The sequence below is a fragment of the Scyliorhinus torazame genome, chromosome 13 (genome assembly GCF_047496885.1).
Source record: "Scyliorhinus torazame isolate Kashiwa2021f chromosome 13, sScyTor2.1, whole genome shotgun sequence".
Taxonomy (NCBI): domain Eukaryota; kingdom Metazoa; phylum Chordata; class Chondrichthyes; order Carcharhiniformes; family Scyliorhinidae; genus Scyliorhinus; species Scyliorhinus torazame.
Window position 1 is genome coordinate 202,869,699 of NC_092719.1, and position 144,179 is coordinate 203,013,877.

Genomic DNA, 144,179 nt, shown 5'->3' on the forward strand with positions numbered 1-144,179 from the left:
GTTCTATGTTCAAGACATTGGAAAATGTGTAGACTGGACAGTTAGGTGGCAAGTGCACTTCGGGAGGAAAAATAGAAACTTTACCTGCAGCATGGAAAATAAAAATCTCAATGTGGTAGAAGATCAAAAGGGAACTAGGTGAACAAGTCATTAAACTAGGTGAACAAGCAGCATTGAGTGTCACTAAAGCAAATAGAACAGGTCAGAGGCGAGGAATCGTGCGGTGAGTAACTCACCTCCTGACTCCACAAAGCCTGTCCACCATCTACAACACACAAGTCAGGAGTGTAATTGAATACTCCTCACTTGCCTGGATGGGTGCAGTTTCAACAACACTCAAGAAGCTCGACACCCCCTGTGTCACTGTCCGTGTGGAGTTTGCACATTCTCCCCGTGACTGCGTGGGTTTCACCCCCACAACCCAAAGATGTGCAGGTTCAGTGGATTGGCCACGCTAAATTGCCCCTTAATTGGAAAAAAAATAATTGGGTACTCTAAATTTATTTTTAAGAAGAAGCTCAACACCAACCAGGATAAAGCAGCCCGCTTGATTGCTCCCCCTTCCACAAACATTCACTCCCTCCACACTGATGAACAGTGGCAGCCGTGGGTACCATCTACAAGATGCACGACAGCAACTCATCAAGGAAGGCAGCACCTTCCAAACCTACGACCACTACCATCTAGAAGGACAAGAGCAGCAGATACCCACCACCTGGAGGTTTCCCTCCAACTCACTCACCACCCTGACTTGGAAATATACCGGTATTCCATCACTGTCGCTGGGTCAAAATTCTGGAACTTCATCCTGCCATGACGGGTCCGGAAAATCCCTTTAACATCGGGCCCTGCATTTCAATCAGAGTTTCCTTGTCCTTTTTCGAGTAAGGAGCCCAGAAAAGTGCACCGATCTCCAAGTGTGTTACAGAATGGGTTTTAAATGAGTTAAAAACTCATCTATTAATGTTTCTAATTGTGGGATTAATCAAACTAGGGGCAATGAGTACAAGTTTGCCACTCATAAATCCAATAGGGAAATAAGGAAAGCTTTGACCTTGGGGAATGATGAGAATGTCAAACGCATTACCGCAGGAAATGATTGAGGAAAATAGCTTGGTGTCTTTCAAAGGGAAACTAGATGAGCACATGAGAGAAAAGGGAATAGAAAGATAAGCTGAAAGGCTAAGCTGAGGTAGATAGAATGGGACAATAATCATCATAGAATTATAGAACTCCTACAGTGTGGAAGGAGGCCATTTCGCCCAACGAGTCTGCAACGACCCTCCGAAAGAGCACCCTACCTAGTCTCACTACCCCTCCCAATGCCCGTAACCCCATGCATTGATCATGGCCAATCCTCCTAACCTGCTCATCTTTGGACACTAAGGGGAAATTTAGCTTGGCCAATCCACCTAACTGGAACTTAATAATAACAATAATCTTTATTACTGTCACAAGTAGGCTTACATTTAACACTGCAATGAAGTTACTGTGTAAAGCCCCTAGTTGCCACATTCCGGCGCCTGTCCGGGTACACCGAGGGAGAATTCAGAATGTCCAATTCACCTAACAGCACGACTTTCGGGACTTGTGGGGGGAAATCGGAGCACCCGGAGGAAACTCACGCAGACACGGGGAGAACATGCTGACTTTGCAAACAGTGACCCAAGCCGGGAATCGAACCCGGGTCCCTGGCACTGTGAAGCACCAGTGCTAACTACTTTGCTGCCGTGCCACTTGTGGTAATATGCATCACTGTAAATACACAAGGGGTTAATGTAAATACACTATGACTAAGTAAACACTAGAGGGAGCACCAGAGACGTCATGACATGCAGACATACAGCTAATGAACACATAAAATAGGACACGCCCAATGGGCAGCCAAGACACCCAGAGGTGACACTACCACAAGGGGGCATTACAGAACCCATATATAAGGACAGGGCACACATGCTCCGTCTCTTTCCACTGGCGACACTTAGAGAGTAGGACAGGGCAGGTCAGAAGCATCACACCCACCACTTGGCTCAGAGCAGACTGGTTAGTTAGACTGAGTTACTATAGCAAGATTAGCAAGAGAGTCGAACTCATAGAGAACTGTGCTAATGGTTCAATAAATCACATTGAACTTACTTCAAAGTCTGGAGTATCTTTTGGTCAAAGCTGCATCGAGTTGCAGCCTGTGTTATCCCAGAGTACAGAACACAACATGGTACCAGGAGTAGTGTTGTGTCATGTACTCTGGGGTAACACAGGCTGCAACTCGACGCAGCTTTGACCAAAAGATACTCCAGACGTTGAAGTAAATTCAATGTGATTTATTGAACCATTAGCGCAGTTCTCTATGAGTTCGACTCTCTTGCTAATATACAAAGAAGCCAGGGAATGAGAAGGGAGTTCCATGGGGACCCCTATCATCAGAGCTAATATTTTTTCCTCACTATCGCTCTTTAACCGGCAATGCAACGTCCCCGTCTTTTCCTCTGTGTCTATCCTTCTAAAATACTGAATAGCCCTAGCTGTTCAATTCCCATCCCTGGTCACCCTACAGCCATGTCTCCAGAATCCCTACTATATCATCCCTGTTTGCACCTTTTGCTCAATCATGTCATCCATTTTATTGTGAATGCTCTGTGCGTTAAGAGACAAAGCCTTATGGATTCTCTTTTTAACGTTACTTGTCCCGTTCTCACTATTTTCCACTGAAGATCAGTTTGATTCTGGCCCTTGATTTCTCCGCCTTCACTTTTCTTGTTCCCCTTTCTTTCTTTTGTTCTTGCCCTAGTTTCCCCCTCCTCTGACTCCTTGCATAGTTTCCCATCCCCTGCCATTTTAGTTTAAGCCCTCCCCAATCATTCTTGCAAGTACTCCCCCAAGGACATCAGCCCTGGTATTTCCCAGCTGTAGCCCAGCCAGTTTGTACTGGTCCCACCTCCCCCAGAGCCGGTCCCTCTGTCCCTGGAATCTGAAACCCTCCCCCCCTCACACCATCTCTTCAGCCACGTATTCATCTGATATATCCTGCTATTTCTGCTCTGACTAGCACGTGGCACTGGTAGTAATCCTGAGATCACTACCTCTGAGGGCCTACTTTTCAACTTACTTCTTATATTCTGTTGTTAGGACCTCATCCCTTTTTTCAAACTATGGAATTTGTACCAATGTGTACCATGATCACTTGCTGTTCACCCTCCCCCTCCAGAATGTCCTGTAACTGCTCCAAGACATCTTTCACACTAGCATCAGGTAGACAACATACTATCCTGGAGTCCCATTTGTGGCCACAGAAATGCCTAACTATTCCCCTTACAATTGAATCTCCTATAACTATTGCATTCCCACACTTCCTATGCCTTCCCTGTGCAGCAGAGCCAACTGTGCTGCATTAAATCTGGCTGTTGCTGCTTTCCCATGAGAGACCACGCCCCCAACAGTATCCAAAGCAATTTATCTGTTTTGCAGGGGAATGGCCACAGGAGATCTGTGCACTGCATGCCTAGTCCTCTTGCTCTGCCTTGTGGTCACCCTTTCCTTTCCTACCTGTGGAGTCTGAACCTACGGCATGACCACCCCTCTATATATGTTATCCATAATACTCTCTGCCTCATGAATGATCCAGAGCGCCCCCAACTGGTAATGTGTCTGGCTTCCCACATGGAGCATGACGAGCTCTCCTGCCATTGCTTAACCCTTTGAAATAAACTTTTGGATTATTAGCAGATATTACCTATTACTCTAGGGCTTTTCTTTCCTGGTCCTTGTTACTACAGAATAGCCTTTACAAACTATAGGCAATATAAGTAGCAAGTAGCAAATACTTGCACGGCCTTACTCGCTACTTACCAATCAGCTCCTTTCCTTGTAGCCTCTACTGCTGCAATAGGGCAAGACACTCTGAAGATTTAAAAAGTTAGAAAGCAAAGAAACAAAAAAGGAAAAGACACCACTTTCCCTCTGCACCAAACTCCCACGGTGCACCAAATTCCCAATACTCACACTCACTCCGGTTGTGTCACAGTCAGGATGTGATCTCTCCCACTGCTCATGCGTGAAGCTCACTAATCATGCACTTCCAATAGTCCCTCTCCGTTCAATTCCCACTGTGATCCAAATTCCCGACACCCACACTTACTCTGGCTGTGTCACACTCAGGATGTTCTCTCTCCCACTCCTTGCGTGCATAGCATTCCCAGGACAGATTCTGTGCTCCACCCTCCCCAAGGACAACATACATGAAGAGAACTGGGTTCTTTATTCTTTGTGCTAAATATTGCTATCATTCATTAAACTGAGTGAAGAAGAGGTTTGTTGACTTATGCTTACCAGCAAACTGCATGTCATCAATTTTGACAAAGCTTTGACAAAGTCATTGGACTCGAAACGTTAGCTCTCCTCTCTCCCTACAGATGCTGCCAGACTTGCTGAGATTTTCCAGCATTTTCTCTTTCGTTTCAGATTAATCCACAGTAATTTGCTTTTATGTCATCAACTAGGCCTTGGGTAATTACAACCATACAACTTACTATTGGTAGAATCCATCCTATGTCTGTGTGCAGTTGCCATGCGGAATTGCGAGACGTGTGCTTTTAATCCTTAATCATGGGCGAGTTTGAATTTTTGACTCAACAATTAACTTTGGGCCTCTCCTCACTCCATAGTACTGAGCCCTGAAGTCAAAATAGGTCATGGGTATTGTGCAATCAGCTCCATAATTGAACAACACACACTCTATATTACTGAATAAAGAGATACCTTGCCGAAACGTTTCATCTTGCATCATCAGGAGAAAAGGATGCTGATTGGTTGCTAAGTCGACTTTGATTGGGGAAGGCATTGCCATGGAGAAAACAACGGGAACTATAGGTTCCCCAAGCTCCCGGGTAATTGTAAAAGGTGCAAGAGGATAAGAACACGAAAACTAGGAGCAGGCAATGCAGCTCCTCAAGCCCACTCTGCCATTCAATATCCTAAAACTATGACCTCTCGTTATAGATTGCCCCACAAGAGTAAACAGCTGCTCTACGTCTACTTTGTCAATAGTTTTTATCGTCTTATATAACTCAATTAGATCTCTTCTCATTCTTCTAAACTCGAGAGAGTACAGGCCTAAACTGCTCAATCTCTATTCATAGAATTTACAGTGCAGAAGGAGGCCATTCGGCCCATCGAGTCTGCACCAGCCCTTGGAAAGAGCACCCTACCCAAGCCCACACCTCCACCCTATCCCTGTAACCCAGTAACCCCACCCCACCTATTTGGACACGAAGGGCGATTTAGCATGGCCAATCCACCTAACCGGCACATCTTTGGACTGTGGGAGGAAACCGGAGAAACCCGGAGGGAACCCACGCAGCCACGGGGAGAACGTGCAGACTCCGCACAGACAGTCACCCAAGCCGGGAATCTTAACCTGGGACCCTGGAGCCGTGAAGCAACTGAGCTAACCACTGTGCTACCGTGTTGCCCATACGACAAACCCTTCATCTCTGGAATCAATCTAGTGAATCTCCTCTGAACTGCCTCCAATGCAACTGCATCCCTCCCAAATTCAGGGGAACAAAACTGTGCACAATACTCACAGGTGTGGTCTCACCAATGCCTTGTACAGTTGCAGCAACACTTTCCTACTTTATACTCTATTCCTTGAGCTATAGAGGTCAAAATTCCATTTTCCTTCCTTATTACCTGCTGTGCCTGCATGCTAGTTTTCTGCGATTCATGCACGAGGACACCCAGATCTCTCTACACCGAAGCAATCTAAAGCTTCTCCCCATTTAGATAATAAGTTGCCTTTCCATTTTCCGACCTCACACTTATCCACGTTAAACTCCATTTGCCAAATTTTGGCCCACTCACCTAACCAATCTATATCCATTTGTAAATTGAAAATGATAAATGAAAATCGCTTTTTGTCACAAGTAGGCTTCAATGAAGTTACTGTGAAAAGCCCCGAGTCGCCACATTCCGGCGCCTGTTCGGGGAGGCTGGTACGGGAATTGAACCGTGCTGCTGGCCTGCCTTGGTCTGCTTTAAAAGCCAGCGATTTAGCCCAGTGTGCTAAACCAGCCCCTATGTTTCAGGCACAGGTGTAATATTTAATTTTCCAAGGAGGCGGAGGTTAGGAGATGTAATCCTATTATAGCTAGTTGGATGACAATAGGTTTATAATGGAGATGGGTGTGACCCATTACGCAAGTTGGTGATGTTCCAGTTGGCTACATAATTGAAAAGAAGCGCAGCATAGAAAGTTGCGCTTGAATGGCATTGGTCATGGAGTTGAAGAGTCTGAATGGACGCACCGCAGGCGGGATTCTCCAACCCCCCGCCGGGTCAGAGACTCCTCGGGGGGCGGCGCGAATCCCGCCCCGATGCCCCGACGCTGGTTGCCGTATTCTCTGGTGCTGACTTTTGGGCGGGGGCGGGGTTCACGGCACGCCGGTCGGCGGCCGTTGGCAGCGACCCCCCCGGCAATTCCCCGTGCCCCGATGGGCCGAGCGGCCGTCCTTCTTTGGCCAGTCCCACTGGCGTGGGTTCCGCGTGGTCCCTGGCAGGTAAGTCGATGGGGGCGGTCCTCGGAGGTGGGGGGGGGGGGGGGGGGGAGGGGGGCCCACAGTGGCATGGCCCACAATCGGGGCCCACTGATCTGCGGGCGGGCCTGTTCTGTGGGCGCACTCCTTCCTTCCACGCCGGCCTTCCTGTAGGGCTCCGCCATGGCCGGTGCAGAGAAGAGAACCCCCCGCGCATGCGGCAAAACACGCCGGCGGTTCTGCATGCGGCATGCGCGCATGCGCAAACTCCCGCAGTCCCTTCGGTGCCGCCTGGAGCGACGCCAATCCCTCCGGCATCCACCTAGCCCCCTAGACAGGTGAGAATTCCTCACCTCGGGGGCCCGTTGACGCCGGAGTCGTTGGTGCCGGTTTTCCCGCCGGCGTGGGGACTTAGTCCCCGGAAAGGAGAATCCCGGTCCGCATCTCTCAGAGAGACTGGGAGAGTACAATAATAGATTAGGCCAGACAGCAAGATGGGGGAAAAGTGGAATAATACATTAAGCCTGTCAGAGAAATAGAGAGAGCAGGAGATAAATCATATGTAGTGAAAGACTGTGAGAGTGGGATAATATATTAAACCTTGTCAGAGATATGGGGAGCTTGGGGTAGTTACAGTAGACCTGTCAGAAAAGCAGGATGAGTGGGATTTAATCTGTCAGACTAATGGGGGGAGGGGGGTGGGGGTGGGTGGGGGGAATGACCTGAAATATTCACGGAATCAATTGGGGAAATATTTAATATCTTGATATTTTTAACCAGTTCTATAAATGCAGGACCCTGTAGCTTTAGGCTCTGAATGATAAAATGAGCGAAATATTCAGAAGAAAAGTCAGATCTAAATTTGTGCATTCTGAGAAAGTTCGTCTGGTCAGGGTGAATTTTCAGCAACCTTGACCGAGGGCAGATATCTGAGTGGCAGCGAGTGTGATCTGAATCACGCCTCGCAAATCTAAGGCAATTCTTTTGAAAAGTCAATAGCTCTGCAGATAAGGGTGAACCAGATGATTTACTTAGTTTTAAGTTCGCCTTCTAGACATTTAAAGAATATATGCAAATATGCGCAGAGTTAATGGCAAATCAGCTAGGGTTGGGAGAAAGTCGGACGATGGAACAAAAATCATCAAAAGGCAAATGCAGAGGATTTATCATGTTAAAAACTCCTCCGTTCACAGCGATAGATGCTTTGTATAATCTCAGCAAGGAAGTGGAGGCAAAAGCACTGAGCTTTTTTATTGGTATCGTCAACAAGAGAGTTGGATCTCCTCTAATTTCAGGGAGCTGGCATCAACCATTCCAGGACAGACACGGTGCAGTCAGACACAGAGCAGTTATCCCTCTATTCTGCGCAATGTGCAGGAGCCTCAACCTCAGAAGTGCACCTCTCCGGGCAGCAAGGTGACGCAGTGGTTCGCATTGCTGCCTCACGGCGCCGAGGCCCCAGGTTCGATCCCGGCCCTGGGTCACTGTCCATGTGGAGTTTGCACATTCTCCCCATGTTTGCATGAGTTTCGCCCCCACAACCCAAAGATGTGCAGGGTAGGTGGATTGGCCACGCTAAATTTCCCCTTAATTGGAAAAAATGAATTGGGTACTCTAAATTGCACCAGTTTTGAATTTCTTCAATTTTACTCACACAAACCATTTTTAGGCCTGAGCAAAATATTGAACCGATGAGTGCCAAATCATAGAAAGTTACAGCGCAGAAGGGGGCAATTTGGCCCATCTTGTCCATGCCAGCCCAAGGGCACCCAGGTGCCCTCTCTAACCCCACCTTCCTGTACTCGGCCCATTGCCCTGTAGCTTAGAGCACTTAAGGTGCAGTCCAGGTACCTTTTAAAAGAGTTTAGCGTCTCTGCTTCCACCACCAACCCGGGCAGCAAATTCCAGATTCCCACTACCCTCTGGGTAGAAAAAGTTCTTCTCATGTCCCCTCTACACCTTCTGCCACTTATCTTGAATCTATGTCCTCTGGTTCTAGAATTCTCCACCAAGGGAAACAATTTTATCCTGTCCACCCAATCTCTTCCCCTCATAATGTTGTACACCTCAATTAAGTCACCCCTTAACCTTCTTTGTTCCAAGGAAAATAATATAATAATAATCGCTTATTGTCACAAGTAGGCTTCAGTGAAGTTACTGTGAAAAGCCCCTAGTCGCCACATTCCGGCGCCTGTTCGGGGAGGCTGGTATGGGAATTGAACCCGCACTGCTGGCCTTGTTCTGCATTACAAGCCAGCTGTTTAGCCCACTGTGCTAAACCAGCCCCAACCTATCCAATCTCTTCTCGTGGCTACACTTTTGTAGCCTTGGCAACATTCTTGTAAACCTCCTCTGTACTCTGTCCAGACCAATAACGTCCTTCCTGTAGTGTGGTGACCAGAACTGCTCACAATATTCCAGTTGTGGCCTCACCAGTGTTTTATACAATTCCAACATTATATCCTTACTTTTAAATTCTATACCTCTGCCAATGAAGGAGAGCATTCCACATGATTTTGTAACAACCTTGTCAACTTGAACTGCTGTTTTTAGGATCTGTGTACCTGTACGCCAAGGTCTCTCACTTCATCTATCCCTCTTAGTATATTCCCATTTATTGTGTACTCCCTACAACTGTTTGACATCCCTCAATGCATGATCCCACACTTCTCTGTGTTAAATTCCATCTGCTACTTTGTCACCCACTCCACCAATCCGTCTATATTGTTTCGAACATCATAGCTATCCTCGACACTGTGTCATCTTCAAATTTCCCAACCATGCTCCCCACGTTCCCAATTAGGGCTAGTTTTGTGTTCTTGATTCTTGTCCTTTGGGAAATGGGTTGAGAAGAACAAAAGTCACATAGGACCAGCTTTCCAGCGAAGAACTTTTGCTTCAGTCATCTGGGCGGCAATTAAAATTGAGATCCACTCAGGCGAAAGGATAGTGTCAAAAGCACTGCCCGACCCAGTTCCCCACATTGGAGTTGTGGAACAATTAGATGGCCGGAGGGGAGCGCTACTGCACTAAAAGGATTAAAATGTGCGGCGAGGGTGAGGCCCACTTCTGGGCCTGCTGAACCTCATCACCAGGTTTCCTCATCACCAGGTGAAGCTGGCACCAGACATACTGGTCCAGCTGCTTCCAGCTAAAACGTAGTCGGGATCTAAATGGCTCGTTCAAACCATGACTGTTCAATGTGAGTCAGTCTACTGAGCCTTTAGCAAAGGCCTTTCAGGCTGCCCGAAGCATGCCTGTTAAAATGCCGCGTTGCCGATTAAGGTTCCGGAGTCACAGATCACCCAAAACCGGTGGTTGAGAATTCGTAAGTGATTTTAAGGTGGTTAGTTAAGTTTAATAAGAAGCAACAGTTTAGGTATGATGCATAATCTAGATAGGGGGGAAAGGAGATATGAGCCATAACAGGTGGGAAGATTTTACTGCACCTGAATTGGAAAAATTGATGAGGGAAACAGGTGGTTGGTGATCTCCATGGCTGGAAGTGACAGTTTTTTTTCTGTTTCCTTCTGTCTTCTTGAGTTAACCGAAGTGTTAGGTCAAAGCTCGAAGGAGTAACTTTGAGGTGCTCTCCTGTGTCCAATGTCTAACGAAGGTGTTAGGCTGGACCAGCATTGGTCCACCTGGAGAAACTCTTTTCTGTCTGAAGTGTTGTTTTTCCCTATCGAGAGTCTGTTTATCTACCTTGCGGTAGATTCATAAGAACATAAGAACTAGGAGCAGGAGTCGGCCATCTGGTCCCTCGCGCCTGCTCCACCATTCAATAAGATCATGGCTGATCTTTCTGTGGACTCAGCTCCACTTACCCGCCCGCTCACCATAACCCTTAATTCCTTTCCTGTTCAAAAATCTATCTATCTTTGCCTTAAAACATTCAACGAGGTAGCCTCAACTGCTCCACTGGGCAGGAAATTCCACAGATTCACAACCCTTTGGGTGAAGAAGTTCCCCCTCAACTCAATCCTAATTCTGCTCCCTCTTATTTTGAGGCCAGTAGTGGGGTTCGCGATATGGTGGAGAATCGAGTGTGGGCTAAAAGGGTGCCAAGCCCGTTCTGACTCCCCAACCCCACGTCGACAGCAGCGGCAAGCTATATGCCCACTGTCAGTGGGAAGATGCAACTGCCCGCTCTCCAGGCCCATCGACCAGGTCCAATGCCCGCCGTTCCATGATGGTGAGGGGCTGCAGGTCCGACGGGCCCCCTCCAGTCTGTACTCTCTGTGGTGGCGTGGCACCTCCTCCTGAGGGTGGGGGTGACGTAAAATGCAGTACGAGACAGTCAGATACAGGCAGCACAGGAGATAGGCAACTTGTGGCCTGTGAGCAGGGCACCCGTCCATAGCCGGTGGCGTGGGTGTTGGCATGTGGTGCAGGGTGGTGTGCAAACAGGCTGCAGGCGTGTGGGGTTCGATCGCCCTCTGGGTGTGAGAGTGGTGGGGGTTTGGTGCCAGGCTCACCATGCTGGTTACTCACCCTGGCTGACATGAGGAGGTTGTGCACATTTTCATGGCACTGCTGGCCGGTGCTGGCGGTGAGGCCCATGGCGCTCACGATCTCCGCTACCTGCACACAGGCCTGATGTACGGAGGCAGATGGCAGACTCCTCCCCCCCCCCCCCCCCCCCCACCCCCTCCGGAAACATGGTACCCAGCCTCTCCTCCACGGCTTCCAGCAGGGTCCCGAGCTCCGCATCGGTGAAACGGGGTACCGCTATTTGGGATGCCATCTTTTTGGCTGGAATGAGTGTGTGTGGGAAATGAAGTGTTAATATGCAGCTGCATCTTGTCAGACTCTCGAGTGCCAACCCTGACTCCGGCGAATCGGACTCCGATCTGCATTGGAATTGCACCAATTATACATGGCACCACATGCTAGCCCATTAAGGGATCCTGAATTGCTCTGGGACCAGTGCCGCTTTAGGGGTTGTACAACATCATCGATTCAGTCCTGGCGTCAGCGCTATGACCAGATTCTTCGATTCTGAGGCTAAGTGTGGAGGAACCATGGCGTTTCACGTTGAAAAAAATCAGCACCACTCCCTCATCAATGCTGCGACCCAGCAGCCGTGCCACGTAAAACACCCGGCCTCCACAAAATAAACGGCTGGAGAATTGCTATGTCCATTGCCGCGCATGCGCAGACACGATGACCTGCAGCAGTCACGCCGTACAACATGGCGCTGGCCGTGTGTGGACCCGATCTGCCAGATAGTGCCCACCTGGACACCGCCTCGTCACCCCCTCGCCACCCCACAACAGTCCCCCAGCCCTCGCGGAACCCCCCCCCCCCCCCACCCCCGGCCAGCAGCACGGCTCCCGCCCGACTGTGATGGCGCTGGACAGAGTCCTCAGCCGCCACGCAGGGTTCCTGCACACCTGGGAGCACACGTCAACCGCGCGGTCGTGAACTCGGCCCATTGGGCACAGAGCCTTGAAGGAGGGCCTTCAGGTGACGTCCTGAGGCCATCCCAATGGCACGCGGCCTGTGCCGCGATGATGCTATTTCGGAGTGGCGGAGCTTGCCAAATCGGTGTAAAACAGTCCCCCCCCCCCCTCCCCGATTCCGGCGTAAAAATGGATTCTCCGCCCGATCGCTGATTACGAAATCGCCGTCAGGAATCGGAGAATCTGGCCTACAGTCTCTGAAATGGGGAATCCAGCCCAAGAACACTTTATCTTTAACTGGCCGTGCTGCATTGATAAAAAGAAGGTCCAGTTTGAACTGGATCTAGTGCAACGATTTCTAGTGCAGACATGAAATGTGGTTCCCCTGGAACACTTGCAAATAACAATTAGTTCCTAGCTAACAGATATTTACAGATAATACAACAGTACATAAGTCCCATTCTCCATCAGTATTTGACAATCTGACTCTTTTTAATCAATACAATAACTTTGTATCATAGACAAAAGTCTTCCTTTTCAATGAGGGGGCCAAAGTACTGATCAGTGGTGGGGGCTCTGCCGGCTAACGCAGCACAGTGAAGGGGGAATTCATGGCTGATGTCTTCTGATCATTATAGCTCCCTTGTACGCCATATTAACCCACAGGGGAGCCCCAGGATGAGCAACATTCAATTATACTGTGATTTTAGATTAATACCCCTGAAATAGTCCTCTAATAATCCCAAGCATTAGGGAGTCTGACAATTTTGGAATTCTATCCAAATACTCCAGGAAATTTAATTTGTTCTAAAAACCTACAATGGAGCAAATGATGTGGATTTTATCAGAAGGTTTGCTGAACCATTTGGCCGGGATTTTCTGCAACAGCCCCTCCCCCACCCCCTCAGCACGGTGGCACAGTGGTTAGTGTGATGTTGTCTGTTTTCTTTGTCTGGATGTCTTGAATGCGTAGTGTTGAACAAAGAATATCAAGCTCAGTAAATTAACGAAACTGATCTATAAACACTACTTAAATAGGATTCAAATGTATTCCTAGGTACAAGGTTGCTAAAATAAACTATGCTATATCTCTAACTACAGAACTCTCAAATACACAACTAATCTCCCTCACGCCTAAACACCTTCTCCCAGGCTCCCGGGCGTCACGTGATATATATGTGACTGCTCTTGATCACCATCTGGTGGTAAGAAATATGTACATGAAATTGTTAACCCTTTACCTCCCATACAATAACCACATTGTTACTGTTAGCACTGCTGCCACACGGCATCAAGGACCCGGGTTCTATTCCAACCTCGGGTGGCTGTGTGGAGTTAGGACGTTCTCCCTGTGTCTGCGTGGGTTTCCTTTGGGTGCTCCGGCTTCCTCCCACAGTCCAAAGGTGTGCAGGTTATGTGGGGTTACGGGGATAGGGTGGGGGAGTGGGTCTAGGTGGGGTGCTCTTTCAGTGGGTCAGTGCAGACTCAATGGACCAAATGGCCTGCTTCTGCACTGTAGGGATTCTATGGTTTTCCGGCAGGAGAGACGGCTTGCCGTTGGCCAGCGGGATCCCCGGTGGTGCAGGCAGTGAGCTCTGGCCTAGAGAGACAAGTTGTCTGGTGTCCCTGTGTTCCTCACTATCCCATGCAACATATAAATGTTCTCTTGTACCCACTGTATGCCTTATCTGTGTAGCTGATTTTGTGATCTGTGTTACAGGCAGTGGAAAGGTCTGGTGAAGAAAATGAATATTCCAAGTTCCTGATTCCAGTAAATCTGACACATTTACTCTGGGCTTGTAGCTAGCTTTGTGAGATTTCTGCATTCTCAGTCAGCAGCATCAATAGTCCATTGAATCCGACATAATATATGTTCTGGCACCCCACAATATACACACATAACCCCTTACATTGCAGAGAATCGAATCTGAATTCTGTTTCCCCTCACACTGATAATACGCAGTGGCAGGCTTTGTTTCAACATGCCCATAGTTGGACATATTCTATTTCTACGTGCCCAGTGAGTTCTTTGCATGCCTTTGGCCTGGCAAGCAGTATGAGCTTTGCAGAATGTAGTGTAGTATAAATTATCTTCTCGATAGATTCATGGCTAAAGAGAATTGCCAATTTATCCTCATGATACGGATTGATTTTGCATTTATTCCACACTGTAATAACCCTCACGAGATCCACGGGGATGACGCAATTGATCTCCCCGTGGGTCTCGTGGAATACGAGCTTCCCCGCTAATGGGCAAAGGCCCATCAGCTGCGGCTCATAGAATCAACACTTAAAAGCCTGCCTTGATTGGGACCGGAATGATCGGCAGTTCCGGCCGGGACCTATCTGCTGTATGCCCCATTACGGCCTTTTCCTTGGCTGAAAATAAACCGCTGTTTTGATTCTCCTTCTCGGGTAACCTGGGCTTTTATACACGTGACACTCCCACGAGGCAAAACCAGAACACAGAACATAGAACATTACAGCGCAGCACAGGCCCTTCGGCCCTCGATGTTGCGCCGACCTGTGAAACCACTCTAAAGCCCATCTACACTACTCCCTTATCATCCATATGTCTATCCAATGACCATTTGAATGCCCTTAGTGTTGGTGAGTCCACTACTGTTGTAGGCAGGGCATTCCACACCCTTGCTACTCTCTGAGTAAAGAACCTACCTCTGACATCTGTCCTATAACTATCTCCCCTCAATTTAAAGCTATGTCCCCTCGTGCTAGACATCACCATCCGAGGAACAAGGCTCTCACTGTCCACCCTATCCAATCCTCTGATCATCTTGTATGCCTCAATTAAGTCACCTCTTAACCTTCTTCTCTCTAACGAAAACAGCCTCAAGTTCCTCAGCCTTCCCTCATGAGATCTTCCCTCCATACCAGGCAACATTCTGGTAAATCTCCTCTGCACCCTTTCCAATGCTTCCACATCCTTCCTATAATGCGGCGACCAGAATTGAATGCAATACTCCAAATGCGGCCGCACGAGAGTTTTGTACAGCTGCACCATGACCTCAAGGCTCCGAAACTCAATCCCTCTACCAATAAAAGCTAACACACCATATGCCTTCTTAACAACCCTCTCAACCTGGGTGGCAACTTTCAGGGATCTATGTACATGGACACCGAGATCGCTCTGCTCATCCACACTACCAAGAATCTTACCATTAGCCCAGTACTCTGTCTTCCTGTTATTCCTTCCAAAATGAATCACTTCACACTTTTCTGCATTAAACGCCATTTGCCACCTGTCAGCCCAACTCTGCAGCTTATCTATGACCCTCTGTAACTTGTAACATCCTTCCGCACTGTCTACAACTCCACCGACTTTAGTGCCATCTGCAAATTTACTCACCCATCCTTCTACGCCTCTCTCCAGGTCATTTATAAAAATGACAAACAGCAGTGGCCCAAAAACAGATCCTTGTGGTACACCACTAGTAACTGGACTCCAGGCTGAACAGTTCCCATCAACCACCACCCTTTGTCTTCTTCCAGCTAGCCAATTTCTGATCCAAACTGCTAAATCACCCTGAATCCCATGCCTCCGTATTTTCTGCAATAGCCTACCATGGGGAACCTTATCAAACGCTTTACTGAAATCCATATACACCACATCAACTGCTTTACCCTCATCCACCTGCTTGGTCACCTTCTCAAAGAACTCAATAAGGTTTGTGAGGCACAACCTACCCTTCACAAAACCGTGTTGACTATCTCTAATCAAATTATTCCTTTCCAGATAATTATACATCCTATCTCTTATAAACCTTTCCAAGACTTTGCCCACAACAGAAGTAAGGCTCACTGGACTATAGTTACCGGGGTTGTCTCTACTCCCCTTCTTGAACAAGGGGACATTTGCTATCCTCCAGTCTTCTGGCACTATTCCTGTCGACAAAGATGACTTAAAGATCAAAGCCATAGGCTCAGCAATCTCCTCCCTAGCTTCCCAGTGAATCCTAGGATAAATCCCATCCGGCCCAGGGGACTTATCTATTTTCACACTTTCCAGAGTTGCTAACACCTCCTCCTTATGAACCTCAAGCCCTTCTAGTCTAGTAGCCTGTATCTCAGTATTCTCCTCAACAACATTGTCTTTTTCCTGTGTGAATACTGACGAAAAATATTCATTTAGCACCTCTCCTATCTCCTTGGACTCCACGCACAACTTCCCACTACTGTCCTTGACTGGCCCTACTCTTACCCTAGTCATTCTTTTATTCCTGACATATCTATAGAAAGCTTTAGGGTTAGTCTTGATCCTACCTGCCAAAGACTTTTCATGTCCCCTCCTGGCTCTTCTTAGCTCTCTCTTTAGGTCTTTCCTAGCTAACTTGTAACTCTCGAGCGTCCTAACAGAACCTTCACGTCTCATTTTTACATAAGCCTCCTTCTTCCTCTTGACAAGTGTTTCGACTGCTTTAGTAAACCAAGGTTCCCTCGCTTGACCACTTCCTCCCTGCCTGACAGGTACATACTTATCAAGGACATGCAGTAGCTGTTCCTTGAACAAGCTCCACATTTGGGGTTTGAGGTGGAACGTGCAAGAGTCCATGGACTTGTCCCAGAATGTATCACGTCAGCTCGCAACAGCGATTTCCTCTCATACTGCTGCCATTTCTGGTCTTGGCAACGAGTAGAGTTGCCAATGGGATGGGGAGATCGAGGGGAGGGAGAGAAAAGTCAGGTTGGTCACATAACTCTGAAGAATGGAAGTAGCGGAGGAAAGGGTTGCCTGAGTGACCCCTTGGTAGACGAACCATGTGTCCTTGGGGGAGGGCGGGAAGGGGGAAAAGAAATAACTTAAATGCTGGAGTTTGAACGATTGCCCTACCTTTACGCTGAGCACAGGTACAATTAACCTACAGTAGGAGGACTGACGTAAAAGCTTCAGGATATGGCTTGCTGACAGCTAATTCGGGAACGATAAGTCATTCAGAAAGAATCGGGAGATTACGGAAAAGGTGTCTTCCTTCTTTTTGCCCCTCTTATTGTCCCTCACTCCAAGATTTGAAAAGCTCCTTCGTCGCAGGAGACAGGAGATTGAGGGGCACCACCTATCACAGCAGCTCATCCTCTCCATTTGTGGGTTGTCTTGTCTTGCACACTGAATGCATAAAATGAGAATTATCCTTTTGTTACCACTGACACATCGTTAAACCCAGGGATCCGTCGGCAGCTCATAAATGGTGTGATGACAGGTGCCTGTGCTAAGCAATTCCATTCCATTTGAAGCTCTCTGTGGGGAGAATGCATTAACATGTGGGCCCAAAGAGCAAACCCAAGTGATGGCCGAGCATTGGCTGTAAGCAGTTGAAGTACTTTAACACGGTGTTCCTGTATGACAACATCCCTCAGGTGGACATGATGGAGCCCATGGCCTATTCTTCAAAGAAGAGCGGGGAGAGTTATCCCTGGTGACTTGGCCAAATTATCATCCAAACTACTTCCCTAAAAACAGATTATCCAGTCATTATCTTATTGGCGTTCGTGGGATCTTGCTGGCTCCAAAATGGTCACCGTAGAAAGTACTTCATCGTGTGTAAAGCTTTGGGGCATGCTGAGGTCACGAAATATACTATGTAAGTCTTTGTTCCTTTGAAGAGGGAGTTACTATACAGACATGTTTAGTATTGTGCATTCTCGAATGCTGTGACTGGCTCTTTTTTCCTCAAATGGCCAAAGGTGCATACATTGAACTCTGCCTTGCACTTCCCAGTCATGTTGCGGTGATTAAGTCGGCCTTCCCACCTCAGAATTTCTGTGGAGCGTCTATTTTGGGGATCTTGCGGTGCTCTGCACCCTTTGTTCACTACTTCATCCCTGGTGACAGTAAATCGTGCCAATCTAGGAGCTTTCTGCTCTCCTGCCGACCTGCCAAAAAACATCTCTGAATGTTGTTTCAGCACAGTTCACCTCGACAGCAGGGAAACAAATGTGGTCATTCCCCCGGAGCTTCCAGTTTCCGGATGGATGCACCCCAGAGGTACCCCAGAAGGCGCAAGGACTCTGTGGAAAATATCTGCATCCGAAAAACCCCCAAAAGCCGTCTCCAACTCTGAGTTTGGGTCAGAAGCCGGACTTTCCGTTCCCGTCATGGCGGGACCCCCACTGCAGGAAATTCGGCAGCCCTGCCAAAAGCCATTGACCTTCAACGGGACTGGACCATCCCGGCAGTGATTGTCACTCTGCAGAAGATTTGGCCCAATAATTGTTAACAGTGGCCAGCCATGGCTCAGTTGGCAGCACTTTCACTGCTGAGTCAGAACGTTCTGTATCCAAGTTCCAAATCAGGAGCACATAATCTAGGGTGACACTTCTGCAATAATAAAAGTATTATCGTCTTTTCGATGTTAAATCAAACTCTTCCAGCACCTTGAGGTGATGTAAAAGATTCCATTTCACTCTTTCCAAGGAGAGGAATTGAGTTTGTCTCTGTCCTGGCCAATATTTATTCCCCAACCAACATCACCCAAAACAGACTCTCTGATCATTATCACATTACTATTTGTGGGATCTTTGTGTGTGCAAATTGGCTGCTGTGTTTCCTACATCACAACAGTGATGACACATCCAAAAGTACATTGTTGACTGTAAGGTGCTTTGGGACATTCTGAGGTTTTGCAAGCGCTATATAAAAATGGCAAATACTATTTTTAAAAATGATTATGGCTGTCCCAGGAATTGGTGCCGAGGATGGAGCGGCTTTGAGGGCACCAATGCTGCTGAGAGGTCTTGGAACTGTCCCAACAATAGGCGATCTCCTTTCACCCAACGGGCAAGCTTCCAATCAAAGGGCTTCTGGCGCCCAGAGCCTTTCTGAAAATGCGGCTGCTGCTGAAAATTTTTGCGGGGTCAGGGGTCATTTTGTCCACTGGTCATGAATCACCTCACAACCCACTTCTGGCCAAGGGTCACATCTGAACACAAATTCAAAGCATTACAGAGTAGGCCTCTCACAGCTACACAAATGCACTGCCCATTGACTTGTGCCTGCGGAACTGTACCAAAGTGAGGAATTAATACCTGCAGGCCAGAAGGACAGAGAATTAGAAAGTGATTAAAAACATAAAAATAAACAAAAGAATTCAGAATCAGCAGCCTCCAGAGAATGAGGAATTAGGAAGATGAAAGCCATCACACTCTATTTCCCATTCATTAATGCCGAATGAATTGACAGTCATAGTGATCAACCAGCTATAAATTATCTAGGTCCTCACACCCGTCAGTGTTAGACCTTCAGACAAATCAAGCCGTCTGTCTTTCACAATCCTTCCTCAGTGAGATAAGAGAAGCACTTCCCTAGATATTTTGTTACCCTGTTGATGGACTCCTTCACTTCATCATTCATCAGATGCTTAGATGTCAAATTGCAAGGAAGCCACTTCCCCTGGGGTTGCTGTGTGATGTTGGTGTTTCCAGATACACTCCCGAGTGTTAATAGTGCTATTATTCTTCATCCTCTTATCCAATTCATCTAGAGCTTGTTCTTGACTCTAAATTGCATGTTTATGCACATTTAATTTACTTAATGGCATCCCCATGGGAGCTAAGCATAAATCTGCTGATACCTTACAAGTTACCAGCTCCTTCTCCTACTGATGTATCTGTAGCGTGACGGCTTTTAAGTCTTCTTGACACACAACAATCCTTGCAGACGTATCGCTCTCTCGTTAATATATTTCTTCCTCTATCCCTACCCTACTATTTCTTCCTTTTCTTTTCTTTCTCTTTATTTCCTCCTTTCTTTATTCCTATTTTGTCTTCATACTTTCTTCCCCTCCTCTTTCTATTTCTCTCCTATGTTCAAGCCCCTCCCCCCACCATGACTTACATGCGAAGGAATGTCAGAGTCTGGAGTTCATGATTGAAAGGGGTTATTGATGATGAAGCAATCCGTGCATTTAGGAGGCAATTGGCTGAATATCTGATGAGCAAATCGATTAAAGGGTAGGAAGGAAAGGAGCAGCTTACAGTAGTTATGGAGTCAGCACACCAGATATGATGGGTTGAATGGCCTTGTTTTGTGCTGGAATTTGTATTCCTTCTAGGACATTCTTTTTGTGGTAACTTGACCACCAAAAGGATAGTTGAAATGTGCTAATCTTAAAGTTTTTTTAAAAATATGTTTTATTGAAATTTTTTTCCCAAACAACAATTTTTCCCCTCTTACAAAGCAAACGCAACAATAACAATACAGAAATTTTTAACAATACACAAGTAACAAAACCCCTTTATCTTTGACCTAAACTAAACTAAACCCCCCCCCCCCCTCTCCCCTCCCCCCCCCTTCCCCCTGGGTTGCTGCTGCTGGTCATCTGTCTTCCCTCTAACGTTCCCCTAGGTAGTCGAGAAATGGCTGCCACCGCCTGGTGAACCCTTGAGCCGATCCTCTCAGGGCAAACTTTATCTGCTCCAGTTTAATGAACCCCGCCATATCATTTACCCAGGCCTCCAGTCCGGGGGGTTTCGCCTCCTTCCACATGAGTAGGATCCTGCGCCGGGCTACTAGGGACGCAAAGGCCACAACGTCGGCCTCTTTCGCCTCCTGCACTCCCGGCTCTTCCGCAACTCCAAATAGAGCTAACCCCCAGCCTGGTTTGACCCGGGCATTCACCACCCGCGAAATCACTCCCATCACTCCCTTCCAATACCCTTCCAGTGCCGGGCACACCCAAAACATATGTGCGTGGTTTGCCGGGCTCCCGCCACACCTCCCACATTTGTCCTCCACTCCAAAGAACCTGCTCAATCTTGCTCCCGTTATGTGTGCTCTATGTAGCACCTTAAATTGAATCAGGCTAAGCCTGGCGCATGAGGAAGAGGAATTTACCCTGCTTAGGGCATCAGCCCACATACCCTCCTCTATCTCCTCCCCAAGTTCTTCTTCCCACTTTCCTTTTAGTTCGCCCACCGACTCCTCCCCCTCTTCCCTCATCTCTCGGTAAATCTCTGACACCTTGCCCTCTCCGACCCACACCCCTGAAAGCACCCTGTCCTGTATCCCCTGTGTCGGGAGCAACGGAAATTCCCTCACCTGTTGTCTAGTAAATGCCCTCACCTGCATATATCTCAAGAAATTTCCCCGGGGCAACTTATACTTTTCCTCCAATGCTCCCAAGCTCGCAAAAGTCCCATCTATAAATAAATCTCCCACCCTCCTAATTCCCAACTGGTACCAGCTCTGAAATCCTCCATCCATTCTTCCTGGGGCGAACCTATGGTTGTTCCTGATTGGGGACCCCACCAGGGCTCCCCGCACCCCTCTCTGTCGCCTCCACTGTCCCCAGATATTCAATGTTGCCGCCACCACCGGGTTCGTGGTAAACTTTTTAGGTGAGATCGGTAGCGGCGCCGTCACCAGCGCCTCTAAACTCGTCCCTTTACAGGACTTTCTCTCCAGTCTTTTCCACGCCGCTCCCTCACCCTCCATCATCCATTTACGTATCATTGCCACATTGGCGGCCCAATAGTAATCGCCCAAGTTCGGTAGTGCCAATCCTCCTCTGTCCCTACTACGCTGAAGGAACCCCCTCCTTACTCTCGGAACTTTCCCTGCCCACACGAAGCTCGTGATGCTCCTGTCTATTTTATTAAAAAAGGTCTTGGTGATTAGTATCGGGAGACATTGAAATACAAATAAGAACCTCGGGAGGACCATCATCTTAATTGCTTGCACCCTGCCCGCCAGCGATAGAGGCTGCATGTCCCACCTCTTGAAATCCTCCTCCATTTGTTCTACCAACCGTGTCAGATTAAGTCTGTGCAAGGTTCCCCAGCTCCTAGCGATCTGAATCCCCAGGTATCGGAAGTTTCTTTCCACTTTCCTTAGAGGCAAGCCTTCTATCTCTCTACTCTGGTCCCCTGGATGTATCACAAATAATTCACTCTTCCCCATGTTTAGCCTATACCCCGAGAAATCCCCGAACCCCCTCAAAATTCGCATAACCTCTATCATCCCCCCCCGCTGGGGCTAATCTTAAAGTTAAAGTTAATCTTCTTTAATATATAAAAATAACGGGCTGGATTCTCCCCAAAGTCGCGTTCGTCGATCGGACGGAGAATTCCCGTTTACGGTGGAATCGGGGGCGGCGCTGTTTTTGCGATGCTCCGCCCCTTCAAAAACCGGCGAATAGACGGCCTCAGGATGTCACCTGAGGCCCTCCCCCGATGCTCCGCCCCCGATGGGACGAGTCCCTGACGGCGTGGGATACGTGCGCTCACATCGCTTGGGGACCTTGCGGCTGGACTGAGTCCAGCGCCGCCACAGTCAGGGGGGGAGCCGTTCCGCTGGCAGGGGGGGCTTCATTGGGGGCTGGGGGACTAGTGGGGGGTGGTCCGGGAGTGGCGAGGCTGGTTACAGGGGTGAAGTGTTTGGCCGCAGGCCGCTGGCGTGCGCCTGTGCGGCCACGGACCCGGCCATTCTCCGGCCGTGTCTGCAGGTAAAGCCGGGGGCTTTACGCTGCGCGGCTGCTAGGCCCCCACCAGGTGGAGGATCGGTGCGGGGGCGCCGCCGACTTTCTGGTCGTAAGACCAGACCGATCCTGTGGACATAGTCGCAGGATGGGAGAATCCAGCCCGTTAGTTTAGAATACAATATGGACTCAAAAACAGGAGCAACTGGCTAAACATTGAAATAACAGTAAGAGAATAGAATCAGAACGAATACAAATATACACAGGTAACAACAAATGATGGCACAGCACTTACTGATGACACCAGCAATGAATTTAAATAAGAAGATGCATAATAATAACACTCCATAACACGTTTCTTTTGGAATTGGTTATTTTTTATTCTGGTATATCAACAGAGGAAAATCATCCTGATGATAATAAATTCCCATGCTGATTGTAACAATACAACTCGTGCTGCGAAGAAAAATCCATGACTGACCTTTGTGGGAGATGTCAGGACATACTGTTTAGAACACGGTGATATGGATGATACAACTTCTGGGAGCCACTTTGCCCTGAATCTTTTGCATTGCAGGTTGATAAAGTTTGGCTTTTCATTTGTGTTTATTGCAGGAATTTTCAAATACAGAATATTGCTTAGAATTCCATTGAGGGTTGGTTACTGAGGGTTTACTGACATGGTGCATTCAGAGACACCTAGTGTTGCATTGTAATCTGCAACATAAATTGGTCAAATTCTCTGAAGACTTGACAGGGGAGACACAGAGGTCACTTTCCCTGGCTAGAGAGCCTGGAACTGGGGGTCATTATAAGACTGAGAAGAAGATAAATTTCTTTCCTCAGAGGGCTGTGAATCTTTGGATTTCCCGACCTCAAAGATACATTCACAGTCATCAAGCATGCACTTTGAAGCTGGGGCGGGCCGGAGAATCCCCGCATCCGGCGCGAATCGTGCTACGCCGCCCCGACGCCGTCACGGGATGGGCCGAGCAGCCGTCGTAAAAACGCCGAGTCCCGCCGGCGCCATCCACGCCTGCTCTCAGCCGGCGGGACCTCGGCATTGAATGGACCGGGGGCGGACTGTGGGGGGGGGGGGGGGGGGGGGTCCGACCCTGGGGGGAGCCTCCGATGTGGCCTGGCCCGCGATCGGGGCCCACCAATCGGCGGGACGGCCTCTCTGGCTGGGGGCCTTATTCCTTCCGTGCCGGCCCCTGTAGTCCTGCGCCATGCTGCGTCGGGGCCGGCGCGTTGAAGGAAGCCACTGCGCATGTGCGCGTTGGCGGCGGTGCCACTGCGCATGCGCGGATCCTGTGTCACCCATTTGACACCGGGATCAGCAGCTGGAGCGCGGTGAACTGCTCCAGTGCCGTGCTGGCCCCCCTGTCGGGGCCAGAATTGCTGATCCTGAGGCCGTGTTGACGCCGTCGAGAAACACGATGGCGTTTCCGACTACTTCAACACTTAGCCTCAGGATCACAGAATCCCGCCCCTGATCTGAAGGTTGTTGATGATGTTGTCATTGGGGAGGTTCTGGGAGTTTGGGACGGGGGTGGTGCCAAGAGTGAAGGGTGGTCACTCACTCTGGCTGGCCTGGGTGGTTGCCCATCCTCACCCAGTGCTGCCTACTGGTCCGCCTGGGAGGGAGCGCCCAGTGTGCCAGCTCGAAAGCGTTGTGGATAGCGAACACAGACGTGCATCATGTGCAACCAGCAGTCACACCCCAGCTGCAGATTCAGGGAGTAGAATCCCTTCCTATTGACGATGGGCACCCCCTCATGCGATGGTGCTCACAAGGGGACATGCATCACGTCATTCAACCCCTGGACCTGGGGCATGCCTGCGATTGTGGTGATTCACGTTGCCCGGGCAGCCTGTTGGGCTGGGTCCACTCTGAAGGTGATATACTGCAACGCCCAGGCATATAAGGCATCTGTTATGTGGATGCACCTCTGCATGGAGTCGGGAAGATCCCAGACCAGTCCCCGCTCAGCGCTTGGAAGGACAGTGTGGCGAAGAAGTTCAGCGCGACCGACACCTTGACAGCCACCAGGAACGGGTGTCCTCCTTCATACCCCCAAGGTTCCAGATGGACCAACATCCGGCAGAAGTGTTGCACGGCCTACCAGCTCAGCCATAGTTGTCAACGGCCTCGAACGAAAGACATTGCCGATATACACAGGTCTGATGTGGCATCCCCTTCCTACCTTCTGCTCGGCCTGTTGGGCGGCAGGTTCCCATTATCACTGGCTGGCCCCTGCTCCTCTGGGGCAGGCTCCTGGTTTGCAGGGTCCTCCCCGAGCAGCTCTTGCTAGTGCAGCCTCAATGCATCCGCCATGGACACGGCCGCCAGGCATATGCTAACCATTGCTGGCTGAATACCGAAATCCATTATCTGCCGGGGGTAGAGGGCAGACATGTCAGATAGTGAGTGCATCCTGGAGGTTACCATTGAGCAGATACTAACTGGACTAGCCACTTTAATACAGCGGCTATCAGGGCAGGTCAAAGACCAGGAATCCTACGACGGTCAACTCACCTCCTGACTCCCCGAAGCCTGTCCACCATCTACAAAGCACAAGTCAGGAGTGTAATGGAACACTCTCCACTTGCCTGGATGAGTGCAGCTCCAACAACACTCAAGAAGCTCAACACCATCCAGGACAAAGCAGCCCCGCTTGATTGCTCCCCCTTCCACAAACATTCAAACCATCCACCACCGACGAACAGTGGCAGCCGTGTGAACCATTTACAAGACGCACTGCAGTAATTCACCAATGTTCCTCAGACAGCACCGTCCAAACCCACAACCACTACAACCTCGAAGGACAACAGCAGCATAAAAACAGGAAATGCTGGGAAAACGCAACAGGTCTGGAAGCATCTGTGGCGAGGGGAAGGGAGTTGACGTGTTGGATACTGCCTGACTCTTCTTCAGAGTTAAAGAGAGAGAAATATGACAATTTTATCCTGTTTAAGAGGAGATGGGGCAGTTGAGGCAAAATAGGTCAGGAATAGGTGAGAGCTTGGGAGAGATTTGGGATTTGTGTCATGTAGACAAGACAAAGGGAATGTCAATGGTTGTGTTAAAGGTAAAGGTGCTGATAATGGCGTATATGCAGGTAACAGAATCTATCCATTAGAAGGGTCAGTGATCAGTGAAAGCAAAACTTAAGAACAAGTGACAGCTGGCCCGGTGGGGGAGGGGTGGGAGGAAGGTTTGGGACAAAAAAAATGGAAAACTGGATTTAAAAGGGTATCAAGATGGAGGAGAGCGTACATGGTCTGAAATTGTTGAACTCAATGGTACGTCCAGAAGGCTGCAAAGTGCCTAATTGGAAGATGAGGTGCTGCAGGCCAAGGGCGGACATGTAATAATAATAATCACACAATAACAATCTTCATTAGTGTTACAAGTAGGCTTACATTAATACCGTAATGATGTTGCTGTGAAAAGCCCCTAGTCGCCAAATTCCGGCGCCTGCTCGGGTACACAGAGGGAGAATTCAGAATGTCCAATTTACCTAAAAGCACGTCGGGACTTGTGGGAGGAAACCGGAGCACTCGGAGGAAACCCATGCAGATACGGGGAGAACGTGCAGACTCCGCACAGACAGTGACCCAAGCCAGGAATCGAACCTGGGACCCTGGTGCTAACACAGTGCTAACCACTGTGTTACCATGCCGCCCACACGGGGGCATCCCTTATATCTGGGCGCTATATTTAAAAGGCGTCCAGGCAGATGCTGCTCCAATATCCCTTTCCTGGAACCATCTGCTGCTCACGGATCCACATGATGGATGCGCCAGCCACCCACTGCTGCACATCACCTTCCAGGGTCTCCGGCTGCTGGAGGCCTCTATCTCCTCCACTCCCTGTAAGCTGCCACAAGCCTTCATCCAGTTAAGTTCAGACATATGCAGTTGGATTCTCCGTCGGCAGGATCCTCCGCTTCGCCGGCAGCGCACTCACGCCCACGGATTTCCCGAAGGTGTGGGGGTGCCCACAATGGGAAACCCCATTGGCAGGCTGCCGGGACGGAGGATCCCGCTGTAGGCGGGGCACGTCGCACCAGAAAACGGGTGCGGCGGGGCGGAGACTCCCGCCCATGTGCTGGCAGGAGTAGACGATTAGGTGGTGGGAGAAAATTCCAATCAGGCATTCATTTGCTCTCACCAAAGGGCTTTCTGACGGCCTCAGGCAGGAACGACAGCCCGCCCTTATCCTGCAATGACGGTCAGGGCTGCAAATTCTCATCATCCCGCTATTGGAAAATCAATGTTAAATGTTATCGTTCTCACGGGATTATCTGCCCCCATCCGCCATGGCTCATGAGAGAGGGGGAGGGGGAATGATTCTGTTGATTGTTTCATGCACGTCAGGGAGAAGCGGTTGACAATGACTTGGAGGTTGATTTCTAACTAAGCACAAACGCAAGCCCCTTCTACATACTGAACAGTCCATGACAGAGGTTAGAGCGGTTTTTGAGGGCAAATTAGCTGTCATGTTAGAACGGTAACTACACTGAAAAAGTATTGCATTGACTGTCCAGCACTTAGTGGTATCCAGTGGTTGCAAAACATACTGTATAAACACAAGTTTTTCTTCGCTTTTTGACAAGTTGCTGCAACAGATATTGTAGAGGGTAGCACTGTCCGTCGGTTATGCAGGGGGCTGTGGAGGGGGTGAATGTTGAAGATGCTGGGTGAGGTGCTAATCAAGTGGGCTACTTGTCCCTGGATGGTGTCGTGCTTCACTGTTGTTGGAGCTACACTCACCCAGGCAGGTGGAGAGCTTTCCATCATACTGCTGACTTGTGTTTTGTCAATGGTAGCATTGAGAAGTCAAGAGGTGAGTCACTCACTGCAGAATTTCCAGCCCCAGACCTGTCTTTGTAACCGCGGTATTTCTTTGGCTGGTCCAGTTCCGTTCTGGTCAATGTGTTAAAAGTGGGGAGCTTCAGTGATGATAATGCCAATGATTATCGAGGGGTGATAGTTAGATTATCTCTTGTTGGAGATGGTCATTGACTGGCACTTGTGTGGTGCGAATGTCACTTGCCACTATCAGCCCAAGACTGAATGTTGTCCAGGTCTTGCTGCATACGGGCATGGACTGTTCCAGTACCCGAGGAGCTACCAATATATCGTCACGTGGATAATTCTCGGGATTAGTAAACAGTGTGCAGTGAGCAGCTTGTGAAATCTACCTGCTCAGGAAGGGAAAGAATAGCAAAGTGAAAACAAAAGCCCACTCACAAAAGAAAAACAAAGCTCAGTGTCAAATGTAGCATCTGGTATCATGCAGACTTCCCCAGCAGCCCACGGGCGAGACTGAGAGCTGAATTTTAAGAGCACACAGCCATCATCAAGGACTCAGCCTAGTCAAAAGCTCCACGAACACCACCGTGTTTTTTATTGAAAGAGAAAATGGAAATTGAATAATGATTGTTTTATTCCCCTTTTCTGTACAGTTTGTGCATAGTCGGAATTCCTAACTGTTTCGAATCGAGGAATAATTAGCTTAATTGCAGAGCATAAACACCTCCAATTACTTTCACTCTTTCATCGAGAATTATAGTGGTGATTACACCAAGGTATGTTCATTATTAAACCATAGCTAAACTACAAACCCACATCAGCATGCTTTCAAACTGCCTGAAGTGAGCTTATTATCCTACTAATAATCTAACTAATGCAGTCACCAGCTAATGATAGGCTACAAAACAAATTCTGTTTAATATTTGGGAAAGGCAATTACAAAACATAACAAATATCTGTACTTATCTCTGCCTCAAAAGTAAATATTGCTGTTTCTCATTCTTGCTCTCTCCATTGTGAACAATTTATGTCTTGAGCCTTAGGTGCCTGCCTAAACGCAATCGATTCCGGGGCTCTGTTCTCGCTTGGCGAAATGCAACAGCAAGATGCATTTGCTTTCTCTGGAACAAGGTGCAGATGATTTAAGAAAAGCAAGAGGCCAAAATGAATTTTTGTTTGGGAGGCAAAATGGAGGGCTGGTGGTATTGGGGGGCTCTCGAAAGAGCTTGAAGCATTCAGCTCTATTGCTCAGCTCTCGGAGAGCAAGGACACGCTGCTGCTGTAAGCTGTGGTTTGACAAAAGCAGTGATTTCTTGTTTAATTGAAGGCCACCTTTTTCCAGTTCACCTGTGTTTTATTTTGCCAATGCTAAAATGTTAAAGGCTGCGTGCATTGTCACCACTCATCCCAACGATGATTGGGCAATTCCCTCATTCACCCCTGCAGTGACATGGTTAGCTAACCCGTATTACATAACTATCCTCCACTCACTGCAATTTGTGAGAGAAATATCCCTGCTTTTAGCAGGAGACGTTGCTGTAGTTTTGGTCATGAGTTCCCTTTTCTGTCACAAAATCACATTGTTGAAAGGTAGGTGTAAGTGGAAGAGTGCAAAGACGTGGGGCTGGATTCTCCCAAAATGGGACTATGTCCCCACGCCGGCATAAAAACTCTGGAGGTTTACTCTAGAGATTCCTGGAAAAAATTCAATGCCCTGCAGGGGCTAGCAGGGACCCGGAGTAATTCACAAAGCTTTAGCTGTGGATGCGGGCCCCCGCACTTCCGGTTTTGAGTCCGCGCATGCGCATGGCGACAGCCTCCAGCGGACAATCTCCATGGCGGACCCGGACCGCGGAGGCAGACAGAAAAATTAGACCCCTCCGATCAGCAGCGCGCCCGAGCAACTAACCGGGAGGATCTTAACCCTGGCCACCTATGAGACCCGCCCCCCCCCCAAGTGTCCGTTCCCCTGCCCCCCAGCAGGGCGACCGTGGACTGAGTCCGCAGCTGCCATGCCAGCTTCCCAGCCGGGAATAGGTAGTTAGTTCCACGCCGTCGGGAACTCGGCCGGTCGGGAGTGGAGGATCGTTGGGCTGGCCTCTGTCCATGGCCCCCAGCCGCATGGCGTACTCCGCGATCACGCCGATTCCCGGGTCCCAGAGAATCGCCGGACCGGCGGCGGGCCCGATATCGGCGTGAAATTGGATTCTCTGCTCCCCGCGCCGAACGCGATTTCGGTGCAGTCTGCAGAGAATCCAACCCCAGGCCCTTCATCAAATGGAATTCTGGCACCTTGATGATGGAATGAGATTGTCCTCAAACATGTCACTGCTCACGTAATGTGACATCAAAGGAGAATGCTCTTCAGGATGTTTTGCCCAGTCTCATTGCACCTTAACAAGAGAGAAAGATCATGCACATCCAAAGATCCCTAAGCACCTCCTCACCAATAAATTACAAATATATTGTAACAGCCCCCAAAGGAAGTGGTTCACATCGGGTTGCAGGGTAAGCAAGAGGTTTATTGAAGTTTGTTCCTGAGATTTCCGTACAAGCCACTCCTCCGAGAGTCGGCTTCTGAGCCGTCCGGCTTTATACCAGAAGTTCTCGGAAGCTCCACCTCCTTTCCATGGGGGAGCGCGTACTCTCCGAGGACTTCTGGGAAAACCATCCCCGACGCCGGAACCTTTTGTCGGGACCAAGATAAAGCAAAAACATAATTGTGGTTAGTCAGTTGGTGAAGGTGGCAGCCAATTTGTCCTTGCAAAGTTTCATAAACAGTGCATGAGATAAATCCCCAGACAATCTGTTGTTGAAGGATAAGTATTGACCAGTGTATTTTCTGTTCCTACACATACAAACATACAAAATAGGAACAGGAGTGGGCCACTCGGCCCCTTGAGCTTGCTCCTCTATCCAATGAGGTCATGGCTGATCTGTTGGTAACCTCAACTCCACAGTCCCACCTGCTCCCTATAACCTTTCATCCACCCTTGCTTATCAAGAATCTATCTAGCTTTGTCTTAAAAATATTCAAAGACTCTGCTTCCACTGCCTTTTGAGGAAAAGTTCCAAAGATTCACAACCCTCTGAGAGAAAAGATTTCTCCTCATCTCTGTCTTAAATGGGTAACCCCTTATTTTTAAACAGTGGCTCCTACGTTCTAGATCCTCCCACAAGAGGAAACATCCTGGGTGAAATTCTCCGTAATCGGCGCGATGTCCGCCGACCGGCGCCAAAAACGGCGCAAATCAGTCCAGCATCGCGCCGTCCCAAAGGTGCGGAATCCTCTGCATCTTGAGTGGCCGAGCCCTCACCTTGAGGGGCGAGGCCCACGCCGGACTGATTTCCGCCTCGCCAGCTGGCGGGAAAGGCCTTTGGTGCCCCGCCAGCTGGCGTGGAAATGACATTGCCGGGCGGCGCATGCGCGGGAGCGTCAGCGGCCGCTCACGGCGTCCCCGCGCATGTGCAGTGGAGGGGGTCTCTTCCGCCTCCGCCATGGTGGAGACCGTGGCGAAGGCGGAAGGAAAAGAGTGCCCCACGGCACAGGCCCATCCGCGGATCGGTGGGCCCCGATCGCGGGCCAGGCCACCGTGGGGGGCACCCCACGGGGCCAGATCGCACCACGCCCCCCCCAGGACCCGGAGCCCGCCCGCGCCGCTTTGTCCCGCCAGTAAGAGAGGTGGTTTAATCCACGCCGGCAGGACAGGCATTCCAGCAGCGAGACTTCGGCCCATCCGGGCCGGAGAATCGCCGGGGGGGGGGGGGGGGGGGGGGGGGGTCCGCCAACCGGTGCGGTGTGATTCCCGCCCCCGCTGAATCTCTGGCGGCGGAGAATTTGGCAACCGGCGGGGGCGGGATTCATGCCAGCCCCCGGCGATTCTCCGACCCGACAGGGGGTCGAAAAATCCCGCCCCCTTACTGTCAAGATCCCTTAGGACCTTTTATGGTTCAATTAAGTCAGTCGCCTCTCATTCATAAACTCCAGCGGATTCACGCCCAGCCTGCACGGAATTTCACATTTGCCCCAACCCCTTCCTCAGGAGACAGAGCCCCACAACCCGGCGCCTCACGGAAATTCCCTCCGTGCCCTTTCTCCCGTATGAGCTCTGCTGCTACACGTCTTTCACCTCATTGCCCTCGTCCCGTTACCCGGACCCGCCGTGGCACGCCTTGGTGCTGTCCGGTAGCGGATGACCCCATTGGAGGTTCCTCTATGGATGAGCTCCCCCCCTCAATCCTGGAGTCCTGGGGTGGAGGGTGTTGCATGCAGCAGTGCCATGCAACTATTGTTTGCACCGGTTCACGGACTCTCAAGATGCCTGCCTTTTTGGGGGCCTTGTGGAGTCCTTGGACCGTTCCTATGTTAAATGTTTTAGGCTGGAACCCCCCCCCCCCACCTTTTTAGTTTTTTGTCAAACCTTTTGTTAAAGTTTTGTTCGCAATGCAGCCCCACGCTCCTGGTCTATGAGCACCTGATGCAGAGAATGGCGGGCAAGGAGGAGGATCTCCTTGTGAACTTGCCACTAACAGGACCAGGCAGTGGGCGATCAAGCGTGTCCAAGAGCCCGACTGTCTGTCCCACTTTGCCGGCTTCATTCACGGCCGGGTGTCCCTGAAGAGGGAGCATGCAGTGTCCTTGGGTACAATCGATACCTTCCGTGCCCGGTGGGCACCACAGGGTCTGGCGTGCTTTAATTACCCTTTTAATCACCTTTTGATTTGGTGTTTTTAAATTTCCATTGCTCTTTGTTTTTGTTTCGGGCAGTGCCCCTTTTAAGGGGCAGCCCCGTTTCATTTGTTCCTCAGTTTGTTGATTCAGTGTAGTTGGTTGAATTCGCAAAAAGAGTTCCTTTCTTGGTAAGACAATCCAGTCATTCCAGTAAACCTTCTCTGAACAATGTTCAATGCAGTTACATCCTTCCCCAAATAAGGAGGCCAACACTGCGTACTGTGCTTCAGCTTGGTGGTCAGTTAGCTCCCTTGGCTGGATGGCTGGTTCAGGATGCAGAGTGATCTCGGCAGTGCTGGTTCAATTCCCAGTCTGACTGAGGTCATGTTTCACCTTTTCAATCTTTCCCCCCTTGGTGGCCCTCAGGTTAAATCACCACCAGTCAGCTCTCCGTCAAAGGGGAGAGCATCCTCTGGGACTGTGCCGACATGTATATGCTCCAGCTGTGGTCTCACCTATGCCCTCTACAACTGAAGCAGCCTTACCTTTCTCTTCAATTCCCCTTGCAATAAACAATCTTTTCCTAATTGTTTACTGTACCTGTATACCAACCTCCTGTGATTCATGCACTAGTGTAGCCAGATCCCTCTGCATCTCAGAGCTCCTTCTTGGAGTTGTGCCAAGGTGTGTTTTATCTCGACACGAATAGCTGGACAGGGCCTTGTGGTTTAATATCTTATCTGAGTATCTGAATAGGAATAGTCATTCAACTGATTGAGTCTGTTCTACCATTCAATTAGATTTACAACTCAATTTCACTCACGCACTTGTGCTTCGTATCCATTGATATCCTACCTAGCAAAAGAAAACATACAAATGGATTATCCAATAGTTACATAGAACATAGAACATAGAAAATACAGCACAGAACAGGCCCTTCGGCCCACGATGTTGTGCCGAGCCTTTGTCCTAGATTAATCATAGATTATCATTGAATTTACAGTGCAGAAGGAGGCCATTCGGCCCACTGAGTCTGCAGCGGCCCCTGGAAAGAGCACCCACCCAAACACAGCCTACATACACACTCAGAAGGTTAAAGTTATCTTCCACGTGCATTAGACTCACAGTCTGATTTACTAAGTCACAATCCCTCTTTTCCTCTCCAAACATATGGGGGGTGATTCTGCGTGACCCGCGCCGGGCCGGAGAATCGGCGCAACTGCGCCACGACGCCGGCGCGCAATTCTCCGAGGTGAGGAGAATCGTCGCCATTTGCGCTAGCGCGTTTGGCGTGGCGCGGCCACGGGCCGCTGGAATTGGCGGGACCGCTGATTCTCCGGCCCGGATGGGCCGAGTGGCCGCACGGATACGACAGACTCCCGCCGGCGCCGTTCACCCCTGGTCGCTGCCGGCCGAAAGTCTGCGCGAACGGTCGGGGGGCGGACTGTGGGACTGTGGTTGGTGGGAGGGGGGCTCCTTCACCCGGGGGGTTGGAGCCTCCGATGGGGTCTGGCCCGCGATCGGGGCCCACCGATCGGCAGGCCGGACTCCCCCCCGGGCCTACTTCCCTGCGCGGCCGGCCCCTGAACACCGACACCATGTTGAGTCGGGGCCGGAAAGAAGTCCCCCGCGCATGCGTGGGTTGGCGCGGTGCCCATTTGGCGCCGGGAAAGGAGGGTGGAGTGGCGTGAACCGCTCCAGCGCCGTGCTGCCCCCTGTGGGGGACAGAATCGGTCGTACCCAGGCCTGGTTCGCACCGTCGTGAACACTTGGGCTCCATTTGGGAGAATCGCCCCCATGTTGTGGCCTCCTGTGTTATTTCAGTTCTGATTCCAGCGCCCTTTGCCAAAGTGCCAGATCAGCTGGAAATTGCCCAAGTTTTGTCTTTGAACTTGTTACCCTCTAAAAGGGCTGTAGATGATCAGTGAACTTGAAATATCATTGGGGAAGTTGCAAAACTGATAAGTGGATAAAGAGGACTGAGATGTTGGACGTGTCTTGGCAGAGTTTGGATTGGAACGGCAGATGGACTTCTGATAAAGTCAGAAATTAAGGAGGAAGTATAACTGGCTGAAGGATTCTTGGCAAATGGAGGAAAGATGAAATAAGAGGGTGGGGTGAAATCTTTCCTGTCAGTAATTTCCCCTCCCCCCCACAGAAAGTCACCATCAGTTCCACAAAAGACACCAAGACGACAAATTTCATCCTCAACGTTTTTAAAACGTATACACTGATACAATTCAATGATGATGACTTAAATATATCCTTCACCACTTTAAATGTCCCTCTCGCTTGGTCAATTCCATTAGCAGCCCATTTTCCAATGGTTTATGTTTTCCCCATAGTATGGGAGAGACTCCAGAAATAACACTTCCAACATGGAGTTACGTGCCTTTAAATGTCTCTTGTAAAAGTTCTGCTCAAAAGGGGAGGTGGGAAACTTTGTAAAAGCCAAAAAGGATTACATTTTTCTATTAAGTGCAGTTGAATCCTGGTAAACATGTGGCTCATTTGCCAAGGAATTTTATAGTTGGACAAGAAGCTCTATAAATTCCAGGTTAAGAAAATAGCCCAGTTTCCTGATCTTTGTACAGCTAATTGATCAGACATTCAGTCGTTCAATCTGAAGAGAAAAGAATAAAAGAAAATTCAGGCTGAGTAAAGACATACTCAACACAAAAGTGATTCAACGTTTAAAATCTTTTATCATAGTGACATTTCGAAATGGAGGATGTGAGTTTGGCACACTCAGCATTGAAATAGGATAATTCGGGAATGCTTAATGTTTTTCAGAACGGTTTATACTTAAAAGAAAACTGTAACTTTCCAATCGTATCAGCTATGCTAAACATGTCCCGCTCATCCCACCATATAAACCAATCCTATTACCTATGCTCCACTCCACCCCATGTATGAACCGTCCTTAATAGGGATACAAGGGCAGCACGGTGGGTCCCAGGTTCGATTCCCGGTTTGGGTCACTGTCTGTGCGAAGTCTGCACTTTCTCCCCGTGTCTGTGTGGGTTTCCTCCGGGTGCTCGGGTTTCCTCCCACAGGTCCCGAAAGACGTGCTGTTAGGTGAATTGGACATTCTGAATTCTGCCTCTGTGTACCCGAACAGGCGCCGGAGTGTGGCGACTAAGGGATTTTCACAGTAACTTCATTGCAGTGTTAATGTAAGCCTACTTGTGACAATAATAAAGATTATAGATTATTATTAGGTGGTCCCCAGGATACACCTGTCATGTGAGAGTACCTTTAAGAAATGAATGTTTAAGCAATGTACCTTTAAGGAATGGAGTTGATCATATTACTGAAGTGATGCCAGAGGTTGGGGGGGAGCTGAGCTCACTTCTGCTTTTGGTTTCAGTTTTGCTGAGAGCAGCTTAAAAGTGCCTGGCTGTTTTGCTGTGAGCTGCTTGAAGGGAGAAAGCCAGTTTGAAAAAGCAGCTGCAGGAAGAAAAGCAAGGTGCTGGAGCTGAAGTATCTCTGATGTATCTCTGCCATAAAACAGAAAATATATATATTCTGTGACCTGGGGCGCGATTCTCCAACCCCCCACCAGGTCGGAGAATCGCCGGGGGCTGGCGTGAATCCCGCCCCCGCCGTGTCCCGAATTCTCCGCAACCAGAGATTCGGCGGGGGCGGGAATCGCGCCGCGCAGGTCTGCGGGAATCACGCCGGTTGGCGGGCCCACCCCCGATGATTCTCCGGCCCGCGATAGGCCAAAGTCCCGCTGCTGTCAACCCTCTCCAGCCGGCGTGGATTAAACCACCTACCTTACCGGCAGGAGCAGGCAGCGCGGGCGGGCTCCGGGGTCCTGGGGGGGGCGCGCAGGCGATCTTGCCCCGTGGGGTGCTCCCACGGTGGCCTCGCCCGCGATCGGGGCCCTCCGACCGGTGGGCGGGCCTGTGCCGTGGGGGCACTCTTTTTCTTCCGCCTTCGCCATGGTCTTCACTATGGCGGAGGCGGAAGAGACCCCCTCCCCTGCGCATGCGCGGGGATGCCGTGAGCGGCCGGTGACGCTCCCGCGCATGCGTCGCCCGGCGAAGTCCTTTCGCCGCCGGCTGGCGTGGCGCCAAAGACCTTTCCCGCCAGCCGGCAAAGCGGAAACCACTCCGGTGCGGGCCTAGCCCCTCAAGGTGAGGGCTTGGCCCCTAAAGGTGCGGAGAATTCCGCACCTTTGGGGCGGCCCGACGCCAGTGTGATCTGCGCCGTTTTTGGGCGCCGGGTAGCGGACATCGCGCCAGTTTGCGGAGAATCCCACCCCAGGTGTGTTATTGTTTGAAGGTTTGAAGCCTTTTGGAAATTTGAAGGAACATTTTGAGGAATTATTTACTGTTGCAATATTTTTGGGGTTATCTTTGAAGTAAGGGGTGTTAAGAGAGCCAATGTTTATTTAATAGGTTAATCTGAGTTCATGGAATAAACATTGATTTGTTTTAAAAACCACGTGTCCATAATTGTAATATCACACCTGGGGACAAGCCGTGTGCTTCAAAAGCAACAATCCATTAAAGGGAGAGGTTGGTTGAACTCCATGATACATTTTGGAGTTCTGAAAACACCGCTCCCATAACACACCAATAGTTATAAGCACAGGTGCTGCACAGGGCACACATGACCGGGACAAGGATGAGCCGGTTCTTTGGGGGTGAGGACAGGTGTGTTAGGTGCTCAGGGAGCCCAGCGAATCACACCCATATGTTCTGGGCATGTCCAGCGCTGGAGGAATTTTGGAAGGGCGTAGCGAGGACGGTGTAGAGGGTGGTAGGATCCAGGGTCAAGCCGGGCTGGGGGCTCGCAATATTTGGGGTTGCAGGGGAGCCGGGAGTGCAGGAGGCGAAAGAGGCCGGTATTCTGGCCTTTGCGTCCCTGGTAGCCCGGCGAAGGATTCTTCTTCAGTGGAGGGATGCGAGGCCCCCAAGCGTGGAATCCTGGATCAACGATATGGCAGGGTTTATTAAATTGGAGAGGGTGAAATTTGCCTTACGGGGATCGGTGCAAGGGTTTTACAGGTGGTGGCAACCGTTCTTGGACTTCCTGGCAGAACGGTAGACAATGGTCAGCAGCAGCAGCAACCCGGGGAGTGGGGGGGGGGTTCTATTTTATTTTTGTTTATTTACCCTGGGGGATCTGAAGGGGTGTATATATTTGCTATGTTTGCTTTGTGTTAATTCGGGGTGTTAATTTATTATTTATATATAGGGGGGAGGGGGGCACGGGGATTGTTTTACTTTGTTCTGTATTTAATTCTATTGGGTTCCTTTTTCATTCTGTTGTTGATATTTTGTGAAAACCCGAATAAAAAAATTTTTTTAAAAAAAGTTATAATCACATATCCCCCACTCCCAGATGTCACCAATCATATTGGTTTCCAAGGCTTGTGATTGTGAATCAGCTCAGCATACTGAGAAAGGATGAGGAAAGTGCGAATCAGGTCAACATCATTGTGAGGAGATGAGGGAAGTTATGAATCAGGACAACGTCACTGTGAAGAGCTGAGGGAGAGTGTGAATCAGGACAACATCACTGCGAAGTGAGGAGGAAGCGTGCGAATCAGGTCAAAATCACTGTGACTGGAGCAGCACGATGGCACAGTGGTTAGCACTGCAACCTCACAGCTCCAGGGTCCAGGTTCAATTCTGGCCTCTGGTGACGGTCTGTGTGGAGTTGCACTTAGTCCCCGTGTCTACGTGGGTTTCATCCCGGTGCACCGGTTTCCTCCCACAGTTCAAAGAAATGAAAATCGCTCATTGTCACAACTAGGCTTCAATGAAGTTACTGTGAAAAGCTCCTAGTCGCCACATTCCGGCACCTGTTCGGGGAGGCTGGTATGGGAATTGAACCGCGCTGCTGGCCTGCCTTGGTCTGCCTTCAAAGCCAGCGATTTAGCTGTGTGCTAACCAGCCCCAAGATGTGCAGGTTAGGCGGATTGACCATTCTAAATTGCCCCTTGGTGTCCAAAAGTTTAGGTGGGGTTACTGAATTCCGGGGATAGGGTGGAGATGAGGGCTTAAGCAGGGTGCTCTTTCCAAGAGCCGGTGCAGACTTGATGGGCTGAATGGCCTCCTTCTCCACTGTAAATTCGATGATTCTATGAATATGCCAAAAGTATTGGCCATGCAAAATAATAACCACCAATCTTACTGGTTCTGCAAACGCACCGAGAATGTCAGCTTGGTCCAATGGGAACATTCTCGTCTCTGAGTCAGAACACTAATGCCCAATAATATTCAGGATATAACCTTTGCTCAACGGTACTGTGGGTGTGCTGCATTGTTGGCAGGTGCCATCTTTCTGGTGTGACATTAAACTGCCTGCCTGTAAGTAGAAGATCACAGGGCATAACTGAAAATGAACAAGACGACCGAATCAACATTTATCCTTCAACCTTTGGTACCAAATGAAAGACAGCATTGAAGAAAATAGCATTCGATACAGAGATGCACAACAGACTTGTGACCAAATTACAGCTCAATGGAATGAAAGGGAAAGTGGCAACATGGATAGAAGATTGGGTACAAGTCAGGAAACAGCAAGTAATGGTTAATAGATGTTTTTGTTCGGGCTGGAGGGAGGTTCGTCGTGGTGTTCCCCCGGACTCAGTGTTGCGACCCCTTGCTTTTCCTGACCGTGGTGGACAGGGAACAATTTCAAAATTTACGGATGATATAAAACTGGGAAGTATTGTGAACTGTGAGGAGGATAGTGGAGAACTTCAAAAGGACATATATAAGTTGATGGAATGGGTGGAAAGGAGGAAGATGAAGCTCACTGTGGAGAAAAGGTGAAGTGATTCATCTTGGCATCGAGATACAATATGATAGAAAGAACACCAGGTGTAAAGGAGTGCTGGAGCAGTGTATATGCGCTCATGTTTAAGTTATTAAATGTGGCAGGATAGGTTGAGAGAATGGTTAATAAAACATACAATAACCTGAGCTTTATTAATAAGAGCATAGAGTACAACAGCATGGAGGTTATGTTGAATTGATATAGGATACTATTTTCAGCCACAGCGGGAGTGTTGTCAAGGAGGAGGTGGGGTTAAATGGGGAAAATGTACAAACTGCATACTCTGTTGGATTCTAAACTTCTGTTGTTACGTTGAAAATGTTTGGAAAAAATACCTTTAAAAAAGAAAGGTCAAATCATCCAGGTCTTGAACAGATAGTGCAAAATTGTTCCCACTTGTGAAAGGATCAAGAACGAGAGGGCACAGTTTCAAAATCATTGCAAAAGAAACAAAAGCGATATCAGGAAAAACTAGAATGCGTTGCCCGGAGAGTGCGGTGGAGGCAGCTTCAATTGAGGCATTCAATAACGAATGAGACCGTTATCTGAAAAGGGAGTACGCGCAGGGTTACAGGGAGAAGGCGGGAGAACGGGGCTAAGCTCATTCGGGGAGCTGATGCAGACATGATGGGCCAAAGGCCTCTTTCTGCTCTGTGACAATTCTGCGAGGGTGTGTTTATTTATCTCATCACTGTTTGGGGACATTACTGTGTATACATTGGCTGCTGCAGTCGGATACATAACAAACATACCCTTCAAAGGCAATCAGTCCGTCATGAAAGTCTTCGGGACCAGGATGACGAGTTGAAAGCAACTATAAAAATGCAAGTTCTTTTCTCTCCAGCACAAAACAATATTTTTCACTGTGCATGACTCTCCCACGATAATTACCAACTATAGTAAAAATATAAAAAGAAATCTCCCCAGTAGTTGCCAAATCAGTGCCAACACTGCCACTGCACATTTAAATAGTGTACTTTAAAATGAATGCGCTTCATTTTGTGACAACGACACATTCTCATTCACAGCTTTGGAGAGATTTGGTGCACTGAGGTAACATGCGGCTGCCTGAAGTCCTGTGGTAAGGTTCTGGCTCCACGTGTTCAGTCAACTTTGTTTATCTCTTTCAGTACAAGTGGTCAGAAAACCCAGGCCCTGTTTAATGTAAACTGCTGAAAGACAGGGTTTATAAAAACCGAGCAAAAAAGAACTCGAGTTGCTATTTCAAGTTCCCCCGTACACGTTCGCCAAGAGTAACAAGCAACGTGACATCATCAACTTTGACAAAAGACTGCTAATGATCTCCCAAAGGGCTGGTAATGGCTCCTCACTATGTGGGGGAAAAACATACACTTTCAAAGCTGGCCTCCCCGCATGGATGAAAGGATCAAAAAATAAATGCGCCGAGAATTAGATCTCACAGGAATCGTCTGTGCCTTAAATAAAAGCAAGGTAGAACCTGTAGGTTTCCTTTTAAGGATTATGATAGGGTCAAGAATGCTAGATGCGCAGTGGCCCATTTGATGTGATGGGGAACTGGTCTAATTCATTGGAATTCTGTACAATGGGAGTGGATGGGCCATCCAGCGAGCCAGTTCTGCTGGCTTGCCTTGCGCTGCACACTCATCCCCAGCCACATCAGTAGCCCCTAGACTGCAGACCCCAGACCTCTGCCGGGAACATTAGGGAGACCGTGCTCAGCTGCCCTCCACTGATCCACACACTTACCCTTTGGTCGCGAGAAGATCCTCCGTGCTGAAGACCAGCTCTTTAGTGTTTGACTGTCGGCAGCTGCCTCTATTGTGCTGATGCTCCTAGAGTTACTGAGCACACTGTTCAGGCATCAAAGCTTGCTGGACATGCTATGCACTATTCATTCCTCTGAGGCATGGCACATGTGCCCTCGAGGAGGCACTTGAGAGTTGAGGAAAGTGAAGTGCTATCACAACTAACAAGGCTAATTCCTCATTTGAAATAGCTTTCAGCTGTGAAGCTAGAGGCTGCTCATCGACAAAGGGGGTGAAATTGAATTTCAGGATAGAAGCCACAGCAGGGCTCTGTCCTGGAAGTGTTTGGTAGGACAGAGAGGTTGCAGCTGTGTTTGCCCCTGTTATGGATCTTCATAATATTTGGAGATGACTTGATGGCCTCACAGACGCAAAGGCTCTCACCCGCCCCCCCCCCCCCCCCCATGCCAGGGGGAAACTCGGACCTAGAACGCTTTAGCTCCCTGACCAAGCTCAACCCTCTGAGGGTTTCCCCAACTAGCACTGGGGCAGCAGCCTTTGAGCTGCATGCTGGAAAATGGAAATGGCTACTCACCTCCTCACTTCCCCTCAGTGGCCATCGCACCAGCTTCTCCGTTTTTGAAAGGGAGTACTAAACGACTTTCCGTTGGCGAGTTGGGTAATCCCCAGGAGGCTTAAATCTTGTTAATGAGATTGAAATGAATGCGAACAAGGGTTAATGATATCCGTGCCATTTTGGAGCGAGATCCAGAATCTACCATCAGGGTTAGGGTTAGGGTTTCCCTCATCCGATTCTGTCCTTTCCCGCTGTTCACCCAGCACGCCCGGATCTGCGCTGGGGCAAAGCGATGGTTGATTGCGCCCAAGGCTATGAAAGAATTGGACAGGAAGTTTGAGAATTTTAAAATTGAAGTGACATCAAACTGTAAGTCAGCGAGCAGAGGGATGATTGGTAAGGGACATGGTGCAAGTTAGGAAGCAGCAGAGTTTGGATGAGCACATGTTTATGGAAGATAAATCTGTAATCTAACCAATCATGCTGGCTGCACTAAATAAGGCTATTTTATCTTCCTTTAGACTAATACCCGCTCAAGCAACACAGATATTGGCCAAACACATTTCACTAAGAACACATACAGGCTACAGAGAAAGCTTGCTGATTAAAGAACAAAGAAAGAAAATTACAGCAAAGGAACAGGCCCTTCGGCCCTCCCAGCCTGCGCCCATCCAGGTCCTTTATCTAAACCTGTCGCCTATTTTCCAAGGATCTACTTCCTTCTGTTCCCCGCCCGTTCATATATTTGTCTAGATGCATCTTAAATGATGCTATCGTGCCCGCCTTTACCACCTCCGCTGGCAAAGCGTTCCGGGCACCCACCACCCTCTGTGTAAAAAACTTTCCACGCACATCTCCCTTAAACTTTCCCCCTCTCACCTTGAAATCGTGACCCCTTGTAATTGACACCCCCACTCTTGGAAAAAAGCTTGTTGCCATCCACCCTGTCCATACCTCTCATAATTTTGTAGACCTCAATCAGGTTGGATGGATCTGAACACTGTTCCTTTAAGGAAGAGGTCTTCAACTCCGATGGTCAGAGCTGAATGAGGAACCTCAGTAACATAGCAATAAAAAAGTAGAATGGAAGGATAACAAAAATAGACTGATACATTTGATTGATACGTTTAAAATGGGATTCATTAAACAAACTTCAGCCTCGTGGTTTATATTACATGACCTCAATACAGCACCTCCGATCCCCAAACCCTGGTTATGACCTGTTGGAACTCCTGTTAAGTTTCACAATCTGTCTATTTTCATACAAAACTCACCAAATATTTTCCTCAGTCTCACAATTTAAACCTCAAGGCCACATCACTTACAATAAGGAGCTTTTTCTCAAACGCTGATTAGATAGAGAAAACAAATTCCTTGAAAACAGCGCCAAAACATATATTATTAATCATTCCTTAATCTAAGGGCAGCACGGTCGCATTGTGGATAGCACAATTGCGTCACAGCTCCAGGGTCCCAGGTTCGATTCCAGCTTGGGTCACTGTCTGTGCGGAGTCTGCACATCCTCCCCGTGTGTGCGTGGGTTTCCTCCGGGTGCTCCGGTTTCCTCCCACAGTCCAAAGATGTGCAGGTTAGGTGGATTGACCATGATAAATTGCCCTTAGTGTCCAAAATTGCCCTTAGTGTTGGGTGGGGTTACTGGGTTATGGGGATAAGGTGGAGGTGTTGACCTCGGGTAGGGTGCTCTTTCCAAGAGCCGGTGCATACTTGATGGGCCGAATGGCCTACTTCTGCACTCTAAATTCTATGAATCTATGATAATCAGCTAATTGAACTATCCTTCGGCGACTCATTTAAAAATTGTGACTCCATGTTTGGAAGAACAGGATGAACCATTTCGCTTTCAGGCAAAGCAAACATCAAGGTTTGGAGTTCTCCCTCGGGTTAACCAAGCCAGTGCGTAACGGGGAAGGAGATTTCCAGTGAAAGTTACATCCAACGCCAGTTACCCCAATTTCTTCATTGGTACACCCCCACCCACAAAACCGGCCACACCCCAGGTCAAATTAATCACCAAATTAATCACGTTTTCCGGCCTTACGTCCGTTTCATGTCTTCGATGAAGCGTTTACATTTTTCTTTAAAGGTTCTTTTAAAATTAAAAGCAGAATTCGCTGTCCCGCCAGCCCCATTTTCCCAGCGCATCGTGCCCCCGCTAGCAACACGATTCTCCATCACCGCAGCCGGCCAATGGGCCATTGTGCCCACCCCATGTCGTTGGGAAGCCCTCAGGCGTGGGTGCCACATGCCGGCGAAGTGGAGGATCCCGCCAACGGAAAATCCCACAGTAAGCTTTTCCTTAGGCGTAAGGAAACTAAGATATTAATATTAAAAGATATTTAATTTACCAACAAACAGCACACCAATGTAAATGGTCCCGCAGAGATTTAAAGGTTCTTTTCAGTTATCTAAAATGGGATTATTCATGGAGATGTAGATGAGACACTGCGATTTAAAATGCCTCTTTTTGTGATAAACTGTGTTAATAAAATGGCACAAAGTTAGCATACTTTGCATGCAAACAAATTCTAAAATTTTGCCTCATTGCACGGGTTCATCAGGGATTTATGGTTGGGTCACAAGGAGCTTGAATATTGTTGAAAAGAGAGGCATATTACCAATGCATTTCATCTTGCATGCATCAGGACAAACACAAGAATGCCAAATTTTAAACAATCACAACAATGTATACTACAGGAGAAGAGAATGCTGATTGAATTGCAAGTCATCTTGCTGAGGTGTGGCCATGGAGAAAGCAGCCAATTTAAGGTTATTAATTCAGCTTGTAACATGGCTCATGCATGTTAGAGGCAACATGCATTACACAAGAGTCCTAATCAATGCAAACAAAAGGAATATGCTCAAGCCTTGTCCCGTTTTTGAATTACCCGGGTGTTTAGAGAGCCTATAGTTAGTTCCCTACCCCTCTCACCATGGCAACCCTTCAGCCAATCAGAGTTGACTTGCAGATTAACCAGCACCTTTTTCTCCCACAGTACAAATTGCTGCCATCTTTTGGAATTTGGCATTCTGGCATTTGTCCTGATAAGTGCAAGATGAAAAACTTTGGCAACACGTCTCTCTTTTCAGCAATATTTGTGATTACAAAATTAGGAGAAATTTGAACCATGAAATCAGTTTTGAAAACTGGGACAAATTTCAGTCAAATTTATACCCAATTTAAACTAATTTATAGCAGTCCACACCCAATTTATACCCAATTTATATCAGTCTACACCCAATTTATGCCAATTTACACCAATTGGTGATTGAATCCAAAGTGGAAATTTATGATGTAGCACATCCAGTCTATAAAAATGACACTGATGCAGCACCCAAGAATCTAAGGTCAAGAATCATAAAATGCCTTTGGGTACATTGACGCACATTCCTCTCGTACCTTACCTCTTCTGTTATAATGCCTGGCTACATTTCAAGCACCGCTCCCCCCCCCCCCCCCCCCCCCCCCCCCCCCCCCAGCCTATTTCTCTACTGTTTGCCTGTACCTGCTCTGGTGAGCTCGCTTAAGGCAAATTAACCCTCGTAGTGCCATCTACACAAGTAAGACTGGGCCCAAGCGGTTCACACCGCAACATGGTCTTGCGATAGCAATCAGGCAGGGAGGGTGAGCAAAGTTTCAAAGCCTGCTGGAATTGAACACACCCTTCACTCTCCTCTCCTCTCCTCCCTTCCCTCCCCTCCCCTCCCCTCCCTTCTCTCTCCTCCCTTCCCGCTCCACCCGACCTCTCCCCGGCGGAAGAAAAGCTCTGAATCCTCATCTGAAAGCTATCGCCAACACGATGACTCACTTGTTTTCTTTGCATGGAGCTGCTGCGCCGGGCAAGGTCAAGGGTTGCACAGATAATGAATGACAGAGATTCAACTGATGATATCATCAGGGGAGAGAGCTAATGAGATGCGCGTCGGCAATACAAAATCTGGAGAAGCATCATTAAGTGTACATTCAAGGTCTGAAATATTATATGTTGTGTTACGCGATCCATTACTTGTCAGGGTTATATGGAGAGTTCACTGTTGGTGATTTAAATTGGAGGTTTAACTTTAAACATATGTTCAGTGTCCGCTAACTGAGACCGGTCTCTTTCCTTCCTTTCACTTCAATGTTCTTCGCAATATTACCTCGACCCAGACGTCTTCCATTCTCCCATCCCAAAATCAACAATTGTTGACTGAAGCTTGCGAATATAATGGGGGATTTCGAAGGGCTAAGGGGTAGGGGTTATTTTCTATTGCTTGCAAGTATTTGATTTCCTCTCGTGCCAGATCTCCAGATACCCTAAAACAGCCTTTTGTATTTATGGCCCTCTGACAGGATCCTCTTGTAAATTGTTCCATAAGGTCCACATCAAATTAAATTGCTTAGCAGGAAGATATTAACTGTTTACTCCCAGGGTACTGGAGGTGTTCTTTGCTATTTCACTTCAATTAAAACATTCCTTTTTGTTGTTGAAAGGGAAGTGTTGCTATAGTAACATGTTTTGGAAGGCATCTAACCAGACTTTGTAAGAAGATTTTGGGGTCACACAACTGAAGAAACAATACATCATAGAACATAAAGTGCAGAAGGAGGCCATTCGGCCCATCGAGTCTGCACCGACCAACTTAAGCCCTCACTTCCACCCTATCCCCGTAACCCAATAACCCCTCCTAACCTTTTTGGTCACTGTGGTACCCTCAATAACAACGCTTAGAGTGTAAACGGTAAAGAAGGCTTTAATAAACTAACAACTAGACTGGTGCTGAGACGTGTGCTAACAGCTACGCCGCCCAAAAGGCGGCCCCTTATATATGGCTCCCAGATGGGCAGAGCCAGGGGCGGAGTTCCCCAGGGTTCCAAGCCCGGTCTTAAAGGGGACATCACCTTACATGATGACAAGGGTACAGTGTTACAGTAACCGTTCATCACAGTGACTAAGGGCAATTTATCATGGCCAATCCACCGACCTGCACATCTTTGGACTGTGGTAGGACATCGGAGCACCCGGAGGAAACCCACGTAGACACGGGGAGAACATGCAGACTCCACAGAGATAGTGACCCAGCGGGGAATCGAACCTGGGGCCCTGGCGCTGTGAAGCCACAGTGCTATCCACTTGTGCTGCGGTGCTGCCCAAGAGCTTATTTCAATCGTACTTGAAACAAGCAAAAAAAGAGCTGGATTTTAGCTAGGTTCCAGGTTAATGTGAGTCCACTATACACTGAACTTTCCTCGCAGAGGTTCTTCAAACTGAGTTTTGAAAGGGGCTTGATGCAAATGTGGTCGTCGCTGCTCTGCAAATGTAGATTGTCCCTGAAAGTTACTGTAGTCAATGAGGAGTCCCGAAAAGGTGAGCCAAAAGTAGTTTATTTCCCACGCACAGCTAGAAATTAAAGCAACTCAAGTCCCAGCCGGGACCCTCTTCAGATGCCGGCTCCTTCCTGGGCCTGCTTTTATCTCGGGGAATTAACAAACCCACTGTTGGGTCTCTGCCCCTCAGTGGGGAGGCCATACTCCACGAGCTCCACGGCGATATCTGTCAGGCCGTCCCCGTGGGTCTCGTGGGGGGTTATGACAAAGTTCCAGAACACACACCTGAGAACAAGCATTGGGTTCCTCTTCGCGCACAAGCTCTCACACATTCTCAGCACAGGGTTCAGGAGCTTCACTGCAGGAATTTGCCAATTTATTTCAGATGTAGTTTTGAAAGAAAGGCCTACATTTAGATGGCGTTTTCAAGGCCGCACACTTCACAGCTTTTGTAACGACCAATGGTTGAGAAAATAAATGCAATGTATAAATGCAAGTCTTTCTTGCCAAATGACATCTGAAATAAACTGTCCAACTCTTGGGTTGAAGTCAATTCCTGAAACCTGTGCCTAGAACGTGTGAGAGTCCCACGTGTAGTCACTGTTGTCGTGTAGGATGCACATCTACCAAATTGCACACAGCAAGCTCCCACAAACAACAAGGTGATCATGACCGGATAATCTGCCTTTGTGCTGTTGATTGAAGGACAAATACAGGCCAGGACACCGGGGATAACACCCCTGCACTTTCTCGAAATAGCGCCATGGGATCTTGTGCTGAACAGCCAGGTGAGGCCTCGGTTTAACATTTCATCCAAAAGACAGCACCTCTGGCAGTACAGCACTCCCTCAGTGCTGTCCTGGAATGTCAGCCTTGATTTTTGTGCTCACGATTTTGGCTTGAACCTGAAATATTGTGACTCGGGTGCGAGTGCAACTAACTAAACCACAGTTGATGTTATTATCTGACATTTGGGGCCTTTAGAATTTCGAAATGTTCTACATACAATGGCTGGAACTCTCCCACCGGCAGCGCACCCTCGCCTGCAGTGTAGGGTGGCTTCAACGGGATATTCCATTGACAATCGACGGGAGTAGAGAATACCCCCTCCAGCGAACAGCGCGCCGCCAGGAAACACACAGCTGGGGGACCGGAGAATCCCGTCCAATGTATGTTTAGATATATATATATATATGAAATATTTCCTTGATAGTTCAAGCTATTACCTCCTGTGATAGTGAACAATGTAGAACCAGGAAGGACACAAAACCAATCCTCTGTCTGTGCTGAATAAACTGGTCGCTGCCAATGCAGAAAGGAGGAGGCAGCCATTAGTGTCTGTGAGCCAGGGCATGGGTGTGGAGGGTAATCCAGACAAGTGTGAGGTCATGCATTTTGGAAGGTCTAATACAGGTGGGGAATATACAGTAAATAGCAGAATCCTTAAGAGTATTGACAGGTAGAGGGATCTGGGTGTACAGGTCCATAGGTCACTGAACGTGGCAACGCAGGTAGAGAAGGTGATCAAGAAGGCTTACCGCATGCTTGCCTTCATCGGCCGGGGCATTGAGTATATGTTGCAACAGTATAGAACCTTAGTTAGGCCACACTTGGAATATAGTGTTCAATTCTGGTCGCCACACTACCAGAAGGACGTGGAAGCTTTGGAGAGGGTACAGAAGATGTTACCCTGGTATGAAGGGTATTAGCTATGAGGAAAGGTTGGTTCGCTCTCACTGGAATGACGGAGGTTGAAGGGCGACCTGATAAATGTCCACAAAATTATGAGGGACATGGACAGGGTGGAAGAGTCAATTACTAGGGGACAAAGGTTTAAAGTGTGAGGGGCAAAGTTTGGAGGAGATGCGAGAGGGAAGTTTTTTGCACAGAGGGTTGTTGGTGCCTGGAGCTCGCTACCCCATTTCTCCTAACCACTGGAATATTTCTTTAATTGAAAGCAACTGTTCTCACTCATGAGCGGCAACAAGTGGGGGAGGAGCTGAGATGAACCTTCGTCATCACTACTTTGAATCATGACCAAATAGTTCCACGTTATCATTTTCTACGTGCAGTACATTCTCATGCAGTGTAACAGAATGTGCTGGCACAGTATCATCTCAGTGCTGCACTTTACATGCTGTACAATGCCATAATACATGGTTATTTCAAAGACAGTTGATTTCCGAGAAAAGTCCTCGCAGCAATTTGGCAAAGTTTCTTCCACAACCCACTTTTAAGGCCCCTTTTAAAAGAGGTACCTCATCGCCAGAACTTCTTAAAGGTGCCCCAGTTTGAAGAATCCCTCCTCAAAAATGGGCCTCAATGGTCGAAGTTCGTCCTTAAAGGAGCTTTGCGTCTAGAATTAGTGTTCACATCCGGGTCAGACTGATGAAATGAATGAGTTTTCTCACTGAGTGATGTTAAAATCCAAACTGAGGACAGTTGGAAGCAGGTTTTCAGGTTGCCTATTGCCGATGCAAGTCTGCTAAAACCTGAGCACTAACTGGCAGTGCTATTCGAAGAGTCAATAATGACAGCTGGTTCAGGAAGTGACACTGGTTTTGCAGGAAGGTTGGTTATCTTTGCTCCTAGATTTGGAGTATCCTTGCATGGTGTAGAGAGAATTGTGCTCTATATCAAAGCTATACCACCCCTCACCCGGATATTCTAGATGTTGGCAATGGTTAGAAGATGAGTAAATGCTCCACTCCTCACCACAGATACCCTCAACTCAACACAGACAAGATACAGCAATACTATAATTGTGAAAAGGTGTGTGTTTAACATGCAAAGTTCTCAATTGTGAAGGGATGTTACCATGGAAGTCAATACTCATCAAGGTATTCCACTGTTTGATCCTTTTTAAGAGAGGCACTACTCTTTCAAAGTGTCCTTCATAAGAGAGCCTTGTTTTCAAAAGCTATCTTGATGAAGGGTTCATAGAATTTACAGTGCGGAAGGAGGCCATTCGGCCTATCGAGTCTGCACCGGCCCTTTGCACCCTACTTAAGCTGCAACCCAGTAACCCCACCTAACCCTTTGGACACTAAGGGGCAATTTTGCATGGCCAATCCACCGAACCTGCACATCTTTGGACTGTGGGAGGAAACCGGAGCACCCGGAGGAAACCCGCGCAGACTCCACAGAGTCACCCCAGGTCAGAATTGAACCTGGAACCCTGGAGCTGTGAGGCAGCAGTGCTAAGCACTGTGCCACCATGCCGCCCACACTTTTGTAAAGAAATTCCACAAGAGACTCGCTGGTTCTTGGTAATAGTTTCCCACCCGGAGATTTTCGCAGGGTCCGCACATTGATTTTAAAAGTTCATCAAAGTTTCCTTCAATGAATTCTGAGAGGCCATGGAGATTGGAGGTTGTTCCAGGCCCCGGTCCTTAATGGTTCTTGGGGAAAAGGAGGTAACGAAGGAAGCACGTTGGTGTGTATACAGTTGGAGCTGTTGGTTATGAACTCTTTGAGCTTGGTCACTCACGGGACTTGGTGCGCTTCTTAGAAATATTTGATTGTCCAATCATTTTATAGAGGCACGTCAACCTGTGGGATTTCCTTTGGTTCTGGAGACAGTGACAGTCTAACGACGTGACCAACCCTCTGTCTTTCCAAAGATTCATGACAAAGACTTTCTCCAGGTGGTTGGTGTCATTCCATGGCAGAACCAAAGGATCAATCTCCAGCTTGGTGCAGGTGGAATGGAACACAGCCACGTACAGAGCACCAGTAGCACCGAGTGTATCCTCCCTCTGACTGATGCTCACTTCCAGGGCATTCTCCAAAGAGGAAGCTGAAAGAGAGCACAGTTGTCAGCTGGCCTAGTCACGGCAGGCTCCACCTAGCTGCGACAAAGCGCACTGCAAGAAGCTGGCCCGGCAACACTTCTTGGCGTGAGAACCGCTGTTACGAGGCTGATGATGAATAGTGTGCAATGAGAAAGAGTTATGTAATGCTGCCGTTCACACAGGAAAACAGATGGTAGGAGCATGTTACTTAAAATGTACTCCAAGGACATCATACACCACACCAATGATGCCTGAGCGATTTATGAACTTCAGGTGAACCTGTCGAATGCGTCACGTCTTCAAATAAATGACATTTTCACTGCTCCAATCTCCCCACCCCCCCAACTCCCCATGTTCCCAGCTTCCTCCATGACCAGAGGTCTTTTGGTGTGGGGTTGGGGGCGGGGGGGGGTGGGGGGGGGGGGGGGGGGGTGGGGGGTAGGTGGATAGCTTCAGTTTGCGTTTCTGGTTCCAGTAACACTGATAGTCTCCAATCTCTCATCAACGCTGAATCCTGCAGATGGGGAATCTATTTAGGTTAGAAAATGAGAAACAAAATGCATGGCCTTTTTTTGTGTGGCAGGAAGAGAGTGTTTTTACTGAAAAATAATAGTGTCTGTCACTGATTTATATTACTCCTGTATACATTACACTGATTCAATGTATACACCGGACTAAATAAATCCATATAAACATTCACGTGTGTGGTCCAGCAACTTAAAACAGGAATCCCTTATCTGCCATTATGCCGTCATTGACCACTGGTCCTGATGCTGCATTCCCCATGAAGTCCCAGCAGATCCCCTCACCAATCAGGCACATTAAGTCCATACGTGCTGCTGAAACCCATTCTCCAGGGCTGGCCAACTTCTCCCACCCACTGCGAACGTCAACCCATCCACAATCCTGCTGCCTCGAGTCCGAGCTCACACCAAGCCCCACTCACCCAGCATCCCTCTGCTTGCTGGGCTTGCCATAGCTCCACCTCCACCAGAGCTTCGAATTTCAAATTCCCCATCCTGCTCAAATCCCTCCCTGGCCTCACCTCCTCCCCACCTCTATAACCTGCTCCAACCCCACAACTCCCCCAAAACTTTGCTTTCCCCCAATTCTGACCTCCTGCACACCCCTGCGCTCTCTCCCGCGACATTGGTGTCCATGTCTCCAATCGGCAAGGCCACCAGAGGTGAGTGAGTTTCAAACACTCTTCTGCAAATGTCCAATCAATTGTTAATTTAAGTCTGAGACTGATGGATGTTTCTTCACCCAAGGTGATAAGGGATATGGGGCAAAGGTGGGTTTGTAGAGTTAGGACCCAGATCTCATTGAATGGCAGAACAGGCTCGAGTGGCTAAATGGCCTATTCATGTTCCTATGTTTCTTGAATCCTGAAATTCATTCTCTAAACTCACCACCTCTGTCGCTGTTTCAAAATGTCAGGGGGTATAAGTCTTCACACTCTATATTTGTATTTTACATCTACATATATATATCCTCATATGAATGAAGCTATGTCTGTATGTGAGTGACCCTGATCAAAACGGTCTATTTGGCAGTATCAAAGAAATTGGCATCTCATTATCTCTGAAGAGAGCCTATGAGCTGTAGGGACCAAGTTCAAAGGAAACTATACAAATGCCATCTGCATTTCCGAGTCTACTAGTTTGTTAGGACAAAGAGCCTGCACCTCCTCAATTCTTAATGGTTAGGATGTTTGACAATCTCTGGGTTGCAGGCGAGCAATACACCTTTTTCAAAGGTGGTGTGGAGAGATGGGACTCATGCGATATGAACTTCTAGCTGGGAGAACCAGTTATATTGGTTCTCTGAGTCCCATGATGGAGGCCAGCATGAAAACATGCTGATTCCTTCAGCCTGAACTAATTCATTGTGCAACCAGGTATTCTTTGGCATATTCCGTGACAGGGAAGGCCTAATGGCATGTAGTCCACCATCACATCCGGGCGCCATATTGAAACAGTGCCCAACACCACTGATCCACAGTTGAAAATGAAGATAGATCTCTGGGAGCACTCTGAGGCCAGAGGTTGGTCCTCCTGTGTAAGAATATGGGTCTTCAGAGACTGCTGAGGCTGGAAAGTGGCATCCCACCAGGCCTGGAAGGTCCATCAGTAGTTCCTGCTCCCCACCCACTGCTGTGGCATTCTGTGATCCAGTGCTGCCAGCGGCCTCTATCCCAAACTCCAGGGGCAGCCTCAGGCATTGTTCAGGTGAGTCTCAACATCTGCATACCAAAGTGTTTTCTTACTGGCACCGCAGAGAATCAGGTGTGGGTTGTCAGGCTTTCATCCTGCAGCCCATTATCGGGACGCAAATGAGGTTCACATCAGCCTCCAGCAGGTTTCCCAATCAGCCATGGTGGGCAAGAGTGGAACATCCTGCAGGAAATTCACACTGGCGTAAAACCAATCTTTGGGCCTCCTGTTGAATCCTTCCCCCTCCTCACCCATCATTGAACCCATTGGCGGGGGCATGGGGGAATTCAACCCACTTTCCTGCTGTACTGCAAAGCTCAGTCTGCCACTTTTTCCATCTATCAAGCAGTAGCACAGAAAAGGGACTCCGTCCAGGTTTGAATGCCTGGCCCCCCATCTACACTGTTTCTACTGGAGCTCTGAACTTTAGTACCACCACCTACGAGACCGAATCATCTTTGTGTGCCTATCTCATCATGGAAGTCCTCTCTACTGGAAAAGTGAATTATCCAGCATCTGTTTTCGCCCTGCCAACCTCTACAAAGGAGTACACTATTAGGCTTTGATTCTTTACTCTGTGGTTTCTACCCTGTAAATCTTTCTTTTCTCTATCCCTGTTTTACTGCAAGAATGCAAAAGGGGCAACATTGCAATTCCCCCTGCCCTCAGTCCTGTGTTTTGATTAACTAACCCTCTGAGCTCATCCTACCAAACGTTTGCTGTGGGTTTATTAACAGAGAATTGAATCACTCCAAAACTGAGGTGTTGGGATCCATGCTATTGCTTATAAAAGGAAAAGTAATTAAACACGTTTTAGTTTACGGATGGGTGGTGGGAGGAGAAATTAGGGCTGTTTAAATTACTCCCCCCCCCCCCTTCCTGTCATAACGATAAGTTTATTAAAACCTATTTCTTTGACCAAGCTATGGTCTCCTGTCCTAAAGTCTCCTCCCAGGGAACAGCGTCAATTTCTGTCTGGTTATAGTCCCATGAAATAGCTATAAATGCAAGTTGGTGTTGCGTGGCTGTTTTTGTGTCGCCTTGCCTCCCCCTAAAGCACCCAGCGATAAATTTGCAAACAAGAGAAAACGTTTTGTTTTAAATGTTAATTAATTGAATGACGCGCGTTAAGAATTCTCACAAGGTTGCTTTACAAGCATCCCTTGGGTCAAGACGGTCCCTGTGAATTTAGTTCCCTTTTATTGAGATAGATCAGCAGAAAGGCCAAGAGTTAGTTCAGATTATGTAGCGGTGAGGACCAGCGGCTCCCTCTGTGCTTATCTCCAGCCTCATGCAAAGCATAAATTAATATTAAAGTTATTTCATTAAAGCAACATATCATTGTTTTAAATACGCAATGGAGTGCAGTGAGATGGGTTGTTAATTTCCACTTTATTGAGTTATAATGCCTCATTCAAGTAAATTAACTGCTATTTCATTACTCCCTCCAGCATTGTAATTTTAATGTCCTGATGTTCGGGGCTGCTCATAAGTAAATCTGATTTCTGTCGTTTGACATATGGAGCATTAACCTTGTAGCATCTGGATTTGGCTCCTTTCAAAACTCACAATAACAAAGCCGTTTCAACATTAACACCAACAAAAGGTCATGACCGAGAAAGAGATTTGATCGGACATTACAAACTGGGCTCCTGGACCGATCCCAGCACTGGAAGGGGTAAGGCTGAAGTCTCGCCCAAATTAGGCCTCAAGCCTCATCTACATTGGACCGGGAAGTGCAGATCCCTGGTGAATGTTCCCTGGCAGCTCACCCACAACGACCATTTGAACTTCGGGATGTTTCTCCGCTCAGGATCAAATTAAAATCTCAATTAGAGCTCAATGATGCAATCATGCGAGGTTAATGAGGACCCTGACATCTGCAGGTGGGTGCGTTTTCCCGCTACTCGGAGGGTTCAACTCGAAAATGGTCGGATCCAGGCAGGTAAGTCAGACAGATGGTTAGGGTTAAAATCAAGATGCTCTAGGGATGAGTGTGGGGCCAGGGAAATGGCGTCTGATGTGGACCGGTTGCAGCGATATGCGAATTGCAGTGGATCAAGGTGTTCTGGGAGTATGGAGGTGATGCGCTTCATGATCAACCTCTCGAAGCACTTCATTACGACTGAAGTCAGGGCCACTGGACGGTAGTCATTGAGGCACGTTACCTGGTTCTTCTTTGGTACCGGTATGACGGTGGTCTTCTTGAAGCAGGTGGGGACCTCGGAGTGGAGTAGGGACAGGTTAAAGATGTCCGCGAATACCTCTGCCAGCTGGTCCGCGCAGGCTCTGAGTGCACGACCAGGGATCCCGTCCGGGCCCGTCGCTTTCCGAGGGTTCACTTTCAGGAAGGCCGGTCTGACTTCGGAAGCTGTGATGGTGGGTATGGGTGAATTATGGGCTGCTGGGGCACTCGACAGCGAATTGTTGGTTACCTGCTCGAACCGAGCATAGAATGCATTGAGTTCATCGGGGAGGGGTGCGCTGCTGCCAGAGATACTGTTCGACTTCGCTTTGTAGCCCGTTATGTTGTTTAGGATTGCGGAGGTTGGCAACGTGCATCCTATTAAACCTTGGAGCGGTCACTGACCACGATCTTACGCAGGGCATAGAATTTTCCATGGGCACATTGGTCCCAAGGGGCTGCATAGAATCTCTTCAGTGCAGAAGAAGGCCATTCAACCCATCGAGTCTGCACCCACCCTCTGAAAGAACACTCCACCAAGTCCATCCCCACCCCCTACCTATCTCAATCACCCCTTAACCTTACCGACACATCTTTGGACACTAAGGGGAAATTTTAGCATGGCCAATCCACCTAACTTGCACATCTTTGGACTTTGACTTCAGTTGCTTACTTGCCTAAAGGAGGCAATTACAGAGTGGCAGCTGAGTGTTGGCTGTAAGGAGCAGCCATTGATTTCTGCTTTGTTTACAAGCAGGTAGGGTCAGGTGAGCAATGGTATGGCTAGGGCTTCTAGAGGAATTGCTGAGCCGAAGGCTAGTCTGGAGGGCTATTAATGGAAGCTTGTCTCCCAGGCAATGGGTCCAGAGGAGGTTCACAAGAATGATCCCTGGAATGAAGAGCTTGTCGTATGAGGAACGGTTGAGGGCTCTGGGTCTGCACTTGTTGGAGGTTAGAAGAATGAGGGGGGATCTTATTGAAACTTATAGAGTGGATGTGGAGAGGATGTTTCCACTTGTAGGACAGACTAGAACCAGAGGGCACCATCTCAGACTGAAGGGACCATCCTTTAAAACAGAGATGAGGAGGAATTTCTTTAGCCAGAGGGTGTTGAATCTGTGGAACTCGAGGGCAGCACGGTGGCGCAGTGGGTTAGCCCTGTTGCCTCACGGCGCCGAGGTCCCAGATTCGGTCCTGGCTCTGGGTCACTGTCCGTGTGGAGTTTGTACATTCTCCCCGTATTTGAGTGGGTTTCGCCCCCACAACCCAAAGATGTGCAAGGTAGTTGGATTGAACACGCTAAAGTGCCCCTTAATTGGAAAAAAATTAATTGGGTACACTAAATTTATTTTTAAAAAAGAATCTGTGGAACTCTTTGCCACAGAAGGGTGTGGAGGCCAAATCACTGAGTGTCTTTAATACAGAGATGGATAGGTTCTTGATTAATTCGGGGATCAGGGGTTATGGGGAGAAGGCAGGAGAATGGGGATGAGAAACATATCAGCCATGATTGAATGGCGGAGCAGACTGGGTGGGCCGAGTGGCCTAATTCTGCTCCTATGTCTTATGGTCTTAATGCGAAGAGAAGAAGGAGAGCCTGATGCACTGTGAAGGCTTCAAAGGGAGGTGAGTGTTGTACATTCGACCTTGACTCCTGTCGGCAGCTGGTGGGGGGGGGGAGCGAGAGAGAGAGAGACTGCATTCACCACGGGGGGGGGGGGGGGGGGGGGGGGGGGAGCAGCCTGAGGCTGTGTGAGAGAATCTGCGTCTTTAAAGTTAATTTGCATGTTGCTGGGGTAGACCATAACTCAAACTGAAGCTGAACTGAAAAAGGAAAGAGAAAGGGAGAAGCGAACAGCTAAACGTGGATAGATAACTGCTCCTCCCAGTTTCTTGGGAAACGTAAACAAACTGAGGTTTGAAGTTTAAACTTTTGGTATTTAAGACCGAGATGAGGAGAAACCTTGGGCGGGATTCACCGTTCTCCGACGGCGACTTCATAATCGCCGATCGGACGGAGACCCCTGTTGACGCCGAAATGGGGGCGGCGCCTGTTTGACGCAGGTTTCGTATCCTCCCCCTCCTCCGAAATGGCGTCATCGCGTCGCGTGCCGTTGGGACAGCATTAGAATGTCACCTGAAGACCCTCCCCCGATATTCTGCCCCCGATAGGCCGGGTTCACGACCGCGTGGTTGACATGTGGTCTCAGTGCTCGGGAACACTGCCTGGCGGCTGTGGACTGTGTCCAGCGCAGCCGCAGTTGGGAGGAAGCCGTGCTGCTGGCCGGGGGGGGGCTTCCGCGAGGGTTGGAGGGACTGGTGGGGGTGGCCAGGGGCTGGCCAAGGAGACACGATCTGGCAGATTGGGTCCGCGCACGGGCGGCGCCATGTTTTACGGCGCGACCGCTGCAGGTCATCGCCGTGCGCATGCGCAGTCACGGACCCAGCCATTCTCCAGCCATTTTGATCGTGGGAGCCGGGAGTTGTATGTGGCGTGGCGGCTAATCCCTCACCGGTCGCAGGATCGATTTTTTTGAAGTAAAACACCACAGATCCTCTGCACATAGGCTCAAAAACGGTGAATCCTGCTCCTTTTCTCTGGGACGGTTGTGAGTTTCAGGAACCCTCTTCCACAAAAGGCTGTGGTAGCAGAGTATTTGAATGTTTTTAAGGCAGATCTCGCTGGGTTATCGATAAGCAAGTGTAGGCGGAGGGGGGGGGGGAGGGGGGAGGTATATGGTGAAAGGCTACCAGGGGTAGGTGGGAACATAGAGTTGAGGTTACAATCAAATCAGCCAAGAACTTGAAGGGCTGAGTGACCTACTCTTGATCCTAATGTTTTTATGTAAGCTGAGCCTCTTGAAAAGCAGGGAGGATGGATGTGGGATGGGAAGAGAGGGGGGTAAAGGATTTGTTTCTGGGAGGGCGATTTGCGAGCTTGGAGGAGCTGAATGAGAGGTTTGGGTTGGCGAGGGAGGAGAGTTTCCGGTACGCGGAGCTATGGGTCTTTGCGAAGAAGATCTTCCCGACCTTCCCGATAGCATCCGCCTCAGGGGCTGGTTTAGTACAGGGCTAAATCGCTGGCTTTGAAAGCAGGCCAAGGCTGGTACGGTTCAATTCCCATACCAGCCTCCCCGAACAGGCGCCGGAATGTGGCGACTAGGGGCTTTTCACAGTAACTTCATTTGAAGCCTACTTGTGACAATAAGCGATTTTCATTTCATTTTCCTCGTTGCTGCAGGTGATGCTGTCAGTGGGGGTGGGATTCGCGAGGCTGGGTTATCTCGTTGATTTACAGGAGGATTTTGGAGGAGGTAAGATGTCCATGGAGGGGGTCAAGGCTAAGTGGGAGGAGTTGGGGGCGGTGTTGGCGATGCTACTGTGGTGTGAGGTGCTGCGGAGGGTGAGTACCTCGACTTTGTGTGCGAGGCTGGGGCTGATACAACTTAAGATGGTGTACAGGGCATACCTGCCTAGGTCCAGGATGAGCCAGCTCTTTGAGGAGGTAGAGAACATCTGTGAGTGGTGTGGGATGGGCCCCGAGAAACATGTTCATATGTTCTGGTCCTCCCAGAGTTAGAAAGGTTTTGGGGGCAGATTTCAGCACCATTTTGGGGGTTCTGCACTTAGATGCGTTGCCCGGTTCCCTGGAGGCCATATTCGGGGTGCCGGACCGACCGACGTTGCAGGGGGGAGCGGGGCGGATGTCTTACTTTTCGCCTCGCAGATTGCTCGCAGGCGGGTCTTGTGTGGTTAATTTAGCATTTTGGAGAGTTGGTTATGTTGACTGTTGGGGAGATGGGGGGGTGGGGGGTGGGGGTGGGTTTCAATGTGTTGGGTGTATTTATTTTTGTTGTCAAACGTAAGATGTTGAAAATTTGGAATTAAAATACTTTAAAAAATAAATAAAGGATATAGAAGGACACAAACCAGTCCATGCTGTGCAGTGGTGTAGTAGTGTTGTCCCTGGGCTAGTAACCCAGCGACCCAGGGTAATGCTCTGGTTACCCGAGTTCAAATCCCACCATGGAGGTGGTGAAATTTGAATTCAATTAAGATCTGGAATTAAAGTTGAATAATGACCATGAAATGATTGCCGTTTAAAAGGGAAAACCCCACCTGGTTCACTTGTGCGCTATTTGTGTTGAAGACCGTGCCAGTTGTATACTGCCATCGGTCAAGGATCAGACAAGCTCCTTGAAGGATAGGAGCTGAAATTCCTCATGTGGAGTAAAGGGTTTGAGGAACTTTTTTGTTGATTGTGTTCAGCAAGCCTGAGTGAATTGCTCAGTCAATTCATAGGATTTGTCTAAATTGCTTCTGTTATTTAAGGTTCCCCTTGGGTTCATATTCGACCAATTTGCCTGTTAATTCATGTTTATCTCATGTTAATTCCAGATCTATAAAATCATAGAATCGCGAGCGTGCAGAAGGAGGCCATTTGGCCCATCAAGTTTGCACACACCTTCTGAAAGGGCAACCTACCCAGGCCTACCTCCCCTGGCTCATCCCCATAATCCCACCTAACATTTCAACACTTGGGGGCAATTTAGAATGGCCAATCCACCTAACCTGCACATCTGTGGACTGCGTGGAGTCTGCGCGTTCTCCCCGTGTCTGTGTGGGTTTCCTCCGAGCGCTCCAGTTTCCTCCCATAAGTTCCGAAAGACGTGTTGTTAGGAGAATTGGACATTCTGAATTCTCCCTCTGTGTACCTGAACAGATGCCGGAATGTGGCGACTAGGGGATTTTCACAGTAACTTCAATGCAGTGTTAATGTAAGCCTACTTGTGACAATAATAAAGATTATTAGATTATTATGTGGGAGGAAACCAGAGCACCCAAAGTAAACCCATGCAGACACAGGGAGAACGTACAGATTCCCCACAGACAGTCACTCGAGGCCGGAATTGAACCCGGGTCTCTGGCGCTGTGAGGCAGCACAGCTAACCCCTGTGCGAGCATGCTGCACTTAATGTTAGGGTAGAGGAGAGATAGTATTCAGTGTTTGCTTTGTTGACTCCTGTGTAGTAACATGTCTTCTGTATCAAATTTTGAAATCTCGCGGCTTTATTCTTTAAGTAGATAACTGGAATTTTGAATTTGATTTACATTTTTTAAAAAGGTTATTGGTCTCGAAAGAGATTGTAGCAGATGGGGCACAGGCCTGGAAGACACATGGGGCAGGATGCCACTCGAATGTTCTAATTATTTCATGGGGCAGTACCCCAGTAGTGTTTCCAAAGACTCCATCAGCTGGCGCTAATCCATGTGGGATGCTGGGAAAGGAAGTGAGATCACTGAGATGAGGTAAGCGCCCATTGCCTGATCCAGTGATGGTTACCATGTCACTTAAAGTTTTCGCCACTGACACTTGCCAGATCAAGGGTGGTCGGGAGACAAGTGTGGGGTCTTTCAGTCAGCAGCCCATCACTACATCAAGCAGGTGATCGACACCTAGGCCTGGATTTTCATCCAGGCTCTGCCTGCTCGCCTAGGGAGAAGGCTCCGACAGGGATATGGTTTTCATTGTGGGGGTGGGGTTAGCAAGCGCAGGTTGACGTCAACTGACCCAGTCAAACGTTAGGAGGCAGCCACAGGGGCTGGTGGATGCCAAGGTGGGCTGTCTAACATCTCCTCTGAAAGACGGCACCTCCAACGATGCAGGGTTCCATGGAGTGTCAGCCTCTGGCTTTGTCTAGAACAGGAAGCACACCCTCCTGTCTTGGAGATGCACAGAACACCAGCCAAGCCCCAGGCCTCCTTGTATGGGCCTGGACAGTAGGTGCCAGCCAATGATTTAGACCCGGGAACTCCATTCACCCTCAGCAGAATGCGATTTGCAGAAGGGATTTCCGGATCGGCCCAAGATTCTTTCCTCCTTCCCCAGTCTGGGGAAAAGGGCCATCTGTAACACCACCTAATAACAAAAAATATAGTTTGATTGAGATCTGCTTAAATTCTCTGAACTTTTATCGCGCTCTTCACCCTTAAATTAGGCGTTTATGGAAATCCAGATCCAAGTCGTAACAATTCTTGGCAAAGTGAGCTTGTATTTCTCAAGATTCAGCTGTAATAACATCAGTCAATTTTGAAAAGGTTTTTTACTTTGAACAGAGGAATCTTTGCAGATTATGCAGCTGTGTCCTTTCGGCCTCAGAGCTCGAACACAGATTGTCGTCCCCTGCCCGCAGTGGACGCCAGACGTGCTGGAAAGGGTAATGTGAAATCCGCCGATTTAACAGGCTCCTGGGGTGGCTGCATCCTCCAGTGAGTACGGGTTGTAACCTTTTCCCAACCCGAGGCTCATCGTTTAGATTGAAGTCTGCTTCCACCTCCCATGGGACGAGCATCAAGCCAAGTGAATGACCATATAACGATCTGAGAGAGAGTGCTCTTCGCCAACCTCCTGTCTGTGCCCGCCCGTCTGCGCCCCCCACCACCACCACCACCACCACACCACCCCAACACATCCAAACAAAAGCATGTTTTATTTCAATATACAGGTTTAATCTTCATTGTACCAGTAGCATGCAAAGAATTTGCACGATAAACGGTGAGTTCGGGTTACGAAGAAACATCTCCCATTTCCCAAAAATATCACATGACCTGCAAATTAGGGGCTTGTGAACATGGCTTTCCGTCAGGGTTTGCCATTCAAGGGCAGCACGGTGGCGCAGTGGGTTAGCATTGCTGCCTCACAGCGCCGAGGTCCCAGGTTCGATCCCGGCTCTGGGTCACTGTCCGTGTGGAGTTTGCACATTCTCCCCGTGTTTGCGTGGGTTTCGCCCCCACAACCCAAAGATGTGCAGGGTAGGTGGATTGGCCACATTAAATTGACCCTTAATTGGAAAAACTGAATTGGGTACTATAGATTTATTTTTTTTAAAGGATTTACCATTCAAGATCGTGAGAGGATTAAAAACCCCTGGAAAGCTTTTCCTGAATTGGCCAAGACTTCAAGGGCTGTCAATAACCTGAATTCTAACAGCCCGTTTGACACAATTATATTCAAGAAGTCACCTCGGAGAGAAAGGCTCGTACTTATTTAGTGCCTTTGGCCACCGCCGGATGACTCCAAGTGCTTTACAACTGATGAAGTACTTGTGACATTGTTGTAATGCAGGAAATGCCAATCTGCACACAGCAAGCTCCCACAATGATCATGACTAGATCATCAGTTTTTGTGATGTTGCGAGAGGGATAAATATTGGCCTGGACACTGGGGACAACACCCCTACTCTTCTTCAAGATGGCGCCATGAGATTGACCACGTCAACTTGAGAGGTTAGATTGGGCCTCAATTGAACGTCCCATCTAAAGGCACACTTCCAACAGTGCACTACACCGCATTTTACTGTGATAATTCTAATAGTTTGTTTACCATATAGTAGTGGAGAGGCCATTGTGGATTAAGGAATATGGGCCAAAGGTCGGTATATAGAGTTAGGCCACAGATCAACCATGATCTCATTGAATTGAACCAGGGGCTGGTTTAGCACAGGGCTAAATCACTGGCTTTGAAAGCAGACCAAGGTAGGCCAGCAGCATGGTTCAATTCCCGTACCAGCCTCCCCGAACAGGTGCCGGAATGTGGCGACTAGGGGCTTTTCACAGTAACTTCATTTGAAGCCTACTTGTGACAATAAGCGATTTTCATTTCATTGTTTTCATTTCAATTGCAGGTTCGAGGGGCTGAATGGCCTACTCCTGTTCCTGTGTTGCTATCCCTGACTTTACCACACAGAGAGCTCAGGTGCTGCCTGGGAGGCGGTGGGGAGAAAGAGGGTTAAGCACTGAGGGCACCAGCAAGCACCGCTAACGACATGCCTGTGTGAGCTTTATCCTTCCATCTGAATTGCCTCACTGCTCTAGAAGGTGCTGCTCCCTTCAAACAACATCAGGGCATCAATCACATGACACTCAATCCAGTGGGTCATCTGTAAGACATGGAGGAATGAGAAAGATGCATGAAACCCACTGCTCTCAACACCATCTTCTCTCTGTGCAGGAAAAGAGAGAGAGAGAAGACAGGAGGCCAGCCCGACCTCAAAAACCTCACCAACCTCGAGGAGCGGGCAAACCAGCTGGCTGGGGAGGAACCAGAGGGAACCTACGGTGATGGAGAGATTGACGGGCGACCTCCATCCAGTAAGGATTCATGCATGTCACATTGAAACCCAAAGGTCATGTGTTCCTCCATGTTGGAGGCAGCTCATGCAGTCACTCGCACTCTCCCCCCTCGCTTACAGGTGCCAGGAGGAAAATGGGGAAGGGAACAACAGGAGACCCTGTCCAGCAGTTCATAGCACCCACAGATGACCCAGGACATTGGGGAGGAGGAAGAAAGTGCATTTGTAGAGCTGTCACAGCAGTCACCTGCACCCTCCAGCAGTGCAGAGACACACACCTCAGTGGGTAAAAAACTGTAGACCCGACAGGGTCTCAAATTCAGGTGCTCACCGCACGGACACATGTCCACAACAGGATGAGGCAGGGTCAGTCAAGATCACCAGCACTCGGAGGAGTGCTGGCAAAGAGGCATCTGCAATATTAGTCGGGTGATGAATCTTTGGGATCGGCCATGCACAAGATGTTAAGGAAGCTGCAAGATGGGGCTGGTTTAGCAAACTGGGCTAAATCGCTGGCTTTTAAAGCAGACCAAGCAGGCCAACAGCACGGTTCAATTCCCGTACCAGTCTCCCTGAACAGGCGCCGGAATGTGGCGACTAGGGGCTTTTCACAGTAACTTCATTGAAGCCTACTTGTGACAATAAGCGATTTTCATTTCATTTCCTTTCAAGAGACGGGGGGGAACATCAGGCAGAGATAGCGGGGACCCTCGACAGAGTGGCACATGAGGCGAAGGAATCCGACCGCCTCATCCCTGATTGAGGTAGTTACGACCTGTGTACACATTGAGGGCTCCATGGGGAGATGGGGAACCTGGTCCAGCAAAATGCCCAGTTTCTGCTGCAGATGTGCGCAGACCAGCACTCCGGCCCAGTAGCCATGGGTGAGATTTCGCAGGGGCTGCGTTATAGGGACGTTGGGCACCTCGGTCTCCCTCCAGGCACTCCCTGTCCCTCAAGGAGTCAGACAGGGGGCGTCGGGCACCCAAAGGAAGGAGGAGTGGCTGTTGGACAACCCTGGGACCTCCACCCAGGGCTCGCTGAGGGTGTGTGGCCTTTTGGAATCTCCCTTGCCTGTAACCCATTCAGCTTCATCCTGAGAGACCGCAGAGGGAGCAGCTGCCCCACAGCAGGACAGTCAAAATAAGCCAGAGCCCTGCAGGCATCGGGTCTCCAGAAGATGCCCACCAAGGTCATCCAAGGCCAGAGGCCAACGAGTCAGCAGGCTGTCTTCACCCCTACTGTGGATATCGGGGGAGAACCTAGAAGAAGTGGTAGGGAACGCAAGAGTAAGAAGTAATGATTTCACTGATTGTTAATCTTATGACACTTTTGTAATTATTGTCCGCTTTCACTTTTGTGAGGTCTGATGTGGTTTATTTGCAATGTAGTCCTTAGGCCTCTGTTCGCACCTCCACCATCTTCGGACAAACACCGCAGGCTGGGTCTATATCCCCAGAATCAGAGATTTCCAGGTAGAGAAAGCTATTTGCCAGGGGCCTTGCCAGCCATGTGCAAGAAGTCTCCCATGCATGTTGAGCCTTTGCCTGCCATTGTAAATACTATGTGTTGGGGTTCCTCTTCGCTAGCCCAGTTAAGCTGACCTGCATCTCAGCCAGCCCCCCACCCACCCCCCCACCCCCAGGATTCATCAATTGTTACCACAGACCTTTCTCTCTAAACCCCTTTCCCCAATAACCCTCATGGTCATTTACACCTCCACCCCGCTGTGCCCATGACCACACACCACATGACCCCTCCCACCTCACCCACTCCAAGAAGTCAAAAAGAAAATAAACAACTGATAGAACAGTTGCTTGTCCTTCAAGCTCAAATTCACAAGGGATGAGTAAGCAGTGACATGAAGAAATGAAGTCTGTCTTAAACAGCAGAATGGGAGCACAGCAGAAGAAATTGGAGGAGACTCTATTGAATTACAGGCAAGCTCGGGGTGGAGCAATTGAGCTTCGCAAAGAACAGGAAAACCTGTTGGAAAGCCTCCAAGAATCCCCGAGTTTATTCTTCTGGAAAATTACGAAGAGAAGCAAAACGAGTCTCTCTGAACAAGCGGAAGAAACCAGTTGGCAGAAAAAGCTCCACAATGTTCAATGTTCCAGCAGGGAGCCAATAGCTATAAGAAACAGATTGAAGAGCTGAAGAATCACCCGAGTGGAAAAGAGGAGGCACTGAATGGAGAAGGTGTGGAATTCTCCGAGCTGTGAGTGGACAATGAAGCCAGGGGTAGCATAATTCCAGAACTGAAACAGGTGGAGATTTCACCGGAGACAGACCTGGGCACCGAGGCAGCCAAAATGAACGACAAGGATAATGTTCTGCTACAGACAGAGAAAGAACAGTCCGAAATGAGATTATCATAAATGAACGCAATGCAAGAGTTAATGAAATGTGTATAGACAGCCACTAGAGGGAGCTAGTCCCATAAGTATATAAGGGATGGGGCTAAGCCTCGTGGGACAGAAGAAGAAAAGAAAATCCAGAAGGACAGATGAGGCATGAGCGAGAGAGCAGTTGTGGACTTGAGAGTTCTGCAGTTAGCGATAGCATTGTTTAATATAGAAACCTTCTAATTTAGGAATGTGACTGAATCACAGTAAGTAGTGTAAATAAATTAATAGATTTGTTCGTTAACAAAGCTTGTTGTTCTTTGTCCAACACTACACATCCAAGCCACCCAGGGAAAGCAAAACAGAGAACAACACAAACGCAAAATGTTAATCTGACACGAAAGCACAAGGAACACGAAGAAGGAAAAGTTGCGCTGAATGAAAAGGTTCATAAGCTCGCAAAACAATTGGAAAATAAAAGAGCAAACGAAGGTTTGGCTGAACTTGTGGAAATCAAGGTTCCATGTGTGAAACGTTAACATCCAGCAAGAACATGGCGGATTCCATGGGAAATGAAAATTTGAGTCGACTGTAGGAATGAACGGAGTTCACATTCATAGAATTTACAGTGCAGAAGGAGGCCATTTGGCCCATCGAGTCTGCACCGGCTCTTGGAAAGAGTGCCCTACCCAAGGTCCACACCTCCACCCTATCCCCATAACCCAGTAACCCCACCCAACACTAAGGGCAATTTTGGACACTAAGGGCAATTCATCACGGCCAATCCACCTAACCTGCACATCTTTGGACTGTGGGAGGAAACCGGAGCACCCGGAGGAAACCCACGCACACACGGGGAGAATGTACAGACTCCACACAGACAGTGACCCAAGCCGGGAATCGAACCTGGGACCCTGGAGCCGTGAAGCAATTGTGCTATCCACAATGCTACCGTGCTGCTCCCTTCGGAAGGAATAGGACAAACCCACACGGCATCTGGAAAAAGCAGACGAGTGGTTAATAAAGAGAAAAACAACTCGAAGGAGCACAAAAGTCAAATCAAACAGAGATACCAAGGACCAGAAACACAGAGTACTGCTACCATTCCTCCAAACATGACAGACCGAGATCTGGAAGAACTGTCAGCCTCAAGGCAATCTGTATTCATAAAGTCAGAGATATGAGGTGGGGAGGAGGGATAGCAAGTAAATATTGTATTGCACATAGTTATTCACCATTGGAACTGGGAAAGATTTATTTGGCGAAGAAAGGGGGATCTTTTAACATTGCGTAATGTAAAGGTGCGACTGGAGAATAGCACTGCATAATATAAGAATATATATTACTAATCTTTATTGTCACAAGTAGACTTACATTAACACTGCAAATGAAGTTACTGTGAAAAGTCCCTGGTCGCCACACTCCGCCCCTGTTCGGGTACACGGAGGGAGAATTCAGAATGTCCAAATTACCTAACAGCATGCCTTTCGGGACTTGCGGGAGGAAACCGGAGCACCCGGAGGAAAACCACGCAGACATGGGAAGAACGTGCAGACTCCACGCAGACAGTGACCCAAACCGGGAATTGAACCTGGGACCCTGAAGCTGTGAAGAAACAGTGCTACCGTGCTGCCCACAGGTGGTATGATGTATAGAGCCACATTGTAATAGACTCAGAAAACACCCTGGAAGTTAGCCTGAATGAAGAGGCAGTGCCATGCATGACAGTAACCTTGGATCTGTAAATAGTTAAAGATTAACAATAAATAGTTCATGTGTAAATATACAAGTCTCAAGATCTCATCACTGACACATCTAAAGAGCCCACATTACAACATTCACCACCCACATACCACATCACCTGTCCTGACATCTTCTGTTTCATTTACCTAATTCAGGTTTCAAGTTTAGAAACATCACTCTGTGTTGAACCACATCGTTTAGCGAAGGCCAGGTTTTTACTGTCCCGGCATGTCTCCACCAGTGCATACAGAGAGCCATTTAAATCTCCATTCAGTTTTGGGGTATGCTATATCTCACTAGGGGTGGATGGGGGAAGAGGGAGGCTGTAAATCATGGCCTAATTTAAGTCATAAATTAGATGCAATAGTTTCATCCCCCAGCACCAGTTTAAGTTTAAAGGGAAAACATTTGAAATCCTCACCAAGCAATCAACTACCTGCTAAGCCTTGAACACTCGACAGCTTTTGGAGGCTGGCTCTTACGTCAGGAGAGGTGTCGCAGCCATGGAAGGGTTGCAGAAGGCACTCACTAAAGTGATCGTAGAAACCGAAGGATTTAGTTACTGGTGGGAAGATTGCAAAAAAAAAACAGAACACTTGTGTGTTCGAAGTTACGAGAAGTTTTAATGAGATAAATTGGGGGAAATTATGCTCATTGCTCAATCAGCTGGCAATTAGAGGGCATCAATTTAAAATAATCACAAAAACAACGAGGGGGTACTGAGTAAAACTACATTCAGAACGCTTCAGAGGTTGATTTTGACTTTTGAACAGCCAATTCGAAACGCAATGACAGTTGACATCGTCAGCAACTTGAAGGGGGGAACTCGATAGATTGTCGACACAGAAAGGAATTGCGAGCATGAGGTTAGAAGAGTGCACGGGATTTAACAACACTTCAGGCCGGCGAGGTTGAAACAATGGTTCTTGTACTTTCTTTTTTTTCCCCCTGTATTCTGGCGTCACAAATTCAGACGTGTAAAGCTGAAGTTAAGAAATGTCAGCCACCCTCATACCATCGTCAGCCAGGAATGTCGAATGCACTCCCCTGATCTCAACCATATCCAGGTGGAAGGCGCAGATCTAAACAGAGGGCAAAAGCCTTCGAGAAGGAAAATGAAATTGAGCCAGTGTGAGAGTTGCCCCCGTGGCCTTCTACCCCACAGTCTAATTCTGGTTATTATACAGTGATTTTAGCAGAGACCTGCAAACAGAATTCTCACCCCCATCATACTGGTACAGGGCACGACAGAGAGGGGCCTACAGAAAGGAGAGTGGAGAGGAAGATGAATTATCCAACAAAAGAAAACATTTGTGCGAAGCAGTGACATGTTATTTTTTGTTTGTTTAATTTGGGTTATTTTAAAATCAGTCTCTCACAGAAGGTTGGTCTTGTTCCAATCTTCCTTTGTCAGATATACTGGCCCCAGTAGTTACTGGGCCAGGTTCCATGAACGGGAGGGGTTGGGTGGGAGGGGGGTGGGCCGCAGTGTAGGGGGTGGGTGGTAAAGTAGGGATTGGGGCAGTCCAGGTTTCCCCACAGGCTGGACTTTTAACTCCACAGCATACATGCTTTTATTAACTAAGAGGCTTGACATCCAGCACTAGTCTGATCATCAAGATTCGGGCAAGGTGCACTCTGGGGGAGGCAGGGAGCATGCAGCCATGTTAGTTCAAGTGTGTGGCAGAGTCCAGAACTTGAGGGCATGCTCCCTGATTCCTGGAACTGGATCCGCTCACTGAGCTTGTGATGGGCTATCTCTAACCCTGGGCAATGGCGGTTCTATCCCCAGTTTTGGGTGGGGTGAATCCGGGAATGTGGGGGTATTTGGATAGCCTTGTTACAATCCCAGTTGATGTTATAACTGAACGGGAAGATCCCAGAATGGAAGTCTGGCTCAAAGAAATGTCGGCCGGATTCTCCGTCCCTTGGACAATTCTCTTCATTTCTCTAGTTTCCTTAACTGTCTGGACTTTAAATTTCTGGCATCTGTCTTCTTAACCATTACGCCATCGTATGGCTTTTCTTCTCGCAAGTCTGAGAGAAATGTTCCCTCTTTAGCCTTCTAAAACCAACTGCATCTAGCAGAGCTAGGAGAGCTGCCTTCTCTCACACTATCTATCTTCAACAGCAATCAAATTAGCTCAACTAAAACTTAAAAGCTGTTCTACTTTACAAGGCCCCAGTTGCGAAGCAACCACTGCCGGTTTGTTTATTCATCATGTCCGAGTCCTAAGGTAAACCTACAGTTAGATTCATGCTGGACAAAGGTGCTTATATGTGTGGAGGCTCACATATATATATTAAAGGGCTCAATTCAAATTGTGCTTCTTTAGTGCTTAGAGAGGGTTATGGCATGAAAAGTAAATAAGGTAGCAGAAGCATGTGGTTGTTGCTTAGCAACTGGGAGCCCTTTAAGGCAGAAAGGTTTATTGAGTTTGGGCTTAGCTGGATTTGTTTGCAGTTAGAGATGGCACACCGGGACGTGAACATCGCTCAACTCTGCCAGGAAACAACAAGCTGGACAGGACAAGAGAGCTGCAAAGAGGCAGACCTCCCAAAGAATCAGATACAGTCCAGATAACCAGGGAATTAAGACAGAAAGAACACCTTAAGAAATGCGTGACTACTATAACAGAGAAAGGTTCAGTAAAGGCAGGTAGAGCTGAGGTTGAGTTAAGGAGACAGCTGCAGTAACCAGATTTAAAGAGGGAAAGCTGGCTTCAGAGGCAAATCAAAGGTGTTATGCATTCTTAATACAGTCTGGGACTGGATAGTGAAAGCAACTGTGAAGACAGAGAAGCCCTGAAGGGGGGAAGGTGTAAACCCTGTAAGGAAATCCTTGATGCATGCCTTGGAGGGAAAGCCTTGTTAAAAAGAATATTTGCAAGTGTGCCTTTTTGAAAGCGGAATTTGAAATCACTCATGTGGAAGCTGGAGTTCAGTGAGACAAGGTGGCTCGTGGTGTAAAGGTCATCTGCAGGGATTCTGACGTGAAATCCAGACACACATTTGGGTTCAGAACGAAGTGTGTGTTTTGCCACAGCCAGCTTGGGTGTAAAGAGACATTGTGTTACTGGGACAATTGTAGTTTAAGATAGACTTTGTAATCTGGGTTAACCTTAAAATCTGTGTGTATTTGTGAAGTTATGGGAGGTGAGTAAAGGGGGGGGGGGGGGTGGAGTAAAGGAGTATTGTATCGTAACCCAACTTTTCATGCTTAATAAATGTTTTTTTCTTGTTCAAACTAATTAGCGGTCGTATGACTTTGTTCCTCCGTGTTTTATAAAAAACTGCGAAAGTTACAGGGCTGAATTCTCCACCTCGCGATGCCGGAAACGCGAATCTCGATTCGGCGGCGAATCGGGCATCCGGCAAAAAAATCGAGTTTCGCCGGGCGCCATGGTGGCGAAAATGAGGTTTGTGCCCCGTGCCAGTGGGGGCCATGCAAAACCGACATTTGCATTCATTCAAATGTACTTCCCCAGTTGGACCCAGAATGCTGCACGCTTCTGCGATGCCCCACCCTCTCAGGCGGAGGTAACGCGGGCGCGATTTATTAAAGCCATTTACAAACGGGAACTGGGCATCATGGCGGCTGAGGGGAGAGAGACGGTAAGCAAAGTTTCGGAAAGTGCTCAAAATTGTCGGGCTTGCTGGTGGGTGGGTTTCAGTCAGGGTCGGGGGAGTAGCGGGAATAATAATAATCATCATCTTTTATTGTCACAAGTATGAAGTTACTGTGAAAAGCCCCTAGTCGCCACATTCCGGTGCCTGTTTGGGCAGGCTGGTACAGGAATTGAACCCGCGCTGCTGGCCTTGTTCTGCCTTACAAACCAGCTGTCTAGTGCACTGAGCTAAACCAGCTGACTTGGTGACAAGTCTGTGGATTCGGGGGGTCCCTATTGGGAGCGGGGTGGCCTGGCTCAGGCTGCCATTGTGACAATATTTGTTTTAACTGCACCCATTTGGTACAAGTTACAGTCCCCTCGCTGCTCACTGTGCTGACTGCTCACTCTATCCTGTAAGTGTTCACGGAGCACTAGCTAGAAACTTCAGACACAAGCTGACCCATCAATGGGATGGGCGTGGCCAAGCTCAACCCGTGACACACCGTGTGCTGCCATTCGTCGGTGCACTCATCAGAAGCGCAGCCCCACTGCAGGGGAAGCAGGGGAATAGCATTGTCCACCTCAATGAAAGGGCACATGCACCATGGCACTTGGTCATGTCACTCTGGCCCAGTCAGTCAATGCCTGGCCAATGCTCTTGACGCCCTCAGCATTTGTGACTGGGCCAAGCTCTGGAGCGCTGCAGCAATGTCCATGTGGGCCAACTACATGTCTGCCTGTGACTGCGCTCCCCTGTCCTGAGCCTAAACCATCGACTGCACTGTGGTCCAAGCTTTGGACTTCTTGACGTCTTGTCCCAGGCCTTTCATCGTGGTGGCCTGTGTGTGCAAGATACGAGGCCAAAGAGGACAATAAAGGTGTTGGGATTGTGTACAGGGTGCGGTATGAGTGTGATCCAGGGTTTTGATTGGCCTCTATGGGAGTGGGGGGGGGGGGGGGGGGGGGGGGAATGTGAGGGACGGGAGTGATGCAGGGGAACAGAAGTGGGGACTCACCTGAGCTGCCCTAAGGAGGTCATTCATCTTCTTACGGCACCGCATGCCGGTCCGCTTGGTGAGGCTGGCAGCAGTCACGGCCTCTGCCACCTCCGCCCAGGCCCAGTTCACATTGGCAGGATGAAGCCTCCTGCCCACCCTGGGGAAGAGGTTGTCCTGCCTCTCCTCCACTGCGTCAAGCATCCTCTCGAGATGTGAGTTCAGGGACCGGGCCGGCGGGGGGGGGGGGGGCGGTGCAGTCTTCGTGCTGCCATCTTCTTGGCTGGAATGAGAGTATGTGGGCAGTGGAGTGTTTATAAGCAGCTCCAGCTTGTCAAGCTGTCCAGCACCAATTCCAGTCCCAGCGACGGCGGGAATAGGAATTGCCTTAGATTCACATGGCCAGTATGCTGGCAATTAGCATGTCCTGAATTGCTCCTCAAATAGCGCCCCCAATGGGAACACGAACCGCGCGCAATTCAGTCCTGGCATAGTCTCCCAAACGGAGAATCCTGCCCACGGACCTTTGAGCCAGGGTTCCATTCTAGGACCTTCCCATCCAGTAATAACGTCAACTGGGATCGTAACAATTGTGTAAAATGGGGCAACTAAACACAATGTGGCCCATGTTGCATAATCACCCAAGATTAAAACTGCCCCCTTTCTCTCCAAGCAGATTCATAGCTTTGTCAAGCGTCCAAAAAATCGTGCACATCCCGCCACACACGGCCCTTCCCGACCCCACATGACCCTTCCTTTATCCAGCTCCTTTTTGAAGGTGTGAATCCTGGGAGCCTGCCCCGTTTTAAACAAAATGTGAAACATGCCGATTCCATTTTCAGGAAGAGCCTCCAGTTCGTGCTACCGACAGTGAGGCTGCTTCTTTGAAAGTTGTCCAGATGGTGAGATTTTAAAAGCGTGAAACTTTAAAGAATGCATTTATCATAAAAGCCCTCTTCTTTTCCCTCTCTGCCTCGCTCCACAAAGTAATAAGCCCTTGGTTAATAAACTCTTGTAACAACAAGGGCGACAACTTTCCAAACCTGTCTGTTCAGCTCCTGCTGCCTCTCCTTCCCTTTACTTTGTTGTAACTCAATATGAGCTGTCATAAATATAATAATCTGGAGCAAATCCACAGATTACCACACAGTCTCAGTAAAAAAAGGGCGGGTGCGGGGTGGGGGGGGAGTGTTTGGCAACTCTGAGCCAAAACCTGCTAGATGTGTGAGGTTATAAAAGGATTGAAGATCTGCAAGCAGATGTGAGAAATGTGCAGCTGGGGAAAAAAAGGGGACAATAAGTTCAAACGCATTGTAGCTGAATTCACAGTCTGCGGTTGTCAGTGAAGCTTTGGCCAACCCTGGGCTGAAAAGACCCGTGTACAGTTTTCAAGGCCAAGGAACCAATCGCTCGCGGGTTCGCATTGGGCTGAGGGTGCGGAGGGAACAGAAAAGAATAAAAAGCGCAAAGGGACATTTAAATGTCACGACACTTCACTAAAAGGAAACAAACATGGCAATAACTCAGATACATCTCAGCTCTTTAAGTCGACGAGAGCCCCGTATTTAGTTAAACCACCGTCCTTTCGCCTGTGAAGGCGAGGTACGAATCTAGTCCAGACCAACACATGAAATCTCTGTCCGGCACAGAGTTGGACCATAAGACGTAGGAGCAAAAATAGGCCATTCGGCCCATTGAGTCTGCTTTGCTATTCAGTGAGATCATGACTGATCCAACATGATGATCCTCAACTCCACTTTCCCGCCTTATCTCCATTATCCTTACAGATTCCCTTACTGATTAAAAATCCTTCTATCCCAGCATTGAACACACTTAACGATCCAGCCTCTACAGCTCTCTGCGGCAAAGAGTTCCACAGATTCACTACCCTCTGAGAGCAGAAATTCCTCCTCATCTCTGTCTTCGATGAGGAGGCCGCCTTACTCTGAGATTATGCCCTCTGGTCCTAGACTCTCCCAGAAAAGGAAACATCCTCTCAGCATCGACCCTGTCAAACCCCCTGAGAATCCGATACGTCTCAATATGGTCGCCTCGCATTCTTCTAAACTCCTGTGTGGTCACACGCTCACACGTAGTGAAATAATAGGCGCAATGGGGCAGGCTGGCCTTTTTATATTGAGGGTCATTTTTTTAAATCAATTTAGAATACACAATTCTTTTTTTTCCAAGTAAGGGTCAATTTAGTGTGGCCAATCCACCTACCCTGCACATCTTTGGGTTGTGGGGGTGAGACCCACATAGACACGGGGAGAATGTGCAAACACCTCACGGACAGTAACCCGGGCCCGGGATCGAACCCGGGTCCTCGGCGCCGTGAGGCAGCAGTGCTAACCACTGCGCCACCGTGCCGCCCCTCATTGAGGGTCATTTTAACCTGAAGTGAGAGTGTAAAATCGGGAATATTAGGTATACCATCCATTAAATATCTGCCTGACTAGCCCTTCAATGGACTGCAAGAGAGAAGTAAAATTGGGTGTGGTCTACAATGGGTAGCTAAGTGTACAAACTCAGCACCGGACAGGGATCAGGTCAGACTCCTTCCTGGTCCGAGTGGCTTAGCACAACATGAGTAGTAATCAGTGCCCCAATGGGTACAGTACACTGTGCCAGTCAGTATCATACAAGTGGCACATTCACCCATTCATATTTAATTTTAAATAAACAAGCACTCTGGGAAATGTTCTCATGTGCTCTATAAATAATTAATGGATCAAAGTTTGCAGCAAAAAAAAGTGTCCCAGGACCAAGCCGACACTAAAGGTTAGCACCCTCCCTGTGACCATCCCCCCCACTCCTGCCTCTGAATCAGAAAGGGGCATAGGCCCCTTTGGTTAACGCCCAGCTACAATCTGTCTTTCATCCAAGATTCACAATGCACAGTTCAAGGGGACTGCAGCACTGGAGACCTCCTGGCAAACACCACAAAACACATCATATTTTCATAACAATGAGATTGATCTGCTTTGTACAGTCTATCTGCAGCTGCTCCATCAATAAAGATGTCACGGGGCAAGTTCATTGACTTTGAGCCAGGAGCCTTGGCAACAGCAGAGGACAAGCATATAGCGCCAGCAAGACAGTTTTAAATGATTACTGTCATACCATTGAAACTCAGGCCCTCCAGCGATAGAACATCTTTAAAAACTTGGAGTGCTAATAAAGGGAGAATCTGTGCTATAACCTGTTGGTGAACTATTCTGGGAGTAGATTATCGGGCAGATCAATACTCAGTCTGTGAGAGGAGTCAAATAGTGTGTCTGGAACAAGAAACCATTTCGAGGCGAAAGCCTCTATCCAAATGGTTTGTTCTTTATCGCACGCTCTCATGGTTTTTACTGTCCTTTCTCATTCTCTGGCCCTTTCCCCCTCGTTTAATTGCTCTAACCTAAGGCACTTCTGTGTTGCCATCGTGCTTTAAGGGCACCTGCACGTGGCGCTCCGAACGTCTCTACACCCCCACCACATGTCACATGTCCACAACCACCCGCCCCCATCCTGGGAGGTGAGGCTCTCTGGCATCTAAACCAGGTTAAACCAGGCTGTTTCCTTCCAAATGCAGTTAATAATAATAATTGCTTATTGTCACAAGTACAAAGAAAAACAAAGGAAAGTATGGTAAGCTTCAATGAAGTTACTGTGAAAAGCCCCTAGTTGCCACATTCCGCCGCCTGTTCGGGGAGGCTAGAATGGGACTTGAACCCACACTGCTGGTATTGTTCTGCATTACAAGCCTTAGCCCGCAGTGCTAAACCAGCCCCTGGTAATAACAGCCCCAGTTATAAGGACGCACAGTCAAAATTACTATAATCAGGCTCCAACACACATTTTCATGGTGAAGTGCCTTTGCATTCTTTCGCTCTCACTTCCTATCTTAAGCTGCTCAAGTTGCATAACAACATTAGGACAAGATGTTCAGCACCTTGAGCCGACTTCATTCAGTTAGATCGTGGCTAATTTAAAGCTGGTAAAGACCAGTTATCGAGCCTTCTGCACACACAATGGCTGGAGCAGTCTGACTAAACATTCATCCCTCACTGCCCCCAACCAACTTCCCTCCTTCGCCCCCCCCCCCCCATCCTTCCCTCTCCCTTCCCTTGTCTCTCCCTCTCCCACCCTCCAGCGGGAGGCAAAACAAAAAAAAAGAGAGAGAAAAACCAGGGCCAATAAAGCAAAATACAGTGGAGAAAATTCCTCACCGGCCCACCCACCAAGCCCCGCCATGGGAGATCACATGGTCACCTGTATCTCAACCCCCATTCCCCTCCCTGCCTTTGCACTACTCTTCCTTGGATACCCGGAATCCAATCAATCTCTTTCTGGAGAGCTCCAATTGTCCCAGTCCTGTAGTTACTACTGTCTCCATTGATGCGGTGTGGAGCTGGGTGTCAAAGACAAACCGTATTGTCTAACACAGGCGTGAAATTGCCCAAACCAAATTTCAGTGGGGGCGGGAAGAGGCACCTTCAATAAAACCCATCCCACAGTGGTCACAGTTTACACCCACTCTAATCTAACTGTCACCCGCAGCGAAGTGTAGGTTGAAATGTTTAAACGTGGTCTTTTCAGCCACTTGCCTGTCTAGCATTGAGCCTCAACAAACGTTTGCACGTTGCTGCGTGACCTGCTCACTGCTCCATATTTCCCAACTGAAGACTGACGCAAAGTGGGCAGTTTGACAGCTCTGCTCGAGCTGATATACCACCCCAGTGACTCCCAACACATACCAAACAAACACAACAGGCTCAGAATTCCCTTTCTGTTTTTGTTTTCATTCGCACTCCCTTTCTCCCTCTGTTTCCTCCCTCAGCAAGCTAAAACAAGGCACTGCATGAATCATTTTGCAGGGATATGGGCCCGTATGCTATAATGAGTCGGTAGATGGTTGGTTCTTTACTGCACCCAGGTTAGGCCGAATGAACCACATGAGCATTATTATTTACAAGGCACTAAATTGACTTTTAAAGTTGCTCCTGTTTTAAGAGGAGCAATGGCCATGCTCTACCCGTCCCCCAGGCCTTTCACATTTACCTTGGTGTGATGGTTCATGCAACCATGTTGAGTTTTGATGGGGGGCTGATTTTTTAAAAAATTCCTTTCATGGGATGTGGGCAGCGGTAGCTATGGCCATCCCTAATTGCCCCTTGAGCTGAGTGGCTTGCTGGGCCATTTCAGAGGGTGGCTAAGAGTCAACCACATTGCTGTGGGCCTGGAGTCACAGGTAGGCCAGACCAGGTAAGGACGGCAGATTTCCTTCCCGAAAGGACATTAGGGAACCAATTGGGTTTTTACGACAATTGATATTAGGTTTCATGGTCATCGTTAGATTTTAATGCCATATTTCTTGATTGACAAGCTGCAGCCTCATATGCACACTTCACTCCCCACATACACTCAGCCCAGCCAACCAAAAGGCACTGTTTGTGCTGAAGCGCAAGGTCGGCTGGGGCCAGAGGGCACCCAGGGGGTGGCCTGCGGGGAGACCCTTACGACCTGTGGCTTTCCGTTCACATTGGCAGTCAGCGGCTTGTGCAGCTGCATGGCTGCCTTGCAGGCTGCGGCAATGGTGTTCCGTGCCCGTCCACCCCAACCCCACAGCCCGCCTCCTGGCCACCCCCCCGCTACTCCACCCGGCTCTGGGAGAGCCTCCCGATCAGCGGCACAACTGTCAGCACACTATGGCAATGTTGGACACTTGCTGTACGCCCTGTCTCCCTCTCAGCAGCTATGGCGCCTGCTTCACAACTTTTGAAAGCACAAGTGAACCTCGTCGTCGGGAATACACCCCCCCCCCCCCCCCCCACCCCGGTGGAGTTGGAGAATCACGGAGGCCCCGGACAATACCGGACCAGACTCACTAATGATATGCAAATGCCGTTGACTGTACGTGCTGAGTGGAGCGCATTCACGCCGCTGTCGAGGCGCCGGAGAATTGCGATTTGGCGTGAATCCGGCACCCATCACGATTTTGAGGTCAGAACCGATTCTCCGCCCAATAGCGTTTCCCGATTTCAGCGTCAGCCGACGGAAAATCCCGACCCTTTTATTTATTGAACTCTAATTTCGCCATCTGCTGTGGCAGGGTTCAAACACGGGTCCCCAGGCAGAGCATTGCCCTGAGCCTCTAGATTAGTAATCCAGTGACAATACCACCACATTCCCACCTCACCATTGTTTGTGACTGTGCCCCTGTCGGACTTTCTTGACTCTAACAAGGATATTTAATCAAGCCTGGATTCTCCCTCTGAATTATCCTCCTCTTACCATTTTGGATCAGCGGAGTAAAATGCGACCTTAAAAAGGTCAGTGTCTTAAACCTGCCAGAATCTGCACCTCTCTTTCCCTTTCACACCCTCCCCCATCCCCCACCAAAAAAAAAATCAATCAGTTCCCTTTAAAATCTTGCAGTGGAACATAGAGCATACAGTGCAGAAGGAGGCCATTCGGCCCATCGAGTCTGCACCAACTCATTTAAGCCAATCCATATCCCCATAACCCAATAACCTCTCCTAACCTTTTTTGGTCATTAAGGGCAATTTAGCAAGGCCAATCCACCTAACCTGCACGTCTTTGGACTGTGGGAGGAAACCGGAGCACCCGGAGGAAACCCACGCAGACACGGAGAGAACGCGCAAACTCCGCACAGGCAGTGACCCAGCGGGGGATCGAACATGGGACCCTGGCGCTGTGAAGCCACAGTGCTATCCACTTGTGCTACGTGCTGCCCTACAACCAAAAATATTGAAATGGGGTCAAGGGGGTGTGGCTAAATTCTCCGCCCCATTCCACTCATCCTAAATAATTGCTGCCACGACAATAAAGGCTGCTGGAGAGCATCCTTGATGCCATACATATGGTTGCCAACCCTTCAGATTTGGCCTGGAGGCTCCAGGAATTGAAGATCATCCTCCAGGTGACAGCTGTGTGAAAAGAAATCACAAGATTAAAAACTTTTGGGCGTTTTTTGTCATTTTCTTTGAATATTTCTCTTTACCAGGTATAAAAATATTAAAAATGGGGGAAACAAGATCATTTGTTTGACAGTCAAGTATAATCCACTTGGATAATGAGACCATTTGCTCTCCGATTGGTGTAGGAAGGCACCAAGGGTGGACATGCTGACTCGCTACTTCATCACAGTTAGCAACCCGACACATTGAGGAGGCCATTTTTGTGTTGCTACAATAGATTGCCAGCACAGCAATCTTCTTCCTTCTTCAAAGGATTGATTCAGGATTTGTCCAGCTATTTTTACTCAGCTTTTCTCAAAGTATTGTTTTATTTTCACTATGTATTCATTCTCAGATGTGGTAGCCACTGGCAAGGCTGGTATTTATTGTCCACCCCGAATAAACTGTCATTAGGTCACCTCAGATGGCAGTTGGTGCTTACGCCATCTTGAGGAGTCACTGCTTCTAAAAGAATTGGACATCATCTCAGTGGGACGGACGCACTCGAGCGCAACTCGTGCCGTCTTGTTGGCTGGGATGAGTGTGTGTGTGTGTGTTGGGGGGGGGGGGGGGGGAGTGCTAACATGTAGCTGCAGCTTGGGTACCAATCCTGACTCCGGCGAATCTGACACCGTTTTTCATTGCCAGTTTTGTTAGCGGCGAACTCCACAGATCCTGCCCTGGCGGCAACACCTAGGGCGCGATCTTCCCAAAGGTCTCCAGCGAGCACGTTTAGCCGTGTGTTTCCCGGCACTCGCAGTGCCAAGAAACACATGTCTATTCAACGCGACTCATGTTGAATAAGGGGCCTGAACGGGGTTCGCGAGGACGAGGCTGCACGTAGCCCTGTTTTTACAATGGGGAGCTCTGCTCGCCAAAACTTTCCATTGTAGTATAAGGCGGCCAAATCTCCGACGCCCACAAAAGGATCCCCAATCTCCCGCCCAGCCCAAACGCAATATGAGGAGGCCCCGCCACCACCAACACCCACCCACCCCCGTAGCCCCCCCAAGACACACACAGGGAAACCCCACCCCAATCGTGCCTGCGCAAAAAATGCCAACTTGGCACCTTGGCAGTGCCACCTGGGCACCTTGGCAGCACCAGGCTGGCACCCAGGTGGCACTGCCAAGGTAACAGGCTGGCACTGCCAAGATACCCAGGTGGCACCAGCAGTGCCAGGGCACCACCCTGCCCAAAGGGCATGCAACTGGGGGCCTCCAAACCTTTTGGAGACCCCCACGGCCCATTTGTTGGGACTTGAGATAAAGGGCGCTCGCCCAAGGTCCCCAAGGAAAGGGGTTGAATCCCAAAGCCTCAGATACCTTGGGAATCTGCACAGTAGACAAAGGTTTACTGCCTCTCTCCAATATACAGATTTGCCAACAACTGATCTCACCCATTGTGGGCAGGATTCACCTCACAATGTCTCACGAGAACGCGTTGAATCTCACAAGGCGTTGCGAACCGGGTAGATCCCGGGAGCGGGGTCTCCCAGCTTTGAACGGCCACACTGCGCCGCGATGAGCTGGTTTAGCTCAGTGGGCTAGACAGCTGGTTTGTGATGCAGAACAAGGCCAGCAGCGCGGGTTCAATTCCCGTACCGACTTACCCGAACAGGCGGCGGAATGCGGCGACTAGGGGCTTTTCACAGTCACTTCATACTTGTGACAGTAAACGGTTATTATCATTATTTTCCGGCGCAATGCGGCCGTAGGATCGCACTGTTAGTGTCGGGAGCGGAGAATCCCTCCACATATTTACTGGTGCTTCATAGAGCGGGGCATGTGAGTCAGGGGCAGGAATGCGCTCCAAGGACCCACAGCCAATGAAGCGAAGTTAAGAGGCAAGAAGGTGACTCACCGGAGTTCCAACCACAACCATTTGGTTCAAGGAGTTTTTATTAAAAGAGGAGGAAGACATTGGTCTTTGTTTGATTGCCTTAGCTCTCAGTCTGCCCCTGTGTGAGAATATTATGCAATAGCATTTTTGTTAACTGGTTGGTAATTATAGTGGGTATAAAAAGGAGTCATCCAGACTCAAAACGTTACCTCCCTTTTCTCTCCACTGAAGCCGTTAGATCTGCTGAGGTTGCCAGTATTTTCTGATTTTGTTTCCGATTCCAGACTCTGCAGTAATTTGCTTTTATACTGGGGTATGGTGTCACCTTGCCATTATTGCTACTTGCTGAACAAACTAAGCACAGGTTAGGTCAACTGGTAAAACCAGCTCCTTTAATGGCTGGGGGTTATTTTTTCCCACTTCAATGCTTCAAATGTAATCTCTCTCTCCCTCACTTTCGCCCCCTTTGAAAACTGGATTTGATAAATGAATGCTCAGGGCCTTAGAGACTCTGGATCAACACAGAGAAAGCAAGATAGATGGACACAAAGGGAAATTACACGGATCACACTTGCCCTGAAACACAATGGCCAGAGCACAGACACAGAGGAAGGAGGAAATTGCTAGATTTCCTTTTGAAAGATATTTGTGTAGAATGGGAAATAAAGGAGAATAAAATGAGCAGGCTTTGAAGTGCAACATCTTTGAAAAATATGTTTTTCCTCCTAAAGTGGAAGATTCAACCCTGCATTAACTGATCATTTTCTGTTCTGTCACTCCACAGCTCCCATTCTAGTGGGGTGCTCACTCGCTGCCTGACACTATAGCAAGAATGCTGTTCGCTGACCAGCATGCAACCTCCCGTGCAATTGGTTTCTTGCTCAATAAAAGCAGGAAATGGACTGGAGTTAAAATGTAGCGAAGTCAAGAGCAATTTAACAGAAGAAGAGTGAATTATTTGCTATTTGTTCAGGTTTGCCAAGACCGGGAGATAAGATAAGCATTTAGGATCTGCCAATCACCATTCCTACGAGTGTCGGAACTGATGAACAGCTAATGGCTAATTCGAAAAATGAATTGAGTACTCTAAAAAAAATTTTTTTTAATTATGTGCACTATCGTTATCTGCTAATTAATGTTGTATGGTTTACCTCGCAGAGCTATGCAGAGATGACACTGGTTTCTATGTTTGTAGCAAGTTTTATTTACAGTGCTTCAAATTATCTGCTCCATGCTCTAGCTCCAGCTTCTAGCTCATTATACAGTTCCTTTTACTTTTCCAGGTCCACACTTAGGCTTAACAAATCAAACACAGTGAGCACCAAAAGTAAACAGACTCACATAATCAAACACAGAGCTATTCAGAAGTCACATATTGTCATGTGAGAGTACCTTTAAGAAATGGGTGTTTATAAATGGGTGTGTATATAAGTATCTGTAGTGAGAGTACCTTTAAGAAATGGGTGTTTATTATTGCAGTGATGTCAGAGAGTGGGTGGAGCTGGGCTGTCTGTCAGCTTTTTACTTTCGTTTTAGGCTGTTTGCTGCAGGGTGTGTTTTAGTTTCGTTTTCAGAGCTGGATAGCTGCAGTCACAGCCAGAAGGTGTATTAGATTCTCTCTCTGTAATCTAAAGACTGTAAATCGATCCTGGTTATTCAAAACTAATAACAGTCGTGACTTTAACCTGATGTGCTTCTGGTAAAAGGTGTTTTAAGTCTTATGGATGTTAAAAGGAAAGCTTAAAGGATTACTTAGTGTTGTAGTCTTTGGGGACTGTATTTGAATTGATGGTTGCTAAGATGTTCACTGCATGTTTTAAAAAGGTTAACTTGAGTTCATAGAATAAACATTGTTTTGCTTTAAAAAATACTTTTCCATTTCTGCTGTACCACACCTGTAGAGTGGGCCGTGTGCTCCCCATACCACAATCTATTAAAAGTTGTGGGTCAGGTGAACTCCATGATACACTTTGGGGTTCTCTAAACCCTGGCTCACAACAATATAGCAGTTCCTATCACGTGGCCATTCCTCATTTTATATTTCCAGACCCCTTCAGAGAGCTCGTCCATCTTGAGGTTCCCTGATATGTACCTACCTGCCTCAGCAGCACCCATCTCACCCCGCCATCCAAGGGCAGCATTTTACATTTGTGAGCACCTGCCTCCATGCTTGTGCCCCATATCAGGATGAAAATCCTGCCCTGCGTCCCGGGGTCCTCTGATAGTACCTCCTGCTTCAGGAACTCGCCCATTGTCCTTAATTGGATGGAAAAATACGTTGATGGCCTCTTCATTGAGCCGTCTACAGGGGGATCGAGCAGGTAGATGGAACATAGACACCACCAGTGAGGGCACCCAGAAATAGTCCTGACGCCTGAGAATCCTCCAGTGGACGTTGCAGCAACTCTCTGTTCATGGTCATCATCGCTTCTGCTTTTGAAAAATAAGACCATGCTCTGGGTGGCCGGTGAACAAATGGAACTCTTCAGGCGAAGCAGCTTTCTCAAACACGGGGCTGTTCCACAGCTCGTGGGATCCGATCATTCAGCAATTGTCCAGACGTGAGAGAATTTTCCTGAGCAGGGCTTTTATTCCTCCGCTGCGTACATTACCCACGAACAACTACACAAATGTTCCCTGAGCTATAAAACCATATTTCCCTTAGTAACTTCTCAAGGACGCCAATTTACTGGCTACACGAATTCTCGGCTGTGATCCTTGGGTGTTGATGGCTGGGTCATGAAGTCTTTGATGGCACCACTGGTCTGAACACAGCAAAGCAGCAGGCAACATTTAATTGTGATGCTTTAGAGAGGGTTGGCTCAGCGAGTGAGTAATGGAGGCCTTAATAACAGTGGGAGAGTTTGTTAACAAACTACTGTACAAAGTGATGGATTTTGACCTGAATGAAACAATTTAATTCTTTCATTAAACAAATTTAGTTTTATGCTTAATTTTTCAACTCTTCTGAAATTGCTGGTAATTACATGGGATCAATATATTTATATGCAATATAATTTTACATCAATATCTTATCAATATAAATTTATATCAATATAAAGTGCTTTGGAATCCTGAGGTTGAGAAAGGGGTCGCACAAATGTAAGTGGGCAAGTTTGGAAAACATCACTAATTTAGTTTGCACCAATTTCTGGAGACAGGCAAGATAACAGAGCCACAAGGAATGACGAAGCGTGTCACTGTTTTCTAACAGTCCTTTCACCTGTTCACTCGCTCGCTCGATCTGGTTCACTCAATGGAAAACTGTTTGAAAGTCCCAGCCAAAGTTCGCAAATCACACACATAATTGCGTTCCCTCCTCCCCCATAGAAAATGAATGTGAGTTGAATGGCCAAGGAAGTTAATAGGTGCCAACAGATCCCCCCCCCCCCCCCACCCAATTACAATTACTTGGCAGGGAAGCAAGAATTACAAGTGAGGTAATTGATTCAGCAGAACGCAGCAAGGTGTCAAATGTTGACATATGAAGGCCAGAGGTATTGTTTGGTCCAATGAGGAATTCCACTTACCTCATTCAGCCTGGCATCCTGTGTTAAACGTATTTCACAGGCTCAAGTCGCACTCCAGGGCCCGAGCTCAAAGATCAAAGCTAACACTCCTGTGCAATACTGCAGGGGGGGCCACGGGGCTACCCTGCCTGAGGTGTCGGGCCCGATTCAGCGGACTCGAGTTAAAGTCCGTTGAAGAAGCGGGTTTAGCGGGTGTTTCCCGATCCCTGCAGCACCGCTATTCAACAGCACTGTCATGATATCCATATTTACATATCATGGTGCAATCACACACACACAATGATGGACAGGTCGACGGACTAATCAACACACATGCAACATCACAGCCAATCACCAGTGAGAGCACACGCACTATAAAACAGGGAACACCACAGTTCCCGCTCATTCCAGCAGGAGGTAGCTCAGAGCACAGAGCTCACAGCGTGCCACTCAGACGTAGACCATGTGCTGAGTGCCTCTCTAAGATAGTGCCAGGGCTGGGTCCACAGGTTAATTGGTGAAGTACGAACCACAGCCAGAAGTTAACAGTTGTTATTATTCAGAACAATAAAACAGAGTTGTACCATCTGCAACCGTGTTGGTTCGTTTGAATATCGGAACACCCAACACGATAAGCACTTTGCCGTTTTTTCGGCCTCGGTGAGGAACACTCTGTCAAGGCCACTCTGTAACTCATTTCCTGCATTGGTGAGCTCAGCTGGCCAGAGCAGAAAGACTACTCACGGATCAGGACACTCTTTTTAAAGGCTGCCCTGATCTTTCAACCCCGCTCAGCACCCCCACCACAGCATCAGAGCCCCCCCATTTCACCCATCTTACCTCTTATGGTGTCCTTGACCCCATCCCTCCTCACCCCATCTCCTGTGGGCAAGCCCCCTCCCCTGGCCCAACCCCTGGCGTGAAACCTGGCACCTGGGCACCTTGGCACTTCCAGCCTGGCACCCTGGCTGTGCCCCTGCAGATCATGACTCGCCACGAGATTCCGTTAAATCTTGCGAGACGTTTCGAGCATCACGAATCCCGATCCAGGCCTCTCATGAGATTCAATGGCTTCGCCCCTACACCAAGTTGAACACGATTAGGCTGATGAATCGCACCCACCGTCTTTCACATCGACATCAAACCGTGGTCCCATCAGCCTGCTTCGGTGGACGTGAAAGATCTCAGGGTGCTGTAGTTCAAAGAGGAGCTGCTGAGTTATTCCCAGTGTCCTGGCCAATATTTATCCCTCAATTGACATCACAAAAAAAAACAGACGATCACATTGCAGTTCGTGGGAGCTTGCTGTGCGCAATGATAGCCACAATGTTGCCTGCATTAATTTGCCCTGCCCTGATGAAATGGAGTGCGGTGGGCTCATGGACACCTTAATTGGTAAATTGGGGCTCCGCAGGGGCCGGAGGTCATGGTGGGTGGGGGGGGCCAGAGATCGGATTACCATTTATAAATAGCTCCCCGATCTCTCCCTGGACTGGCGAGGTGAGTTTGTTAGTGCAGGAAATGAGCCCAAGTGCAGCCTCAGCCAGACGTTCCTCGCCAAGGCCCAAAAATGAAGCAAAGTCCCGCTCAACAGGCCCAAAACAGGACTCAGTTTATATTCCATTAAATAAAAGTCTGAGCTCCAGAAATATTTCACCAGAGAGTAGGTTTGTGTTTGTGCGTGCGTGTGTGGTGAGTGCCGTTTGTTTCTGTGCGTAAGTGTGTGTGTGTGTGTGTGCGTATGTTTGTGTGTGTGCGTATGTTTGTGTGTGTGTTTGCGTTGTGTTTCTGTGTGTGTTACAGTGTGTGTGTGTGTTTGCGTGTTTCTGTGTGTGTGCTTGTGTGTGTGTGTATGTTTGCATGTTTGTGTGTTTCTGTGTGTGTGTCTGTTTCTGTGTGTGTGTTTCTGTGTGTGTGTGTGTGTTTCTGTGTGTGTGTGTGTGTTTCTGTGTTTCTGTGTGCGTGTTTCTGTGGGTGGGTGTTTCTGTGTGTGTATGTGTTTCTGTGTATGTGTGTTTCTGTGTGTGTGTGTGTTTCTGTGTGTGTGTGTGTTTCTGTGTGTGAGTGTGTTTCTATGTGCACATGTGTGTGTGTGTTTCTGTGTGTGTGTGTTTCTGTGTGTGTGTTTCTGTTTGTGTGTGGTTCTGTGTGTGTGTGATTCTGTGTGTGTTTCAGTGTATGTGTTACTGTGTGTGTGTTTCTGTGTGTGTGTGTTTCTGTGTGTGTGTGTGTGTTTCTGTGTGTGTGTTCAGTGTGTGTGTTTCTGTGTGTGTATGTGTTTCTGTGTGTGTGTGTTTCTGCATGTGTGTGTGTTTCTGTGTGTGTGTTTCTGTGTGTGTGTGTGTTTCTGTGTGTGTGTGTTTCTGTGTGTGAGTGTGTTTCTATGTGCACATGTGTGTGTGTGTTTCTGTGTTTCTTTGTGTGTGTTTCTGTTTGTGTGTGGTTCTGTGTGTGTGTGATTCTGTGTGTGTGTTTCTGTGTGTGTTTTACTGTGTGTGTGTTACTGTGTGTGTGTTTCTGTGTGTGTGTGTTTCTCTGTGTGTGTTTCTGTGTGTGTTCAGTGTGTGTGTGTTTCTGTGTGTGTGTGTTTCTGTGTGTGTGTGTTTCTGTGTGTGTGTGTTTCTGTGTGCGTGTGTGTGTATTTATGTGTGTGTGTGTTACTGTGAGCGTGTTTGTGTGTGTGTTTATGTGTGTGTGTGTTACTGTGTGTGTGTGTTTCTGTGTGTGTTTCAGTGTTTGTGTGTTTCTGTGTGCGTGTGTGTGTGTTTATGTGTGTGTGTGTTTCTTTGTGTGTGTGTGATTCTGCGTATGTGTGTGATTGTGTGTGTGATTCTGTGTGTGTTTCTGTGTGTGTGTGTGTTTCTGTGTGTGTGTGTTTCTGTGTGTGTTTCTGTGTGTTTGTGTTTCTGTGTGTGCGTGTGTTTCTGTGTGTGTGTGTTTCTGTGTGTGTATTTCTGTGTGTGTGTGTTTCTGTGTGTGTGTGTTTCTGTGTTCATGTGTGTGTGTTACTGTGTATTTGTTTCTGTGTGTTTGTGTGTTTCTGTGTGTGTTTTTCTGTGTGTGTGTGTGTGTGTGTTTCTGTGTGTGTATGTTTATGTGTGTGCGTGTGTTTCTGTGTGTGTGTGTTTGTGTGTGTGTGCTTATGTGTGTGTGTGTGTTACTGTGTGTGTTTCTGTGTGTGTGTGTGTGTTTCTGTGTGTGTGCTTCTGTGTGTGTGATTCTGTGTGTGTGTTTCTATTTGTTTCTGTGTATGCGTGTGTTTCTTATTGTGTGCGTGATTCTGTGTGTGTGTGATTCTGTGTGTGTGATTCTGTGTGTGTGTGTTTCTGTGTGTGTGTTAATGTGTGTATGTGTTACAGTGTGTGTTTCTGTGCATGCGTGTTTGTGTTTCTGTGTGTGCATTTCTGTGTGTGTGTGTTTCTGTGTGTGTTTTTGTGTGTGTGTTTCTGTGTGTGTGGCTGTGTGTCTGATTCTGTGTGTGTGTGTTTCTGTGTGTGTGTGTTTCTGTGTGTGTATGTGTTTCAGTGTGTGTGTATTTCTATGTGTGTGCGTGTTTCGGTGTCTGTGTGTTTCTGTGTGTGTGTATTTCTCTATGTGTGTTTCTGTGTGTGTGTGTTTCTGTATGTGTGTGTGTGTTTCTGTGTATGTGTGTGTTTCTGTGTGTGTATGTCTGTGTGTGTTTCTGTGTGTGTGTTTCAGTGTGTGTGTGTTTCTGTGTGCGTGTGTTTGTTTCTGTGTGTGTGTTTCTGAGTGTGTGTGTTTCTGTGTGCGTGTGTGTGTGTTTGTGTGTGTGGTTATGTGTGTATGTTACTGTGTGCGTGTTTGATTGTTTGTGTGTGTGTGTTTATGTGTGTGTGAGTTACTGTGTGTGTGTGTTTCTGTGTGTGTGTGTTTCTTTGTCTGTGCGTGATTCTGCGTATGTGTGTGATTTTGTGTGTGTTTCTGTGTGTGTGTGTGTGTTTCTGTGTGTGTGTGTTTCTGTGTGTGTTTCTGTGTGTGTGTGTTTCTGTGTGTGAGTGTGTTTCTGTGTGTGTGTGTGTTTCTGTGTGTGTGTATTTCTGTGTGTGTGTGTGTGTTTCTGTGTGTGTGTGTTTCTGTGTTCGTGTGTGTGTGTTACTGTGTATGTGTTTCTGTGTGTTTGTGTGTTTGTGTGTGTGTTTCTGTGTGTGTGTTCCTGTGTGTGTGTCTCTGTGTGCGTATGTGTTTCTGTGTGTGTGTATTTCTGTGTATGTGCATGTTTCTGTGTCTGTGTGTTTCTGTGTGTGTGTATTTCTCTGTATGTGTGTTTCAGTGTGTGTGTGTTTCTGTATGTGTGTGTGTGTTTCTGTGTATGTGTGTGTATGTCTGTGTGTGTTTCTGTGTGTGTGTTTTAGTGTCTGTGTGTTTCTGTGTGTGTGTCTGTGTGTGTGTGTGTTTCTGTGTGTGAGTGTTTCTGTGTGTGTGTTTCTGTGTGTGTGTTTCTGTGTTTGTGTGTGTGTGTTTATGTGTGTTTGTTACTGTGTGCATGTTTGTTTGTGTGTGTGTGTTTATGTGTGTGTGTGTTTCTGTGTGTGTGTGTTTCCGTGTTTGTGTGTTTCTGTGTACGTGTGTGTGTGTTTATGTATGTGTGTGTTTCTTTGTGTGTGTGTGATTCTGCGTATGTGTGTGATTCTGTGTGTGTGTGTTTCTGTGTGCGTTTCTGTGTGTGTGTGTTTCTGTGTGTGTGTGTTTCTGTGTGTGTGTTTTTCTGTGCGTGTGTGTGTTTCTGTGTGTGTGTTTCTGTGTTTGTGTATGTGTGTGTGTTTCTGTGTGTGTGTGTGTTTCTGTCTGTGTGTGTTTCTGTGTGTGTGTTTCTGTGTGTGTGTGTGTTTCTGTGTGTTTCTGTGTATGCGTGTGTTTCTTTGTGTGTGCGTGATTCTGTGTGTGTGATTCTGTGTGTATGTAATTCTGTGTGTGTACGTGTTTCTGTGTGTGTGTGTTTCAGTGTGTGTGTGTTTCAGTGTGTGTGTGTTTCTGAGTGCGTGTTTGTGTGTGTGTTTATGTGTGTGTGTGTATTACTGTGTGTGTTTCTGTGCGTGTGTGTGTTTGTGTTTCTGTGTGTGCGTTTCTGTGTATATGTGTGTTTGTCTGTGTGTGTTTCTGTGTGTGTTTGTGTGTGTGTTTCTGTGTGTGTGTGTGTGTTTCTGTGTGTGTGTATTTCTGTGTGTGTGTGTGTGTGTTTCTGTGTGTGTGTATTTCTGTGTGTGTGTGTGTTCCTCTGTGTGCGTGTGTGTGTTTCTGTGCATGTGTGTGTTTGTGTTTCTGTGTGTGCGTTTCTGTGTATATGTGTGTATGTCTGTGTGTGTGTGTGTTTCTGTGTGTGTGTGTTTTGGTGTTTGTGTGTGTGTTTCTGTGTGTGTGTGTGTTTCTGTGTCATGTGTATGTGTGTTTCTGTGTGTGTGTGTGTATGTGTGTGTCTGTGTGTGTGTGTTTGTGTATGTGTGTGTGTGTTTTTCTGTGGGTGGGTGTGTTTCTGTTGTGTGTGCGTGTGTGTGTTTCTGTGAGTGGTTCTGTGTGTGTGTGTGTTTCTGTGTGGTGTGTGTGTGTGTTTCTGTGTGTGTGTATGTGTGTGTCTGTGTGTGTGTGTGATTGTGTATGTGTGTGTTTGTGTGTGTGTGTATCTGTGTGTGTGTTTCTGTGTGTGTGTGTGTTTCTGTGCGTGTGTGTATTTCTGTGTGGATGTGTGTTTCTGCGTGTGTGTGTGTTTCTGCAGTGTGTGTTTCTGTGTGTGTGTGTTTCTGTGTGTGTGTGTGTGTTTCTGTGATTGTGTGTTTCTGTGTGTGTGTTTCCGTGTTTGTGTGTTTCCGTGTTTGTGTGTTTCCGTGTGTGTGTGCGTGTGTTTATGTGTGTGTGTGTTTCTTTGTGTGTGTGTGATTCTGCGTATGTGTGTGATTCTGTGTGTGATTCTGTGTGTGTTTCTGTGTGTGTGTGTTTCTGTGTGTGTGTGTGTTTCTGTGTATGTGTGTTTCTGTGTGTGAGTGTGTTTCTGTGTGTGTGTGTTTCTGTGTGTGTGTATTTCTGTGTGTGTGTGTGTTTTTCTCTGTACGTGTGTTTCTGTGTTCATGTGTGTGTGTTACTGTGTATGTGTTTCTGTGTGTTTGTGTGTTTCTGTGTGTGTGTGTGCCTGTGTGTGTGATTCTGTGTGTGTGTGTCTCTGTGTGTGTATGTGTTTCTGTGTGTGTGTATTTCTGTGTGTGTGCATGTTTCTGTGTCTGTGTGTATCTGTGTGTGTGTATTTCTCTGTATGTGTGTTTCTGTGTGTGTGTGTTTCTGTATGTGTGCGTGTTTCTGTGTGTGTGTGTGTATTTCTGTGTGTGTATGTCTGTGTGTTTCTGTGTGTGTGTTTTAGTGTCTGTGTGTTTCTGTGTGTGTGTGTGTGTTACTGTGTGCATGTTTATTTGTGTGTGTGTTTCTGTGTGTGTGTGTTTCTGTGCGTGTGTGTGTGTGTTTCTGTGTGTGTGTGTTTCTGTGCGTGTGTGTGTTTCTGTGTGTGTGTGTTTCTGGCTGTGTTTGTGTGTGTTTCTGTGTGTCTGTGTCTGTGTGTTTCTGTGTGTGTATTTCTGTGTGTGTGTGTTTCTGTGTGTGTGATTCTGTGTGTGTGTGATTCTGTGTGTGTGTGTTTCTGTGTGTGTTTGTGTGTGTTTCTGTGTGTCTGTGTCTGTGTGTTTCTGTGTGTGTATTTCTGTGTGTGTGTGTGTGTGCTTCTGTGTGTTTCTGTGTATGCGTGTGTTTCTTTGTGTGTGCATGATTCTGTGCGTGTGTGTGATTCTGTGTGTGTGATTCTGTGTGTGTGTGATTCTGTGTGGTAGTATGTGTTTCTGTGTGTGTGTGTGTTTCAGTGTGTGTTTATGTGTGCGTGTGTGTGTTTATGTGTGTGTGTGTATTACTGTGTGTGTTTCTGTGTGTGTGTGTGTTTGTGTTTGTGTTTCTGTGTGTGCATTTCTGTGTATATGTGTGTTTGTCTGTGTGTGTGTTTGTGTGTGTGTTTCTGTGTGTGCGTGTGTGTGCGTGTGTGTGTGTGTGTGTTTGTGTGTGTATTTCTGTGTGTGTGTGTGTTCCTCTGTGTGTGTGTGTGTTTCTGTGCATGTGTTTGTATGTGTTTCTGTGTGTGCGTGTTTCTGTGTGTGTGTGTTTCTGTGTGTGTATGTTTCTGTGTGTGTGAGTGTTTGTGTGTGTTTCTGTGTGTGTGTGTTTCTGTGTGTGTGAGTGTTTGTGTATGTTTCTGTGTGTGCGTGTTTCTGTGTGTGCATGTTTCTGTGTGTATGTTTCTGTGTGTGTGAGTGTTTGTGCGTGTTTCTGTGTGTGTGTGTTTCTGTGTGTGTGTGTTTCTGTGTGTGTGTGTTTCTGTGTGTGCGTGTTTCTGTGTGTGTGCTTCTGTGTGTGTGTGTATTTCTGTGTGTGTGTGTGTTTCTGTGTGAGTGTGTTTCTGTGTGTGCGTGTTTCTGTGTGTGTGTGTTTCTGTGTGTGTGTGTTTCTGTGTGTGTGTGTTTCTGTGTGTGTGTTTCTGTGTGTGTGTGTGTGTGTTTCTGTGTGTGTGTGTGTGTGTTTCTGTGTGTGTGTGTGTGTGTGAGTGTTTCTGTGTGTGTGTGTTTCTGTGTGTGTGTGTTTCTGTGTGTGTGTTTCTGTGTGTGTGTGTGTGTGTTTCTGTGTGTGTGTTTCTGTGTGTGTGTGTGTGTTTCTGTGTGTGTGTGTGTGTGAGTGTTTCTGTGTGTGAATGTTTCTGTGTGTGTGTTTCTGTGTGTGTGTTTCTGTGTGTATATCTGAAAGGTTATTAACAGCGTAATTGAATAATGCAGATTGTTCTACAATAACCAAGGAGCATGGCCAAATTTACCTCCTCCAATTAGGATGTGTCAATCTTCATTGAATCCAATGCCCTGCACAATAAATACACAAGACACTGTGAATAAAGCAGGATTGTTTCCATTTGCAACCCCCTTGATTTCCTATCTCAGCTCTGTTGGCATGGTGAGCGAGGAAGGGAGGAAAGAAGACTTTTCCTCACAAGGGAACCGAATGGCGCAGTGGTTTGGCATTGGCCTTTGCCTGTGAATGTGCTAGTTCAAATCCAATTAGGTTTGAGAAAGGCAGTTCTCTGCCAAAGTAGATCCTGTATGGCATGGGTTTGGATAATCTAAGGGAGTATTGCACTGTTGAAGTGCTGTCCTTCAGGTGACATTAACAAAAGACCTCATGGAGGTAAAAGATCCACTACATTATTTTGGAAAGGGGAGGGGTTTCCCTGATGTAATGTCCAATAAAATCACTCAGCCAAGTACAGATTATCTGGTCACATTTCTGTAGGATAGGCCTTGCTGTGTGCAAATTGTTTGGGGATTTCCTTCTCTATGACAATGACTCAAAAGTACTTGGTTGTCTGTAAAGTGTTTTGGGAGCGCCATAGGTTGCAGAAGGCACTATGGAAATAAAAGTCTTTCTTTTTCTTTTTCTAGGTCCATAACACAAAATCTGTTCAGCCTGGGAACTCTCGGTCCACAGCTGAGCCACAAGAGCTGGCTCCATCACCCGGAGGTCAATGACGTTTTTTTATTATTGTACTTTTGTGAGATGTGGGTGTTGCAGGCTAGGCCAGCATTTATTACCCACCCCTAGCTGTCCTTGAAGACGGTGGTCAGCCACCTTCTTGATCCACTGCAGTCCACATGGTGTAGGTACACCCACAGAGCTGTTAGGGAGGGATTTTGACCCAACGGCAGTGAAGGGACGGCGATAGCGTTGCAGGTCAGGACGGTTTGTAGCTTGGAGGGGACTTTGCAGATGGTGGCGTTCCCATGTATTTGTTGCCCTTGACCTTGGGTGGTGAAGGTCGTGGGTTTGGAAGGTGCTGTCGAAGGAGCCTTGGTGACTTGCAGCAGTGCATCTTAATTTGAAACGTATTAAAAACGCAGAAGACTTTTGCTTTGGATAAAACACAACATTAAAGTCTTTTTGAATCTGTCAGTGCTAGCTCTATGAATGTAGTATTTACATTGCATTTGCCTGGGGCATTTAAGCTCATATAAGTTTACCTTATTTGGCATCCCTCACTTTAATTTCCTGTTCAGGTTACAAGCCCAGGCACAGACAACAAGCCCCATTCAATACTAACAAGAAGATGATTTGGTTACCACTGGTGGGGACAGTAATGAGGAATGTCAGTCACAACAGCATCTGGGCACCATTTCCATTCATGCTGTGACTCAAAATCTCTATCACGCGTTGTCATCACAGGACAAAATAAAACAGGCCGTTTGGGCCAACAAGCCTGCTTTCAATGCCAGCAATGGCAATGATTTTATTTTTTAAACCTTGAGCACAGTTTGGGGATGAGAAGAGGCCATTTAACCTCAAGCAATCCTCCAAAGCTCAGTGTGTAATTTAGATCCACCTTAGATGATGGTCAGGCCGTTTCCATCCACTCCCTGCCCTGCTGTTAACTCCACATTCCCCTGCTCCCTCCCAATAAGGGGAACATGGGAACATAGGGCTTAGGAGCAGGAGTCGGCCATTCAGCCCTTTGAACCTGCTCCGCCATTAAATAAGATCACAGCTGATCTAGTCATGTCTCAACTTCACTTTGCTGTCTTCCCCCATAACCCTCGACCCCCTTGTCTATCAAATACCTGTCTATCTCAGCCTTGAATATATTCAGTAACCCAGCTGTCATGATATTCAGGTAAACATCATAGCACATACATACATACATACTGATGGACAGATCAACGGACCAATCAACACACACAACACGACAGCCAATCACAGGCAAGAGCATACACAGTACAAAACAGGGAACACGGCACTTCCTGGACACTCGAGCAGGAGACAGCTCAGGGCACAGAGCTCATTGCAAGCCACTCAGACATCCACCATGTGCTGAGTGCCACTACAAGATAGAATTAGGAATAGGTCCACAGATTCTAGGGTCATGATCGAACCTCAGTAAACAGTTTACCAGTGTAAATAGATGTTTAAAATAAAACTGCGTTGTACCATTCGCATCCGTGTTGGTTCATCTGTGTAGCATCAAGAAGGTTCAAGAAGGCAGCTCCCCATCACCAGGGGTTGGTTACCTCAGTTGGCTGGATGGCTGGTTCGAGATGTGGATCAATGCCAACAGCATGGGTTCAATTCCCAAACCTGCTGAGGTACCCCGCCCCCCACCCCACCACGCCAACCCACCCCCACCTGAGGTGTAGTGATCCTTTAGTAAATCTCTCATTTGCTTCGAAACATGAAAACAATAAAAATGCATTGGAGGGTGATCTTAAATATCCGTAGAATCCCTACAGTGCAGAATGAGGCCATTGGCCCATCGAGTCGGCACCGACCCTCTGAGAGAGGGACCCAGGCCCACTCCTCTGCCTAATCCCTGTTACCCCGCGCATTGTTCATGGTCAATCCACCTAACCGGCACATCTTTGGACTGTGGTAGGAAACCGGAGCGCCCGGAGGAAACCCACGCACACACGGGGAGAAAGTGCAGACTCCGCACAGTCACCCAAAGCCGGGATCAAACCCGGGTCCCTGGTGCTGTGAGGCAGCAGTGCTAACATCATGTTTCACTGAAAATGACTTGCTCAACTGAAAGATTACTTCCAATAGGATTGTTAGATAGCTGCACAAGTATTGCAATCAAGTTCAAGAGTTGCCTGAAGCCCTCACACAAATATTGCATATTTTAAAAGCAGCAAATACTTATGTATAGCTTGCACACTGCAGTGTCTGTCAGATACAATATTCCCTCTCAAGACATATATTTAATGTAAAAGGATGTCAGATTAGCAATAACTCCACCAAGTAAGACTCAAGCTTTTCTCCATTATTATGTTCCGTTCTTAATGAGAAGAGCCGATAATTGATGGAGGTCGTACTTGTTGAGTGAGTAGAGCTGACTGGTCACAGAGGAACAAGTCGCATGATTGATCTCAGCCTGTATACCACATCAACTGCCTCTCGGTTCCGTCGCAAGGGAGCAGGGAGTAATGTTCCTGCTCAGCTATGGAGATGTGGGATCGTCGGGTACTGCAGGATTTTGAGAAAAATTGATTGTATACAGCAACGTGATGGCTCGAGATATACTGAACTGGGCTAACCATATAAATACTGTGGCTACAAGAGCAGGTCAGAGGTTAGGAATTCTGTGGCAAGTAACTCTCCTCCTGACTCCCCAAAGTCTGTCCACCACTTACAAGCACAAGTCAGGAGTGTAATGGAATATCCCACACTTGCCTGGGTGAATACAGCTCCAAGAATCCTCAAGGACAAAGCAGCCCGCTTGATTGGCACCCATTCCACAAACATGCAGTCCCCCCACAACCTACGCACAGTGGTAGCCATGTGTACTGTCTACAAGATGCATTGTAGGAACTCACCATGGTTCCTGACTCAGGCACCTTTAAAACCCTTGACCACGACCATCTAGGAGGACAAGGGCAGCAGATATCTGGGAACTCCACCACTTGGAAGTTCCCCTCCAAGTCACTCACCATCCTGACTTGGAAATATATCCCCGTTCCTTCACTGTTGTTCGGTCAAAATCCTGGACCTCCCTGCCCAATAGCACAGTAGATGTACCTACACCACATGGACTGCAGCGGTTCAAGAAGGCAGCTCACCATCACCAGGGGTTGATTACCTCAGTTGGCTGGATCGAGATGTGGATCGATGCCAACAGCGTGAGTTCAATTCCCAAACCGGCTGAGGTCCCCCGCCCCCCACCCCACCACGCCAACCCACCCCCACCTGAGGTGTGTTGATCCTGAGGTTAAATCACCACCAGTCAGCTCCAAAGAGGAGAGCAACCTATGGTGTCCTCGGACTGTGGTGACTTTCATTTCATTCCCAAGTGTTGGTGATCTGTTTAGTTTATCTGCATTACTCATCAATATGCACAGTAGCATAGTGATTAGCACAATTGCTTCACAGCTCCAGGGTCCCAGGTTCGATTCCCGGCTTGGGTCACTGCCTGTGTGGAATCTGCACATTCTCCCCGTGTGTGCGCGGGTTTCCTCCGGGTGCTCCGGTTTCCTCCCACAGTCCAAAGATGTGCAGGTTAGGTGGACTGGCCACGCTAAATTGCCCTTAGTGAACAAAATTGGCCTTAGTGTTGGGTGGGGTAACTGGGTTATGGGGATAGGGTGGAGGTGTGCGGTTGGGAAGGGTGCTCTTTCCAAGAGCCGGTGCAGACTCGATGGGCCGAATGGCCTCCTTCTGCACTGTAAATTCTATGAATCTATAAATCTATATCATCAGACTGCAATCCATCGGATCAGGAAAAGTGAATTGTCCATGTAAATTTACAATGAACAAAGCATACATTAACACTAGGAGATGGTTGCCATGTTGTATCTGCATAGAAACCTATAGAATCATAGAATCCTGGGGCAGCATGGCAGTGCAGTGGTTAGCACAGCTGACTCAGGGGTCAGCACGGTGGCGCAGTGGATAGCATTGCAACCTCATGGCGCCGAGGTCCCAGGTTCAATCCCGGCTCTGGGTCACTGTCCGTGTGGAGTTGACACATTCTCCCTGTGTTTGCCATGGGTTTCACCCCCCCAACCCAAAGATGTGCAGGCTAGGTGGATTGGCCAGGCTAAATTGACCCTTAATTGGAAAAAATAAACTGGGTACTCTAAATTTCTATAATTTTTTTTTTGAAAAGCACTGCTGCCTCATGGCGTCGAGGACCCGGGTTCGATCCAGGTCCCGGGTCCCTGTCCATGTGAAGGTTGCACATTCTCCTCGTGTCTACGTGGGTCTCACCCCCACAATCCAAAGATGTGCAGGGCAGGTGGAATGGCCTCGCTCAATTGCACCTCAGTGGAAAAAAAAGAATTGGGTACTCTAAATTCTTTTTAAAAAGGATCAAGGGCAGCATGGTGGCGTAGTGGTTAGCACTGATGCCTCACGGCGCTGGGGACCCGGGTTCGGCTCTGGCCCCGGGTCACTGTGTGGAGTTTGCACATTCTCCCCTTGTCTGCGTGGGTCTCACCCCCACAACCCAAAGATGTGCAGGGCAGGTGGATTGGCCACGCTAAATTGCCCCTTAATTGGAAAAAAATAATTGGGTGCACTAAATTTATTTTTTTTAAATCATAGATTTACAGCAAAGAAGGAGGCCATTTGGCCCATCGAGTCCGCACTGGCCCTCGGAAAGAGCACCCTACTTAAGCCCACGCCTCCACCCTATCCTCTTAACACAGTAACCCCACCTAACCTTTTGGACACTAAGGCGCAGACACGGGGAGACAGACAGGCAGACAAAGGCAGTCACCGGAGGCCAGAATTGAACCTGGGTCCCTGGAGCTGTGAGGCAGCAGTGCTAAGCACTGTAGCCACCGCGCCACCCACGTGAGGGTGACAAGTTGGTATCGCTACTGGTTGTTTTGAACGGAGACTGAGACACCACTCAAAGGGGGTAGAATTGCCCCTTGTGGGGGTAGGATGAAGGTTTGCCTCGGGCACTAAATACCCTTGCGCCAGCCCGACAGCCAATAGGGTAGTCACTGTTGCAATGTAGGAAATCCAACAGCCAATTTGCAAACAGGATACACCCACAAAGAACAACATAATAATGACCAGATAGGCTGATATCCCCAGTAGTTTTGCGGGATAAAGATTGGCTGGGACACAGGGTTATCACGGGGTTTAGGGCAGCACGGTAGCACAGTGGTTAGCACAGTGGCTTCACAGCTCCAGGGTCCCAGGTTTGATTCCCCGCTGGGTCACTGTCTGTGCGGAACCTGCATGTTCTCCCCGTGCCTGCGTGGGTTTCCTCCGGGTGCTCCGGTTTCCTCCCACAGTCCAAAGATGTGCAGGTTAGGTGGATTAGCCATGATAAATTTCCCTTAGTGACCAAAATGGTTAGGAGGGGTTATTGGGTTACGGGGATAGGGTGGAAGTGAGGGCTTAAGTGGGTCAGTGCAGACTCAATGGGCTGAATGGCCTCCTTCTGCACTGCATGTTCTATGTTCTAAAAAGATTTGAACTCGAAGCGGAGGATTTATTTCACTGCACGTGCCTACCGATTACCCGAGAGGTAGGCGCAACACTCCTGCACATCGTCCGCAGCGGTTTACCAGGGCCTGAAGCTGGGGGTCTCAGATCAGCAGGCTGCATCTAATCCCAGTCTCAGAAGTTCCTGAAGGAACTCCGGGTTGCCAGCGTTGCTGGAGTGTAGCGGAGCTCATGTGTCATTCCATTAGGGAGCAGTTACTTTAATGATGATCAGAGTCAAATTACTGCTGTTGCAATAATCGCCTCCAATCCTGAGATAAATCTGCTGGAAATCTCCATTACAGTGCCGGCTGGGGAATTGGCCTCCGCTGACTGCAGTGACAAATGTGCATCATCTTTGATATACCATGTTCATGTGAACCATTGACCTTACAGCAATTTTATGGGAAAGAAATAGCACAATTTAATAAAGAGGAATATTGTTTTGTTCTCTGAAGACTGGGGTAATGTGGTACTGGTTAGAGAGGATTCTATGAATGGAGGCTGCCTTTTGCACTCCCAGACTTACAATTGGGTTCTGAACACTGCGAGCAATAGATCTAAATCTTTGCCGTACGATACTGTGGCCAAACTTACCAGGGTGGTAGAACAGAGTTGCTTCTCGTGGGTGGTGAGATTTTTTGGAACAGTCTGTCCATGAGCTGATAAAATATAACCTGGGCGTCTCAGCGTTAGTTTTTAAAATGGAACTCCGCATCAAATGATAGAATCTTACAGCACAGAAGAAGGACATTCAGCCCATCATGCCTGTCCCAGCTCTTTTCAAGAACTTTCCAATTATTCTCACTCCCTGTCCTTTCTCTATTTTTTTCCCCCCTCATTTTCAAATATTTATCCAATTTCCTTTTGAAAGTTGGGCTGGATTCTCCGTTCCTGAGACTAAGGGCTGGATTCTCCGATTTTGAGGATATGTTGCCACGCCAGAGTGGGAACGATGGCGTTTTACGACAGATAAAATGGCGAAAACGGCCACCGATGCTCTGTTTGGCTGGGGGCTGGCATCAAGGCAGCGTACAACACCCGGCCGTAGCTGCCGATACGGCCCGGAGAATTGCCGGGTCCGTGGCCGCGCGTGCAGCGTCCGTGCCGTCCAACATGGCGCCGGCCGCTCGCAGACCCGGCCTGCCAAATAGTTTCCCCTGTTTGGCCGGCTCGCACGCCCCGGACCACCCCCCCCCAACAGTGCTCCCAGTCCCTGGCAAAGCCCCCCCTGCCCGCGGATCGGCCCTTCCCCGACTGCGGTGGCGCTGGACTGAGTCCGCAGCAGCCACGGCGAGATCCCGACGGATGTGACCACACGCGACTGACGCCGTCAGGAACTCGGCCAGTCGGGAGCGAGGCACTGGGGGGTGGGCATCAGGCAATGTCCCGAGGCCGTCGATACGGCGCGCGGCGTACTCTGCTAGTACGCCGCTTTGGAGGGGGGCGGAGCATCGGGAAAGTGGCGCCACCCCCAATTTGGTCATGAACGGGGATTCTCCGGCCGATCGCCGGAAGCGAAGTGCTGACGCCGGGGCAGGATTCGTAGATTTTCACGACAGCAAAACTGGCACTGAACCTGGACTGATTTAGCGACTGTTGAGGGGATAGCACTGGCGCCATGTGGAACACAATCGATTCCAGACTCAGGAGGCTGTCAAGCTGCAGCCGCACATACACATTACACTTCGCACACACACTCATCCCAGCAACGAGCTGCAGCCGCACATACACATTACACTCCCCACACACACTCATCCCAGCAACAAGCTGCAGCCGCACATACACATTACACTCCCCACACACACTCATCCCAGCAACAAGCTGCAGCCGCACATACACATTACACTCCCCACACACACTCATCCCAGCAACAAGCTGCAACCCCACATACACATTGCAGTCCCCACACACGCACATCCCAGCAACAAGCTGCAGCCGCACATACACATTGCAGTCCCCACACACACTCATCCCAGCAACAAGCTGCAGCCGCACATACACATTACACTCCCCACACACACTCATCCCAGCAACAAGCTGCAGCCGCACATACACATTACACTCCCCACACACACTCATCCCAGCAACAAGCTGCAGCCCCACATACACATTGCAGTCCCCACACACGCACATCCCAGCAACAAGCTGCAGCCGCACATACACATTGCAGTCCCCACACACACTCATCCCAGCAACAAGCTGCAGCCGCACATACACATTACACTCCCCACACACACTCATCCCAGCAACAAGCTGCAGCCGCACATACACATTACACTCCCCACACACACTCATCCCAGCGACAAGCTGCAGCCGCACATACACATTACAGTCCCCACACACACTCATCCCAGCAACAAGATGATACTGGTGTGCTGATGGGTCTGCTGGGGCCAAAGGGCACCTAGGGGGGTGCCCTGGGGATACACCTATCAGGGCCGTAAGTTCAAAGTGGGCTGTCAGTGGTGTGCGCAGCTGCATGGCTGCCTTTCTGGCTGTGGCAATGGTGTTCTGTGCCCATCCACCCCGACCCCACAACGCACCTCTTGGCCTCCCCCCACTACTCCACCCTCCCAGCCCTGGCAGAAGCCCCTTGGCCAGCGGCACAACTGTCAGCAAACTATGGCGATGTTGGACACTTTTCCAAACCCCTCTCTCTCCCTCAGCAGCCACGATGCCGGTTTCATGATTTCTGAAGGCACAAATGAACCGCGCCGTCGGGAATTCAGCCCACCGGAGGCGGAGCATCGCGGAGGCCCCGGAGAATACCGCATCAGGCCCGCTAATGATTTGCAAACGGTGTTTACTGTACGTGCGCTCCGGGCCGCAGTTACGCCGCTGTCAACGTGATGGCGAATTGCCATTTGGCGTTGGTACCTATTCTCCACCCATGCGCGTTTCCCGATTTCGCTGTCAGCCAACACAGAATCCCGACCATGAACTGCCTCCACGCCTCTTTCAGGCAGTGCTTTCCGGATTATGACAACCCACTCTATGTATAATGACGCAATGGGGGCTGCCGGCAAACATAAGATAGGCTTATTCACAAATATTTACAATAGCCTGCATAATGCAGCATCTCACTCCCAGTGCAGTCCCAGCTGGGAGCACTTATCTCAGGGCCTGCTTTTAACCTTTGCTCAGGTACTTGTCCTCCGCCCTCGACCTGGGAAGCTCATACTCCACGAGTCCCACGGGGAGATCAATGATGGTTTCCCAGTGGTCCTCGTGGGGGGTTAATAATAATAATCTTTATTGTCACAAGGAGGCTTACATTAACACTGCAATGAAGTTACTGTGAAAAGCCCCTAGTCGCCACATTCCGACGCTTGTTTGGGTACACCGAGGGAGAAATGTCCAAATTACCTAACAGGACTTGTGGGAGGAAACCGGAGTCCCCGGAGGAAACTCACGCAGACACAGGGAGAACGTGCAGACTATGAAATCATTCTACTCCACTCTCTCCCTTTTCCATTTATTTGGCTCAGTGGGGATTACAAAGTATTTATTGCACAGAAACAGACCATTCCACCGAACACCTCAATGCCCTAGGGTTAAGGTGCTAAATTGGGGGAAGGCTAACTACAACCAGATTAGGCCGGAATTGAAGGCTGTTTGGGAGAGGCTGTTTGAGGGTAAATCCACATTTGGCATGTGGGAGTCTTTTAAGGAGCAGTTGATGGGAGTGCAGGACAGGCATATGCCGGTAAAAGAGAAGGACAGGAAAGGCAGGATTCCGGAATCATGGACGACCAGGGAAATTGTGAATCTTGTCAGAAAGAAAAAAGATGCATGTGTGAGGTGCAGGCAACTAAAAACAGATGAAGCACTTGAGGAATACAAGGAAAGTAGAAAAGAGCTCAAGCAGGGAGTTGGGAGGGCAAAAAGGGATCACAAAATGTCCTTGGTAGACAGGATTAAGGAGAATCCCAAGGCATTTTATACGTACATTAGGAACAAGAGGGTAGCTAGCGAAAGAGATGGTCCACTCAAGGACAAAGGACGGAAATTATGTGTAGAATCAAAAGAAAGTAGGTGAGATCCGTAATGAGTATTTTGCATCGGTATTCACAAAGGAGAGGACACGTTGATTGGCGGTGTCTCAGAGGGATGTGTAAACACTTTAGAACAGGTTGTTATTATGAGGGAGGAAGTGTTAGGTGTGTTAAATGCATTAAGGTAGGCAAATCCCCAGGGCCAGATGGCATCTAACCCAGATTTCTGAGGGAGACAAGAGATGAAATCGTTGTGTCCTCGTTGGCCACAGGTGAGATCCCAGAGGATTGGAAGATAGCCAATGTTGTACCGTTATTTAAGAAGTGTTGCAAGGATAATCCGGGTAATTATAGGCCATTGAGCTTGACGTCAGTGATAGTGAAATTGTTGGAAAAGATTCTCAGAGATAGGATCTAAGCACATTTGGAAGTGAATGGTCAAATAGCAACAGAGTTTTGTACGAGGGAGGTCATATCTCACTAATTTAATTGAGTTTTTTGAGGAGGTGACAAAAATGATTGACGAGGGACAGGCTGTGAGTGTTGTCCACATGGACTTTAGTAAAGTATTTGATAAGGTCCCTCATGGCAGGCTGGTGCAAAAGATTAAATCACATTGGGTCAGGGGTGAGCTAGCTGGATGGATTCAGAACTGGCTTCACCATAGAAGACAAAAGGTAGCAGTGGAAGGGTGTTTTTCCGAATGGAGGTCTGTAACTAGTGGTGTTCCGCAGGGATCAGTACTGGGACCTCTGCTCTTTGTAATATATATAAATGACTGGGAAGAAAACGTAGCGAGTCTGATTAGCAAGTTTGCGGATGATACTAAGATTGCAGGAGTTGCGGATAGTGATGAAGATTGTCAGAGAATACAACAGGATATAGATAAGCTGCAAAATTGGGCAGAGAAATGGCAGATGGAACTTATAGACTTTTCATAGAATTTACAGTGCAGAAGGAGGCCATTCGGCCCATCGAGTCTGCACCGGCTCTTGGAAAGAGCACCCTACCCAAGGTCAACACCGCCACCCTATCCCCATAACACAGTAGCCCCACCCAACACTAAGGGAAATTTTGGACACTAAGTGCAATTTATCATGGCCAATCCACCTAACCTGCACATCTTTGGACTGTGGGAGGAAACCGGAGCACCCGGAGGAAACCCACGCACACACGGGGAGGATGTGCAGACTCCGCACAGACAGTGACCCAAGCCGGAATCGAACCTGGGACCCTGGAGCTGTGAAGCAATTGTGCTATCCACAAGGCTACCGTGCTGCCCTGCTTAACCCGGACATATGTGAGGTGAGGCATTTTGGTAGATCCAATTCAGGTGGGAGCTATAAAATAAATGGCAGAACCATAGGGAGCATAGAGACACAGAGAGATCTGGGTGTGCCGGTCCACAGGTCCTTAAAAGCGGCAGCACAGGTGGAAATGGTGGTAAAGAAAGCAAATGGCAGAGGGAGGCAGCCAGGGAGGTAGGGGAAGTAAATGACGGAGATGGGAACCTAGTTGGAGATTCAGCAGGGGTGAATAAGACGTTTAGGGATTTCTACAGTAGGCTGTATAGGTCGGAACCTCCTACGCGGCCGGAAGGGATGAGGCACTTCTTGGGGGGGCTAAATTTCCCATAGGTGGACGGTGAGCTGGTGGATGGGCCGGGGGGCCCCGATCGGGTTGGAAGAGATAGTGGAGGGTCTGAAGCCATGCAGACTGGTAAAGCCCCGGGGCCGGAGGGGTACCCAGTGGAGTTTTATAAAATGTTCTCTGGGATATTGGGGCCAGTGTTGATGAGGATGTTCAATGTGGCAAGGGAAAGAGGGGTGCTGCCCCAACGATGTCACAGGCCACGATTTCGCTGATTCTGAAGCGGGCCAAGAACCCGGAGCTGTGTGGGTCCTACAGGCCGATATCCCTGTTGAATGTGGATGCCAAACTGCTGGCCAAACCTTTGCCTCCAGGATTGAGGATTGTGTTCCGGACGTTATTGGGGAGGACCAGCTGGGGTTTGTTAAGGGTAGGCAGTTGGTGGCCAATGTAAGAAGGTTGTTAAATGTGATCATGATGCTCCTGGAAGGTGGGGAGGTGGATGTAGTGACCGCAATGGATGCAGAAAAGGCTTTTGATCGGGTAGAATGGGATTATCTGTGGGAGGTACTGGGATGGTTCGGATTTGGGGCTTTATTGACTGGGTCAGGTTACTATATCAGTCTCCTGTGGCAAGTGTACGGACGAATAGGACAACATCGGACTATTTTAGACTGCACTGGGGGACGAGACAGGGATGCGCCCTCTCCCCACTGTTGTTCGTGCTAGCTATGGAGCCGTTGGCAATTGCTCTGAGGGACTCAAGGGGCTGGTCCGGGGGTGGTGGAGCACAGAGTCTCGCTCTATGCAGACGACCTGCTTCTGGATGTATCGGACCCATTAGAAGGAATGGAAGAAATCATGAGGATTCTAGGGGAAGTTGGCCGGCTTTCGGGGTATAAGCTAAATATGGGGAAAAGTGAGATGTTTGCGGTCCAGGCGAGGGGACAGGAGAGGCGATTGGGGGAGCTGCCGTTTAGATTAGTAGGGGGAAACTTTAGGTACCCAGGCATTCAAGTGGCGCGGGAATGGGACCGGCTGCATAAATTAAATCTGGCCCGGCTAGTAGACCAAATGAAGGAGGATTTTCGGAGGTGGGACGCGCTCCCGTTGTCATTAGCTGGGAGGATGCAGACGGTGAAGATGACGGTCCTCCCGAGATTCCTGTTCGTGTTTCAATGTCTCCCCATCTTTATTCCGCGGTCCTTTTTTAAATGCAGTAAGAAGTCTGACAACACCAGGTTAAAGTCCAACAGGTTTGTTTCGATGTCACTAGCTTTCGGAGCGCTGCTCCTTCCTCAGGTGAATGAAGAGGTATGTTCCCGAAACATATTTATAGACAGATTCAAAGATGCCAGACAATGCTTGGAATGCAAGCATTAGCAGGTGATTAAATCTTTACAGATCCAGAGATGGCGTAACCCCAGGTTAAAGAGGTGTGAATTGTGTCAAGCCAGGACAGTTGGTAGGATTTCGCAGGCCAGATGGTGGGGGATGAATGTAATGCGACATGAATCCCAGGTTTTTAAATGGGTCAACAAAGTGATCTCTGGCTTTGTTTGGGCAGGCAAGACCCCACGGGTAAGGAAGGTAATGCTTGAGCGAAGTCGGGGAGAGGGCGGGCTGGCGCTGCCAAATTTTTGTAACTGTTACTGGGCGGTGAATATAGCCATGATCAGGAAGTCGGTGGTGGGGGAGGGGATGGCATGGGAGCGTATGGAGACTGCTTCATGCAAGGGCACCAGTTTGGGGGCGTTGGTAACTGCGCCTCTGCCGTTCCCACTGGCACGGTACTCCACCAGCCCCGTGGTGGTGGCGGCCCTGAGAGTCTGGGGGCAATGGAGGAGACAAGTGGGAGCAGAGGGAACATCGGTCTGGTCCCCAATCTGTAATAATCACCGGTTTGCCCCGAGAAGTATGGATGGGGGGGTTCCAGATCTGGCGGAGAGCAGGGATTGAGAGGATGGAGGATATGTTTATAGAGGGGAGCTTTCCGAGTATGAAGGCGCTGGACGAGACATTTGGGTTGGCACGGGGAAACAAATTCAGGTATCTGCAGGTGTGGGACTTCCTACGTAAACAGTTGTCAACCTTCCCGCTCCTACCGCTAAGGGGGATTCAGGACAGGGTAGTTCCAGAGGGTACGTCAGAGAAGGAGCATCTCGGACATTTAGAAGGAACTTATGGGGTCAGAGGAGATACAGACCGAGGAGCTGAAGCGCAAGGGGGAGGAGGAGCTGGGAGGAGAGATAGAGGATGGTCTATGGGCGGATGCGTTGAGTAGAGTCAATGCGTGCGCAATATGTGCCAGGCTCAGCCTGATACAATTTAAGGTTGTTCACCGGGCTCACATGACAGTGGCCCGGATGAGCAGATTCTTTGGGGTGGAAGACAGGTGTGCAGAATGTGCGGGAGGACCAGCAAACCATGTCCACATGTTCTGGGCATGTCCGAAGCTTAGGGGATTTTGGCAGGAGTTTGCAGATGTCATGTCCACGGTGTTAAAAACAAGGGTGGCGCTGAGTCCAGAGGTGGCGATTTTCGGGGTGTCAAAAGACCCGGGAATCCAGGAGGAGAAAGAGGCAGATGTTCTGATCTTTGCTTCCCTGGTAGCCCGGAGACGGATACTATTGGCATGGAGGGACACAAAGCCCCCGAAGTCGGAGACCTGGCTATCGGACATGGCTAGCTTCCTCTGTTTGGCGAAAATCAAGTTCGCCTTGAGAGGGTCACTGTTAGGGTTCGCCCGGAGGTGGCAACCGTCGGCGACTTCTTCGCGGAAAATTAATCGTCAGCAGAAGGGGGGGGGGGGTTAGTTTTGCTTAGAGTAGGGGGTTAACAAAGGTGGGACCTGTAAGGGAGGTAGACAGATTTTGCACTATGTTTTTAGTTTCATGAACATTGTTTATTGTGTTGTTGTTATAATACCAAAAAAACCTCAATAAAATGTTTATTAAAAATAAAGAAAACATATGGCATGCTTGCCTTCATAGGACGGGGTATCGAGTATAAAAGCTCAAAAAATATGTTACAGTTATATCGAACATTGGTTCGGCCATGTTTGGAATACTGTGTCCAATTCTGGTCACCACACTACCAGAAGGGCGTGGAGGCTTTGGGGAGAGTACAGAAAAGGTTTACCAGGATGTTGCCTGGTATGGAGGGTATTAGCTATGAGGAGAGATTGAATAAACTGGGATTGTTTTCCCTAGAGAGACGGAGGCTGAGGGGCGACCTGATAGAAGTTTATAAAATTATTAGGGGTATAGATAGGATGAACAGTTGGAGTTTTTTTCCCAGGGCGGAATTGAAAATTACAAGGGGGCACAAATTCAAGGTGAGGGGGGAAAAGTTCAGTGGAGATGTGCGGGGGAAGCTTTTTACACAAAGGGTGGTGGTGGCCTGGAATGCACTGTCAAGTGAGGTGGTTGAGGCAGATACGTTAGCAACCTTTAAGACTTATTTGGAGAGGCACATGAACAGACATGGTATAGAAGGATAAAGGCAGTTGGTCTAGATAGGACACGTGATTGGCGCAGGCTTGGAGAGCCATAGGGCCTGTTCCTGTGCTGTATTGTTCTTTGTTCTTTGTTTGTTAATGTCGATGCTCCATACAAACTTTGTCTATCTAACCCCAACAATATATCTTTCTGTCCCTTCCTCCCTCATATATTTACCTCGATTCCTCTTGAATGCACCTACAAAATTTGCCTCCTTGCGGTAGATCTATATTTTATACAGTCTCTGCTAAAGAGTTCTATGCTTAATTCCCTAATGAGTTTATTCATGACTACCTGAAATTAGCCCTTAGTTTTGGTCTCCTTCATGAGTGGAAACATCTTCTCTGTCTATCATATCAATCCCTTTCCAAATCCTGCCTTTTATAGAGAAAAGAGTTCCAGGGTGTCCAATCTTTCCTGTTAGGTATAATCTTCCAGTTCTGGTATCATGCATTATTTATTCAGTATTTCAGACAGTATTGGAACAGAAAACATCAGAACTGAAAGTCTCTAGGGGGCAGCACGGTGGCGCAGTGGGTTAGCACTGCTGCCTCTCGGCGCCGTGGTCCCAGGTTCGATCCCGGCTCTGGGTCACTGTCCGTGTGGAGTTTGCACATTGTCCCAGTGTGTGCGTGGGTTTCGCCCCCACAACCCAAAAGATGTGCAAGCTAGGTGGATTGGCCACGCTAAATTGCCCCTTCATTGGAAAAAATAAATTGGGTACTCTAAATTTAACCAAAAAAAAAGAACTGCAAGTCTCACCCAATGCCGACCGGCAGTGTAAGTCCCGGCTTGTTCTGCACTCACAGGACATACACAGTCTCAATGCACACTTGGACAAAGTGGCTAATACAATAACAAATACTCTGCTTTTATATTCCCAATTAGAATTACTCCAGCATTGGTTGTCTCGGCCTCAGGTTCCGGAATTCCCTCCCTACACCTCTTCCTTGCTTTCCTCCCTTAAGATATTTTTTTAATCCTAACTCTTTAACCAAACTTTTAGAATAGAACATAGAATCCCTACAGTGCAAAAGGAGGCCCTTTGGCTCATCGAGTCTGCATCGACCCTCTGATAGAGCACCCTACCTAGACCCACTCTATCCCCGTAACCATGGACACTAAGGGGCAACTTTAGCATGGCCAATCCACCTAACCTGCAAATATTTGAACTGTGGGAGGAAACCGGAGCACCCGGAGGAAACCCACGCAGACACGGGAAGAAAGTGCAAACTCCACACAGGACAGCCACCCGAGTCCGAAATCGAACCCGGGTCCCTGGTGCTGTGAGGTAGCAGTCGAACCACTATGCCACCGTGCCGCCCACTTTGGTCACCCGGCCTGGTATCTCCTTATGTTGCTCGGTGTCATCTTTGTTTTATAATGTTTCTGTGAAGCACTTTGGGAAGTTATACAATTGAAACAAGGAGGCGAAAGGGTTTCGGTGGGTGTAGGCAGGAATATGGGGTTGTGGTTACAATCAGACCAACCATGATTTTATTGAATGGTGGAGCAGGCTCGAGGGGCCGAGTGGCCCACTCCTGCTCCTAATTCACAGAGTCCTATGTTCGTAACCTGCCTCTTCCCTTTAAAGATGCTCGTCGGCTGCTTGTGCGTTTTTCCTGCAATCACATCACTGTCTCTCCTCTCTCCACTCAATTCGCCTCCACCGCTCACAACTTTGCCAAGAATGTTGGGGGGGCATTTTTCCAGGCTTGAATCCCGCCCCCGCTGGCTGCCGAATTCTCCGGCGCCAGGGCGGGAATCGCACTGCGCCGGCCAGCGACCGCTGGCAGCGCGCCCCCCCCCCCCCGGCGATTCTCCGGCCCGCGATGGGCCCCGTGGCCGCCCGTTTTTTTGCCGGTCCCGCCGGCGAAATTGGAGTAGGTCCTTACCCGCGGGACCTGGCGGCACGGGCGGCCTCCGGGGCCCTTGGGGATGCACAGGGGTTCTGGCCCCGGGAGGTGCCCCCACAGTGACCTGGCCCACGATCGTGGGCCCATCGATCCGCGGGCGGGCCTGATTAAATAAACTGGGATTGTTCTCCCTGGAGTGATGAAGGCTGAGGGGTGATCTGATAGAAGTTTATAAAATTATTAGGGGTATGGATAGGATGAACAGTTGGAGGTTTTTTCCCAGGGCGGAATTGAGAATTACAAGGGGGCACAAGTTCAAGGTGAGGAGGGGGGAAAGGTTCAGTGGAGATGTGCGGGGGAAGTTTTTTTTACACAGAGGGTGGTGGTGGCCTGGAATGCATTGGCAAGTGAGGTGGTTGAGGCAGTTACGTTCGCGTTGTGTGTGGAGGGTTGGTCGCAGAAAAGCCCAGGTGGTTGGTTCCCCGATGTGGCCCCATCTCTGAGCCACTCTCCCAGGGGACAGGCTTCCTCTGGCAGCAGAAACCCACACAATACTGGCAGTCAGGCAGCTTAAGCCCCAATTGAGGGCCATTTAAAAAAAAATAATGCACATTAGCTGGCTTCACCCAGGTCGATGCTGCTGTGCTGGCAGCTCGGTCATTAACGGTGGGCACCAGGGGCTGCTGCGAATACCGGAATCAGGATTGCAAAGATCAAAGGGGTGTAATCGTGAACTCATTCTTGCGGAGACGATCCCACCACACATTGAGGATACTCAAAGTTATGGGCATTTTTTTTTTTTTAAATTTAGAGTACCCAATTCATTTTTACCAATAATGGGGCAATTTAGCGTTGCCAATCCACCTACCCTGCACATCTTTGGGTTGTGGGGGTGAAACCCACGTAAACATGAGGAGAATGTGCAACCTCCACACGGACAGTGACCCAGAGCCGGGATCGAACCTGGGACCTCGGGGCCGTGAGGCAACAGGGCTAACCCACTGCGCCACCGTGGTGCCCCTTTCAGAGGTGTTGAGGGACCGGTTGGTCGACCCCACTCAAGCCCCAATCCCCTCAATAACGAGTCCCCAAAAGTCCTATGATTCTTCCTGAAATTACATCACCCAAACTCCCAGTCACCAAGTCCTCTTCTCTCCCCATTACCTGTGGTGATATGCCTGTGAATAGTATTGTACATAGTTAGTAATGCGACCTCCAACCAGCTGGTGGCGCCAGACATCGGTCACATGACATGGGACACTCGTCAGTTGGTAGTTAGGCTTAAAACAGGACAGTCGCACATAGGGTAGTTCCAGGAGAGTTCAGGGAACTCAAATAGTACCTTATTCTGTATAGTATTCTTTTTGCTATCTTTCCACATGTTAATCAATAAATCATCATTCTAGTTAAGTCACCAGATGCGCTGTGTGCATCATTGCAAAGGCAAGGTCGCAGAACACAACATGGTACCAGGGGTGTTGAACATTTAAAGGTAATAGCAGAAAAGATGAGATGAAACCGGCCCAAGAACGAAAAAGAGAAGATTCTTCCACCGACCTGGTGCACTACGGCCAATGGCGACTCAACGCAATAAACGACAGTGAAATTTGAGATGGAAGGTTTAAAGGCACCCCACCAGCTTCAAGTCTCCGGTAATGTGGATGGAAACTCGCGTGTTTTCAAACAGCAGTTTAACCTCTACATCTCAGCCCTTGGTTTGCAGGCACAGCATGACAAGAGACGCATTGTGTTGCTGCTCACGGTAGCAGGTCCACAAGCCATCAAAACCTACAATACCTTCGCTTTTGATAGCGAAGGGGAAAGCGAGAGCTATGATGAGGTGATAAAGTACTTTGATCGGCATTGCTCTCCAAACAAAAATGAAACATTTGAAAGATACATTTTTCGTACTCGTACCCAGAAACCAGGCGAATCTTTGGACAGCGTTAGATAGAATTTACAGTGCAGAAGGAGGCCATTTGGCCCATCGAGTCTGTACCAGCTCTTGGAAAGAGCACCCTACCCAAGTTCCACACCTCCACCCTATCACCATAACCCAGCAACCCCACCCAACACTAAGGGCAATTTTGGACACTAAGGGCAATTTATCATGGCCAATCCACCTAACCTGCACATCTTTGGACTGTGGGAGGAAACCGGAACACCCGGAGGAAACCCATGCACACACGGGGAGAATGTGCAGACTCCGCACGGACAGTGACCCAAGCCGGGAATCGAACCTGGGGCCCTGGAGCTGTGAAGCAATTGTGCTATCCACAATGTGACCGTGCTGCCCTAAACTTTGTAACCGCCTTGAGGCTGAAGGTCCAGTCCTGCAAGTTCAGTAATCTAAAATCTCCTTCACCCAGCTAATTGAGGTGATTAAAACATTTCCTATGGTTGATGGACAGAAGCTCTACTGGTGGGTGAATCCAAAGCCAGGGATGTAGATGAAAACTGAGAACTGAGCTTTGTGGAAGGACGTTTTCACAAAGTGGTAGTGGAAATCTGGAATTGCTTTCCCCAAAAAAGCGGTTGAGGTTAGGTCAACTGCAAATTCCTAAGTGAGATTGATAGATTTTTGTTGGGTAAGGGTATGACCCTCTGCAGTGGGTAACGTCCCTTCCTCTGAACCAGAAACTCTGGCTTTGAATCCCAGTCCTGAACTTGTTGCCCAGGAAGGTGTGTTCATAATGTGGCCTAACAGGTTGAGTATCGGCCTGCAAGTCGTTCCAAACATAGAAACATAGAAAATCGGAGCAGGAGGAGGCCATTCGGCCCTTTGAGCCTGTTCCACCATTCATTATGATCATGGCTAATCTTCCAACTCGATAGCTTCATTCCGTTTTCCCCCCATATCCTATGATCTCCTTCACCCTAAATGACTCTGCCATCACTATCCATAGGTCCAGACTAAAACACGTGGTCACAGCGACTTAGATTCCCTAAGTGAACTGCAACACTTTAAGGGTTTATGGAACAAAGGCAAATTACTAGAGTTGAGGGACAGATTAACCATGATCTAATCGAATGGCTGAGCTTCAGCCCCACTGTTGTTTACCAATCTCTGACTTCCATTCTCCCTCTTCTGTAATCCTCCAACTCTCCGTCTCTCTCTCTCTCCCCCATCTTCCGGATCCATTGATAAGTCTTCCACTGATGAATCCCCAGCTTGCACCCAAACCCTCTATGAACTCCTAACACTAGCCACTCCCAGGCCTTTGAGGGCCAAGTGTTGCTGCAAAATTGATAGGGTGGGATTGAAGGGGTGGTGGGGGGGGTGTTGGAGGGATTGTGGAGATGGGGGTTTGGGAAGAGAGCGCCACTGCATCGGGGAAATTGAACCGTGACCTCCTCCCGGACTGCGAGACTATTCAGGGAGGCTTGGTTAAAAACTCCTATTTCAGTGACATTTTCGAACTGTTGACAGTTCAGTTAAAGTTGTTACTTTGCCCATTTTTCACCTCCACTGACATCCATCCCTCACAGGGGCACAATAACTACAAACGCAAAAAAATATTGGCACACACTTAACATTTATGAGTCCCGATTGGAAGTAATATTATTGCTATGAAAGGTTCAGGGTATCGCAGGGGCTGCTTCACATCACCAGTACACCAGCGTGTCTGGAGAAGGATGCCTTTGGTCACGTCACAGAGCTGGCTGGGAGGGGATGGAATCCTAACACGGGTGGGGGTGGGGGGCAGGGGTCTTTACGGGGACCATCCATAACTGTCATCTCTTTTTACAGAAGTGGCTTTTTACTTTCCTCCTGCCTTCTCCCAAATGTGTACTGAAAAAACAGAACAAAAACACACACACACGATGAAAATTGATGGATTTTGTACACATGAAGGAAACTGACTCGCTGGCTCCCTCCCCCAATGTTTCTTCCCCGTAGCCCTGTGAAAATGATGGATGGTCCCCCTGGGATTGGGCAACGTTACCTGGTTTCTCGATTACAAATGGAGCCATTTTTAAAAAGCAACTTAAGATTCGGGGACCAGCTCAGCTTGGCACTCATTTATTAATACTTTGTTGTGGCTGCCCGGTGTTTACCTGTTTACTGGGATTCCTGTACGAAGTGAAATTCACTCAGCACACTCCTATGAGCAGGTGGGTGGTGACGGCCACAATGCGCAGTCATCGGGCTCGGCAACAAAAACAAATCCCCATAACACAATCGCCTGCCCACATCCGGTTTGGGGAAGGAAAAAGTCTTGCATTTGTATAGCGCTTTTCACAACCAGTAGACTCTTTCCAGCAAATGAAGTGCTTTTTGGAGTGTAGCAGCTTGTCGACGGTTTCCGACTGGTTCCGCCAGCGGGATCTTTTTGCCCCGCCTATGGCAATCCCCCCTCCACCCCCCCATGGGTTCCCCGGCGGAGGAGGGTACGAACAACAGGAAAGCACGCGGGACCGGAAAATTCCACCTCTGGACAATAATGGGTTGCCACAAAACACACTACAAGTGTGAGTGTGTGCGTGCATGTGTGTGTGTTGGGGGGGGGGGGGGGAGTTATCCCATCCAATTTGGGAAATGCCAATTTTCACCCAGCGAGCTCCCTAAGGAGCAAAATGATAATTACCAGATAGTCTGTTTTTACCATGTTGATTGAGGATACATATTGGCCAAACCCGCCCAGAGGTGGAATGGCTACAGGGGTTTCTCCAGGCACCTACAGTGACAATATGAGCTGCCAGTTCTGTAGAAAACCATGCCATTCCTACATCGGATTCTTCAGGCATGTGAAGGTCCACCCAAGGCAATTCATGGACAGGCTCGAACAATGAGGAGTTCACCCTGAAATCTTGGTCAGGAACACCAGGGATAACTCCCCTACTCTTAGTAGTGTCATGTGAGATTACCTTTAAGAAATGGGTGTTTATAAATTGTGTGTATATAAATATCTGTAGTGAGAGTACCTTTAAGAAATGGGTGTTTACTACTGCAGTGATGTCAGAGAGTGGGTGGAGCTGGGCTGTCTGTCAGCTTTTTACTTTTGTTTTTGAGCAGGCTTCAGAGTTTGTTTTAATTTCGTTTTCAGTGTTGGAGCTGAAGCCAGACCAAGCAGGTGTACTGCTGTTCTCTCTACCATCAAAGGACTATCTCTTGATCATTTGGTGAATTCAGAATTATAAATGTTCTCAGTAGTGAATGTAAACCTAATGTACTTCTGGTAAAAGGCGTTTTAAGTCTTACGGATGTTAAAAGGACAGCGTATGCATTACTTAGTGGTGTATTCTTTGGGGGTTGTATTTGAATTGATGGTTGCTAAGATGTTCACTGTATGTTTTAAAAAAGGTTAACTTGAGTTCATAGAATAAACATTGTTTTGCTTTTAAAAAATACTTTTCCCGGGCGGGGATTGGAAGAATGGGGGACCTGTTCATCGACGGGACGTTTGCGAGCCTAGGGGCACTGGAGGAGAAGTTCGAGTTACCCCCGGGAAATGCCTTTAGATATATACAGGTGAGGGCTTTTGTGAGGCGACAGGTGAGGGAATTCCCGTTGCTCCCGACACAAGAAGTTCAAGATAGGGTGATCTCGGGTGTATGGGTCGGGGAGGGAAAGGTGTCAGAAATACACCAGGAGTTGAAAGAAGAAGGGGAAGCGCTGGTAGAAGAGTTGAAGGGTAAATGGGAGGAGGAGCTGGGGGAGGAGATCGAGGAAGGTCTGTGGGCTGATGCCCTAGGTAGGGTTAATTCCTCCTCCTCGTGTGCCAGGCTCAGCCTGATACAATTTAAGGTGGTCCACAGAGCGCACTTGACGGGGGCAAGGTTGAGTAGGTTCTTTGGGGTAGAGGACAGATGTGGAAGGTGCTCAGGGAGCCCGGCGAACCATGTCCATATGTTTTGGTCATGCCCGGCACTGGAGGGGTTCTGGAGAGGAGTGGCGGGAGCAATATCTCAGGTGGTGAAAGTCCGGGTCAAGCCAAGCTGGGGGCTAGCAATATTTGGAGTAGTGGACGAACCGGGAGTGCAGGAGGCGAAAGAGGCCGGCATTCTGGCCTTTGCGTCCCTAGTAGCCCGGCGAAGGATCTTGCTAATGTGGAAGGAGGCGAAGCCCCCCAGCCTGGAGGCCTGGATAAATTATATGGCAGGGTTCATAAAGTTGGAGAGGATTAAGTTCGCCTTGAGAGGGTCTGCGCAGGGGTTTTACAGGCGGTGGCAACCGTTCCTAGACTATCTCGCGGAGCGTTAGAGGAAGGTTGGTCAGCAGCAGCAACCTTGGGGGAGGGGGGGGGGCGTCGTGGGAGGGGGGGGAGAGGGGGGACTGCCTGGGTGGGTGGATGAGCAAGAGATAACATGATGGGTTGGGGAAACTGGCATGTACGGGTGAGGGCCAGTGTACAAAGCTGTGTAAATATATCATTTTGCCATGTATATATCTTGCTCTGCGCGATTTCTCGTTTTTTTTTGTTACGGGGGGGTGGGGGGGGGGGGGTTATTGTTTGTAAGGGAGAAAAATTGTGTTAAAAAACTTTAATAAATATATATTTTTTAAAAACTTCCAATTCTGCTGTACCACAACTGTAGAATGGGCCGTGTGCTCCCCATACCACAATCTATTAAAAGTTGTGGGTCAGGTGAACTCCATGATACACTTTGGGGTTCTCTAATCCCTGGCCCATAACAGTAGAGAGAGTGAGCTGGGATCTTTTACATTCACCTGAGCAGGCTGTCTTATATCTCATCCATCTTCAACAGTACAGCATTCCCTCAGAACTGCACTGACATGTCAGCTTGGAATTTGGTACTCAAACTCTGGAGTTGGATTTGAACCCAGAACCATGTAATTCAGAAGCAACAGTGTGAACAACGGAGCCAGGGTTGACACATGATCTAATGTATTGTTGAATACAAACATGCCAATCAATTAGCCCCCTTTTCTCATGCAGTCTGAATTGTTGCTCCCTTTGAATATTCTGATGTATACAAGATATTAAACTTTGACAATGCGTGTAATTTTTCAGCAGTGCTAATGTTTTCACAGATGGGACTTAAAGCATTGTGGCTTTGACATTCCACAGCCCAGAAAGAGTGTTGCAACCCTGAATCCAGATGAGATAGGTCTCAAAGGTCCAAACAGAGGAGTAGATAACAGAGGAAAAGGGAGAAAAAGACATAAGTCAAAGAAACAAAGAAAGAGAAACAGAGGGCAGTGAGTCATGAATGTAATGGAATACTCAATACTTGCCTGGATGAATGCAGCTTCAACAACACTCAAGAGGCTCGACACTATCCAGGACAAAGCAGCCCGCTTGATTGCTCTCCCTTCCACAAACATTCAAATCCTCCATCACTGATGAACAGTGGCTGCCATGTGTACCATTCACCGGACGCACTGCAGTAACTCACCAAGGTTCCTCAGACAGCACCTTCCAAACACACGCCCACTTCCATCGAGAAAGACAAGAGCAGCAGACACCTGGGAATCTCACCATCTGGAGGTTCCCCTCCAAGTCACTCACCACCCTGACTTGGAAATATATCGCCTTCCTTCACTGTGGCTGGATCAAAATCCTGGAATTCCCTCACTAATAGCACAGTGGTTTAGCTACTCCTCAGAAACTGCAAAGGTTCAAGAAGGCAGCTCACCCCTACCTTCTCATGGGCAACTAGGGATGGGCATTTACTGGCCTAGTCAGCAACACCCACATCCCAGAAATGTATTAAAAAAACATTTGTGCTGTGGTGAATTAATTGAATATATGAATGTGCAGAATTAAATATCTTTCTTCCATATTCAGAACCTATTCAGTTCTGCGTTCAGCTCTGAGCATCCACAATTCAGGAAAGATATATCGACCTTGATGCTACGTGAAGTTATAAGAACTGGATGCAGCCATTTGAAACTTCCAGCCTGCTTCACCACTCAATGAGATTATGGCTAATCATTCATCTCAAATCCACCATCCTTTAATTCTCTAAGGCACCCAAAAATCTATCAACCTCTGTCTGGAATATACTCAATGACTGATAGTTCTCCGGGGTAGAGAATTCCAAAGGTTCAGAACCCTTTTAGTAAAGAAATCGCTCCTCATCGCAGTCTAAAATAACCGACCCCTTGTTCTGAGGCTATGACCCTGGACGCGATTCTCCGAGCCCCGTGCCGGGCCGGAGAATCGTCGCAACTTCACCATGCCGCCCCGACGCCGGCACGCGATTCTCTGAGGTGCGGAGATTCTCCGGCCCGGATGGGCCGAGCGGCCGCGCGGAAAAAGCAGAGACCCACCGGTGCCGTCCACACCTGGTTGCTGCCGGCGGGAACTCTGTACGAAGGGTCGGGGGGGGCGGCCTGTGGAGGGGGGGCTCCGTCCCCGGGGGAGCCTCCGATGGGGTCTGGCCCGCGATCGGGGCCCACCGACCAGCGGGCCGGCCTCTCCACCCCCCTGGGCCTACTTTGTTGCGCGGCCGGCCCCTGAACCCCCACACCATGTTGCATTGGGGCCGGCGCGCTGAAGAAGTCCCCCGCACATGCGCGGGTTGGCGCGGCGTCCATTTGGTACCGGGAGGGGAGGCTGGAGCGGTGTGAACCGCTCCAGCGCCGTGTTGGCCCCCTATGGGGGCCAGAATCGGTAGTCCCGTCGCCCGTTTCACGCCGTCACGGCGCACTCCTGTGGTGTGTTTCACTGTGCTGGAGGTGGCCTACCATTGACCGGCGGTAAAATCTTTCAGTCCCATGGGGTTTCCTGTAGTTTGCACACCCTCACTGCCAAGGAACCTGTAGTCAGGAGAACAATATCCCACTGGCGGGAACAGTTGAAAAATTCCAGCCATTTCCTCTGAAGGGGAACATCAAAAGAATGGGGACATCATCTTAAAATAAGAGCCAAGCAGTTCAGGCGCAAAATCAGAAAGCAACTTTTTCACCTCCAGAGTGGCGGAAATGTAGAACTGTCCCTCTCAAAGGGATGTGGATGCTCGGCCAATTGGAGCTTTCACGACAGGCAGATCTCTGTTAGGTAAGGGTAGGAAGGAATATGGAGCAAAGGCAGACAGATGGGATTGAGGTGTGGATGAGCGGTGAGTTCATGGAATGGTGGAGCAGGCCCGAGGTTATCCTGGGGCCTTCGCTCCCCATCATAAGAAGAGTTGAGGCCACCCGTGAACTGGACAAGCCTCCTGTCTCCTGACCATGGAGCTTTTCCAAAGCCGCCTGTCCCTGTGGCTTGCCCGAGTGTTGTGGCCCAATTCTTCAGCCCTAGGTGGTGACCTCTTGCCATCCTCCATTATACTGATGGCCACCAGCCATCCGCTGCCTCGTGCCCAGTGATCAGGCCTGCGTGGGGCTCACGAGGCCTTACACATTGGGGCAGGGGACAGTCCTTCCGCCTGCCTGGGCTCCTGCCTGCCTGCCTCCCATTCCAAGTTAAAGCGCTGCTCGTTTCCTTTCTTTTTTTTAAATTTACAGTACCCAATTCATTTTTTTCCAATTAAAGGGCAATTTAGCGCGGCCAATCCACCTATCCTGCACATCTTTGGGTTGTGGGGGTGAAGCCCACGCAAACACGGGGAGAATGTGCAAACTCCACATGGACAGTGACCCAGAGCCGGGATCGAACCTGGGACCTCGGCGCCGTGAGACAGCAGTGCTAACCACTGCGCCACCGTGCTGCCCCGCGGCTCGTTTCTTAAGGCGGGGCCAATACACTGCCGTTTCGGCCACCATTCTGGTAACACAAAAACCTCTCCACATCCAGTAAATCTGATAGCAGTAAGGAGTTAAATCCAACACTAAAATATCTGACAGAAGCATTTATCATTTCTCTGTGAAAAGGTTATGGCACTTCGTGGAAACAAATGTTAAATGGCATTTGCCCTGCAACCTGTTTTGCTTCAATCAGGGGTCAATTGAATTGGTCACTTTTCAGAAGTCAGTCATTTTGAACAAAGCGTAGCCATGGCAGGATTTTCATTTACACTGAGTCCCAGCTGAGAAAGTTGCAATTGGGCACCCCTTTCCCATATTCCTCTCTGATATTTGGCAGCAAAAAAAAACAAAATCATTGGCAGCTTTATTCCGGATGGACCCAGATTAAATATAGATGCGGAATTTCTAATGTCCAAACTATTCTACAATTGTTCCATTTATAGTGTTAGCTTGGTGCCTGTCGCTAACACTTCTATCTACAAGGCCGATGGTTGAGAGTGAGCCCCACCCTGCTCTTTGAAAGAGATGGTAAATGGGGTCTCTGTCTGCCTAGTCACATTGATGGTAAGGATCCCATTGCACTACTTGTAGAACTAATACCCAGGAAATATTCTGCTGGTGTCCTGGACAACCTTCCTTCCTCAGCCAATTCGCCTCACTGTCCTTTTTCGTGTCCCTCCTCTCTCAACGAAAATTGAATAGTGCCCTCCTGGCAGAGCACTGATCACTGTGCCGCAATGGATGGCCCAAGTCACACTCAATATTGATCCTCAGGCCTCACTTAAGTTAGAGTGGCAGGTTGCAGGTGTCCGGGCATCTTTCTAGCTGCAATCTTTAGATAGGCCACAAGGTGGGGAAGTGATTGGTAGTCCGGGAAAGGTTGAATCGAGGCCACAATGGTCTTCAAGACTGCCGTTTCTTCTGGTTCCAAAATCAGGTAGTAACTTAACTTCCCGGTGGTGATTTCCTGCATGGCCTTCAAAGCCGGCTGCTTAGGCCTCACATCAGTGTGACTCTTCTGCATGAAGGCAGCTTGGCATGGACACCGTTCAATGAGAGAGAGAGAGAGGTCCTTTGTGCTTCTTTGTTCGTCTGCTTCTATGACTACTGGTCTACAGCCACTTTTTATAACCCATTTTCTCTGTGGATTCCCAGGAGGGAGAATGTCTTGAATTTGTCACAGAACCTTTTACCCATTCTGAGATATAAATCAACAGGAAATATTTTTTAGTTTGCTTGTTGAGATGTTGTAAATGGTCCCCATTGTCCTCACAACCCCAGGAGATTAGTGCCACCTTTTGCATTTTCCATTATCTTTCTTTCAAGCGTCTCTGTTTGAATTGGGTCTTGACACGTCTTCAGGTATGAAATTCCATGACCTCCCAAGAAGGTCTGTCAGTATAGTCTACATAGGGGTTTTTGCAACAAGTGGTCACTTTGCACTATCAGCCATCATTTCAATCATAGGATCATAGAATATCTACAGTTCAGAAGGAGGCCATTTGGCCCATTTCTACACGGACCCTCTGAAAGAGCATTCTACTCGGACCCACTCCCCCGCAATCCCGTAATCCTCTGGACACAGTAAGGGCAATTTAGCATGGCCAATCCACCTTATCTGCATATCTTTGGACTGTGGGAGGAAACCGGAGCACCCGGAGGAAAGTCACGCAGACACATGGAGAATGTACAAACTTCACACAGACAGTCATGTCATAATATCCACTCATGTATATAATGAGATGCAGACAGGCAGTGATTGACACACAGGATAACCAATGAACACACACGACACAGAACAACCAATCACCAGACAGGACACTACCACTATAAAACACACAAGGCATTAAGACTCTCCCTCTACTTACAGGATACAGCTACAGAGATAGTTAGAGTGCACAAGGCCGTGAGCACCGTCTCCATGTGACAGGGAGCTAGTCTGGTCAAGCCAGTCAGAGGTTATCAGTTTAGATTAATAGAGTGTCAGCCCACAGCAGATTATGTACAGCAACCAGCAAGTTCAATAAAACAGTGTTGGACATCTCCTGTGTCAGAAGCCTGTTTCTAGTCTCACTGCATCCAGTTGCAGTCAATGTTAAACCAACTCAAATAACACATCAAGTCACCCAAGGCCAGAATTGAACCCAGGACCCTAGAGCTGTGAGACAGCAGTGCTAACCACTGTGCTGCTCAGTGTCTTTACTTATTTGTTTTAAGAAAGCGCAGGTCTTCTTTAAAATGTTCAGTATGCCTGTAGTTTATTGGAGAAGCTGTAGCTTGCTTTCATTACACATCTATCTGGATATATCTTGTTCGATACAATATGGATATTGAAGCCTGGCTAACCTCCATTTCGGGTTCCTGTCTTTCAATAAAAGCACATATCCTGTTTGTTCTAGATACAGCATTACCAGGAGACTCCTGTAATCTGCTTAGCTTTGTGCGCGCCTGTGTAAGGACACTAGATCTGCTTTCCATCCCGTTGCCATTTTTATCGGCCGCTGGCAAGATTTATAATTCCACTCAGCCGTGGGACTGGAACAGATCTGCATCAACATCACACAGGACACTGTTTTCCAAACTTTTTTATCCTGGACCCATTCTTACCAACCGGCCATCTTTCGGGACCCACACTGGCCGACCTTCGCGACCGACGCCACCTGAACTTTGCAACCCACCATTTTCACTTATCTTTCATGTGACAGGTGAGCCTGCTTGGTCCTCACGATGTGACTTGCTTTGTGATTCAATGTTACATTACTGATAATGACTTCAGCTGATGATTTAAGATCTCACTGCATCCATTGAAACAAATAAAGAGATTTGTTCTCCAGCTCGCCATGCTTTGTCTACAAATGTCTTTGAGGTTTTGAGGGTTTTCATTTGCCAATACTTCCCTGCATATAATACACGGAACTTTGAATCCTGATTTTCTTCGGTACAATTAATAACCCATACCTCAAGTAATCATCTTAATGCTGCTTTGTTCCTGTTTTCAGCTTCTTCTTCATGGGTTGTTCGCCAGGGGCCCTGGAGTTCACACCTGCACTGCTGGCAGCTACAAAATGGAGGAATCTCTCTCGCGCACCCACAACACGTGACGTTAGCTTGCGGGCACCTGATTTGCTCTCTGCCGCTGCTCCGGGCAGGATGTCTCCAGCGTTTTAAAAAAGGAATCTGCTCCGAGGTCAGCACGCTGACGTCAGGAAGAGGTATTCTGCCCCGCCGGGCTTCGGGACTGCGCACTGTTGCGGGAGCATGCACACGCGGAATGGGAAGCATCCCGCAAGCCGGTCGCAGCCGGCATTTTCAACGCCGGTCGCGGGACTTTGCACTTCTTCCAACGATCAGGAACGCCGCAACTCTTGGCCCCCACGATTGGGAACGCCGCGACCCAGACCCCGCAAACCCTTCCTGACACCAGCCCGCAACCCACCCAAGGATCGCATCCCTAGGTTTGAAAATGACATATAGGATAATGATCAAAGGAGAAGAAATTTGTTCCTGTCGGGCATTATAGGGAAAGAGTAGTAGAATGGAACGTGAAGGACTGCTCCTGTGCTGCACCCATTCTATGATTCTATGACATCTGCTTCCTCAGGGAATTCTTGGAGCTTTGCACTGAGAGTGGGAGAGATTTTGTTGAAAGAAGGACACTGAACTTCGCCCGAGTCAAGTGACTCCCTTGTCCCCCCCGACTCTGAAATATCCGGCGCCCCCTCCCTTGCCGTGTTCCCTCACATTGAAGCCAAGATTGAGGTCTTGGAGGCGGGGCTCATGATGCTGTGTGAGAATGTTGGGGGCGTCATGGTGGCACACTGGTTAGCATTGCTGCCTCATAGCGCCAGGGACCCGGGTTTAATTCCGCCCTTGGGTGACTGTGTGGAGTTTGCATGCTCTCTCATATCTGCAGAGATATCCGTATCCTCCGTGTGCTCCAGTTTCCTCCCACATTCCAAGGATGTGCAAGTTAGGTGGCTTGACCATGATCAATGTGCAGGGTTACGGGATAGGGTTGAGGAGAGAGCCTAGTAGACTCGATGGGCCAAATGGCCTCCTCCTGCACTGTAGGGATCCTATAGATTGAATACCAGTAACACACTGTGTCACTTCATTTGGACTTCCAAATGCAACTACATCAGAATGCATCTTAAAGGGGCTTTGCTTTTAAAGTGAAGTAGCCAACAAACATGTTTTCACCATATTGTGCACCGTACAGCCAAGACATCATTGTGTGTTGGAGCGGATTCAGAGGAGAGTGGTCAGGGTCATTCTGACACTCTCAGACAGATAAACATGCAGAGTTGAGTTTGCTTTCAATATGAAAAGAAAGCAAGGGGAAGGGACACGACCCAGGTCCCTAAAATACAGAGCCGTCTGGATGATGTGATTTAATTCGGTTTATTCGGTGATCACAGAGCCAGTAGAATCTCATTGCAGTTTAACCAGCTTCAAGTGAACCGAGAGATTGCAAGAAGCTGTTGGAGGGTGTGGGGAGACAAATTTCATACTCTGCCCCAATGTCAGTGGTGAAAAGCCCCCAGATGATGGTTATGCTGACGTTACGCTCAGGAATTGCAAGGATCTCAACCAGCCCCTCTTCCGATTTCATGCTGATAGAGAAATGCAAGCTGTATGTAATACAGCCTGCCCAGGGTTTGTGTCAGCGTTATCTTCAATATAATCTATAGGAGAAGAGTGAATAAATGAATTCGAGTGCATCTGTGTAACATGGGGCATGGTGAGGGGGTGGAAGACGGAACGAGATATGAAGAATGGATTTATGTGTGCCAATTCCTTAAATTAGCAACTTCAAGTTTGAAAAGGTTAATCCAAATTGTGTTTAGCCTGAGGCTGCATTCTTCCATAATTATATCCCCAAGGATCGGAATCTTACACTCAGATTCAGAGAGCTGCCAATAGTTGAAAGATCAGTTCCAAACCAAGTGCTCATTCTGACACCCCATTGTGCTTAATCATAGCAAAAGACATCCTCATAGTATCATTGCTGAGGCAGATCTGCAGTGTCCAGGATTATAATGCTAGCTTCCAGCAAGCAGCAGATTGAAAAGAGGCTGACACTTCAAGCTAGCGGTGTGGGCAAGTTCTAGTTGTTCAGGTGTTCAGTTTTCTTTGGGAAGTAGCTATCGGGCACTCGTTCTCTCCCCACCCCACCCTCCCCACCCCCTCCCCAATCCCTCAACCCCTACCCCACTCAACCATTGTAAGGTCAGTGAGCTGATTCAGCCAGCCTCCGAGTCAACAGGATCTTGAGTCTGAATTTCCGCAAAGTTCCTTTGGTCCTGTGTCCCTCTGTGGATATACCTGGGCGTCAGATCTCAGGCTGTGAGGAGAGAGCTGGGCACTGTTGTGCTCTGTTGCAATATCACCCGACATTTCTATAGTCCCTTTAACATGGTTCAAAAGCTCCAAGGTGAGCCATAGGGGCATGAGCAGACAACATTCGTCAACTTATCAGAAACTATTAGGACGGGTGGTTGAAGAAATGGAACCAACTTAAAGGAGGAGGGGAGTGGGAGCAAAAGCGGGAGAGGTTCAGGGGGGCAATTCCTGACTTTGGGCAGCTGAAGACTGTCTTGGGAGTGTCCCTTTAAGAAATGTTTTTGTCTTATCACATGGCTTCAGTGATGTCATTGTGTGGATGGAGCTGGGCTGTGGCTCTGAGTTTTACTTTCGCTTTTAGTTTGGACAGGTTTTGAACTGCACAGGTTGAAAGACGTGTTTCTCTATCTTCATTTTAAAAGCTGTTTTCAGACTACATGAGAACTTAAAAAAGAGATAATTGCTTTCTGGAAGGAATTCAAACCCGCTGTTTGGAAAGGGGAACAAGATTGGATTGGATTGGATTGGATTTGTTTATTGTCACGTGTACCGAGGTACAGTGAAAAGTATTTTTCTGCGAGCAGCTCAACAGATCATTAAGTACATGAGAAGAAAAGGGAATAAAAGAAAATACATAATAGGGCAACACAACATATACAATGTAACTACATAAGCACTGGCATCGGATGAAGCATACAGGGTGTAGTGTTAATGAATTCAGTCCATAAGAGGGTCATTTAGGAGTCTGGTGACAGTGGGGAAGAAGCTGTTTTTGAGTCTGTTCGTGCGTGTTCTCAGACTTCTGTATCTCCTGCCCGATGGAAGGAGTTGGAAGAGTCTTCTACCAGTAAGAGTGCCGTGTGCTGGGCCACACCTTTGAAAAGGGGTTTCTGGTTTTACTTGGATTTTGTTATTGAATTGGAACAGTTAAGGGGGAATTCATTAAACGTTATACATAGATTATTGTAGCTGTGTGGGGTCTTTATGGTTGTATTTGATAAAAATTCTTACTGTGTGTGTTTATACAATGTTAACTAAATTCTTAGAATAAAGCTTGCTTTTTGATTAAAAGCGCCTAAGAACTCTGTTAAATAACACCGGAAAGGCAAGCTCTTGTGCTCATCCTAGCCAAATTCATTCAACAGCTGTAGGTCGGGTCATAATATACTTTGGTGCTTTATAAACCCTGGCCCATAACAAGACACAGCCACCAATGGTGGACAGGGGAAAATGCACAGGAGGTCAGACTTGGAGGAACACAAGAGTGTTCAGAGGGTTGTGGGATTGGAGAAGGTTAGAGTTAGGGGGTAGCCAGGCCCTGGAGTAATTTGGACAAGAATTTGGATAAGGGTAAAAGCTCAAAATTTGAGGTGTTGCTGGAACAGCAGTCATTGTGGGTCAACGGATGCATGGATGATGGGGGGAACAGGATTTAATGCCCATTGCAATATGAGCGTATACCCATTAGGACAGATCACAGGATTTCCTCTTGGTTTGCTGATGGCACAGGGATCAGCGCCACACTCATTTTGCAAGGCGGGATGGAAGGCAATCTGAATTGAAGTAACGATGTGCCCTGGTCTCGCCAATCACACAATAGTCACATAGCTTGCTGTGTATCCGATAGGTTTGAGAGTTTGAACCGTCCTCTTAGCAGACATTCAACCTTGCTGTGCTTAGCTAGGCACCAGGTACTGAGTATAGATTCCTATCAACTCTGATACCCACCCTCTAACTTTGAACTATGCTTGAACAAGGTCTGTATAAAAAGCACACGGGGCAGGTGCTTAGCTATTAAATGACTGGATAAAATGTGCACAGAGCACAAAGCCCTTCACTGGTTTCTGGATCGAATAACTGATGCTCAAGAGCAAGCAATGGACTGTAATCCAATCAAGCAGTTCAAACAGCTTGCATACAGCGTAATAGATACCTGTGAGTGAATTAAATTAATCAAGGAGTTCAGATAATGTCAAAGACTGCACAAGTGAATCTTTACAATTAGCCTTGATTAGATACTGCCTCTAAATCACAGTGTTTATTATGAGTGGTGTAAGTCCAAAATGGGACTCCCATTGAGTTCAGGATTTAGTTTTGATAGCATGATGTATCCAACGGTGATTGTTGCAGAACAGAGTAATGACTGAGATATCAACAAAAGTAATCAAATTGCATAACAGCCATTTTCTAGGACAAGTGTATATTACAAGATCCCAGCTTCTCTTGTGCTGTCTTCTCTGAGATGTGAAATGTGTTATGAGCTCTGTCTACACCTCATGCATTATGAGAATCATAAGAGAACAGGAGCCTTTGGAAGGCCAATACAGGGCCTAAACCTTGGGGTGTGCACAAAGTCGGCGCAGGTGCGATCGGATTTGAAATCCGTCCCCCCTCCGCCCCTAGACCGAGATTGCATTGTTAACACAATATTACTCTGGCTGGCTAATTAATGGCTATCCAACACGAAAGGCGCTCTATGAAATGCTGAGCACTGCCAAGGAAGGTGGGAAGAGGACAGCCGCAGAGAAAAAGGAGGGTGTGGGCTGACGTTTCCAGTGTTCCCTCTCAAGGGGACAGCTGCTACTGAGCTGTCTTAGGGAGCTAAGGACTTGTAAAAAAGAAATATCAGCACAAAAGCTATGCCACGTGTATCGAGCCGCACATTCAAACAGAAACCTTAGTCCCCCGACACATTTGTTCATATTATCTGAGCCCTGAATGTGTCATCCCACCCTGGATCGAAGTTGCAGCTTAAACGTACGTCCTCCTTGCCAACTGGCCTGCCCACCAACCGTAAAGGCAGATGGGCAACATAAAATGTCAGTTGTTTAATTCATTTAAATTGTTTTTTGACTGTGCAGGCGCACTTCCAATTCACGTGTGCGCCCACCGATTGAAATATCGTGCAAGGACGCGATGTCATCAGGATACGCGACTGAAGTCTTCGGGCGTGATTTTACGTGCTCCCAAGTCAGGCAATGTAAAATTCTGGCTCAGAGGTTGAGGGCGCAAAATCCCACCCAGTGTTCCTAACAATGGTAGTGGAGGCACAGAACACTGTGATTGCTGAAAACACAATTAGAAATTTGGGAGAGCCAACAATTGCGATGAGTTTCAATTCGTTGAATGACCTTTTCCCAACCCTGAATGTTTTTTACACAAGTCCTCACAGGTTAGAGTTTTGAGCCGTATATTTTGTATGGACTGTTGTGGGGAGGGGAGAAGGAGGGAGGGTAGAATATATTCTTGCTAATTACACAGAATACTGACAGTGAAATATGCCTCTTGCTCAGCTTCCCCAAATGTATGGACATAATTGTTTTGATAAAGCACTTTAGGGATTTCAGGTCAGTTTGGAGGGAATATAGTTGTAGGAAAAGTCTGTGCTCAATAAGCATAGCTCACCAGGTAGGATATTGAGTGACAGAATAAATAGAACTACACTAAACCATGGCATATTGAGCTGACATTAAAAACTTATTAAATACAGCATGATTTGTTCAAGGTACTAATATGCTTTTTGTTTCATTAGCGTGGAGATAAAAGATTAATTTCAGATGAGTTATCCTGACACAATATTTATGTAAAATCCTAATCTGCCATAAAATTACTTTCAACAGAAACCCAATGTTAATCTAAAATAATTAGGCATGCAGCAGAATATATTTTCCATTGCCTGAACCGTTCATGTCAAATTCGAAGGCATTTTTGCAGCTTATAAATATCCCCAGGGCCTGGAATGGAGATTCTCTGTACCAGAGAGAGAGAGAGAGAGAGAGAGGCACTTAGATGAAAGAGCTCCATCTCCCACGGTATGGGTTGGATGTGAAGTCAGGTTTTGAGTGTTAAAATACGCTGTTCTAAACCGTTGCTTTCCTTTCCCTCGCCAGGCCCTTGAAGCAAAAAACTTTTTGAACATCATCCTGTCTGGATTTGGACTTGATCCCAGCTCCGAGGAGCTGAAGGATCGTTTCTAATTTCTCTCCCCTTTTTCCCTACCCTCGGTGAGACGGAGAAAGCCTTCATCTTTCCCCTCAGCTCCCAGAGCTTATCGCGACGCGCAACGGAGCTCACCAATCTGTATGCAGCTCCCTTCCTGGAGAAGTTAAACAAAAACAAAACTCATCTTTAATTCTCATGCAATTATTTTTTATCACTGAACAAGATGAGTCAATTGAATCCAGTTAATTGCCATCTATACAGAAGCTTCTCGAAGGAGATAAGATGGCAATGATAAGGGAGGATCTGCACGAAACATGCTGTGGAGATTTCTCGATCTTCTCTCTCCTCGTTACTTAACGGGAGGCTGGAGACATTTGGATTTATCAACACTGTCATCTCTGATAACCTCCGCCACTAGTTACCTTGTTATATTAAAAGAGACAGTGTCCCTTCAGTGTAGTCTACACAGAATGTGTTTCAAAGGTTTTAGGGATCAGATTAAAACGGATCATCATTACACTGTGCACATCAGTCACCACTGAACTCCGAGCATATTAGCCATGGCATGGCATTCATATTTACTGATAGCCTGGTTTTTGTGGTTGAAATGTTAAACCAAGCCTGCCCTTCCAGGTGAACATAGAAGATCGCATGGCTCTATTTCTAAGAAGAACAGGGGAGGTCTCCCTGGTGGCCTGGCTAATGTTTGTCCCTCAACCCACACCACCAGGAACAGATTTTCTGGTCATTTATCTCACTGCTGTTTGTGGGGCACAAATTCTGATCCCAGTCAAACAATTACATAACTCCAACCCAAATAAAATATCCCAGTTAGAAACAAAAACAGGAACAAAATTGCGTTCACATCCTAAGGACATTCCAAAATACGTCACAGGTCAATGAATTACTTTTCAAGCACAACCACTGTTCTAATATATTACAGTTCACTCAGGGAACTCCAGGTTGCTGTGGCAACATGTACTATTTTACATATGCATGCTACAGTCTAGAGCTGTGGCAACGGCTCCAATTTTCCTTTCCGTCGCATGGAGGACAAGGAATCCCTCCTGCTCTTGCCACCACCATGTGTTGGAAGGATTTGCATATTGATCCTCAATCTATCTGGGTGCATTATGTACGGACCTCCCTTGGCCATCACATCCTAGGGTGAGACTCGAACGTGGAGCTTCTGCATTAGGGCAGGGATATGCCCACTGCGCCGCAGGTTGAATGACGAAAGCACAAAAGAGAAGGCGGTTCCAGCAAGGAGCGAACACCGGCCTCTTTCTAAACGTCCACTGTGAGATATTAATGTACGGGCACCTCATGCATTTATCCTTTGACCTTTCTTTCTCGGGGGCAGTAAACCTTTTTTAAAATAAATTTAGAGTATCCAATTTTTAAAAATCCAATTAAGGCGCAATTTAGCGTGGCCAATCCGCCTACCTTGCACATCTTTGGGTTGTGGGGGTGAGACCTGTCATGATATGCAGACACACACATAATGATATACAGACAAGTAGCTAATGGACACAGAGAACAGGACATGACCAATGAGCAGGCAGGACACTCAGGGGTGGGATCTGACTATAAAAGACACAAGGCACTCACACTCCGCCTCTTTCCACTGATGAACATCTAGAGAGTCAGTCAAGGGTGTTGTTACAATCCCACACCTCCACCACGTGGCTAAGAGTTAGTCTGGTTCAGTCAGACAGAGTAACCACACTTAAGTTAGCAGAGAGTCGAACTCACAGAGAACTGTGCTAACTGTGCTATTAGTTCAGTAAACCTGATTGAACTAACTTCAAGGTCTGGAGTATCTTTTTGATCTATACTGCATCCAGTTGCAGCCAGTGTGATACCAGTGTACCTAACACGACAAGACCCACGCAGACACGGGGAGAATGTGCAAACTCCACACGGATCGAACCCGGGTCCTCATCAGCGTGAGGCAACAGTGCTAACCACTGCACCACCGTGCCGCCCTGTCAGTAAACCTTTTTAAATAAAATAAACGAATGGCTTCACGATAGGAGCAGAGGCATGAATTTCAGAGGAATATTTAATGAGGCAGATTTCCCTCTCTGAACCGCTGTGATCATTGGTAGATTGAGCGAAACCCACAGCAGAGAGGGCCGAAAGCCACCAAGAAACCCTGTCTAACTTTGCTCCATTCATCAAGGGTTTGTTTATTTTTTTAAATCAATTTCCTTCACAACCAAGGGACGAATTATGGGAAAATGTACAATCAATCATCGCAATTAAAATAGAAAACAGTGTAAGAAAAGTATGAGCAAAATGCCTTTTAAAAATCCCCAAAAAACTGCATGATCGGGAAATTTGCAGACGACACAACAATTGCCCATGTATTTGATAGTAAGGAGGAAAGCAGTTAGTCTCTGGGATAATGTCGGTGCTTCGGTTGAGCAGACGGAAAAGTGGCAAAAGGAATTCCATCTGGAAATGTGTGAGCATGATTCCGGCATCGGGAATCGGAGAATCCTGCCCCTGGTTCCCCTAGCTGTGGGGTCACTTACCAGGGAGCATAAACTTAAGGTGATTGAGGACATGAGGAAAAACATTTTCAACCAGAGGGTGGTTAGCACGATGGCACAGTGGTTAGCACCGCCACTTCACAGTTCCAGGGTCCCGGGTTCAATTCTGGCCTCAGGTGACTGTCTGTGTGAAGCTTGTACTTTCTCCCTGTGTCTGCGTGGGTTTCCTCCCACAGTCCCAAGACGTGTGGCAGCACGGTGGCGCAGTGGGTTAGCCCTGCTGCCTCGCGGCGCCGAGGTCCCAGGTTCGATCCCGGCTCTGGGTCACTGTCCGTGTGGAGTTTGCACATTCTCTCCGTGTTTGCGTGGGTTTCGCCCCCACAACCCAAAGATGTGCAGGGTAGGTAGATTGGCCACATTAAATTGACCCTTAATTGGAAAAACTGAATTGGGTACTATAGATTTTTTTTAAAACAATGCAAAGATGTGCGTGTTCGGTGGATTGGCCATGATAAATTCCCCTTAGTGTTCAAAAGGTTAGGTGGGGTTACGGGGTAGGGTGGATGCGTGGGCTTAAGTGGGGTGCTCTTTCCAAGGGCCGGGGCAGACTCGATGGGCCGAATGGCCTCTTCCTACGCTGTTAATTCCATGATATCTGGAATTCACTGCCCAAATTGATGACTGAGGCTGAAAAGCTCAACTTATTTAAAAGGCACTTGGATCTGCATCAGAAGTGCTGCAACTGCAAGGTTGAGGACTAGGTGCTGAAATGTGGGATGGCTAGTTTCTCTTTTCTCTTTTTCGGCCAGCACAGAAACAGTGGGCTGAATGGCCTCTTTCAGCACCCGAACCTTTCTGCGGTTCTATAAAAATACAAAAAAAAAGAAAAAAGAAAAAACAGAGTAATGTACCGATCATCAGATTTGGGTCTTTATATTATCAGGGTTCAAAGTTTAAGCAACATTGTTCATTTTGCAATGAGATATGTGGCATCGATTTGATTTGATGTGATTTTTTATTGTCACATGTATTAGTATACAGTGAAAAGTATTGTTTCTTGCATGCTATGCAGACAACGCATACTGTACGTAGGGAAGGAAGGAGAGACTGCAGAATGTAATGTTCCAGTCATAACTAGGGTGTAGAGAAACATCAACTTAATACGAGGTAGGTCCATTCAAAAGTCTGATGGCAGCAGGGAGGAAGCTGTTCTTGAGTCGGTTGGTACGTGACGTCAAACTTTGGTATCTTTTTCCTGACGGAAGAAGGTGGAAGAGAGTATGTCCGGGGTGGGTGGAGTCCTTAATTTGGCTGGCTGCCTTTCTGAGGCAGCGGGAATTGTAGACAGTCAATGGATGGGAGGCTGGTTTGCGTGATGGATTGGGCTACATTCATGACCTTTTGCAGTTTCCTGCGGTCTTGGGGCAGAGCAGGATCCATACCAAGCTGTGATACAATCAGAAAGAATGCTTTCTGTAAAAGTTGGTGAGTGTCGTAGCTGACGTGCCAAATTTCCTTAGTCTTCTGAGAACGTAGTCATTGGTGGGCTTTCTTAACCATAGTGTCGGCATGGGGGGACCAGGACAGTGTGTTGGTGATCTGGACACCTAAAAACTTGAAGCTCTCGACCCTTTCTACTTCATTTCCATTGATGTAGACAGGGGCATGTTCTCCACTACGCTTCCTGAAGTCGATGACAATCTCCTTCGTATGGACTATTCTTAAGTTTTGTAGTTTTACTTCTTAACTCAGTTAGTTTGTTTTGAGTCCCATAGCTGCTGTGGGATCTGTCTGTGGTTAACAATTAGTGAAGTATGGAGTTGGGCAGCTATCTCATGAAAGAAATGGCAGAATTGATCACATCTATTGTCGAGAGTTTATAGATCAGAATCGTGGACAACATTGAGTGACTGTGTGCTGGGCAACGGTCGTGGGCAGCATTGAGTGACTGTGTGCTGGGCAAAGGTGACTCAATATGTCCAGGTTACAGGAAAATCATTCAATATTCAGATGTAACAAAGTGAAACATCCATTTACATAGCACCTTCCACATCTCAGGGTGTCGGAAATTGTCTTTACAACCAATTAAGTACTTTTGTCACTGTTGTAATGTAGAGAATGTATGATAGTGTACTTTTTATGGTTCTATGTTTGGTTTCACTTGCACCCATTTTGATTGAGTTCCCCAGTAAGTGGGTAAACTGTCCGGGGTAGAGATTTGTAAATGGGTCACTTTAACAGAAAGATTGCAGCAAGCGGAAGACTCTTTGGTTTGAAGTTTACCCAGAGAGAGTTAGATCAGAGGGCAAGATGCTTTGGCCTCCCTGCAGCATGTTTGCCGGCTGTGGGAGGCGCCAAGCCGTTGGCCGGTGCCGGGATCTTCTGGTCCTGCCGTTGTCAATGGGATGTCCCACTAAATCCCACACCGCCGTGAAACCTGTGGCGGGGGCGCACCATGTACCAAGAAATGAAAGAATGACTTGACCAATGAGCCAGGAGAAATCTTCGAGGAGTATCATGAGGTCTTCAAGTCTGGCCTAATTCCCGATGGAATCTAATTTAAGATTGCATTAGTAGGGCGCCATTTCCAACAGTGCAACCTTCACTTAACGCAGAACTGAATTGTCAGCCTTAACCATGTCCTCAAATTCTAGACTGGGGCTTGAACTTGAAATCTCCCGAGGCAAATGTTATCAACTAAATATCAAAACAGTTAGAACAGAAAAAAACGGGACATCCAACAGTGCAGTTTTCCCTTAGTACTGCACTGAGAGTCAGCCTGGATAAGCTTTTCACAGTCACTTCATTGCACTGTTAATGTAAGCCTACTTGTGACAATAAAGATTATTATTATAATGCAGTGATTGGCTGTTGCGGGGAAAATTTGCATACGTCCGGTGCGGTCTCTCTAACTTGAAGGTGTACCTGTGCAAGAGACCCTAGCTGTTCAAGTGAAGCCAAGCATCCAGCAGAGGGCAGTAGAGCGGAGCTGATGATTGGCTGTTGCGGGGAACATTTCCATACGTCCGGTGCGGTCACTCTAACTTGAAGGTGGTTTGTGGAGGAGCTGTTGTCAAGTGACACTTAAACCCGAAACACTTCTTCCTTCAGTGTTTCCCTCCCTACCCCGTCCTCTAACCAAAAAAAAACAACCACTGTAAAGATCAAGACGAAGGCTCGAGGGCAGGTGGAAGTAGAAATAAGTTGAACCGTGATGTCACAGCTTGTAGGTAAGGGATTGGCTGGTGACTCAGGTGTTATCGTGCGGGGCACAGAGGTTGCTGAGTGAGTGCTTGCTGAGAAGGGGAGTGAATAACAGGTAAGTTTCTTCTTTCTTTTTTTATCTAGAGGGGATGGCAGGGAAGGTAGTGCAATGTTTCTCCTGCAGAATGTTTGAGGTGAGGGATGCCGTCAGTGTCCCTGCTGATTTCATCTGTGGGAAGTGCACCCATCTCCAGCTCCTCAGAAACCGCATTAGGGAGCTGGAGCTGGATGAACTTCGGATCATTCGGGAGGCAGAGGTGGTCATAGATAGAAGCTTCAGGGATGTAGTTACTCCGAAGAATAAAGATAGATGGGTGATGGTGAGAGGGGCTGGGAGGAAGCAGTCAGTACAGGGATCCCCTGTGGTCGTTCCCCTTAGTAACAAGTACACCGCTTTGGATACTGTTTGGGGGGGGGGACTTACCAGAGGTAAGCCATGGGGTACAGGTCTCTGGCACAGAGTCTGCCCCAGTTGCTCAGAACGGCAGGGGGGAGAGGAGAAGAGCATTAGTCATTGGGGACTCCATAGTTAGGGGAATAGATAGGAGATTCTGTGGGAACGAGAGAGACCCGCGGTTGGTGTGTTGCCTCCCAGGTGCCAGGGTGCGTGATGTCTCGGATCGTGTTTTCGGGATCCTTATGGGGGGGGGAGCAGCCCCAAGTCGTGGTCCACATAGGTACCAATGACATAGGTAGGAAAAGAGATAGGGATGTAAGGCAGGAATTCAGGGAGCTAGGATGGAAACTTAGATCTAGGACAAACAGAGTTATTATCTCTGGGTTGTTACCCGTGCCACGTGACAGCGAGACGAGGAATAGGGAGAGAGAGGAGTTGAACACGTGGCTACAGGGATGGTCCAGGAGGGAGGGTTTCAGATTTCAGGATAATTGGGGCTCATTCTGGGGTCGGTGGGACCTCGACAAACGGGATGGTCTACACCTGGACCGGAGTGGTACCAATATCCTGTGGAGGAAATTTGCTCATGCTCTTCGGGAGGGTTTAAACTAGTTCAGCAGGGGCTTGGGAACCTGAATTGTAGCTCCAGTATACAGGAGGTTGAGAGTAGTGAGGTCATGAGTAAGGTTTCAAAGTTGCTGGAGTGTACCGGCAGGCAGGTAGGTGGATTAAAGTGTGTCTTCTTCAATGCCACGAGCATCCGGAATAAGGTGGGTGAACTTGCGGCATGGGTTCGTACCTGGGACTTCGATGGTGTGGCCATTTCGGAGACATGGATAGAGCAGGGACAGGAATGGTTGTTGCAGGTGCCGGGGTTTAAATATATCAGTAAGCTCAGGGAAGGTGGTAAAAGAGGGGGAGGGGTGGCAAGGACAGTATTACGGAGGCAGAAAGGACGTTTGATGAGGACTCGTCTACTGAGGTAGTATGGGCTGAGGTTAGAAACAGGAAAGGAGAGGTCACCCTGTTAGTGGTTTTCTATAGGCCTCTGAAAAGTTCCAGAGATGTGGAGGAAAAGATTGCAAAGATGATTCTGGATAGGAGCGAAAGCAACAGGGTAGTTGTTATGGGGGACTTTAACTTTCCGAATATTGACTGGAAACTCTATAGTTCGAGTACTTTAGATGGGTCCGTTTTTGTCCAATGTGTGCAGAAGGATTTCCTGACACAGTATGTAGATAGCCCAACGAGAGGCGAGGCCATTTTGGATTTGGTACTGGGTAATGAACCAGGACAGGTGTTAGAATTGGAGGTAGGTGAGCACTTTGGTGATAGGACCACAATTTGATTACGTTTACTTTAGTGATGGAAAGGAATAGGTATATACAGCAGGGCAAGAGCTTTCTCTGGGGGAAAGGCAATTATGATGCGATCAGGCAAGACTTAGGATGCATCGGATGGAGAGGAAAACTGTAGGGGATGGGCACAATGGAATTGTGGAGCTTGTTCAAGGAACAGCTACTGCATGTCCTTGATAAGTATGTACCTGTCAGGCAGGGAGGAAGTGGTCGAGCAAGGGAACCGTGGTTTACTAAAGCAGTCGAAACACTTGTCAAGAGGAAGAAGGAGGCTTATGTAAAGATGAGACATGGAGGTTCAGTTAGGGCGCTCAAGAGTTACAAGTTAGCTAGGAAGGACCTAAAGAGAGAGCTAAGAAGAGCCAGGAGGGGACATGAGAAGTCTTTGGCAGGTAGGATCAAGGATAACCCTAAAGCTTTCTATAGATATGTCAGGAATAAAAGAATGAGCAGGGTAAGAGTAGGGCCAGTCAAGGATAGTAGCGGGAAGTTGTGCGTGGAGTCCGAGGAGATAGGAGAGGTGCTAAATGAATATTTTTCGTCAGTATTCACACAGGAAAAAGATAATGTTGTCAAAGAGAATACTGAGATTCAGGCTACTAGACTAAAAGGGCTTGAGGTTCACAAGGAGGAGGTGTTAGCAATTCTGGAAAGTGTGAAAATAGATAAGTCCCCTGGGCCAGATGGGATTTATCCCACGATTCTCTGGGAAGCTAGGGAGGAGATTGCTGAGCCTTTGGCTTTGATCTTTAAGTCATCTTTGTCGACAGGAATAGTGCCAGAAGACTGGAGGATAGCAAATGTTGTCCCCTTGTTTAAGAAGGGAAGTAGAGACAACCCCAGTAACTATAGACCAGTGAGCCTTACTTCTGTTGTGGGCAAAATCTTGGAAAGGTTTATAAGAGATAGGATGTATAATCACCTGGAAAGGAATAATTTGATTAGAGATAGTCAACACGGTTTTGTGAAGGGTAGGTCGTGCCTCACAAACCTTATTGAGTTCTTTGAGAAGGTGACCAAACAGGTGGATGAGGGTAAAGCAGTTGATGTGGTGTGTATGGATTTCAGTAAAGCGTTTGATAAGGTTCCCCACAGTATGCTACTGCAGAAAATACGGAGGCATGGGATTCAGGGTGATTTAGCAGTTTGGATCAGAAATTGGCTAGTTGGAAGAAGACAAAGGGTGGTGGTTGATGGGAAATGGTCAGACTGGAGTCCAGTTACTAGTGGTGTACCACAAGGATCTGTTTTGGGGCCACTGCTGTTTGTCATTTTTATAAATGACCTGGAGGAGGGCGCAGAAGGATGGGTGAGTAAATTTGCAGATGACATTAAAATCGGTGGAGTTGTGGACAGTGCGGAAGGATGTTATAAGTTACAGAGGGACATAGATAAGCTGCAGCGCTGGGCTGAGAGGTGGCAAATGGAGTTTAATGCAGAAAAGTGTGAGGTGATTCATTTTGGAAGGAATAACAGGAAGACAGAGTACTGGGCTAATGGTAAGGTTCTTGGCAGTGTGGATGAGCAGAGAAATCTCGGTGTCCATGTACATAGATCCCTGAAAGTTGCCACCCAGGTTGAGAGGGTTGTTAAGAAGGCGTATGGTGTGTTAGCTTTTATTGGTAGAGGGATTGAGTTTCGGAGCCATGAGGTCATGTTGCAGCTGTACAAAACTCTGGTGCGGCCGCATTTGGAGTATTGCGTGCAATTCTGGTCGCCGCATTATAGGAAGGATGTGGAAGCATTGGAAAGGGTGCAGAGGAGAATTACCAGAATGTTGCCTGGTATGGAGGGAAGATCTTATGAGGAAAGGCTGAGAGACTTGAGGCTGTTTTCGTTAGAGAGAAGAAGGTTAAGAGGTGACTTAATTGACGCATACAATATGATGAGAGGATTGGATAGGGTGGACAGTGAGAGCCTTGTTCCTCGGATGGTAATGTCTAGCACGAGGGGACATAGCTTTAAATTGAGGGGAGATAGATATAGGACAGATGTCAGAGGTAGGTTCTTTACTCAGAGAGTAGTAAGGGCGTGGAATGCCCTGCCTGCAACAGTAGTGGACTCGCCAACACTAAGGGCATTCAAATGGTCATTGGATAGACATATGGATGATGAGGGAATAATGTAGATAGGCTTTAGAGTGGTTTCACAGTGGTCGGCGCCACATCGAGGGCCGAAGGGCCTGTACTGTGCTGTAATGTTCTATGTTCTATGTTCTATGAACTCAGTGCAGTCGGGCTTCAACCCATGACTGTCTAAACACGGAGGTAAAAGCACCAACACTGAAACAATGCTGATGTATTTGCCTTTCCACCATCTGCGAGGCACAGGTTAGGAGTGTGATGGAATACTCACCACTTGCCTGGATGAATGCAGCTCCAACAACACTCAAGAAGCTCGACACCATCCAGGACAAAGCAGCCCGTTTGATTGGCACCCCATCCAAAATAAACATTCCGTCCCTCCACCACGAGCAGCAATGTGCACCTTTTGCAAAATGCAATGCAGCAACTCACCAAGGCATCTTCAACGTCATCTTCCAAACTGGTAACATCTGTCACCTCGAAGAACAAGGGTAGGAGGAGCATGAGAACACCATCGCCTGGAAGTCCCCCTCCAAGTCACAAACCATCCTGACATTTTCACTGACCAATGTCCTGGAATTCCCACCCTAACCACACTTAATGCAGTAGTTGAAGAAGGCAGTTGGCCACCAGAACAGTTAGTGATGTGGACAATAGATGCTGCCATTGCCACCGATGTTCACCCCCTTTTGACTGAAAAAGAAAAAACAAAACAACAGTGAGTACACTTCAAGAAGCAGTGGAGTAGGTTGTGAAATGATTTGAGATGCCCTGATATTTTAACAGGTGCAATAGAAATGCAAGCTTTATTTAGAATGCAGACGGAAGCTGAGGAAGACAGACAGTGAGTACAATAACATATTGTTCTGAGCAGGTGAGAGGAGTTGAACTGCCTCCTCTCTGTTCAACCTGCTCAGTTGATCACAACAAAGGTTTAAGTTCCTTTTCTTTGAGATCTGCCTCTTCCAAATCAGGATGCATTTAACTATTTCAGCTGTGAGCAGTAAGGATCCAATCAAACGGGGTTTACTCGAGTCAAAGAGAGAATTTGTTTATTAACCACTAAACCTGAGAAAAATAATATAAGCACAGCATCATTAATTTGGCCCTCATGCAGGCATTAAGGCTCACCCACACGCACACCCACACACACTCCCACACACACAACCACACACAAACACCTGTATCCTCACACACCCACACACTACACCCACACATACAAACCCACCCACACCCACAGGCGGCACAGTGGTTAGCACTACTGTCTACGGCGCTGAGGAGCCGGTTTCGATACCAACCCTGGGTCACTGTCCGTGTGGAGTTTGCATTCTCCCCGTGTCTGCGTGGGTTTCACCCCCACAACCCAAAAATGTGCAGGGTAGGTGGATTGGCCACGCTAAATTGCCCCTTAATTGGAAAAAAATAATTGGGTACTCTAAATTTGTTTTAAAAAAACACCCACAAACACCCACATTTGAAATATTTCACCCATTGTGTATTTCCAAGAGGTGTGTTTGTCTGTGGAAGCTATTGTTTCAATATCCAGCACTTTTAATGTCTCTTTCGTAGATAGTTACAAGATGCGATGGGACATGGATTATAGGAATTCTCTCTCTCTTCACACTCCCTTAAGGGTTGGTAGCTCTCCTTCACCTTGGAATATGGCCTTGCAAATTTTTTAACTTTTCTTTTATAAATTTAGAGTACCCAATTCATTTTGTTTACCAATTAAGGGGCAATTTAACGTGGCCAATCCACCTACCCTACTCATCTTTGGGTTGTGGGGGCGGAACCCACGCAAACACGGGGAAAATGTCCAAACTCCAGACGGACAGAGCCGGGATCAAACCTGGGACCTCGGCGCCGTGAGGCAGCAGTGCTACCCCACTGTGCCACCGAGCTGCCCACGCCTTGCAATTTTAAACAGTTTCCTCTGTTCTAATTCAAACCGCCAAATTTTCAGTCTGTTGAAAGTCGAATTTAGATCATCACTCGACGCACTTTATTTTCTCAATAATTGTCCCAGGATCTCTGAAGTATGGAACTCCTTCCCTGCTGATGGGTTTTAACAATCCAAGCTGGGTGTGACTGAATCGCTACTCCCTGATTTGGAGAATTTCCACCAGTGGGAAGGTGTCTCTGCAGGAGATTCAAAGTCAAGTGGGAGGATGAACAAACTGCAGAGTCCTCACTGAAGCCAATGCCGGCAGCATTGCCACCACGATTATGTGAAACCAGCTCCACTGGCCTGGACATGCCAAATAATCTGCTTCCGGAGACTCTCCCACAAGGAGAAACATCCTCTCAGCATCTCCTCTGTCAAACCCAATGAGAATCCTATATATCTCAATAAGGTCACCTCTCATTCTTCTAAACTTCATTGAGTACAGGCCCAACTGTAGCCATCTGGGGTGGCCACTGAAACAAGAAACATGGACGTTCGCAAAGCCTAAAGGGAAATATGGACAATGTAAGATTCAGGCAGGCACAGAGCCTGCATGTATATTCGTGAGCAGAGAATCCAGACAGCATCGAAACCCCCAACCGATTAGCATTTTAATGGCCCATCTCTGTAAGACAAAGGATTGATACTCAGGTAACCAATACAAGTCCAGACATTTTGGCACCACTCCCTTTACTCAGGAAGCATAAACAGCAAGGTCATTGACCGCTTAGGATACGCCGAGCCATCAAGGCACCCGCCCCTTTCTTGGCTCAGATCGAAGGTAGTGATCGAGAACTGCCGCATTAATTGGGTCCAAACCTAAGGACTGCCCAAAAGAGTGCAAAACCCCCCCAGGATAAAGAGAGATACTGCCATGTGTTCGATCTCTTTTGGACCTAGCGCTCCGGCAACGTCCATCTCCAACTGCAGCACCACGACCAGAAGCAAGTCCAAGTTCAACGCCCGCTACCAGGCGGATGAGCCCAGCTGAACAGCAGTTACTTCTCCAGACCCTGCGGATCCAGATTTGAACAAAGGCCACTGTTCCTCTGACCTAAACCGGTTGTCTGAAGTTAAGTACAGGTTGTCATAGTTGTTAGGTGTAGTTTAACTTGTAGTGTTTATGTTGCATGTATAAGTAATCTTGTGTGTAAATAAAGTATTATTGAACTTGAACTAACTAACTGGTTGTTGGGTCTTTGATCGATATCCGGTTGAACCTTGTGGTGGTATAATTTGATACCTGGCGACTCTGAAAGCAATATAATATCAATATCTAGACAAAGAAGGGCAACCTTATTGACTGCCATATTTATAGCGAGTAAAAAAGGCAACACAACCTACTCCCCTCATTAAAAAATACCTCCGTATCCAGGGTCAACCGAGTGAACCTTCTTTGGAGCACCTCCAATGCCAGGATATCTTTCCTTTGGTAAGGGGACCAAAACTGTTCATGGCTTTTATCCTCTTTACTCAAAGACCTTTGGCTCCAGGATTGATCACCTGAGGACACACAAATCACAGAGCCAGGCAGATATCATCCTCGTTTTGAGGGGCTGATGACGGGACGGCTTACCTGATTTATCTGACCTTCTTTCTTATTCATTTTCAACCTAACATGACAGAAAGACGGTGACTGCTGCAGGGTGACTGAAGCTAGTCACCGGGGAGGAAAATGCACCCGGTTTCAGGCCACTTACAAGTAGCAAGAAATTGAACAATTGCCTCTGTGTTTTCAGAATTGCTAACAAGTGACAAACGGTGCTCACATTGAGTCACAATACCCAATAATTAATGGCTGCCACAAACAAAACAATTTAGCAACTAGTTTTCTATAGTGTGTTTAACAATGTGTGAGAGAAAGGAGAGCTCATTTTAAGCGACTGGAATTCAGGATTTGTCAACTCACTGGCTGATCCCGCTGACTAAATGGTGATTAAATAACCCCCTGGAACTGCATTGTGTAATTCAAAGAATTAATCATTAAAACAACAAAGAACTGCTCGATACCTCAACAGCAAATGTGTCTACATGATGACTCTGTGTGAATAGGGCCATTGTGCTGGTTGATTCTGGGGATGGGCAGACTGTTCAAGTGACTGCCTTTCATTACCTGCCCAGGGACCCAACAGCCAGCTCCCGAATCACTTCCCCTCAGATTGGTTTGTTAGCACGCAGTGAAAAGGGTAGGGAGTTGAGATCGTCTGTCAGCCCTGCCCTGCTGCTTCATGTTGATGTTGAAGGGCTGAAGCATTCGTGAACAATAGGTGGAAGTGTTGCTCAGTGATGGGAGCGCAACACGGTAAAACACAGGATCCCAAATGCGTCTGCTGACCACCTGGCCGATTGATTGTACCCAGTCCTCTGCATCTATCGGTCAACCTGATATCAGAGCTATAGAATAATGACAGCACGGAAGGAGGCCATTCAGCTCATCGTGCCCATGCTAGCCCTCTACAGGTCAGCTCGTCCCACTAATGGAGCAATTATCAAAATCCCTTTTGAAAGCCATGATCAAATCTGCATGAGCTCCACTCTCGGGCATCGCATTCCAGGCCTTAGCAACTCGCTCTGCAAAATCCTCACATCATCTTTGATTCTTTTATCAATCACATTCGATCTTCCACAAATGGGGGTGGTTTCTCCCCATCTATCCTGACCAGACCACTCATGATTTTGAACATCTCTATCAAATTAATCAACTGAGGATATCATTACTGTCCATCCCTAGTTGCCCTTGAGAAGGTGGTGGTGAACCGCCTTCTCAAACGTCTACAGTTCCTGAGGCGTAGGTACACCCATAGTGCTGTTAGGGAGGGGGTTCCAGGATTTTGACCCAGTGACAGTGAAGGAACGGCGATATATTTCCAAGTCATGGTGGAGGGTGACTTGGTGGGGAACCTCCAGGTGGTGGGGTTCCCAGGTATCTGCTGCTCTTGTCCATCTAGATGGTAGTGGGTTTGGAAGGTGCTGCCGAAGGAGACTTGGTGAGTTCCTGCAGTGCATCTTTTCGATGGTACGCACGGCTGCCACTGTGCATCAGTGGTGGAGGGAGTGAATGCTTTAGTCAGTGGATGGTGTGTCAATTAAGTGGGCTACTTTATCCTGGATAGTGTTGAGCTTGTTGAGTGTTGCTGGAGGTGTACTCATCCAGGCAAGGGGAGAATGTTCCAGCTCACCCCTGACTTGCACCTTGTAGATGGTGGACAGGCTTTTGGGAACCAGGTGCTGAGTTACTTCCCTCAGAATTCTCAGTCTCTGTCTTGGTCTTGTAGTCACAGTATTTAAATCCAGTTCAGGTCAATACTAACCTCAAGGATGATCTGATAGTCATGGTCATCAGAATTTTCATCAGAATTCAAATTCTCAAACTGCCCTGGCGGGATTTGAACTCACATTATCTGGATTACTACATTACAGCAGTGGCTGCACTTCATGTACTGCCTGGAAAGCTCCTGAGACATCATGAAGTTGTGAAAGGCACTATGTAAATGCACGTCTTTGTGTGGCCATTATGTATGGAGTAAATAATGGACTGCAGCGGTTCAAGAAGACAGCCTACCACCACCTTCTCAAGGGCAAGTAGGGATGGGCAATAAATGCTGGCCTCGCTAGCGATGCCCACATCCCATGAATGAATAAATTTTTAAAATGTAACCCACCAGTTAACGTTTGGGACCAGTACCAATAACAACCTGGCCCTTCACGCCAAGCTGCTTCACAGGAGCATCATCAAACAAAATAAACCACTAAGTCACAGAAGGAGATATTGGGGTAGGTGACAGGGCAAAGACAGAGGTTTTAGCGGTAATCTTAAAGGCGGGAAGTGGGATAGAGAAGCGGAGAAGGCGGAGATTTTCAAGGAGAGATTTCTGGAGCATAGGGTCAAGGCAGCTGAAGGCAGGGCTGAGCGATTAAAACCAGGCGGCCAGAACTGGAGGTGGCTGGGTGTATCGGAGGGTGGTAGGGCGACAGAGGCAGGGAGGGGGCGAGGCCATGAAGGGATTCGAAAACAAAGAGTTTTTAAAAATCAAGCCAGCGTAGGCAAGCAGAGAAAGCAGCAACGGCCCAGTGGGACCATCAGCAAGGACACAGGCAACTGGATAGCCTCAGATCACTGAAGGTGCAACATATAAGGCCTGCCAGGAGTGCACTGAAATATTCAAGTAGCAAAGACATGAATAAGAGTTTCAGCAGCAGATAAACTGAGGGAGGGGCAGAGCGGGGCGATAAAGGGGTACTGAATGTTTTACAGTCGAGGAAAGATAAATAACTTGCACATCCGCAAAACCCTTTACTGTTATTATTAAAAAAACATGGATTGCGAGAGACTGTTCCTTTTCCACCACCCAACTTGAGATTTTGTTACAGTGACAGCTGCCAAACCCAGAGGCCGGTCTTCGAATCAATTATGTTTACTCTCCAAGTCTGAATAAAGATTGTAGACTTCCAGTTAACACAAATACTTTATTCAGTAGTTTTGTTCTGTTTTCAGAGCTTAACTAGATGTAATACAGTCAAGAGCTATGACCAGTGAAGCTAAGGTAAGCTGCCTATGCTGAGCTGTCTCTGTGCTGCTGCTCACTAGCCCTGTGCTTCTGAAAGAGGAGGATCCTACCTTGGGCTGGACCCTTTATACCCGTCTCTGATGCCCTCTAGTGATGCTGTGGTTGTTACATCTGTCTGCAGTCCCTGGTGTATGTGCAGATGTATTTACAGATGTACAGATCACTACATCAATCACCCATTCGACTGCGTAAAGTCCGTTTTTTAATTGCCACCATGTACAATTCATTTGTTTCTATTTCTCTCTGACTATATAAGTAAAGATTTTCTTTGCATTCAAGGGGTAGGATCTAAACGGCAACATCTCGTGCAAGACACAGCACCTTGTTTATACACAAAGATGAGATGATACCTAATCAGCAACATAATGTGATTTAGGAGGGAGATTCCTCTATCCTATTTATAGAAAACTTAAACGCAATCTTTTTCAACACATTTTACGTAGCCCACACGTCTGTCTCGAATGAGTGGAAGTGGGGTTGTCGCTCAATGAGCCTCACTTTACCTGGAATGTGAGACCCCGAATGCACCCAAGGGTAAA

At 48.0% G+C, this 144,179-nt stretch overlaps 1 long non-coding RNA gene across 1 annotated transcript; it reads right to left on the reverse strand.

Moving 5' to 3' along the window:
* Nucleotides 1–29,153: 29,153 nt before the first annotated feature.
* Nucleotides 29,154–112,876, reverse strand: LOC140387757 (uncharacterized). Its single transcript, XR_011934004.1, has 5 exons — nucleotides 112,643–112,876; nucleotides 40,979–41,272; nucleotides 38,026–38,182; nucleotides 32,682–32,713; nucleotides 29,154–29,872 (listed from the first exon to the last, which is right to left on the reverse strand). It is a non-coding gene; the product is annotated as an uncharacterized lncRNA (long non-coding RNA).
* Nucleotides 112,877–144,179: the final 31,303 nt, after the last annotated feature.